The following is a 142707-nucleotide window of genomic DNA, read 5'->3' as shown; positions in this document are numbered from 1 at the left end:
TCCAGTTTTAGTAATGGCTGGTTCATCCTAACACAGTTTCCAATTTATGTGCCTGGTATGTGAAACCCACATAGCCCTGAATTTCTATCTGATTTTATGAGTTTGCTAGGCGGATTTTACTCACCTGTCCCTAGAGGAAAAGGGTCACATGGAAAATGTTGATTTTTTTCTAATAAAAATGATTAAATATTGGCTGAGTTAAAAAAACAAACAAGGAGACAACTTCCTGCTAAGAAAGAACCATTCCTTCCACCCTGTTAAGATCTGGCATTTTAAAGGAGCCATGGACAGTTAGTCAGCAACACAAGGAAAGTTAAATAAACTGTACATTGTGAGATTGCTGAGGCCGGGACGGTCGGTGTAACATTTCTGTTTTAGGCCGGGGAATTCTGCAGCGTCTAGGTCTCTGTTTCCCCAAGAAAAATATTGGATGGAAAAAATAATTTGAGGTGGATGAATTGCAATCTTTTATGGGCACAGTCATTGGATAAAGCACTGGATGAAAAAGAGAGGCCAGTGAAATGATCATAAACCAGAAGGGGTGGTGCTTGCAAGCCTGAATAGGGCAGACAATAACAGAATGGAGGTGCATTCTTCAAATACAGACAAGGTGCCACGTCCCGCTTGAGCAGCATTTCCTTCTCCGTTTGCAATCCGTGTGTTTCGGAGGGGAGTTGGTTGGATGGCGCAACATTATTTTCTGAGCTCATTTCTTTCCCCACGAAAGGGCAACCGAGGGCAAATTACCTCACTGTCCAGATACAGCCCCCAGGAATGTCTAATGGAACAAGGCAGGGGGCTGGCCTGCAAGAGCACGGTTCTGTGATTCAGAGCAGCTGTGACTTAAGGCCGTTTGCCTCTGTTCCCCTCCCACCATTGGCCTGACTTGTCTGCTTAGGTTGGGGCAAGCACCTGGCGTAATGGGGCCCTGCTCTCCGCAGGTGCTTTTAAAGACTTCCGGAACACAAGTGAATGCTAGTGCAAAGCAGACATAGCTAGTGGGCATTAGATGTGGGCGTAATGTGGCCAGGAGTGGCCCGTGAGTATAGGCCAACTCGGCCGTCACCTAGGGCGCCATCTTCAACGGGGTGCCCGGGGCGCCCCATGATGATGTCATGTCATTGACAGCCGTGCAGGCGGGGGCGCCGATCGCGCATTCCGCCTGGAGCGCCAGCTGCTGCAGCCCGCCTCGAACCGCCCCTGAACGTGGCGCTCGTCCCTCATGCTTTTGGGACCCTAATCACAGACCACTAGAACTGGGAGGGACCTCACGAGGTCATCGAGTCCAGTCCCCTGCCCTCACAACAGGACCAGCCACCATCTAGACCATCCCTGACAGGTGTCTGTCTAACCTGCTCTTAAATATCTCCAGAGATGAAGATTCCACAACCCCCCTAGGCAACTTATTCCAGTGTGTAACTACCCTGACGCTTGGGAAGTTTTTCCTAATGTCCAACCTAGACCTTCCTTGCTGCAATTTAAGCCCTTTGCTTCTTGTTCTAGCCTCAGAGGTTAAGGAGAATAATTTCTCTCACTTCTCCGGTGACACCCTTTTATGTATTTGAAAGCTGTTCTCATGTCCCCTCTCAGTCTTCTCTTTTCCAAACTAAACAAGCCCAGTTCTTTCTATTTTCCCTCATAGCTCATGGTTTTGAGTTTTTTCATCATTTTTGTTGCTCTTCTCTGGACCTTCGCCAACTTCTCCACATCCTTCTTGAAATGTGGTGCCCAGCACTGGACATAATCCTCTAACTGAGGCCAAATCGGCAGAGTAGAGCGGAAGAATGACGTCTCGTGTCTTACCACACTAATGCTAACGAGAAAGGGATATTTGCCAGACCCAACATTCAGGCTGGAGTTCTTTTAACCGCCCAGACTAACAACAGATCATTTGGAGGAATTAAAAACCCCAGTCACACGTTGTTTGTTTACATTATTATTTAACGATGCCTCTGCCTTGCTGGAACCCACAACGACTTACTTATCTAACCCCTCTATTTTTTTTTTCCAATACAGACCTATCGCCAAAGGAAAGCATCTACCAGCATCATGCTCCATGGCCCTGTGACGTCACACCTGGCCAGGGGAAGGAGTTTGAACAAAGGAAGGGAGGTGACTACCGGGGGGGATGAGTGATCTGTTGCTCAGAGAAGGGGCAGTCTTGGCTGAGGGAAGCATGAAGGAAACAGACTAAGTCCAGGACGGGGGGTTCAGGGGCCTGTGATCCCCTTCCCCCCAAGAGGACTAGGCTATCTGCCCTGGCTCCTACGTCAGTGTGGAGCCTGTGCTGCCCTGTATCTCGGAGAAGCAAATAAACCTTCTATTCTACGGCCTGACTGAGCGTCACATCTGGCTGCGGACGGGGGTGCAGGGTCGGGGGCTCCCCGACGCGCCGTCACAGGCCCATTGGAGGCAGTGGGGGCTTTTCTATGGATTCAATGGGCTTTGGATGCAGACTAATGAGAACCCGAAAAAGAAAGAGACTGGAATCAGGCACTTGAAATCAACGACGCAAAATGAAAGCGATGAGGCTGCTGTAAAGTCAACGGGATTTTTAAATTTGTTTTCATAATCCCCAGCACTGACAGTAATGTCGGTAAGGATTCTCTCCCCTCCCCCATGCCAACGTCTCCTTTTAAACAAGGTTTATTGGCGGCGCGCTCATCGGAGACCTTGTTTCTATTAATCGAGGCAGTTACAGGGAATTCCCAGCGTGAGAATTGATGGTCAGGTGCAAGCGACTGCTCCTGGAGCCAGAGACTGTCAGGAAAAGGCTGCAGCCTGGATTAGCCCAATTTGTCTTTTGCATATCGTCTCAAATCACAGCCAAGGCGAGGGGAAATTTGCCAGGAAAAAAACCCCAAGCAGGATACATGGGGGGAAAGCCAGGCTAACGGCGAGCACGTTCCAACGACAACACGACAAATATACGGGCAGGCCCTGATTCAGCAAAGCTCTTCCACGTCAGGGTGTGTTGTTCCCTTCAATGCGATGTAAGTGTCCGTTGGAAGTTAAGAGCCTGGCTGAATCAGGACGTCATTCCTTTCTCCTAGGGATGGAACAGTGCAGCCACCTCTTTATCAGAGGCAGCTGCATGGGGCGACAGGCGTCCGGTCCGCAAGGGGAGGTGGGTTTTAAACTGGCTCCCCTCACGGACCAGTTCCTGCTTAGCACCCGATACAGAGGCAGCAGCGTGGAGTGGCAGGGGACTCCTCGGGAGCGGGGCAAGATGGCACTGGCTGCCGGTCCCGCCCCCGGAGACTATAGAATAGTAGAGTAACCGATAAGAATTCACGAGGCTACACGGTTATTCAGTTAACCGATATTTAACATCCCTACTTTCTCCCAGCGTCAGTGCTGGAAGTTTCTCCTGAGTAATAATAATAATCCCTAGCTCTTATCATCTATAGACCTCAAAGCGCTTCACCAAGGAGGATTGTCTCTCCAGCCACATTTTACAGGGGGGGAAACTGAGGCACAGAAAGGGGAAAGTGATTTTTATTGTGGTCACTAGCAGCAGGGTAGAAACCAGGTCTCCCAAGCCAGGCCAATGTTCAAGCTACCGGGCCACAATGCGAAACTCGCACGGAGCCTGTAACGGATTAATCACAAATTACGAGGGACTCCGCTGGAAGCAGTTCAAGGAGCGCTCGTCAGATTCCTGCTTCTGGAGTTCAGCCGATCTCTAGCAATTGGAGAACAGGCTGAAACCTTCACGGGTCGGGGGGCAGTTGGATTCTGTCCCATCTGGTTCCTATCTCTGACACATCGCTGTGCCAGACCGGCCACTGGGCTAGACGGACGTGGGGCCTGATCTAATCCGGCAGGGCTGGCGGGTAGGCCCACGCGAGACGGCGACTAGAGGACAGCTCCAGGAGCTGCGGTGTCCTTTTCAGCGCCCTGGCTGGAGGGGAGTGGAGCTAGCTCAGGTCTGCCCCCTGGAAGGCTGAGCGCTAACCCCTCCGCTTCCGTCCACACACAAATCCACCTGACTTGGGCCAGCAAGGACCAGTCCATTGACAGGAGTGTGTGTGGGGGGGGGGGGAGCAGTTGTCCTGGGGCCCAGCGATTCAGAGGGACCTGGGACCCTGAGCCCTTTAAATCAACCCCGGAGCACTGGAGGGGGGGGGGGGCGCAGCCCTGAGAGCCAGGAGGCTTTGGCCCCGCCCCGCCTAGGAGTATAGAGCCACCCCCCCACAGCTTGCTCAAGGGGCCAGCCTGGCGTCGGCTCCCGTGGCAAAGGGCTCAGAATCCACGTGGTTAAACGCTGCTGGGGGGCGGGGTGCAGCACCCCCAAGTCCTGCTGAGATTTAGGTTCAAGCCCTGCTATTGTGCAGTGTGGACGCCCAAGTCAGAGCTCTGGGTCATGAAATACGGACACGGTGGCATGGCTGGGAGACCCAGGTCCAGCCGCTCACCCATGAAGTGGGGAACTCCACGCTGGGGTCCCACCGACAGGGGAGCTGACCACCTGCCCGGGGCCCCTGGGCAAGGTGGGGCGGGCACGCTCTGTGCTCATGGAAGGGGCGGAGCCTTGGGTGGGAAGGGCAGGGCTAGGAACAGCCAGCCCTCAGCCCCCCCCCCCCCCAGCCCTTAGAGCCACCTGGTGAGTGCGTCTCAGCGCTCCAGCGGCAATTTAAAGGGCCCAGGGCTCTGGTAGCTGCTGCTACTGCACAGTCCTGGGCCCCTGTGCACACAGTATAGACACACCCGCCCTGCCAGACCTGCAGACCTGCTCTCCGAGAGTCTCGCTGAATTCTGTCGGATTCCTAGGGGGAGCTGGATTGGGCCTCGCAGCTCAATTAGCTCCATGCGGGCTGTGGGCTTGATTAAAGGAGCACGTGCGCATGGCCTCTTCGATAGCTTCTGAAACCCTTTTGCACTCTTGGAAATTCAACTCAGGGTCTGAGTAATAGGAGCCCCGCGCAGCAGGAGCGGCTGGCGTCTGCTGGCCACACATACACTTGCAGTTACCGAATGATCAGCAGGGATCTTTGTAAAAGCTTCTGCCATTTCCGCCGCGTATTTCTGTTATTGGAAGGGTGAGCTAGGCTGTATCCCCCATCAAGAGTTTCCACTCCCTTGATACGGCCACCTGAACAGACCACAGACACTTTGCTCTTACCACAATGGTTTCCAAATAATCTAATGGCAGGGCGTGGAAATGGCTAATGTGCCCTGTTCAGAGTGTCTGGCACCTCTCTGAAGCTACTATCTTGTTCTCCAGAATCTTGCCTCTTTGTTTGAGCAAACAGAGCCCGTTCCTAGGTGCTACGGCTACAAAGATCTGATGTCTCCAGCCCCAGGAGAGCCGTTCCTCCTGGCTGCTCCAGGCAGGTGTGTATCTAGTGGATGGTTGTTTTGTGCCTATGTTGGCTGGGCAGTTGCACAAAACACAGGCCAGCTGCTAGATGTGCTTCCCAAACTGGGCAGTCAGGCAAAGGCATTTCTGAAATACACAGAGTGCTTTAAACTGGGGTGGTGTGTTCCTGGTCTCCGTGATCCCTGGGCAGCAGAGTTCATAATTGTGACCAGAGAAGACACCGCTGCAGGGAACAGGGCATTGTGGGGCAGCTGCTGGAGAACTTTGAGGTTTCGTCTTCACTGCGAGTTCTTCCAGCAGAAAATATGCTAATGAGGGGGTCATTAGCATGAGTCGCGATCTCATTAGCATATTTTCTGCATTTTTCTTTTTGCACAAAAAGAAGCCGTGTGGATGGGGATTTTTTTGTGCAAAAACCCTGTTTTGCCTAAGATCCTTATGCCTGTGTGGGACAGGTCTTGCGCAAAACAAGGTTTTTACACCAAAAAACCCACATCCATACTGCTTCTTTGTGCACAAAAACCCCTTGCGCAAAAAGAAGTGGCAGAAAATATGCTAATGAGATCGTGACTCATGCTAATGAGCCCTCATTAGCATATTTTCTGCTGGAAGAACTCGCAGTGAAGACGTAGCTTTAGGGTAGACCAATCATGCAGTGTCGACACTCACACGGCACCAATCTCAGCAGGCGGAGGTGGTGTTACTGTGTTGCCATAGACTAATTTGAGTGTAGACACACGCACAGGTCAGGGCAAGGCAGCGGTAGGGTCAACTGGGCCTCAGTCTGTTGAGCGCCTGGGCCAATAGCACCAAGAGGTGGGACACGCCTCATTCATCGCACTGATGCCAATGACGAGTATTTAAATATCAAAGTTGTTAAGTATTTCGCTCCTGGCATTAGAGGCCCACACACGTGACAGCTGTACAGTTTACTGTGCGTGATGTTTCTTGTGGGTCGCCGCCAAACCCCCCAGCTCTTTCCACCCAGTGATCTCAAAGGAGGCCAGCATCACTATCCCCCGTAACAAATTAGGAAACTGAGGCACAAATCAGGGATGTTTTGTCTGGAAGTGGGTGACAGGGGAGGGATCACGTGCGGATTCCCTGTTGTGGTCACTCCCTCTGGGGCACCTGGCGCTGGCCACTGTGGGCAGACAGGACACTGGGTAGGATGGACCTTTGGTCTGACCCAGTGTGGCCGTTCTTATGCTATGACATGACTTGTCTAAAGTCACCCAGCAGGCAGGTTTCCTGACCCACTGAGCCATGCCGGTGAGTAGTGTGGGACCTACACTACTGCTTCGGCTTTCAGGTAAGAAGGTTCCTGGTTCAACCAGAGCTCTACTTCCCTACAGTGCTCCTACAGCATATTTTAAACCTCTGCACAGTCCACCGGGAGCAGCCGATCATGTGGGCAGAACTGGGACAAATTCGTCCAGCTGACCCCTGCTTGGATCCCGGATGCCTGTGAAAATAAAAGACCTTGAAACCCTTTTGCACTCTCAGAAATTAAACTCAGGGTCTGAGTAGCAGGAGCAGCCAATGCCTAAGCTGGGCTTGTAAACTTAGACACCAAGCCCGAGAGAATCTATCGAAGCTTTACACTTCGCCCAGGGGGAGTTTAGGGGCTGATTCTGTCCGTGTTGAAGTCATAGTGAAACTTTCCCTTTGAACCTCTCTAGTCTGGCACTCTTGGAACCTGACCGGTGCTGACCCAGAGAATTTGCCGGACCATAGGAGGTCAATATTGTCTAGCAGCATTACCAGCACTTCCACTAGTTGCTGGGCTCTTAGAGGACATTTCGGGGTACTAACAGCACAGAACACTGAGCCAGGACTGGTGACTGCCAACAAATTTTATTGGACTGTAGGAAACTTGACCAGACCCATGATAAGTTTGCAGATGATACCAAACTGGGTGGGGTTGCGACTTCTTTGGAGGATAGGGACATAATTCAAAATGACCTTAGCAAGTTAGAGAAATGGTCAGAGGTAAACAGGATGAGGTTTAATAAAGAGAAATGCAAAGTGCTCCACTTAGGAAGGAACAATCAGTTCCATACATACAAGATGGGAAGCGACTGTCTAGGAAGGAGCATGGCGGAAAGGGATCTAGGGGTCATAGTGGACCACAAGTTGAATATGAGTCAACAGTGTGATGCTGTTGCAAAAAAAGCAAATATGATTCTAGGTTGTATCAACAGGTGTGTTGTAAGCAAAACTCGTGAAGTCATTCTGCCGCTCTACTCTGCACTAGTTAGGCCTCAGCTGGAGTACTGTGTCCAGTTCTGGGCACCACATTTCAAGAAAGATGTGGAGAAATTGGAAAGGGTACAGAGAAGAGCGACAAGAATGATTAAAGGTTTAGAGAACATGACCTATGAAGCCAGGCTTCATGAACTGGGCTTGTTTAGTTTGGAAAAAAGAAGATTAAGGGGGGACATGAGAGCGGTTTTCAAATATCTAAAAGGGTGTCACAAGGAGGAAGGCGAAAATTTGTTCCTCTTGGTTTCTGAGGACAGGACAAGGAGTAATGGGCTTAAAGTGCAGCAGGGGAGGTTTAGATTGGACATTAGGAAAAAATTCCTAACTGTCAGGGTGGTCAAATATTGGAATAAATTGCCAAGGGAGGTGGTGGAATCTCCCTCTCTGGAGATATTTAAGAACAGGTTAGATAGACATGTCAGGGATGGTGTAGACGGAGCTTGATCCTGCCTTGAGGGCGGGGGGCTGGACTCGATGACCTCTCGAGGTCCCTTCCGTCCTATTATTCTATGATTCTATGATTCTATGATTCTAAGTTGACATTAATCACGCTGGACCACGGATGTTGCCGGACCAAAGAATCTTGGATGAGAGAGGTTCAACCTATAGTGAGCGATTCTCTTCCAGGGGAAATTCACCCGAATAAACTTAATTCCGATCCTCCGCTTGGGGCAGAATCTCACCCACCAATGCAGTTCATCTATCCCTCACTATGAAGCCACAGAGTCTGGCCAGGAGCTGATCCATACCAGGAGTCGATCCGGTTTGGGATGGGACGTGAAGGACCCAACTCCTTCCCCGGTTGAAACTGCCCAGGCAATGTAGCAAGAAGTAATGTAAGTCCCAAGAAGCATTTAGCTAGAACATGTGTCGGGTTCTGTAATGACCATTCCATGCCTGGAATCTAGTGTCTCCAGACATATAGCAACTCCCCTCAGCAAGCCATACTGAGCCCTTGTCTTCACCTAAGCTGTAGCTTGCTCTAGTACAGTGTTTCTTAAACTTTTTAAGACCGAGGAACACCAAACAATAATATTTTTTATGAGCAACACCAAGGATTTTTTGTTGAACAAAAAAAAAAAAAAAAAAGGAAAAAAAAAGTCGGGGGGAAAAATGGTCGGGGGAAAGTTATTGAGAAAAAAAAAGTCGCTTGCCCTTTTAAGGGCGACCATTTTGAACTCTGTTGTTCTCCACGGTACACCTCTGACTGCCTCGTGCCGCAGAACACAGTTTAAGAAACACTGCTCTAGTACATTGCTCAGGGCTGTGAAAAAGTCACCTGGTTCCATCAATCTGGCTACCCCCTCTCAAGAGAGTAGTTGTATTAAAGTGACAAAAACCCCTTTATGGCTCTGTAGTACAGGTCTCTGGTACAGCTGTAGTGCCTTTAGCTTGGAGTTACCCCAAGACACTAGATTAGTACTAACTTAGCAGACATCATTCCTGTTCCTAGAAGGTCTCCTATCCCAGCAGTGTCCAAGGCTGACTCTGCATAGCTTCAGAGTTAGCAGAGTCACAGCACAAGACTGGAAAGCGTAACTCCACCTGAGTGCAACTGGCATTAAGTTAGAGAAAGGCCACATATGTACACACCAATGCCAGCTCTTACAGATTTGAGTGCCATGCTAAAAGTCCCAGCTCGTGGAGTTATGTGATTAGGTGAAACTATCAGCTGACACACACACGTCTAATCCTGTGGCTGCAGAGAAAAGCTTCAAAACAGGACCAGACAAACGTTCAGGCTCCAAAGCCACAATGCAAATAGAAAGATCGCAACTTAGAAGAACCTCAGATAAAGCCTGGTGATATTTTAACCAGTCTCCTGAGGTTTTGGGGCCTGTCTCCTGATTTTTTTAACATTTGGGGTTGCTGATATTGTACATACTTATGTACGGCAGCATCCTCGTTCATCCTGAGTTTCAGGATCACTCAGCATCCCCCCTGAAATGCTCTGGTTCCTGGGGTTTACATCGTGACTGGAAATCAATTGCATTTGGGCAGCAGTTTCCACGGAAGGGATGTAGCACAGGCGGGAATTGTGCATGAATGTGGAACAACACTTAGCCCTTACACAACCCTTTTCCTCCACAGAGCTCAAGGCACCGGTAAGACTCATCAGTCCCCTTGTTATGCCTGACAAGGACCTGCTTAGCATCATGCAATAAACTGGTGGTAAGTTTGGGAACTAGGAGTCCCAGATCAGTCCTTGGTCTTACTGGGGAAACACACCGGCTTGTGCCGCACGCACCCTCCCCCCTCTTTCGCTGGGGGACGCACGCTGGATCCTAGTGACTCAGGGACGTTCTGGCACACGCCCGGAACCGTGACGCAGGATGGGGTGCAAAGCAGCAAGGGTTCCGGAGTCACCTGGGCACAGCTCCGGTCTCTCCCTCCGAGAGCGGACATGGCCGGTCTCCATATGGAGGATAAAGGGAGAGAGCTCCAGGCTGGCTGGTTGCTTTCTTAGCACCCCCGGGAGCCCAGGCTGAGTTGGAAACCTGGCCAGGGTTGGGGCTATGTCCCTCCCATTGCCCCCACCGTCCCTTTGGCTCTCACGACAGGCGAATCTGACTCCCCATGCCCGTTAGTACCACCTCGCGGAGCCCTTCCCCCGCCCCCGCTGTCGTGACCTTTGCCCTCCCAGCTGCCTGCCCAACACACTAGCCCCCATCTTCGATGCTGCGGTCTCCTAGCAACCGTATCTGACCCAGCGTCTCCAAGAAGTGGCCTATTGATTGCGGAGATAATAAATGGACAGCGGCGATGCGCCATCCCCAATCCATTTCTACTCTTCCTCCTGGCTCCGTGATGGATTCTTGCTCTGCACCCCGGGCGGAGGGATGAGCGGGTTAACTCTTTAGGAACCGGGGCTGCCGGAGCGCTCAGGTCACCGCCTGCCTCCGAAGGGGTCTTCTCACCTGGCGCATCATGCTGCCGGGCCCAGAGTCTCCGCGGGGTAAATCCGCGGCCCCCGCTCTGGCACTGGGCCCAGGCGATAGGGTGCAACTGGCGTGTGTCTGTCCAGAGGGAGGGGCAGCTCTTTGGGTGCTCAGCCCCCTCTCCCCCATCGTACGCCCCCCCCCCCCCGTAAATTGGTGGACTCGAAGGCCCTGGGATCCTCTGGCCCGGCGGGTTTTCAAACTATTTTGCACATGGCCCCGTTGAAGAAAATCGTTGGGGCCGCAACCCGACAGAATTTCACTGGAGCATGGGGCTGAGGATGAGAGCTTTGGACTGCGGGGGGACTTTGGGGGGTCTGGGCTGCGGCAGGAGGAGCTTCCCTTGAGTGGCTCCCGGTCAGTGGGGTAGCGGGAGGGACTAAGGCAGCTTCCTGCCTCCTGTTGCTCACCTGATCCTCCTACAGCCACCAGACCCAGCGCCTGACATCCCACCACTCTGGGGCGTGACCCCTCGTTGGAAAACCCCTGTTCTAGTCACATAGCACACGCCGGAGAACATTCCCCCAAATAATTCCTGCTTTGACTAGGCCAAATCTTAAAAAAAACAAAAACAAAACTTTGATTTAAAGATTCCCACCACGAGCCTGGGGAAGTTGAACCCAAGACTCATTTCCCCGGTCATTAAGAATCTCTGCCGTGTTTCCACTCCGAGTTTGCCTAGCGTGGTAAAGGACACAGCTACTGGCTCCTCTCCGACGCACCCCGCGTGATGCATGGAGCAGATCGGGGTCCCCGTGACACCGGCAGGCCAACGGGTGGCTCTGGATTGATACAAGAGTTGTTCAGAGCAGAACCCAGCGGTCTGAGGGGAGACATAAGCAGAACTGGGGGGGGGGTGTGTCAAATGGATCAATGGCAAGGTGCAGATTTTCAAAAAGGAGGCAACATTGGGGGCAGGTTTTCAGAAGAGCCCAACCCCCTCTTAGCCACCAGAGGCTCAGGAAAGCCCCCGGCAGGGTGGGCTAAACTCTTGTGAAAATCTGGCCCAAATGGAGTCTGCTGGAGGAGGGGGGAGAGCGGGTCCTAACCGTGCAGTTCACAGACTTTAAAGCCACGTCGTCTGACCTCCTGCACGGTACGGGCTGGAGCGTGTCACCCCATCACTTCTGCATCCAACCCACAACTTGGGGCTGAACCATCATCGGTCTGGAAGAGGAGCAGCTGTTCTTGAGTTCAGGTCTGCAAGCGATGGAGCAATTTACCTCCAACGGTCAGTCGCCCGCCCTGTCAAAATCAGTGCCTCAGTTTGCACAACGGTACGTCTCACGGCCACTTCCAACCCGCAGCCGGTTGCGCCTTTGCCTGCGAGATTAAAGCGCCATCTGCGGCCAGGAAGCCTCCCCCCCGGCTCTGTCACTTGAAAAGGTTGGTCTCGCAGACCAGGTGCAAAATAAAAGCCAGGGTGTTTACAGCACACGGCCCTCCTGGGAGCAGTCTGGCTCCACTTGCCAGGGGATCTTGAACAAAACCTCAGAGCAGCACAAGCACCGTCCGCGTCTCACTGCAGGGTCACTTCAGAATGCACGGATTTGGTCAGAGAGGAGACTGGCGGGTAAAATTACTTAGGCGCTCAGGGACCAGTGTTCAAAAGCACCTAAGGCAGGGGTCACCAACCAGTCGATCGGGATCTACTGGGAGATCTTGGAACCTTTGACAGGTGATCCTGAGAGGTTTGGCCGGGAGGTTATCAAGTGCCGGCACTTCAGCTGCCTTCTCAGCACTGCCGTGCTGCTCCTGCCCTCTGCCTTGGAGCTGCCTGTCACCCGTGGGAGCCTCCTGCTTGCTGGGCAGGGCACAGGAAGAAGAGGAGGGGGGTACTGATCTCAGGGTGCCCCTCCCTCCGTCCACCTGTACCCCATCTCCACAGAGCAGAGGGGGCAGGGATGGAGAGAGTTTGCTGGCTGCTTTTGGGAGTGGTGCAGGGTCAGTGCAGGGGGGGAGCCTGCCTTAGCCCCCTGCACCACCACCCAGAAGCCACCTGTGGTAAGTGGTGCCCAGCTGGAGCCTGCATTCCGAACCCTGGCCCCAGTCCTGAATCCCTTCTGCACCCCAAATTCCTGCTCCCGGCCTGATAAAAGAGAGTGAGGATGGGGGAGGGAGGATGGAGTGAGCAGGGGCAGGGCCTTAGAGAAGGGGTGGGGAGGAGGCGGGGCAGAGGTATTTGGGTTTGAGGTAGATCCTGGATTGCACTTACATTCAAAAAGTGATCTCATGTTTAAAAAGGTTGGAGACCCCTGGCCTAAGTGATTTAGAACAATTTCATTTTCAAAAACAAAAAAAGGCAGAATTGCACCGTATTTGGGGTCTTAAAGTGCAGAGTGGTGCCTTAATAAGGGCTTTAGCAGTCTGAAGCAAGTTAGAGTCCTAGCTTGCTGTGATGCGTTCCCCATCACACGACCCCCACCGCAGCCTGGTCCTTGGCCCACAGCTGCTCCCTTCTTGCCTGGCCACAAAGCTAGGCCTAACCCTTACTCAGCACTGCCTTGTGACACACACTGCTCATGGCTTTCAGAGCCACCTCCCATCACAGCTGGGTTCCGGGTGGTCAAGGGAACATTCCTTTCCCCGGGGAGTCGGCAATCTGGACCTCGTCACTTGCGTCAGCTCTTCCTGTGACGGGAGAGAACGGAAACGGGGCGGCCCGGGGGTATCTGTCCACTAGAGCCCTGATTGTGCTGTCTATGTACCACCTCACACTGCCTGCCTCCGTGAGGTTGGGTTCCACCCAGCCTACGCTGAGGCCGATTCTAGTTCTCTGGGCAGCATGGACTTGAGGATCTGGGGTTTAAAATGGGGACATGGAGCATTTTAAAACCAGCAGCAGTGCCCAAAGCCAGTCATTGGGTTCCTGCAGAGAGCTGGTGTTATGATCATGAGGGTTAGCCAGCAGCCTGGGGACTAAAGGGTTAACTGTATCTAACTCAGGTGGAGTTGGCCAATAGGAATGTAGGTAGGAATTTCAAACTAGGACAAAGGAATTTGGGTTTTTCCCTCCTTTGTTCTGGAAGTTCCCTCCAGCTTCTGAGGGAGACAGATATGTCTGTGTCTCCAAGAAACAATTTTTCACTCTCTGTGAGTAGGGTAACACTTAGATAAATCAGTTAGGTTTTATTGTTTTAGGGTTTGGGTGTGGGATCTGCTGTCTGTGCACTTTTTAAAAAATGGTTTGGCTTTCCTTTGTAACTAAGTTCTAGGCCCATGGAGTTTCTCCATGCGTATATTATTTTGTTACTTTCCCAGCTAATCATGGGCTACGTCTACACTGGCATGATTTTCTGGAAATGCTTTTAACGGAAAACTTTTCCGTTAAAAGTATTTTCGGAAAAAGCGCGTCTAGATTGGCAGGATGCTTTTCCGGAAAAGCACTTTTTCCGGAAAAGCATCCGTGCCAATCTAGACGTGCTTTTCCGCAAAAAAGCCCCGATCGTCATTTTCGTGATCGGGGCTTTTTTGCGGAAAAGAAATCTCTGCTGTCTACACTGGCCCTTTTCCGGAACAGTTTTCCGGAAAAAGACTTTTGCCCGAACGGGAGCAGCACAGTTTTTCTGGAAAAGCACTGACGATTTTACATTAGATCGTCAGTGCTTTTCCGGAAATTCAAGTGGCCAGTGTAGACAGCTGGCAAGTTATTCCGGAAAAGCAGCTGATTTTCCGGAATAACTGGCCAGTGTAGACACAGCCTGTTTGCAATAGGAATAGCGTGGGGATAATAAAAGTTTTCTCTTTTCTTTTTATTAACCTGGTATTGGTTAATGGTTGTGTCCTGGTTTGTACTTTAGGGGTGAGATTTCCCAAGTGGTCTCTCCCCTGATTTTCTTTATTAATATTTGGGTGGTGGCAGCGCAGATTTTATTCCCAATATCGAGGTTAAGATTTTGGGGGGAAGTTTTATACCAAAGCCTGGTAGATAAGGCTTTGGGGTACTTTTGCTGGCCCCCACTTCTGCATTTATCGTGCCAGAGTGGGGAAGGAGCTATGACAGCTGGTCAGAACAGGCCCCGGCCTGAGGGCAAACATACCGCTGCCTTTCCGATGGGCATTATTTCGTATATTGCAGTAATGCCTTACAGGCCTGCGGTGTCAGGCGAGAGACAGTCGCTGCCCCAAAGATCTCGCAGCCTGAGATGACTGGAGGGGAAACTGAGGCACAGAGCAGGGAAGTGACTTGCCTGGGGTCACGCAGCAGCTCAGTGGCACAGCCAAGATGAGCGCGCAGGTGTCTGGACTCCCAGGGCCTCACCCGCTGAACCCCAGTGCCTGTCAAAGTCCTCACCCACTTGTGACCACTATGTGGTTCCTGGACATTGGAAATAACCCTAGACACCAGTGAGCTGGGGTATTGCACGTTTGCTCCACCACCTTTGCCTTAAACACCAACGTGAGCAACAAACCCAAAGGCACTTAAATACCGCCCGGATTGCACCCCCTAAGCCTGCAGAACGGCTCACGGGCTTCATGTTAGGCACGTGCTGAGGAGCCTTGCTGAATCGGGACCGACGCGGAAGGCTGAACACGTCTCTAGCTATGGATTTGGTATCTCTGCTTCTTTAATACACACACTCTGTAGAGCAAGGGTAGGGAACCTCAGGCCCCGGGGGCCAGATGCGGCCCCCGGTTTGTCTGGATCCGTCCCCCAAAGCTCAGTATCCTCCCTACATTGGGGGGCCTGTGCTGGAACTCCAGCCCCCTGGCTGCTCCACCATGGGGCTGGGGCACACAAAATCTACCAGCCTGGGCCCCCTCAGCTCTGGTGTACAAGGGGAATGTGGGGAGGGTCTTTCTCTTTCTCCATCGGGCACCACGTCAGTGAGTTTGCATGTGCGGCCCTGGACTGATTTTTCTGTGGGTCAGTGCCCCCCAACAGCATTCCCCACCCCTGCTGTAGGGTATGAATGGGCAGGCAAAAAAGGGTTAAGAGCCAGGCCCCTTAAAAAAAAAAAACTCAACACATTTAGGGAGTCCAGAAGGAGCTGTATCTTGGGAAACCCTTAGTCAAACGGTCCCACATTTTCACAGGCGACTCTACCCCACCCCTTGCTGTGGCAAACACAGTTTCAAGGCGGTTTCATAGTCCACGTGTCTTTGACGGGATGTTGAAAAAAACCCATCAGCTGTTCAAAAGAAACTGGCAACTTTAACTGCGTACTAGCCCCAGAGTTAAGCGGATACGCCCATTCTGCACACATGGTTGTGGCCAGACCCTCCCTGCGTCTAGACAGAGGTACACACATTCTTCGTCTTACACACATGCTCCCACACACACGTATGAGCGCGCACACACACACACACACACACACACACACGGCGTATATAAACCTGCCAAACCAATTGTCTCCTGATGACATCACTACAACACACACACACACACACACACACACACACACACACACACACACGGTACAAGCCAGAGCGGTCAGCCAGGTCTCCGCAGCATGGGCTGCCCGACGAAGAGGCGGCTGCGTTGTTAGCAAGGCCCATCCCAGGCCGGCTGCTAAACACTTCTGCTCTGGCCTGAGTCAGGGATGGAGCTCACCGGGCCGGCCATTTGGGCCCAGCCGTGGTCGCCGGCGGCGGGCAAGGCACCTCATGAGGAGCGAGCCGGCAGAGTTAGGCTCAGTCACGCTGCTGTCGAGATGAAAGAGGAGGCCGCGGCGAGCGGGGCTAATGGCCACTCCGGCTCCAGCGCTGCTCAGAGCAGGATTTGGAGGGTTCCTGATAAAAGGCGCAGAGATGACACCGAGCCGCCTCGGAAGGCACTTCAGAAACACTCCAGCCGGCGCCTGGGGGAGATGGGCGGGCGGGGAAGAAACCGGAGCATCGCAAGGAGCTTTTCACTCAGGAATCGACGCCTCCTCTGTCGAAGCGCCTTTCGGGCAGGCCTGCCTGCCCCTCCCTCTGTCTCAAGGCCACCCCTCTCCGCTCCCAGTTTAGGGTCTCATACTTCTGGGGCCTTCGCCAACTCCCACCCAGCCCCCCCGCCTTGCAGGATGCGTCGGGTCCGAGGCCAGACGGGACCCCGCCGATCACCTCATCTCCCTGCCTGGCACAAGTCGGAGAACTGCCCCCAGGCGATTCCCACAACCCCCCCCCCCCCGAAAAACCGTCCCATCTCGATTTTAAGATTGAAACGGGTGGAGAATCCACCCTGGCCCTGGCCAAGTGGCTCCAGCGGTTAGTTACCCTTAAAGAGTCTCATCTCACTTCCGGGCTGAGTTCGCCCGCTTTCACTTCCAGCCAGTGGCTCAGGTCAGTCTTCTCCGCCGGACCCACGAGCCTCTTCTTCGATATTTATGCCCCCCTGAGGTACGTGCGGATTGTGACCGAGCCACCCCTTGGCCTTCCCTTCCTGAAGCTGAACAGACGGCGCTCCTGGCGCCGCTCACGCCACAGCCGGGTTCCTCGTCCTTTCATCCTTCTCGTGGCTCTTCTCCAAGGCAGCCACGTCCTTCAGGACCCAGGGTTCCAGCTGTGGGCACACCGGGGCCAAACCGAGGGAGGCCCACTGATGGGGGGTGGGCGGGGGCAATGGCTCTGTGTCCTGTAGCAGTGGACGGAGACCTAGGATCTCTAGATGGCCACTGGCACATCATGTTCCAGGCAGCCCTGAGGCCTGCCTCGCCCCAGCCTGGTCCCTTCTACCCGAGGCCAGGCCCCCTTCTGGGGCACGGAGCCCCCCCCCCCCCCCGCCATTTGCCCAGGGGCCCAATGAGGCTGCCAGCCTCGCTGAATCGATGTAAAAGTCACCTCTCTGCTCCTACTCAGGATTCCCTGGACGTGCATCCCAGGGGCACGTCAGCCCTTCGGCCACAGAGCCGCCCAGGCCGCTTGCTGCCGCTCACCCATCACACCACCCTCCCCTCGTTCTGGAGTCCCCGCTTCCTGGGATAGAGTCGCCCCTTCGTGTAACCGTGGCTGCAGTCTTCACTCCTAGCTGGGCGACCACCCACCCTGTTTTTACCGGCCCCTGTATAAAACTATGGTACGCCCACATCTGGAATACTGCACACAGATGTGGTCGCCTCACCTCAAAAAAGTTATTTTGGCATTAGAAAAGGTTCAGAAAAGGGCAACTCAAATGATGAGGGGTTTGGAACGGGTCCCATATGAGGAGAGGCTAAAGAGAGAGCAACATTTCAGTTTAGAAAAGAGGAGACTGAGGGGGGATATGATACAGGTCTATAAAATCATGAGTGGTGTGGAGAGAGGGTGAATAAAGAAAAGTTATTTACTTGTTCCCATAGTATAAGAACTAGAGGACACCAAATGAAATTAATGGGTAGCAGATTTAAAACTAATAAAAGAAAGTTCTTCTTCACAGAGCACAATCAACCTGTGGAACTCCTTGCCAGAGGAGGCTGTGAAGGCTAGGACTATTACAGAGTTTAAAGAAGAGCTAGATAAATTCATGGAGGTTAGGTCCGTAAAAGGCTATTAGCCAGGGGATAAAATGGTGCCCCTGGCCTCTGTTTGTCAGAGGCTGGAGAGGGATGGCAGGATACAAATTGCTTGATCATGGTCTTCGGTCCACCCTCTCTGGGGCACCTGGTGCTGGCCACTGTCGGCAGACAGGCTACTGGGCTAGATGGACCTTTGGTCTGACCTATGGCTATTCTTATGTAAGCCCTCTGCCCGGCATCCTGAATTTAAAAAAACCGGCCCGTTATCCCGTGTGCCCTCTGCAGCGCCAGCAGTTCCCCACCCTTACTGTGGGGCCGAAGCCCCAAGCACCAGCAGGCCCCCCCGCCTTGGTGTCCAGCATTCAGCACAGGGAAATATGGTCGGCCTACTCCTAGAGGCACATTTAGCTACATGAAAAGGTGTGTTTGCTTGCACACCGCTCCGCAAGGCAGCCACATCGCTCTGTACCAGCGAGCTGTTCTCGCTCTTATTTCTCTCCACTCCCCCAACTTTCCATCTGCAGACTTCATCAGCAACGCTCTCGTTTTCTTCTAGGTCACGAATAAAAACGTCAAACAGCGTAAGGCCAAGAACCCATCCTGGTGGGACACTAGGAGCCATGTACCTGGCCAATAACGATTCCCTGTGTACAGTTCCGTTTTGAGACCCATCAGTTCGCCAGCTTTTAATCTATTTAATGTGCAATGTTAATTTTATAGCATTCTAATTTTTTAATCAAAATGTGGTGCAGTAAAAGCCAAAGGCCTTACCCACGTCTAACTCCATGTCCTGGCCGCTATTGCCTTCGTCACTCAGACGTGTCATCTCTCCAAAGAGACACGAAGTTGTTTGACAGGATCGATTTTCCATAAATCCATGTTGATTGGCATTAATTATATTAGCTTCCTTTGAGTCATTACCAATCAAGTTCCATACCAGCTGCTCCATTATCTTGTCCTGGGACAACATCACCCTGACAGGCCTATCACTGGAGATATCTAAGAGCAGGTAAGACACCTGTCAGGCATGGGCTAGATGGGGCTTGGTCCTGCCATGCGGACAGGGGACTGGACTTGATGACCTCTCGAGATTCCTTCCAGTTCTATAATTCTACGAATTAACCAGATTTTTAAATATTGGCACCCCATCATCGTTCTTCTAGTCTTCTGGAAATTTCCCAGTGTTTTAAGACTTACTGCAAATCAGCATTAACAGTCCAGCAAGTTCCTCGTCCAGCTCTTTTAAAACTCTTGGATTCAAATTATCCAAACCACCTGATTTCAAAATGTCGCACTTTAGTAGCTGCTGTTTAATGATTATTAATGGTTCACAGTCATTCTGCTCTTAAATATCTCTGGTGATGGAGATTCCACAACCTCCCTACACAACTTATTCCAATGTTTAACCACCCTGACAGGTAGGAAGTTTTCCCTAATGTCCAGCCTCAACCTCCCTTGCTACAATTTAAGCCCATTGCTTCTTTTTCTGTCATCAGAGGCCAAGGAGAACAATTTTTCTCCCTCCTCCTTGTAACACCTTTTAGGTACTTGAAAGCTGCTATCATGTCCCCTCTCAGCCTTCTCGTTCCCAAACTAAACAAACCCAGTTCTTTCAGTCTTCCCTCATAGGTCATGTTTTCAGACCTGTAATCATATGCTACAGGCCACTGGATTTTTCCCACCATTCAGGGTTGGATTATGACATGCTGAGGTTCTAGGCTGTCAAATGTAAGAGGCCCCATAGCATGACCAAAAATGTATATTATTCTAACATAGGGGTAGGGAACCTCCAACTCAGGGGTTGTATGCAGCCCCCTGCTTGCATGTATCCAGCCCCCAAAGTTCAGGGCTCCTCCCAGCATTGGGGAGCCCACGCTGGTGCTCGCTTACAGGGAACACGGCTCACGGCCTGAGCAGCAGAGACGCCCACCGGGACCAGCGCTGCCGAGCAGCGAGTTTAAAAGCCACCCGGGGCTCCAAGCGGAACCGTCGGACCAGAGGGACTTGATAAGAACAACTAAACACAAACAGCCCCGCAGGAGACAGGTCAGCTGGCAGCTCTCCAATCGCCCCGGAGGGCAGCCCCCGCTTCCTCCCACAGAGCCAACGCGGCTGGCTCAGAGGACCCAGGCTGTGAACGGTCAGAGGGATGCACCTGTGCGTGCATCTACCTCGTAGTCCCTCTCACGGAGGCCTCTCCGGCGAGCGCAGCTCCGCTGTCACCAGGCAGAACTAAGGTGGAGAATACGCCGCACCACAACGCAGAGTGGGGATGTGGCACTGATGCGGCTCATGAGGGACGGGGCCCCTTTAAGAGGCCCCCCCAAAGTGGTAGCCCTTGTATCGATTGGCAGCTGAGGCCTGCAACCTCTGTCCAGCCACAGGGGTTAAGGGTCAGCAATCCCTTCTGCTCCCCTCCAGGCCAACCGGAGGCTGAGCTTGTGTGGATGAGGCAGGGGAAAAGGCACAGAGGAGAATGGGGAGGGAGCGTTTGTGGGGGGTGGGGGAGTGAAATGGGATTATAGGGAATACGTGGAGCACACGCACACACACACGCGCACACGCACACGCGCACGCGCGCACACACACGCGCGCACACACGCTTGCATTTCAGTTGCATGTCCTGTTGGTGGCGGGGGGAAGGGAGGTCAGTGCGGACAGGGTAGTTGCCCCCAGTTTTACCAGCTGGGGGAACAAGCTGAGACGCCCCCTGCATGCGCTGTCGACTGAGACAGAGGGGCGGGTTTTCAAGCACTCGGCACCCACAAATTGGGACATTCCGGAGCCTTGAATGTCCCTGAGCGTCTGGCCCCGGCTGTGGGCGTTGCAAATCAGGCCCAGGGGGGTGTTGGGCCCTCGGAGGCCCATCAAACTTACGCTCTTGACTGAGTGACCTAACAGCCACCAAGTCTATTCAAAGAACAACCCAACGGCCTCAGTCAATATACGCTCCCCCTGTATTCAGGGTATTACAGCCCAGCAGCCTCAGTCAATATGTCCGTGTCTGATATTCAGGGTATTATGGCCCAGCGGCCTCAGTCACTATATCCATTCCTTATATTCAGAGTATTACGGCCCAGCAGCCTCAGTCAATATGCACACCCCCTCTATTTGGAGTATTACGGCCCAGCAGCCTCAGTGAATATGCATACCCCCTATATTCAGAGTATTACGGCCCAGCAACCTCAGTCAATATGCACACCCCCTCTATTCAGAGTATTACGGCCCAGCAACCACAGTCAATATGCACACCCCCTCTATTCAGAGTATTACGGCCCAGCAACCACAGTCAATATACACACCCCCTCTATTCAGAGTATTACGGCCCAGCAGCCTCAGTCAATATGCACACCCCCTCTATTCAGAGTATTACGGCCCAGCAACCACAGTCAATATGCACACCCCCTCTATTCAGAGTATTACGGCCCAGCAGCCTCAGTCAATATGCACACCCCTATAGCCAGGGTATTATGGCCCAGTGGCCTGGGTCAAGATGTCATAGGAAAAGCTCCATCCACGCAGGGGTAACTAAAGAGGGGGTGGGGGACCTGGGCCCTCCCTCTCCACCCGATCCCATCCCCGGGCCCTGTTGACAGTGGTACGCTCCACTACTTGCCCAGTGGGGAATCCTGCCCCGACATGCTGAGCGCTTGGGGAACAATTCCCTGCCCTGGGCTCCTTCCTACCGGATCTTGTCAGATGTCCTCACACTCAGGTCCCGCAGTGTCTGTGGCGGCCCATCTCGTCCGGCTGTGCTTCCTCCCCTGGTGCGCCTGCCGCACCTCCTTCCCCTTCCGCAGCCAGCCCTGACTGAACTGCTCCAGAGGCTTTTATAGCCAGCCTCCAGCTGGAGCATGCCCAGTAGGGCTGTGGGGGCGGGGCCCTGTCAGCCAGCTGGGCCAATGGAACTCCATCCACTCCAGCGCAGGGTTAATTCACCCCAGCACCCACCCTCCCCTTTAAGTGAGTATCTTAAAGGTTCTGGCGTAGGTCCACCCCGCCTGCACGGGAGAAAGAGTCCGAGTTAGCGTGTGCCCCACCTGGCCGACGAGCCATGCTAACGTTGTACCACCGCATGCTCCTCAGGTTGGTCTTTCATGTTATGCAGCCATCTTGATGGGGCGTGGCTGGTGACCAGCGGGAACAGGCTGCCCAGCAGGTAATGCCTCAATACGTCCATTGCCCATTTTACGGGTAAGGCCTCCTTCTCCACCGGGGAGCACTTCTGGTCTCATGGGAACAACTTCCTGCGCCGATAAAGGGCAGCGTGTTCTTCTCCTCCCACCTCCCGGGACAGCACGGCCCCTAGCCCCACCTTGGATGCATCTGTCTGTAAAATAAAGGGTCTCGAAAAATCTGGATGAAACAGGATTAGTTTACCAGTTAACCGGTCTTGGAGGGCACGGAAGGCGCTCTCACACTTGGCCGACCATTGACCCTTTCTGGGTTGTGAGTTCTCCGTCAGGTCGGACCAGGGAGCAGTGAGCATTGCGAAATCCAGCACCAAGCGGCGATAGTACCCCGCCAACCCCCAAAACTGGCGTAGCTGTCCCTTCGTGGTGGGGGCTGTGTAATCTTTGAAGGCCTGTTCCTTGTCTGTCAGCGGGCGTAGAGTCCCTTGTCCAAGGGAGTAGCCGAGGTAGGTCATTTTGTCTCGTCCCAGATGGCATTTGCCAAGGTTTGCTGTGAGTCCGGCTTCACCCAAAGTCCTTAGCGCGGCCTCTAGATGCTGGAGATGTTCCAACCATGTTTGACTATAGATCACTGCACCGTCTATACAGGCTGCCGTGTACCGACGGTGGGGCTGAAATAGTCCAGCGGTGGCCAACCTGAGGCTCTTGAGCCACATGCAGCTCTCTGCTCACAGAAATGTAGCTCTCAGGGTTACGGGGTCTTTGCCCACGAAAGCGTATGCTCCTACACTTCAGTTAGTCTATAAGGTGCCACAGGACTCCTTGTCGCTTTTGCAGATTCAGACTAACACGGCTACCCCTCTGATACTTGACTTCCTATTTTGGCATCCGAATAAGGACCTGCGCTTTCCCCAGGATCTGAGTGCATTGAGGATCTTCTGAGAACCTGGCCCTCATTCTGATTATTGATTTGTATTATTGCAACCCAACCCCCCCCCCCCCCCCCACACACACACGGTTCTCACTCACAGACCAGGAGCTAGGCACAGCACAAGCATGGAACGAAAGATGGCTTCTGCCCCTAAGAGCTTAGGGTATGTCTACACTACCCCCCTAGTTCGAACTAGGGGGGTAGTGTGGACATATCCTTACAGACTAACATCTACGGGGCACCGATCGCGGCTGAAAATCGGACCACGGTGCGGAGAAACCCAGCCCTGGGCGTGGGTGCCGAGCATTTGAAATTCTGGCCGGACGCGCTAGGGAAAAGCTGGTCTGTACTGTGCAGAAGCCACCGCAAAGGGGAAAAGCAACCAAAGTCACGAGGGCGATTCCGGTTTTCCTTGCGTATGTGCGTGCGACACAGGCTCCCAGCCCGACAGAGCACCTGCTCCGGGCAGCCCGGCAGGGATACGGGACTGGGTGATCTAAAGGTGTTTTCCAGTGCTGGCACCTCTGATATAGAGGCCTCCTTGTTGGGGACCACGTGCAGTGACATCCAGCGCATGGCTCTGCACTCATATACTGTACATCTTTGATCCCCGTGGCCCCTGCATCCCTTGCTTTTAACATTGCAAATCTCGCAGCAGCTCCCAAAGCAGCAATTTAAAAAATCACCTGCCAGAGAAAACTAGTTCCCCCTTTCCACAAAAATGTGGAAATTCTCCACCACCAGGGTAAGTTTGAGGAGGAGTTAGAACAGATTCTAACGTGTGTGAGGCATTGCACTAAAATAGGGGTTATAGTGTAGGGAAAGGTCCAATTTCCCAGTGGAAGTGCCAGCAGGTCCAGAGATATTTGACTCATGGTGCGCAAGAAACTTAGTATTTACAGGTAGAAAGACGAGGGGAAAATAGTGCTGAATGATCTTTATCCCCGTTTCTGCAAAATCTACAGCAAATCCTTGGTGGCATATTGAAATTTATCAGTGTGGACATTGGATTGTAATTATCTGTTCACATGCAGCATATTATTCAGTCACTAGATGGCTCCATGTGCTGTGTAGAGGGTAATCCCTGGTAAACAAAGGAAACAGAGCTGGAATGCAAGCTGGGTTGAAACCTGAATTTGTGTGTGTGCGCCTGTACTTTGAAATTCTTTTCTTTAAAAAGCACCGCCTGTTAAGGAGCTCTGGGGTTCCCAGCCCAGGGTGACATGAATAAAACACCTGTGGCCTGGCCACTCGTGAGCAAAGCAGAGATTACAGGCTGCAGGAGAGAAAACCTATCCCATTCCATCATGTATCTTCCGCCTTCCCCGGTCTTTCTTGGTCACCTGATTGAGCTTCATTAGAAATACACAGCCCTGATAACCGACAAACGTTTCTTAAAGATTGGCCGATTTCCCCCCTTTCCTCTCCCGCCCACGTTTCCATGGTTACTTCTGATGTATTGGGCTATTGATCAGACAAGCCGACATATTCTGCCCACTCAGGGTTCTGCTGTGCTGGCACATTCTTCTCTCTAACCATAGGCCTAAATCAATATCAGACACGGTTTATTCTGGATGACTCTTCTCCTGCACTGGCTACACCAAAGGTAAAGTTCAAGTGACTGTTTGGATCCCAGCTGTCTTGTCTGATTGCTCGTTTGGGAAATCTGCATTGTCGAGATGCCATTATGCAACGGGAAAGGTGACACGTATTGAAATAATTGCGCTGAACCCGGGTACTAAAAAGATGGAGGAGTGATTCCGCAGCAGAGGCGCGGAAGAAAGAGGAACAAAGCTTCACCAGGTTAGAACCACACATGCATATGTGGACATCCCTTGGCCCACTGCAGGGATGCAGCCACCTCTGGTGTGGAACTTCCCAAGGCAGAGCCATGTACAACAGGGAGTACTGGCCCAGCACTGAAATGCAGCCGCCTCTGGGATGAAATGAAGCAGCTGCTTTGCATCACCAGATGGGGATGTTCATGCAGCACTGAAATGCAGCTACTTCTGGGCCGGAGCGCCACAGGGCTTCACGCCACCCAGCAAGAACCACCTATGCAGAATAGGGCAGGCCGTCGATACAGCTGGGGGAATTAGAGCAGCGCCGAATGTAAGGACCCTGCCTTCGCCCTAGGGGGGCTCCAATTCCCTTCTACAAGAGACGAGACCTGGTTCATCATCAGCCCAAGCGGTTCGCCAGTCTCCTCTGCCCAAGGAGGCTGGCAGCTGCCCAGCCCCTCAGTAAGTCCAGATGTCGTCTCAGAAGGAAGAGCGCCCTCTACTGAAATCAGCCAGCATCATCCCTGCAGCACCGGAGCCCAGCAGCTGGCCTGGCCCCAACGAGGCTCTGTTGAATGGCAAATCTCCCTCGTGGCCAGTGCCCCTTGCTGCCCGGTCAGATTGCTCCCCCATCTCCTATGCTCCCCCCCGATTGCCCATCAAAATAACTCACTCACCGTCTTGCTAGGAGTCCAGGTTCTTGCTGCTTGCTGGCCTGGCTGAGGCTGGCGCAGTGACACGCGAGGCCCGAGCCAGGGAACAACACTGCTTGGCGGGCTACAGACAGGAGAGCCCCAAGCAGAAGCAGCCTTTTCCTCTCGGCTGGTGGAAGCTCCCCCCCCTCTTCACAGCCCCCCCAAATTAAAATAGATCCCGCGCAGCGTGCATGAGAGTGAATCCTCAAGACCCAGAAACAAGTATCATTGATTTCCCCCCCCTCAACCCGCCCCTCTTCTCTCCTCTGGATCAATGCAGCCCCAATCAATACTCGGAGTGGGAGATTCACCCATCTGGCGTGCACGCGCGCACACCAACTAGCCCCTGCCACGCTGCCGCGCCGGGGTAGGAGCGCGTGAGCGGGTTTTCAGGAATGCTACGCACCACAGTCTTTCTGTTAACAGCTGTTAGGCTCGGGCGTTGCTACGTCTGCTGCTTTTCCGTCATTAGATCGCAAAGCGCGGAACGGGCCGGGGCGGCATCGCGGGCCTCAGATCACAGGTGGGGAAACCGAGGCACGGGGCAGGGCCAAGACTCACCCAAGATCGCTCAGCAGACTGCTGACAAGCAGTCGGGTCTCCGGAGTCCAAGCCAATGCAGTAGCCTCTAGGCCATGCTGCCTCCCAGCTCTGGCAAGCTGAGCAGCAGAAACCCCCCTGGCGTCGCAACTGTTTTGAAACCAGGTACCACAAGGCCCACGAGTTGGTGACTTTCTCACACGGTCATGACATAAAAGTGGGATGTGGCGCTAGTTGTGCTGCAGCCAGGTGCTTCGCCTCTCCTCCTCCCTGGGGTCCAGCCTTGATCTCCCTCCCCTGGGGGGGGGGCCTAACCCTGCCCCATCCGAAGTCCAGAAGGGACAGACCAGCTCCTCCCCTTGGTAACGAACTGCAGCTGCTCCACCCTTTTCAGGATCAGGACGTATCCATCTTTGGGACCTCTCCACCCCCCCCCCCCCCCCCACGACTGCTCTGTTGCACTCCCTTCTGGAGTAAATGGCACTACACCCATTCCCTGCCTCAGTTTCCTCCCCCCAGTTTGGCATCGATGGGGCTTAGCTCTGCAGGCAAGCCACTAAATAAATGTAGCCATTCCCAGGGTAACGAGCATCCAGACAAACAACAGGATCTCCCATCCCTCTGGGATCCCCTTCAGCCCTGCCCTCCTGGCTACCTAAGTCTTAATTTGCTGCTGCTGCGGAGCACTGACCCTCCCCACCCCGCTGCTCTCCCTGCAGCTGTCTGACTTCTGGCTCCATTAGTCCCACCCCCCTTCCCCCAGCAGGGCAGGGCAAATTGAACAGGGTCAGGCTACCCCATTTCTATGGTATCTCAGTGCTAGATACTTTGGCTCCTAATTCCCACTGACTTTGATGGGAGCTAAGCTCCTAAACCCCTTAGGATCCGAGTCTGGCCAGATCACAGCCGGTAAGATCTTTGGCCCGGCTCCTCGAAGGTTCCTCTTTAGAACTGAGCCCAGATCCTGCCTTGGCCCAGGCAAGAAAAGCCCCGGCTCATTTTAAATGGAATCAGGTTTGTTGTATTTAAAAAAGGCATTTCGAACAGGCTCCAACCCTCCCCCCCAAAAAACCCCTCTCTCCCCCACGACATCACGGTCAGCCCACGATGGAGTCCTCCCTTCCCGGCCCTGCGCCCCATTTCCAAACGCTGACATTCTGTGCGTGGATACGATTGACTAGGTGCATTACGGCATTGCCCTGGCGCGCCAGCCGGTCCCTGGGGCACCCAGAACAGAGACAGTCCCTGCCCAAATACAGCCTTCTTTGGCCGTCAGTTCTAAGGGACTGGGAGACATTGGGGGGGGGGGCTCTGTTTTGAGCGACCGACCCCCCGAAGTCTTAAAAAGGGGCTTGATTTGCGGAGGGCAGCTGGAATTCAGGGCTCCCCCCTCTAAAAAGCAAGTTCACCCCCAAATCACTCGGGAAACATTCATTGAAATACACCCCCCCACCCCCACACACATCCCCAAGGCCTTCAACCAAGCCCATCGCGACGGGTTATTTTTCTGTTTCCCAGCTCTCTCCCCTGCTCCCCCCCCCCCCCTCCCGAAATCCAGCCAGCCTGTGGGAGCAGCTGAGAAGTTAGGAGTCATCTAGCAACCGCTTCTAATTCCTGTCTTCCCAGTTGCCATGGCTGCAGTGCAATTCCTGTTGTATTGACAGGCCTCATTGATCCGTGCTTTGGCGCAGCGCCTGAGACACGAGGCAGAGCCATTGTTCTTCAGCACTTGACAGACACCAATCAATACCAGGCCGGCTTTGCTACCTTCCCCCTGCATGGGTAATGCGAGATGCTTTGCTTTGGGGCTTCTTACACGCGCTGCTCCTTGCAGAGTTTCTCCTATTTTTCTCTGCCTCGGCCTGTTTTCTTTCCTTTTCTCTCCAGCTGCCTACATAGGGGACCAGTGCAGGGGGGGGGGGGGGAGGGAGGCGAAGGATGGGTAGGAGGAAATGCACAAATCCTACCCACACTACGCCCCCCTTCCTCCTAGGAGATCCGACAGTAAGAGTTCCCTAAAGAGAAGGCTGGGGAGGTTTAACCCTTCGGCCTAACCCCGGAGGTGCCGGCCACAGCCCAGCTGAGGGACACAGAGTAGTGAAGCATTTTCCAAAGAATCTGCTTTTATTTTACAAGTGAAAAGATCTTGGTTACTGTGTGTCTGGGCAGTGTGTGTTACTTGTGTGTGTGTGTGTGTGTACCCACTGCAGTGCCATGGCGACAATTGTAACAGTCCCACTGCCAGTCAAAGCACCCAGTCAAGCAGGGGAAAGGTCTTGTTTAGCAGCACTCCACAGCCTACTGGCCGTGGGGATACGGGACAAGTGAGCACACGGTTCGGGGGTGGAGTTAGTACCCCCGTTCGCCCTCCCTCTGGCTTGGTTGAGATACTCGCTTTGCTTGCCCCTGTTGCAGCGCAGCAGAGACTGCCGCACGGAGAGAGGTGGAGTGAATCCCTCTGGGGGACACAGCAGCGCTGAAAAGGGATCCCAGGAGTCCTGACTCCCAGACCACTGCTCTAACCACTAGACCATGTTCCTTTCCTAGAGCTGGGGATAGCACCTGAGTCCTGACTGCCAGCTCCCTTGCTCCAACCACTCATCCCCCCACTGCCCTCAACACACACAGCTGGGAAAAGAACCCAGGAGTCCTGTCGCTCAGCGGCGCCCCCATCTAACCACTAGACCACTCTACCCTCCTACAGCAAGGACACGAAACTCTAGCATCCAGACTCTCCAGCCCCTCTGTCCTAATGATCCCTCCAGACTTTATTTCAACCCCAAGCGTGCTGACTCCCAGGCCTGGTCAGTAACTATTAGATCTCACTCCTGCCACATACTGACCGTCTGGGGAAGGGCCCAATCCTCTGTATTTCAGCTGGGTGCCACCTGTCACTGGAGGAGGCAACAGCTGGTTTGTGTGCTGCTGGGCACGTAGGCAGGGCGACTCCTCATCGCGCTCTACCTCTCTGAGCTCCCAGAGCGCGGGCCTCCAAAGCCCAGGAGGGCGGCTCACGCCCGCCCAGGGCTCAGCTACCAAAGCAAAGGATGCTGTCGTTTGTCTGGAGGGCTGAGCTTGGAAGACGGACTCAGCGTCCCCCCACTGATGCAGGGGCCGTCACTGCCCGGCGCTCGCGCATCCTGCTAATCAAAGCAGAAGGGCCCCGGCCAGAGCAGCATGAGCTGAAATAATCACTCACTAGCCTTTCAACGCGGGACGAAGTTGCAATTAGAACTTCCTCCTGCAATCAGGGGTGAGTGGTGCAGGCGGCTGGAAAGGGGACGGGGAGAGTTTGTACGTGGCTTGTATTCGTCCGCTTTGTCACGGGCTCTGCCACTGATTGTCTGGCCTTGGGCAAGTCCCTTTGCCCAGCTGTGCCTTGGCTTGCCTCTCTGTGAAATGGGGATGATACCTATGCCTCTTGGGAGGGGGCTTATTCTGTGACTTATGGTGGCAATTTGAGGGACCCCACCCCATTGTGGCTACCTTAATATGACTAATAATGCTCATGTCATGGTGAGCTCAGCTGCGATCTTCAGGGATCACCTTAATAGTACTCACTCTGCACATGGGCTCCACTTTGCTATATGGGAGAAGGTGCTTATGGAAGACAGGCCGTGTGGTCCAGTGGGTCCGGCACTGGATTGTGATCCAGGAGACCCATCCTCTATTTCCTTCTCCGCTGCTGTCCTGCTAGTGCCACAGCCCTGCATGGTGCCTCAGTTTCCCCTACAGTCCTTTGTTTATTCAGACTGTGAGCCCTTTGGGGCAGGGACTGTCTCTCTTCCTGTGTCTGCACTAGGCTCTGATCTCAATTGGGGCTTCCTCGGTGCTGCCCTCAGATGCATCACACTCAGCTGATGGATAATTCTGACTCCTGGAGAAATGTGAGACTCTTGGACTGAACTGGCCAAAGCGTCACTGGGCCAGACGCCTCAGCTGGCGTAAAACGTCGTGGCCCCATTTTCATCCGGTTACTGCTTCTCTCACCATAACTGAGCTCAGCCTCCGCCCTGCCTGCTGGGGCCGGGGGCAAAGGGACAGTTTTAAAAATCCCATGTTTGCATTCACTGCTGTGCTCCCAAACAAATGGTATTGCATTCAAGCCATGCGTTTAAAAAGCTGCAATCCCAGACGAATAGCAGGATTCACAGAGGTCCCCCCTTTACCCCTCATTGGGTGTCTAATGTTGCAGCTTTGTAATGGCTTCCCTGGGCAGATGTAAGCGTTAGCGGGGACATTACATGAATTCACATGGCTCCGGGCACTTGCAGTCCTTGAAGGGCAGAGGTTGCCTGTGTACTAGGGCAGCTTTCAACTCCGTTCCATCCCCACTAGCTTGTCCCCAGCAGATATTTGATAGGGGGAGGACGAGGATTTAAGGATCTGGGCTGAGACTCAACAAATTCATTGCACAATAAGCCACGGAACATGGCGGCAGGTGCAACGATCTGAGGCACAGTGCGACTTGTGCTAGATCACATAGGGAGCCTGTGCCAGAGCAAGGAGCTGAAGCGTGGGTTTCCCCCACCCCAGCTGAGCACCATAACCCCTTCTTTTTCCCCGTCCTTGTCACAAACCAGATGTTTCTACAGAACCGCTCGTAAGTGATGTCCCTTTCTGTCGATGCTGCCCGTGGCTCCTTGGTGTCAGCCTGCCAAGGAAGGGGGCAAAGGCGCATGTGGTCCGCCCTTCCCCGCACACGCCTGCGTTCGTGTCACGTGACCCTAGGCGCTTCCTGTTGTGTCACCAGGAACACGCTGGTTACTCACAAGTGCATTGAGACCCATGGGCACAGGCGGGGGAATTATGGGTGTGGGGGGTGCTGCCTGCAACATCCCTAGCTTTTATGTGGGGCCCAGTTGCTGGCTCTGTGCCCAGGGCTCTGCTCTCCAACCCCACACACGCGGCTCTGGATCCCGACTGATGGTCCCACTTCCTAGCTGTTGGCTTGAGGCTTTGCACTTGGGGTGCCAGCTCTGCTTCCAGCCCCTTGCTCTACTGGGCCTCTGCTCCTAGCCCTGTGCCTGCCTTCAGCCTTGGCCCCCTTATCTCTGCCTGGGACAGGTCCCCCCTCCTGGGGATGTGGCCCTGTTCCCCTGGGGAGGGTGGCAGGGGTAAGGCGTTGAGCACTCCCACTCTTAGCTGGGATCCAGCACTGGTGTCCATAGGCGAACAAGCCCTAGGCCAGTATTAAAATGTGGGTGGCCGGAGCCAGACGTCCACGTGAACATCCTTTGGTGCGGGGGGGGGGGGGGGAGGGGCTGCTGACCACTCCCAGTGACAGAATGAAGACCGTTGATCCCTGCCAGGTGCTTCATTTCATGCACCCACACCTCCAGGGATTAGGCCCAAACGCATTCAGCTTTGCCTCTGCCCAGTTCTCTTCTCCCCCCCCCCCAATAGCCCCCTGGATCAATGGGTCTTAAAGTCGCCCTTGGCCAGGTTTTGAAAGGCTGCTAACGCCCCCCAGTGGCAGGCTGGAAGGTAGCAGCACGCCAGCTGGGCAGCTGCAGGCAAGGTTCCGTCTGCTCAGGCATCTCCCACATGGGATTAAACCAGAATTTAAAAAAGACAGGTGCAAAGTCTCGGCTGCCGCCAAGCGCCACCCTTGTCCACTGAGCTGAGCCCGTTCACAGCAGCTGAGAAGCTGATCTGGGTTTGGGCTTTTTGTGGTAACCAGGAGGAGCTGTTACTCTGGATTTAATGGCAAACACTAGGAAAACTCGGGCCTTGACAGAGACAAGATCTGTCCTCACCTCTGCCCCAACTGGCTGGATGACTTTGGGCAAGTCACACCCGCCTCCATGTCTCAGTTGCCCCACCTGTAAAATGGAGATAATGCTACTGACTCCCTTTGTGCTCTACGGATAAGATGCACTAGATAAGGGCGAGGGATTATTAGTAAATGCCGAGATGATACCTGGCTTGATTTTGGTCTCATCAGCACTGGTGTAAATCAGCAGCAATGCCACCGCAAATCCATACAGTTCAGCCAGCCTGAGAGGAGATCCAGGCTCTCTGTACATGTGAGGCATTTGCGATACCGAAGTATTAATCCCCATTGTGTCCTTGTTCTTTACACGGCTGTAAAAATATGGGGAATCTCCCTGGCAGAGCAGGACTGCAAATCACCATGTTTATGAACTATAGCAGAGCCACAGCCTGGTTCACCAGGGCGCTCCGGGAAAGTGAACCTGGACTAATGAAAGGGGGGGTTGAAGAGGACGAGTTAAATGCTGTGTGTGACCATGCTCTGTGAGAACGAAATTGGCCTTAAGGCGGTCCAGCATCATTCACTTGCAAAGGGAATTAAACTAACCTGAATTCTGTCTGCTTTAATTCTGAGCAACAGCATCCACACAGGGGATTTCATGTGATTTAAACCCATCCAAATTCACACCTGCTATCCATGCGGATTAATTTTCCTGCATGGCCGTGTGTGGACAAGCCCCTCGCCACCTAGGTACAGGGCTGCTCTGGCAGGGTTCTGGTAGCTCTAGCAGTGAAAGATGCCACGCTCCCTTAGCGAGCTCCCCAACGAATTTAAGGGGTATTACCCAATTCCTCAACACCACTTTACGGGGCAGGGGAGGAGGAATGCAACATGGGGCCAAGTATCTGCCGTTCCCACTAGTCAGTGGGTGGTCAAGGGGTGTCCATAAGGTGACTAGCCCATTTCGGCAGCATCAGGACGCAGATTCCAAACTCCAGGTGACCATAAGAACATCAGAACGGCCAGACTGGTTCAGACCAAAGGTCCATCTAGCCCAGTATTCTGACTTCCAACAGTGGCCAATGCCAGATGCCCCAGAGGGAGTGAACACAACAGGGAATCTTCAGGCAATCCCACTCCTGCCACCCATTCCCAGCCTCTGACAGAGGCTAGGGACACCATCCCTACCCAGCCTGGCTCATAGCCATTGATGGACCTAACCTCCGTGAATCTATCTAGCTCTTTTTTGAACCCTGTTAAAGTCCGAGTCTTCACAACATCCTCTGGCAGGGAGTTCCACAGATTGGCTGTGCACTGTGTGAAGAAAAACTTCCTTTTGTTTGTTTTAAATCTGCCGCCTATTCATTTAATCTGGTGACCCCTAGTTCCTATGTCTTATGGGCACAAGTAAATTACTTTTCTTATTCCTTTTTTCCACACCAGTCATGATTTTATAGACCTCTAATCTACCCCCCCCCCCTTTAGTCTCCTCTTTTCTAAGCTGAAAAGTCCCAGTCTTTTTAATCTATTTTCCTATGGGACCCGTTCCAAACCCCTCATCATTTTTGTTGCCCTTTTCTGATTCTTTTCCAATGCCAAGAGATCTTTTTTGAGATGCGGCAACCATCTGGTTGGACCGCCAGTGAAACAGGCAGGAATCACTGGGTAGAATCGCCGGTGATACAGGCAGGAATCACTGGGTAGAACCGCCGGTGAAACAGGCAGGAATCACTGGGTAGAACCGCCGGTGAAACAGGCAGGAATCACTGGGTAGAATCGCCAGTGAAACAGGCAGGAATCACTGGGTAGAATCGCCGGTGAAACAGGCAGGAATCACTGGGTAGAATCGCCGGTGATACAGGCAGGAATCACTGGGTAGAACCGCCGGTGAAACAGGCAGGAATCACTGGGTAGAACCGCCGGTGAAACAGGCAGGAATCACTGGGTAGAATCGCCGGTGAAACAGGCAGGAATCACTGGGTAGAATCGCCGGTGAAACAGGCAGGAATCACTGGGTAGAATCGCCGGTGAAACAGGCAGGAATCACTGGGTAGAATCGCCGGTGAAACAGGCAGGAATCACTGGGTAGAATCGCCGGTGATACAGGCAGGAATCACTGGGTAGAACCGCCGGTGAAACAGGCAGGAATCACTGGGTAGAATCGCCGGTGAAACAGGCAGGAATCACTGGGTAGAATCGCCGGTGAAACAGGCAGGAATCACTGGGTAGAATCGCCGGTGATACAGGCAGGAATCACTGGGTAGAACCGCCGGTGAAACAGGCAGGAATCACTGGGTAGAATCGCCGGTGAAACAGGCAGGAATCACTGGGTAGAATCGCCGGTGAAACAGGCAGGAATCACTGGGTAGAACCGCCGGTGAAACAGGCAGGAATCACTGGGTAGAATCGCCGGTGAAACAGGCAGGAATCACTGGGTAGAATCGCCGGTGAAACAGGCAGGAATCACTGGGTAGAACCGCCGGTGAAACAGGCAGGAATCACTGGGTAGAACCGCCGGTGAAACAGGCAGGAATCACTGGGTAGAACCGCCAGTGAAACAGGCAGGAATCACTGGGTAGAACCGCCTGGCATCAGGGGCTGGGACATTATTTGGATCTATGTCTGTCGAACACCTAGTGCGCTGGTGAGTGGCTGGTGCTCCGAGGCACTACAACAGTACAAACATCATAAATACTGGTAGGTTCATTGCTGGTCTTCCTCCTGCCAGTGAGACGAAGCCCGGGCAGTTCTTCTGGCCTTTATCCCTGGCATCAAACACAGATATAGCCCGGGCAGCACCATCTTCTCCACCTTCCCTTTGTAGCAAGCCTAACCAGACGAGGAGACCAGCTTTAGGGCATAGACCACAGTTCAGTCTCCACGGCCCATTTCTGTTAAGACTAATTTGAAACCTAGCTGGGCATACCAGCAGGAGTGTCAGGAACGGGGATGAGATCCAGCAAATCCATGGCAGAGCGTGCCCCTAAACAAAACCATTCCTTTGCCACCAGGACGAAGGGGCGCCTGCCCCGTTCCACTGAAAGAGTGAAGGCCAACAACGGGCACGGCACCAACATCAGAAAGGTTTTTATTCTCCCAGAGCAGTTTAATCAACAGCAGCTAACATCTACATCCGAGTGAGCCCACGGCCACCCAGTGCAGCAGAAAGAAACTCATCCACAGACACTAAATAAAAAGAGGAACAGAGAAGGGGTTGGGGAAGAGGAGAAAGGAATGTTGGCTTTTCCTATAGAGATTCAAATTCTATCCCCCCTTCAGAGTAAATCTACCACGCACAGAATGATACAATATCGCGGCTAAGAGAGGACGCAGGCCAGCCAGAATAGCCCTTCTCTGGATGGGGGGCCCAGAAGCACCCCAGAAAGCAAAGAGGGGATGCAAAACTGAAATCAAATCTCCTTTATGCTAAAGCGGAATCGGGGACCTTCCGTGGCAAGGACCCGGCAGTTACCGTGTTTCCGAGGTGAAGAAGGAAGGGTATTTAGGCATCGGCTAGACCTTAAAACACAAACCGAACAGACAGTCTTTGCCTAATTGATCGTCACGGGTTCCGAGGACAGGATTTTTAAATGGCAGCATAAGAGTTTGGTGACCCTGCCAATTTCACCTTCCAGCCCAGAGCAATTCATGCTGTTTGTACAGCCCCTACCAAGGCACTACCACAGTACAATGAACACTCCCTTTTCACCCTCGATCCCAAAGCACTTTACATAGGTCAGTCTCATTCTCCCCATTTTACACGTGCGCAGGGGGAAAGGAAGCCGGGGCCCCAGTGCACAGCTCCAGCAAGAGCTGGCTGAGCTGTGACAAAAGCCCGCCGGGAGCTATTTAGAGAGCTGGCAGGGACCTGGGTTGCAATAGGACAGCACCTGTAAGAAATGTAAGTTCCTTTCACCCCTGCTCATGAGAAATAGGACTTGCTCAAGGCCACCCAGCAGGCTGGAAGCAGAACCGACTTCCAGCCTGGTGCTGGACCCCCAAGACCACGCTACCTCCGCGACTTCAAGAGACACAAAGGTCCATCCATATGGCTCTGATGGCAGCTTGGCTGCTTTTTTTGCGACGGTACTGCCCGGAATGGCGAACCGTCACCTATTTTCCCAGCCCGCAGAAAAGGAATGGGATTTCCCCCGCGCGTACCAGCACCTGTTTTCCTGGGGCAGCTCGGCTCCTGATGGAAGCCTGCTCGGGACAAGCGGCATTTTTTTTTCTGGCTCCCAGCGCGCTGTGGCTCTTAAAGGGGCTGCGACTGTGGTTTCTTTGGCTCAACAAATCTGTCCCAGAGTCCTGCACCTTTTTTCTTACAAATAAAGCACTGGCTACTACCCACCCGAATGAAGGCAGACTGGGCTCTCCAGTATCTCCCTGCACTCACCATCCCCTCCCCAGCTGAAGAGACACCCCACAGCTTAGTTGTTTCAGAGCTTTCCCGCTCTGGAGAGCCCTGCAAACCGTGGCTGTTTTACACTCCCGTGGCTGTTCTGCAACAGTTCTCTCGCTGCTGCACAACAGACCCACGTGGGGGAAACGACAGCCCCGATCCGGCAATTGGACCCACGTGGATGGATCTGTGCCAAACCCCCGAGCAGATTCACCGCTGGATCAGTGCTGATTGTATGTTTTCCTAAGAGATCTGCTCTGGGAATTTGTTTGGGGACGTTCCCTGGCCCGTGCTCTGTAGAAGGTCAGACCTATGAATCCCCTCCTCGCCTCACAGAGAAATAGAGCAAGCTGCGTAGGAAAAATGTGGATTTTGACAAAATTGGCGTTTTCCAACCCAAAAAGCATGGTCGAAAAATTCCTGACCAGCTATAGTGCTCATGCCGTGCAGGGAGAATAAGCGCGTGGCCGACAACCCTGCTCCAACGTCTCGGGCAGAACTGGGTGTTACATAGCGGTCAGCCAAAGCCAAACGGCTCGAAAGAGATGGACTAAAATAAAATCCTTCCCTGTACAATGGTGCAGCCTCTCCCTAGGCCATACTCACAGTCACTCGCTATCAGAGCCTCATCACCAGTCAGGGCTGCCAATGGGGAGGGAGGGAGGGAGGGGGCAGGTGCTCTGGGGCCCGGCATTCAAAGGAGCCTGAGGCTCCTGGCCGCTGCTATTGTGGCAGCAGCTGGAGCCCACAGCCCTTTAAATCAAATTTGGAGGGCTATGCGGCGTGCTCCATGAAGCTCTGAGGGTTGGGGGTGCCATGCTCCGGTGGAGCAGAGGGCTGGTTGCCCCCCGCCCCTTCTGGGAGCGCAGAGCCCCACCCCCCGCACACCTTGCCCAGGGGCCTGTGCAGGTTTTAGGCTCCCCTGATCACATCAAAAGCTTTTCAAGTAAGAATCACTTGAATACAACGTATGCAGGCTCCTCACCCATCCCCAGACAGCCACAAGGGATCCCATCCCAAATCCTCGCAGTGGCACATTCCCCTATTGGCTAGCAGTGACCCGAAGGGGTCAGATTCCTTGGGGTGCCTTAAAATCCAAACAGAAGTCACCCAGGTTCTCAGATGTGTTGCTACACTGGAAAAACCGGGGAGTAAAACTCACAGCAGAGTTCAGGTGGCTGTGTCAGAGGACAAACAAAACCATGTACCCGTGGCTCATGCGTGAACTCCGCAGGACCGAGTCTGTGGGGTGGGAACACAGACCTGGGTCTAGCCTCTCTATAAAGTGAGCTGTGGTCAATCAGGGTACGTCTACACAGCAACACTATTTCAGAATAACTAGTGTTATTTCAAAATAAGTTAGTCCACATCTACCCAGCCGGCCGTTATTTCGAAATAATGTTGACATACTGTCAAGCTGGAGGACTTCTTACTCCGCCTCCTGTAACCCTCACTGTACGAGGAGTAAGGGATGTCGGGGGAAGAGCACTCTATTTCGAAATAAGTGCAGCGTAGATGCTCCCAATTTCGAAACAAGCTATTTCAAAATCAGCAATGCAATTGACGCCGCTCAATTTGCGTAGCTTGTTTCGAGTTAAGCCCTGCTGCGTAGACACACTCTCAGGGACACGATGAGCCCCTTCTAGGACCATAACATTCAGCTGTTCTACGCGTAGTGTTTTTCTCCCCCTCCAACCATAGATGGTCAATAAGCCTGCTACAATGCTGGGGTCCTTATGCCTCAAGCTATTTCAGCGCCGAATTCTGGCACAGCGGTCCCAGCTTCCAGTCTGGCTGCTGCCAATCCACGCAGGGGCGAGGTATCACAATAGCAAAGCACGTTGCCGATACTGGATACAGCCTCGTGGCTCCCCTACCCGGTTGGGGCAGAGAGATTGACGCTCCCCTATAGCCATAGATTCTAACGCCAACCACCGGGTTCATGTCGTTTGACCTCCTGTGCAACGTGGGCTGGAGAGTGGCCCCAAAGCCATTCCTAGAGCAGATCCCTTGGGAAAACATCCAGCTTTGACCCAAAATGGGTGGCGGACCCACTGCGAGCTGGGGGAAACTGACCCGGGGACCCATCACTCAAACAAATCGCGCCTCTGCCAGTCGTAACGGCGTGGCTTCAGCTTCCAGCCACTGGACTGTGTCCAAGCCCCCTGCTAGAGTGGGGAGCCCATGGTTAGAGACCCATTCCCCACGGACATGCTTAGGAAGTATAATCAAGTCGCTCCTTCCCCTCCACTTTGCTAAGCCAAGCCGACTGAGCTCTGGAGCAGGGCCGTCCTGAAGACTTTTGGTGCTCTACACAGCCCAAGCACCTGCAGCCTCCATCCTCTGCAGGGGTGGGGGGCAGCCACTCCATGGGAGGGGCTGTGCTGGGGGGAGGGTAGAGAGCTGGTCGGGGAGCAGCCGGCTGCAGCTGTGGGCTGGCAGGGGAAGCACGGAGTGGGGGGGCAGGGGTGTGTGAAGGACTGGGCTGGGGAGACCAGGGGATTGGGTCTAATTGGAGCAGGGGGTGGAGGCCTGGGGGTATTGGGTCCAACAGGGCTGGGAGGCTGAGCAGGGTACTGGTGCTGCCAGTCGGTGCTGCTCGCGGCCAGCGGTGGCCCTAGGCACACACAGCGCAGGGCGCGCACTGGTGCCCTGCGCGGCTGCGTGTGCCCAAGGGCGGCCCTGCTCTGGAGTCTGTCACATGAGGCAGGTTTTCTAGCCCTTTAATCGTTCTCAAGACTCTTCTCTGAGCCCTTTCGAATTCAACTTCCGCCTTGAACCGTGTGCCTCCGGCCCCACGTGCCAGCAGCCGTCGCACCCATGCCAAACACAGAAGCACCGTGGCCTCTCTCCTACTCCAGAAGGCCCAGGCACGACGCAGGACAGAGGAGGTCAGTCTCTGTGCACAGACATTTCTGTCATTTCGAACACGGCTTGAAAGGCCACGTCGGGTTGGTAACCGGCTGCCCAACTCCTGAGGGGTGACTGTACCGAGTTTCACCCCGAGTCTTGTGGCCATGAATCGGGCCCGAACTGCCCCAGCAGCAAGTGAACGAGAAAGGTCGTGAAGCTAGCACGCTAGGTAAAGGGACAGCCACGTCCGCCTGGCACGAGAGGCCACAACACGGATCTCTGACTCCTGCGCGCACCGGCAGTCAGCGGGACTGCACCGTGGTGTGACTGCCAGACCAGGTCTGACTTGGCTCTTGATGACGCTGTCCACCTGATGCACAGTGGGTCCAAGCCTTGTCGCCCTGCTCCGGCAGCACAAGTAGGCCTGGCAATGGGGAACATCCCCTCCTCCCCGACTAGAGCGGAGATGGCATCAGGACTCTGCAATAGCCCTGTCCCCTAGGCTGGAGACCAGGAGCATGTCCAGAGTACCCTGCACGGCAGCGGTTCTCTGCTGCTTGGAGCCTGCTGGTGGCCACGGGAAGCAGAGCATAAAGTAGAGCAGCCTCTGGGCTGCTCTCACTTACACAAGAGCCAGACAAGCCTCGGAGTGCTGGCAGTGCACAGGTGGCTTAAACCCTCCCCCTCCATCTGAGCCCCAAGTGCCGGAACGGAGCAGGCCCCATCAACCCAAGCTACCCTCCTTCGAAATCGATGGAGAGTAAAGAGGGCCCGATGGCAATTCTACATCTCCGTTCTCTGAAGGAGAGAGCCAGCTGAGCCTGGAGCCAATCCACTCCCAAGACAAAGACCTTCATTTGGCCACACGCCTGTGAGAAGAAGACACGTGCGTACAGTCGTTCATCCTTCCAGCACAACCACCCCCAGCCAAGACGGGTAGGTTGGAGGGGATGTGTGGAAATCAGTCCAACCCACATGCCGTGTAGAACAGAGTTCGCGCTGGCCTGGCCCAGGGAAGCTCCCCATCCAAAGGTCCCATCCTACACCAAAAGGGCAAAGCGGCCTGGAGTTAGGACTTGTTAAAGGCTGCCAGGACAGCCCAGATCATCTCCGTGGCGCTGGCTTTGGTGGCCTCCACATCGGGGTCCAAGTCCAAGAGGTCCTTCGACCGGTTCATGGCCATGTCGTACTTGTCGTCCGCCAGCGTGGTGAAAACGTTCTCCAGCACGTCCGAGGAGTGGGCCAGCACCAGCAGGGCTAAGGTCCTCCTGTCCATGCGGTGGGGGTCGTTCACCCACCTGTCCAGGACGCTCTCCTGCAGCTTCTTGAGCAGGCGCTGCTTCTCGGTGAGGTTGGTGACCGGGTGGGTGGTCATGTCAAAGAGCAGGAAGTTCTGCTTCTCCGTGGTCAGGATGCCCTTCTCCACCAGGTTCTTGGCCAGGCGCTCCCGCACGTTGCGCAGCTGGTACTGCAGCTTGAAGGGGTTCCAGGTCTCGCCTGCGGGGGAGGAAGACGAGGGTTGCTCCTTAGGGGCAAAAAATATCAAGGCAACAGCCAGGCAACCTCCCTCCACCCTGCCGCATCCCAAGCAAAGCTCCACTACTGCACCCCATCTCCCTCTCCCCATGCTAGTCCACACCCACGTACCCCCATTCTGGGCTGCAGCACCACTCACTCTCCTGCCCAGTACCCCCAGGGTATTGGATCCAGAAGTGAGCCCCTTTGCTATTCCAGTCCCGGGCTCCCCAAAGCTGAGCTGGTGCACCTCAATATTGACCCACAGGACCCCCTGCTCTGACAGCTCCAGACACCTCACTCATGGCCAATGTTCCCTCTAACCTTTTCCACCCACGTGTGGCTTTTTTACATCCGTGCGCAGAATAATTTTGTATGTGCACCAAGGCACGTGCATGTGCGCCACCAGGAAAAACACAAACCTAGCTGTGGGTGCTCTGCTAATCCTCTGGGCAGCACGGGAATCTCTCCTGAGCAGCCCCACAAGCGCCCAGCCAGGGAACGCTGCTCAATGTGATCTGCTCTGCCCCTTTTATTCTGGCCCTGGGTTTGGATCAGCCAATGCCCCTCAATCCTGACCCCAGAAGCTGCCCGGTTGCCCCAGGGAAAGAATCACGCACCGGCACAGGGGGATTCAATTGGTCTGGACTAGAAGCAGAGTGGTGTGGGGCAGTGAGCCCAGCCTAGATGTCTCATATAAGCTACAGAACTGAAAATTCTCATGGTTCCCTCATGCATTATCCAGACTCCCCTTGGAAATCTGGAATCCGTGGTCCTGGGGCCCGTTAGGCAATGACACGAGTACCTGGCATCTGGCAGAGGGCCACCCTGCCCCACCCAGCCTATGGGTCTGGAGACCACGTCTGCCCACGCCAGGCCACTCACACCTGGATTTTTAACACGCCGGAGTCCTGCTAGTGCAAGTCGGTCTGTCTGGGCTGGACAGCTCACTCCCAGCTGTGTCCACACTGGGGGTGGAAAATCCTGTTCAACCAGTTACATGTTCTGTTTAACCGGTGGTAGGCGGGGTCCTGGCTGGGGTGGAGCACCCTTTGCCCCTCAGTCAGGGCAAGCTAACAAAAGCGCCTTCGGTGACCAAGCAGGAAGGCGCCCGGGGGCCACACAATATGGCTTATGGCAGAGCAGGCCCCCAAGGCGCGGAGGAGGCCCGGTGCGAGGCCAGACTGCCCTACCTGTGAGCAGCTCAATCCACGACTGGACAGTCTCCGCAGGGTCCGTGGCTTTGATGTGCTTGAGGGTCTCATCTAGCAGGACATCGCCGGTCGGAGTGTCTGACTTCAAGAGCACCTGTGAGGACAAAGAAAGACGCAGCTTGAGGCTGGATTCTGGACTGGCCCCCGCCCCTGGCCCACCCCGACGTGGCTTGATCCTGCTTGGGCGGGGAGCTTGGCAGCTGGTTTTAACAGGCAAGACCCAGGAAGCAGTTGTGACCAAGCTCTGGGAGAGGACAGGGCACGCAGAACACTCTGCAGCACGTGAAAGGGGAGCCTGCACCCTGTTTAATGGGACAGTCCCTTCCTTTATTTCAACAACAGACAAACTGTCCCCTATTTTCCACTCCCCTTGCTGGCCGGGTCAGTCTGCAGTCAGCACAGCCGCAGCCCTGCCGTGGGGCTTAAGGCCCGATCCCTAGCACTCCCTCATCCCCACAGAGCTGAAGGCCCGATCCCTAGCACTCCCCCACCCCATCCCCGCCCACGGAGCTGAAGGCCCAATTCCCATCCCCCCTCCATGGAGCTGAAGGCCCGATCCCGGCACTCCTCCCTCGCATGGCTGAATTCCCAGCAACACTCTCCCAGCCTGGAGCCCCGATTCGCGGTGCCCGCCGAATCCCTAGCACACTTCCCCCCCCCCTTCGGCTCTGTGCTCCCTCTCACCCCCCACAAGCCCTGAGTGCTGGGGCTCAAGCGGGGAGTGGCAGGGCCAATGCTCCCTGCAGGGGAGAATGCTCCAGACACCGTGGGCAGGTCCAAGCCGGATGCACTGTCTACGGGCCCGGAGCCAAACATTTCTGAGTCCTCGGGGGCAATGGAGCATGGTGCAGGGAGGTCGGACCCCAGAGCAAGCTGCCAGCTAGGGGCATGGCAGGGTCAGCCAGCAAGCCCATAACTCTCGAGGGCAGGGCCAAGCCATGCCCCACAGCTCCCTGACTCAACATCCCCCCATCTCCCTATGGCCAGAGCTCCCCACAGCTCTGCCAGAGCCACAGCACACTGCCCAGTGTGCCCCCCAACTGCCCACAACCCTCCACTCTCTAGTCCCCCAACACACACATCTTTCCTGCCACCCCCTTGGACTCCCCTAGACACCCTGTCGCCTGGCTGCACACACTGGGAGGCGCCTGTCTGCCCAGCTGAGCTGGGAGAGCAGCCAGGACTGGCCCTGGAGTAGGGGATCGCTCCAGCCCCTTACCCACTTAACTGGAAGTTTGCATTTTCCATTGTTTCCCTGATCCCTGGCGCCGCCGGACCCGGATGCCAGGGCACATCCCCGTCCCCCCTCGCCAAGTTGCAAGCCCCTGCTGCAGAGCATGGAGGCACTAGAGCGTCCCAGCCAAACAGCTCCAAGAATCGTCTGTAAAATGGGCAGCCGCCCCGCAACTCTTTACACTTGTTCTTAGCAATGGCCGAGCCAGTATCCTGAGCCAGCATCACTGCAGAATACTGCCTTTAGAGGGGGCTCAGGCAACTTCCCGCAATTTTCAGTGTTACTGCGCAGGTCTGACTGGCTGCCGCTGCAGTTGCTTAAATCCGAGCCCTCCGACCAGCTGTCCCATCACCGGCACAGGGAAATATTGTCACCCTAAGCACGTGCTGCCTGCCCCATGCTGGGCCCGAGCCACAGAGGCTACAATGCCACCACCCACGTGGCACCACAAGTCCCTCAGTCCCACTGAAGGGACGAGGCGCTGTCCAGGGGCCGGAGCACAGGGCTGGGTGTCAGGACACTTGGCTTCTATTCCCGGCTCTGGAATGTTCTTGGATGGATTCAGTTAAACCGAGTCCGAATGCAGGCAAGGGCTCAAAGCCAGGAGCCGTCCGAGTTATGCCAGACTTCTGGAGGTACAACCGTGGGAGTGAAGGATCAGGCCCACGCTCTGGGAGGAAGGACAGCCTGGTGGTTAGAGAACCCAGCTCTCTGAAGCTAGTACAATTCCCTGCTCAGCCACAAATTCCTAGGGCTGGTCGTTTGACCTCGGCGTGCCTCAGTTTCCCCATCTCCGCAATGGGGATGACTGCCCTGCCCTGCCTCCCAGGGGTGAGTGAGGATAAATGCATTAATAACAGAGTGCTCAGGTGTTACGGCAGTGAAGGCTGCAGGCTTCCCGCAAGACTGACGCATCCGTCCGGACATAAGCTGCTATTGTCCATGCAAAGCGTCGGTCCGGATGGAGGGGAAGGAGAGGTGCCTCTCTATCCTTCTTTCACACCAACAGCTACCACGCCCCACGTCTGACCTCCACTGCCTGCCTAGTAGCCTCCCCGTCTCGGCCTCTCTTTCACGTTCTTTCTCCACGCCCTCAGACCAGCCGCGGGGCCTGACCCCCATGGCTCGCCCGCTGCTGTAAATCTGGAGTCGCTCCATTGGTTTCCATGGAGCGACACAGATTTACCCCTTGGGAGCTGATCAGAGCCGGTGCGAATGGGTGTGACTCTCCATCACCCTGTGCCATCATTTACATGGGCTCAGCGCACTCGTGTCGGGATGGCGGTGTGCCGCAGCCACGTCACATGGGGCTACAGGCCAGAGGGGAACCAGGCCCCTGGGATCCAAAAAGGAGCGGGTGGGCTCTCCCCTAGGCAAACACGTTCTCCTGGCCGGCTCGACAGCCCCAGCATCCAAGCCCGGGGCCACGTACCTTTCTGTCCAGCAGCCTCTTCTTCCTCATGGTGAGCGGCTCCAGTTGGATGCGCCCTCGCAGCGCCAGCTCGATGAGGATGCCGCCGCGCAGGCCCGAGGAGATGCAGTCGTTCCAGAAGGACGTGTAGCCCTGAGGAGCGGGGAGACACCACCGGCATGAGAGACACAGGGACCCTCCCGGCGCCGGCGTCGGGCACCGGAGCCCTCACGCTTTGTAGCTCACCTCCCGCTCTGAGGAACCGAAGGCAGCTCAGGGCCCTTCACTTCCAATACCACCAGCAGCCAGGCTTTCTCTGGCACCTTCCCTCAGGCCATCTTCAGAGCCCCTTCTCGCGGGGGGCAGGACCACCGCCCCCATGTCACCGACGGGGAAACTGAGGCACATAGAGGGGGGGAAATGACTTGCCCACAAGCTGCCCAGCTGCAGAGCCACTCCAGAGCCTTGCTACCTATTCTCCAGAGGCAAAGGCCTGCCCTTTGGCACAAGAGGGCCCGAGTCCTAGCCCCACTGCCCCCGCAGCATCGTAACTGCTGCTATGTTCCCGGGGAGCAGAGGTGACTGGTGGTAGCACCCAGGGGTGCACTGTACTCACGCCAAACTGTTGATGGCTAAGTTGGGAGCTCTCTCAGGCCCCTCCCTGTTCCTCTGGGTGGCCCTCGTGACACGCCCATCCCTTGCAGGCCCCGTTGCGCATGCCCGGGAGCCCAGCCATGCAGCTGGGATGGAGTTTGCTTCAGGAGCCCTCAGGAGGGGGCAGGGTGGAGAGGAAAGACAGAACAGCCACAGGAGAGCCAGCGTTTCTCAAATACAAAGGCCCCTCTCCCAGCCAACACCCGGGTCAGTACTTAGATGGGCAGGGAACTCCAAGGCACCTCTACAGAAAGCCATACTGGCTATGTGGCTCCCACCTCAGGGCTGCCAAGCAGTGCCTGGCCTGGCTCCTACAGCAAGGCTCCCCACCACTTCCAGCAGCCCCTGCCCCTCTCAGGGATGGGGAGTGACCTCGCCCCTGGGCAGGCAGGGCAGAGCATGGCTCAGACTCGGTGGGCCAGGGGCAGGGACCAATGCAGCTGCACTGCGGTCGCGCTGGTCATGCGGACACTCTCTAAGGCGATGGGAGGGAGCTTTTCCCTTGACTTAATCAGGCCAGCCCCTGGCGCTCTCCTGCCGACACAGCGCTGTCCACACTGGCGTGGCGGTGAGCGTAACTTCCCTCGCGTGTGGCTTAGGTGTGCCCCAGACGTAACTTATGCCAGCGTGTGCTGTGGTGTATCTAGCCTGGCAAAGGCCAGATCTGTCCAGGGAAAAGGTGTTATAGGGTTGGGCCAGCAGCAACCTGGAGTTTCCCTCCTGGAGAGGATCCTGTCTCAACACTGAACAGAGCATCACACGCCCTTGGCCAGCTGGCTCAGGTTCCAGCAGAACCTACTTCCTGCTTAGCAGAGCACACGCCCTCTCCACTGCGGGTTTCTTCTGGCCCGTCCACGGAGGATTTGTTTGTTTTGCAGAGCGGGCAGGAGGCCTGCCTAGCGCAGGCCTCTGAACCTAGCCTAGCAGTTGAGTAAGAGTTTTGGAAACTAATCTGACTGCAGCCTAGCTGGCCTGCCAAACCGGTTCAGAGCAAGGCCTGCAGCACAATCCAGAGCCCTGGACCGTGACTCAGGACTCCCCAGTTCTATTCCCACTCTGCCACTGAGCTGTTGAAGTCACTTTGCCTCTGTTCCCATTTCTACCTAGTCTCTACGTATCTGGGATGGTCTCATACCTATGTAAACAGGGCCTTGTATGCAGGGGAGCTCCCGTAACATAACTTAGAAGTTTCCAATGTCTGCAATTCTGGGACCTTTCGAGAGAGAGGTTAGTGGGCAAACACCTCGCCATGGGAAAGATCTGATAGGAAGATGTTCAGCTTTGTACTGGCTCTGGATGTGACCCTGGAGAGAATTTTATTCCCACACCAGGGAGCTTTAGTACAAGGAACTAGAACTGGGTAAGTGGCTGGCATGAGAGCTACCCAAGGAGCAGTAGCAGTTTTCCATCAAACTAGCTTTCTCAGAGCTTACGAGATTTCTACATGGCCTGAATAACGAGGCCGCTTAGGAAAACGTTAAAGCCCTGACAACCTCAGACACTCATTCCCCACAATTAGCTGTAATCAGAAATTGCTTGTAAGCCCTGTCTTAAGAGTGCTGCCGGCTGTCTGCTGCTTTATCTTTAAGCCCAAGGTGTACATCTTTGAATAGGCTTCCATTAAGGGTTAGATAACAGCGCTGTCCCCAGTGTGCTGTCCCGACTGCACTGCGGCTAATTACACTCTGCCTACTTAAATCCACCAAGTCAATTTCCAACTCGCGATGGTATTACTGGCTCGCAGGGGATGGGAACATCCTAAACTGTTGTGTGCCATAGCTGCCTGCTGCTCCGCCCTCCCTCCCTAGAAGTGGCTGCATTTCAGCAGCAAGTGAGAAGAACGCACATGTCAGATCCTTGACTCAAATAAAGCACACCAGCCCTATGGAAGTCAGCAGAGCCACGCTGGTTTGCACCAGCTGGGTTCTGTGTATTAGCTGAGAGTTGCATGCTCAGTTTTCTAATGCGCTCCATTACCAATCTCCCATACATCAGAGCTATGACACAGCCATGCCCATTGAGCGAAATTCACCCCTGCTCAGCACAAGGTTCCAGTGCCTTCAGTGGGCTGCCAGACTGCGGTAACCTGCAGTCTCCTGGGTTTTGCTCACTGCACTTGCATGCCTAGAAGTTGTGATATGCGCCGTTTGAACCAGAGCAGTGCCAAGTGCCCGGCTCCTAGGGCCAGTGTTGTGCGCAATCAGCCTGCACCTCCCTTCACAAGTCCTTGCTTTACGTGCATGTCACTTCAGTGATACTGGTAGGAAAAAATCACGCAGATGGAAACAAGCCGAATCTGGCAACCCTGCGCATGGATAACAGTACACAAAATGTCTCGCAGGCCACACAGAGATCCCAACGGGCCGCGCAGGGCCTGCAGGTTGCTCACCACTGCTCTGGCCCAGTGGTTTTCAAAGGTTTTTTCTTATGACCCAACAGAATGTGATTGGAGAGTGGGAGCTTTGGGGCGTAGGAGGGGGCTCCGGCTTTGGGGGGGGTCAGGGTTGGGGCACAAGGGGATTATCTGGAGTGACTCCTGGGAACCGGGGGCTCTAAGCCAGCTTCCTGCTTCTCCTGGCACCACAGACCATGCTGCTCCCAGAAGTAGGTGCACGCCAATGGGAGTGTGGAGCTAGTGCTCAGGGCAAGGGCAGTGCGTGGAGCTCTGTGTGCTCTCCCTCAACCTAGGAGCTGGGCTGTCTGTCGGCTGCTTCTGGGGTGCAGCACAGTCTGTGGTGCCAGGACAGGCAGGGATCTGCCTTAGCCCCCCCGCTGCTCACCTGATCCCCCTGCAGCCACGAGCCCCAGCGCCCGACATCCCACCCCCCAGTGCTGGGGCGCGACCCATCGTTTGAAAACCTCCAGAGCACTACCCAAAGAGCAGAAGCAGTGCAAAGGCCTCTCCACCCACATTTCAGCCATCAAGCCTAGCTCAGGAGTTTGATAATGCCCCTCCCCCATCTAACAGCGAAAGGCCTGATCCTGAGAAGTCCTACGCACCCGCCACCGATCCTGCCTTCAGCACTGTCATTTGTGTGGGACCGAGAGGCACCAGCCAGATCACGACCCTATTGCAGTATGCAAGGCATAGACACATAGGGTGTGTCTAGACTACAGGGTTTTGTCGACAAAAGTGGACTTTTGTCAACAAAACTAAACCTGCGTCTACACTACCGCTGAGTTCTGTCGACATAACATCGACAGAACTCAGCAGTTTTGTCGACGCTGGTAAACCTCATTTTACGAGGAATAACGCCTTTTGTCGACAGAGTTCTGTTGACAGAAGGCGTTATTGCATCTAAACTGTCCTTTGCGTCTACACTGCCATATCGACAAAGCACCTTACTTTGTCAACAGAACTGAGTATAGTCTAGACGCTCTTTGTTGACAGAAGATTTTGTCGACAGTATCTGTCGACAAAACTTCTGTCGACAAAAGCCTGTAGTCTAGATGTACCCATAGTGAGAGTTCTTGCCTGGAGCAGCTGAAAGGGAGTGGGAAGAGAAACAGGCCCAGAGAGGGACCTTGTCCCCCTGCACCCAGTCCAGTGTTGGGCCCCCCAAGGTGACACCATTACACCAAATCACACCAGACCCAGAGTGAAGTGTTTGTTTAATGTCAGCTGGGGCAGCAGCATATGGGAATTGCAATAAACCACACTTACACTATAGCACAAGCACGAACAAGGTCTGTGAACAGGGCACTCGTCTCCGAGTGGCGAGCGACTCAGGATTTGCACTTGCAAAAAAGTCACCAAGAGAGAAGTGTCAGAAAAATCAAGAATTTTCCTTAACGATCTCTAGCTGGGCAAACCGATCTGCCCTCATTCTGCTCAACTATCAAATCCTGCCATCCCACCCCCACAAAGCATCTTGCTTGAAGAATCACTGACCTAGAAAGGCCCTGATCCTGCAGACAGACTCAAGGGTCTCATGCCAGAAGGCAACCGCTGTGATCTCTCCTTTGACTCCCTGCACGGCACAAGCCAGAGACCTGCCCCGAGCGCTTTTCCAGCGCAGAGCTTTTAGAAAGAACCACCCGGCCTCCATGCAAAAAGGGGCAGATATTTGCATGTGTCCTTCCCTTATGCCAAGGAGCCTGCTCCTGAACCGCTGATGTCAGCAGGAGCTTTGCCAGAGACTTTAACTGAGATTGCACCAGTCCATCAAGCTGAACAAGGCCATAAACCTGTTTGCAGAACCAGGAGGGCAGGAGGGGTAAAGCCTGCAACAGCTTTCAGGCCTGTCCGCTCCAAATGGCTCATTAGGAAGGAGGAGCGAGCTCAGCTGAAGCTGAGTGTGGAGGATTACAAGTTTAAGAGGTCTACAGACTGTTTTTTAAGTGTAATATTCTTGCAGCCTACAAAGGGCCAGCTCAGAACCCCAAACATATTTAAACAGTAAGCCCCGACACAGGCATGGGATGTGTTTGACAGAGAGGCCCCATAAAACGATAAAAAGTGAACCTATATTTACTTTCTTCATTTCCTTGTGGCGAGGGAACAAACAATGCAGGAATCAAGGGTTCAAAGGGTCTGCTGGGCAGGATTCCCTGTGAGCTGAGCACTTGGGTGGCCACCCAGGAGGGATTCAGGTGCCGCCCAGATGATTGGCAGAGCACCCACAGCCATTCACAGCCGGCAGCATGTGTGTCTGTTGGTGGTGCACATCCACACATGCCTTAGTGCAGAGAACAAATTTATTCCACATGTGGATGGAAAAATATAGAGGGAACATTGTTGTTGGGTGCTTTCTACAAAAGAAACTTTCCCTTTAAATCACAGGGTTTTGCTCTCCAGAACAGGGTTTCAAGCTCATCCATTATTTCCAAAGCAAGATATTTGCAACCTCTGGAAATATCTCCAGCTTTGGTTTCAGATTATAAAATGCCAGACTGACTGCCTACCCCCAGATGGACTGGACATACGACAAAGAGAGGTAGCAAAGCTGGAAGAAAATGAAATGGAGTCAGGGGTACCAGACAGAAAATAGGCAACATTTTATTTCTCTCACCCACCCCCTTCCACCATTTTTGGTCAAAACTTTCCCCTAAACTTTAGCCTCCATCTTTATCATTCCTTCACGACTCCATACGAAGCCTGAGCAGTTCACAGGCAGAAGTATGGTTGTTCTTACGGCTGGCTCATCAGAGTCACCAGGGATCTGAAGGTCAAGCTGGATTCTTTCAACTTGGAGTAAGCGGACTGTCTACATACTAGCCTACCATGAGACACACCAGAGCTATGGTTCAGAAGTATCCTGTGTGCTGAATACATCTCCAAACAAGGTCTTACTAGAAAGCAAGAATTCCATTGCAGGAAATAGTTTGAGGTTTTGATATTTGTTTCCATTCCGATAAGGAATAAAACCAAGACCTTGACAATTTTATTTTTGGGGCGGGAGGAAAAAAAACATACCCACTGACACACACAGAAGAGCCAACTATCTAGTGATTACAGCACTCATTTAGGGCCTGAGGAACCCAGATTCAAATCCCTGGTCCAAATTAAGCATAGAAGAAATTTAAACTTGAGTCTCTCACATCTCCAGTGCTTCCCCCAACCTCCAGACAAGTGGTCATTCTAGAGTTTCTCTCCCTCAGTCTTTGGTCCGTGTGCACAACTCCCCTCCCCCCAAATTTCATCCTGAATTCAAGAAACCTTCTTAACAAAAGTTTCATCTAATCTATTTTTTCTTACACTGCGACCAGCATACCCAAGGAAACTCCAAGGCTACGTCTACACTGGCACTCTTTTCCAGAAATGCTTAAAACGGAACAGTTTTCCGTTATAAATATTTCCGGAAAAAGCGCGTCTACATTGGCAGGATGCTTTTCCGGAAAAGCGTCCATGCCAATGTAGACGCGCTTTTCCGCAAAAAAGCCCAGATAGTCATTTTCATGATCAGGGCTTTTTTGCAGAACAGTTTTCCGGAAAAGGACTTTTGCCCGAACGGGAGCAGCATAGTTTTTCCGGAAAAGCACTGATGATTTTACAGTAGATCGTCAGTGCTTTTCCGGAAATTCAAGGGGCCAGTGTAGACAGCTGGCAAGTTATTCCGGAAAAGCGGCTGATTTTCCGGAATAAGTGGCCAGTGTAGACACAGCCTAAGAGGTTTGTGGGCCCCAAAGATCAACTCTTCCCCTTCCCCTCCTCCCCTTGCTGGGACTAGGACAGGTTCCCTACCTGGCTGTTCCACATGGATCCTGGAAGTAGCTGCCAGATCCCTGTGGCCCCATGGCACACGAGTGGCCAGAGAAGCACCACACGCTGCCTCTGCAACTCCCATTGGCTGGAACCACAACCAATAGGAGCTGCAGGAGTGGTGCCAGTGGTCATGAGGGCAGCACATGGAGCCACTTACTGACAGAAGGGATAAGCACTGCAGGGACCCCATACCTTGAGCCCCCTCCCACACCCGAAATCCCTCCCAGAACCTGCAACACCCCGTCCTCCTGCCCCAGGCTGGTGAGAGTGCGGCAGAGTGAGCAACAGAGGGGGAGGGGATGGAGCGAGTTGAGCCTTCGAGAAGGGACAGGGCAGGAGTAGGAGGTCCCCCCAAAAATTAACCCAAAATAGGGCTCCCTATGGGTGCTAAAGTTTGAGAACCACCGATCTAACCCAATATGCCTCTGCAAAACGTTTCAGTTGCCACAAATGGGCATTTGTGACAAACAGCGTTTTGTTGAAAAGTTCCCAACTGTCTCACCTTGGGAGCGTTTTAACAAAAAGCGGGAGATTTTTACTCTCCACATAGTACAACTAGGGAAACTGAGGCACGCCCCGGGGAAAACGACTTGCCCAATGATACATAACGAGTGAGTGGCAGAGCGGGGCATAAAAAATGGGTGTTAGGATTCTTGGATTGGTGCTGGCGCATACGATCTCTGCCCTTCTTTTTGGAAAGAGAAGATGATCAGGGAGCAACGTACAAAACAGAACGTTAGGTTTTTGGTCTGATCCAACACCAGCAGTCCCCTTTTCGTCACATTATAGAAAACTACTTGAAAGAGCTTATCAGCATGAGACCTACGGTCTAGCTCATCCCACGGGTAAGTGGGCTCCAGGAATATTTGTAGAGTGGGGTGGATGTGAGAAAGGTGATTGAGAGCCACCAGCCCCAGCTAATTTAAAGAGGGAAAGGAGGGAGAATTTCACAATGAGACTGGCAGTTTCTAAAGTCCTCACCCCCCCACACTCCCACGGCATTGTTAGCTCCCTGGTCTTGGTCCCTTTCCAATTCATTAACGCAACAGAAGAGCAGTGTTGCAAGAACCAGTTTGAATGAGCCATTATTTAGGAAAGACAGCTACATTTTTCAGGCCTGACAGCACAGGAGAGCATAACAGAGTTTCTACGGGCTGGGTCTACAGTAGAAAATTAGCTTAACCTAGCAATGTTGCTCAGGGCTGTGAAAAAACCATACCCTTGAATGATGGAGTTAAGCCAGCTAAAGTCACTATGTAGACAGTGCTAGGTCAATGGAAGACTTCTCCTGTCAACCCAGCTACTGCCTCTCGGGGAGGTGATGGGAAAACCCTTCCTGCCATTGGAGCACCTACTGCTGCTGAAGTATTCATAGCCTCGGGCCTGGTCTACACTTAGGACAACAAAAGCATCAGTTGGGAGTGTGAAAATATCCTGGGCTCCATAGCCATGCCAAGCTAACCCCCAGAATAGACACAGGTGCAGATGGAAGCATGCTTCTGTGGATGTAGCTACCATCGTTCGTGTGTGTTCCTAAACCTTCCTTCCGCCGATGCAGGGTGCATTGTACCCCACGGGGTTGATGCCGGCATAGCCATGCCAATGTAGCTAGGCTGGGAAAACAGTCTCTGTCGCATAGACAAACCCACAGCTGGAACACGTGGCTGAAACTCTGCAAACAGATCCGCACTCCCCTTCCTGGGCAGTAAGCACTGTACACCCTCTCTCGGGGTCACCCCGAGCAGCCCCAGAGACAAGAGACCAGCTCCTTCTTTAGAGGGAAATCATCATTTTGCAGGGGTAAGCAAAAGGGCCTCCGAGGGCAGGATCCAGCCCGCCAAGTGGGTTGAGTCAGCCCACAAGGGTGCTGCTGCTCCCTCAACCCCAGGCCAATCAGGATCTAGGGACCAGGGAGGACGTGGCATTTAGCATCAACCCTGGCGGTTGACTCTAAGCGCCGCATGCCTGAGAGCAGGGAGCGAGAGACTTCGCGAGTTTCCCCCACCCCTGGGCTCTTTTCAGGACAGGGGCAGGGCAGGAAAAGACTTTGCGTGCTTCCCCCCCACTCCCAAGACCTGATTGGCCTAGGGGTGGGGGGCAGTGTGTGAAGCCTCCTCCCATTGCCAGGGGCACGGGCATTTAAAGCTGTGGGTGGGGAAGCACAGAAATGTCCTGGCCCCGCCCTTCCGCCGTGGCCCAGAGCCACTTCAAACATTTCTGAAGTGGCCCTCAGTCAAAAATGATTGCCCACCCCTGCGTTAGAGCAAGGAACAGTCTGTCAGGACTCCATTCACAAGCTCTGAGAACTTGAACTGGTGGCTTACCTCTCTGTGCCTCATTTTCCCCAGATAATACCCTACTCTGTCTCTCACCAGGGCAACTATGAAGCTTAATTACATGAGGTCCCAGGGGAAGCTTCAGCTTTAGCGTAAGGGAGAGAAACAAAGGAGGAACGCTCTGCACTGGTTGATAGTTTGCTTCCAGTTGCAATTCAAGAAATTGGCTGATCTCTACAGAACCCTAACTGGTCTGGGAGTGGATTCTCTAAGAGTCCCCATCCTATTGCCAGATACTCTCCATCAGCTGCCATGCATTATTATTATTATTTATTTGCATTATCATAGTATTTAGGAGTTAGTCATGAACCAAGACCCCATGGTTATAGGTGCTCTACATTAGAGGTATTACGGTAGCACCTAGGCACCCCAGTCATCGACCAAGACACCATGGTGCTAGGCGCTGTACAAACCCAGAACAGAAAGAAAATCCCTGCTCCAAGAAGCCTACAGTTTATGTCTAAGCTAAGAGATAATGTAGGGGCTTTTTGTCCCAGCAGTCTCTAGTGAAGGCTGGCACAGAGCATTTTCACCAAGGCATGCTCAACAGGGGAAGTCCACTTCTACAGTTGGCTCACTAGAGCCTGGGAATCACCACTTCCAGAGCACAGTGTGTGTGTCATAACCCCTTCACTGTGAACAGAGATTCTCCCCAAGCTCAAGGACCGGCAATTTGACATCAGCAGGCCCCAAGTTCTCTTTTTGTCATTCACACACAGTTCTGAATGGACCTATGTCTGCAGCTCACGAGCCACCTAATTTTTGCAATGAATCTCGGGCTTCCCAATACCTCCCTTACATTAGCCTCTGACTTTTTGTTCCTAGGCACTGTCAGGACAGAGCCCTCTGTCCACTCTTTGTCCCTATCGGAGTCCTACAAATGGTCTGACGGTCCAAAGGACAAGTGGTTTAAAGCAGAGATTCTCCAATACCAGGGAGTATCAAACTTTTGGGGTGGACATAGTGACGTGGCGCATGGGATCTGATCTGGCCCGGTTGCCCCTCCAGCTCACTAGATGGAGCAGTGCTCAGGGCAGGAGCAGTGCACGGAGCCCTGTGCGCACCCGCCCCCCAGCCAGATGCTTCTGAAGCGCAGCGCAGGTGCAGGACGGGCAAGGAGCTGCCTTAGCCCCATCACTGCTCACCTGATCCCCCTGCAGCCACCAGACCCAGCGCCCGACATTCTACCACCCAGAACTGGGCGCGACCTGTAGTTAGAAACCCACTCGTCTAGATAACACTGGGAAGTCCCATTTTGTAAGGGGGGAGGGGAGAGCGGTACAGGTTAAAAAGGGGACAGGGTTAGGGGATTCACGATTCAAGAAAGGTTTAAAACAACCGACATCGGACTAAAACTAAAGGGTTTGGCACAAAAAGAGCTAAAGGGAATGAAAGGCCACAGCACTGCTCCAATTACATTTGCACCTGGGCGGCTCTCAAATATTTGCTTTCCCAGCATCCGGGCCTATCCCCCGGCTCGATTATAACTTCCTATGTAGATTAGCAACCCAAGATCTTACCGGTGCGATTGAACCAGAGGTCCCGCCAGGGTGTGACTGAGCAGTGCTCCGGCATGCAACAGAGGAGGGACACCTACGTCAGTGAGCCACTGTAACCAGGATATTGCAAAACCAGTCCCTGGAGCTTGACTTTCAGAGGGACTGAAGTTACTAGGAACTGCAGATGCCCCTGAAAATCAGCCCCCTTGTTTTACAGGGGCTCAATCTGGAGGACCATGGAGGCAGGGCAACCTAGTGGAGTAGCACTCAAGAGACACAGGTTTTGTTACTGGCTGTTCCACTGGCCTGGCCCCGTGCCTCAGTTTCTCTTTCCATACAATGGGGAGAATGATGCTGACCCTCCTGAGATCTAGGGATGAGAAGCAGCATGGAAGAGCTAGGGGCTATTATTATTTCAGTGCTGTGGGCAATGCATTACACCCAGTTAAAAGCAAAAACAGACAATAAACTCTCTTTAGACTCAGAGGAAGGATGGCCTAACGGTTAAAGCACTAGTCTGGAACTCAAGAGACCTGGTCCTGCTCTGCCACTGTCTCCCTGGGTGACTCTGGTCAAGTCCCTTAGCCACTCTAGTGCCTCAGTTTCTTCAGCTGGATAACAACCCTGCCCTGCGCACGGGGGAGTGTGATGGGAAATGCATTAAAAATTGTGAGGCGCTCAGCTATTACGGTGATGGGGCCAAAGAAGTACCTGAGACATCAAGAAGCAGACAACTCAGAGTATCAGGGATTGAACCATTCGCGTCTAGGTCAGGCGCCTACTCTGGGGAGTGGCAAGTGGCAAAGCTAGTTAGCAGCTGTTTAGCATGAAGTGAGCCGGCTGGGTCTCAGTCCAGGCCCGGTTGTGCACCTTACATAAAGCCCTCCTCACAACTAGCCCTCTCTGCAGAGGGACCATGAACTGAATCCCAGACTCCCTTCCACATCAGGAGCAAGACACACAGGCAGGGCAGCTAGTTGTCCATGTCGCATTTATCTTGTTGACCGCAGAGCTGCTAAAATCAGCAGCAGTCACCTCTTGGGGGGCCAATGGAAGTTCTCAGCGATGGCAGCCTGAAGACCAACACACAGGCCGGCAGAACAACCCGCCTGAAATGCAGCCGCCAATAGCTGCCCTCCAGTCATGCGAGAAGAAAGACCCGTGGTCAGCAGAGGAACCCATGGCTGCTCTGCTCAGTGAGTGCAGGGTGAGGGAAGAGCTATGCAGGGACAATGTTGGCACAAGGACAAACGGGAATCCAACGGGCAAGAATAAATGTAGCAGGTTTGTAGCCAGGAGGAGGTTCAGTAGGAGTGGGGCGGGTGAGGACACACGAAAACCTAGCTAGTTTGCAGATGCAGCTTGATAGGAACGAGAAGACACGATAGGGTTGCTTGGGACACAAAGGATCAGAGGCGCGGATTCTGTGAGCCAGCAGGTTTCAAACTCTGTTTCTCACGACCCAGTTGAAGAAAACTGTTGATGCCTGTGACTCGACATCATATAGCTTCTGGCTCGAGCGTGGGCTGCGGGGTGGGGCTGGGAAAGAGGGGTTTGTGGTACAGGAGGGGGCTCCAGGCTAGAACAGGGGATTGGGGTGCCAGGTTGGGCACAGGCTTCCTTCCAGCGACTCAGTCAGCACAGCAAGAGGGATTCTCAGGCTGGCTTCCCACACCAGTCCTGGCCCCGCAGACCACGCTGTGCCCCAGAAGAGGCCAGTCCTAGGGTCGGAGTCCTAGGCAGAGGTGCGCAAGTGGCTCTGTGTGCGGCTGTCATACACAGGCACTGTCCTCCCAAGGGCGCTGTTTTGGGAGGGTAGGATGGCAGCAGCTGTGCATACCGGGATGGCATTTGCTTTTCCTCCCGTTCCCCTGACAATAAGGGAGCGAGGGGAAAGTACTTGGATTCCGTGCAGGCCTCTCACTCCTGGCGGGTGAAGGGTGGGGGCAGAGGAGTAATTCATGGAATCTGAGTATTTCTTCTCACTCCCTTATTGTCGGGGGAATGGGAAAGAAAGCAAGCCACATCCCGGTGCACACAGCTGCTGCCTCTCCTGCTCTCCCGAAATGGCGCTCGTGTCCTTCCCAATTCCCATTGGCCAGGAATCAGCCAATGGGACTGTGGAGATGGTGCTTAGGGGAGGACAGTGCATGGAGCCCTGTGGCCCCCCACCTAGGAGCTGGACCCGCTGCTGAGCACTTCTGGAGTGCAGTGTGGTCCGTGGTTCCAGGACAGGCAGGGAGCTGCCTTAGCACCCGCACTAGTCACCTGATCCCCCTATAGCAAAACGACTCACTGCCTGACATTCTACTACCCAGTCCTGGGGCATGACCCGTACTTGGAAAGCCACTGCTGTGCGTGCGCCAAGGCTGGAGAATGCTTTGGGAAAAAAGGGTGGGAGATTAGGACCCTCAGGCAGCCCCTTCCCCCCATCAGTGCCTCCCATGTGCCATAATCAGCAAATTTAAGCACAAGCACAGGCGAGGGATGTTAAAATGTGTGTAATTGATTAACCGTGGAACCGCTGAAAATTTCAGCAGGCAGCAGCCAGCTCCTGGCGCACACCAACTCCCTCCTGCCGCCCGTCTCCTGGGGAGTTGGCTGCTGCCCTGCACTGCTGTCTCTGATACATAGATACAACAGAGGCGGAAGCACGCTTAACAGACATGTACTAGCTCCCACTTGCCACCCAGTGCTGTTGCCTCTGATACAACAGAGGTGGCTCCCTGGCAGGCAGCTCCCTGGGAGGTGACTGGGAGCCATGTGTAGCTATGTAGCAGTTTGGGTAATCTGTTTACATGGCTACACTTTTACATCCCTAGCATGGCAGATAAGGCCTAGTTTCTAGAGCATGGACTGTCTTTGTATAGCACCAACCAGAGCAGGGGCCTGATTTTGATTGGCAGAGCTTGAAACAGAACCCAGGAGACCTGAGGCCCAGTTTCTTGCCATAACCCCTTTGCAAACTTTGTAAATTAAGGGCAACCACAGTTCAACCCCTGCCACTGTGTATACAGTCTCAGCTATCTGGTTACCACGTTAGCAGCCACAAACACAGACAGCCTTGCTGCGGGAATTTCCAAAGCATTCTTTGCAGAGACAGGGTACCGTTCCATTCCACAGCCAGCAGCCTCCTGGCTGTGCAGAACAAAAAGGGTCCAGTCGAATTATTGTAAGTGACAGCAGGACACTTTCAGACAGGAGAGATTTGTTGCTTCGGTGAGAAGAATAGAAACTGAAGTACTGAATACATCATGTGATAATCACTACAGATCCAGGTTAAGGAGTCACCCTAACCAATAGCTTTTACAGGGGAGAAGATGACTAGCTGCTGGCTTTCCTCATCATGATTTAGTTAAGGCCCTACTCGAATCATGGGATGATTGTCAAATAATTGCAGCTGAGTTGGGAGAAGACGTGGAAGATCAGGGAAAAGTACCTATATTAATTGAGGCAATTTGAAAAAGCCAGAGAAGACCTATTTGTTTAAGAAAAGTATGCTGGAACCCTCAAGTATTATGTAATGCCTGCTATATTTTTTTTTTTTTGATAACTAGACATTTTGCATATTAAAGTCATTAATAAGCCCCATCTACCATAAGCTTGGATACATGGAGTTCTACTGTACTAATGGGGGAAAAACATGTGCACTGCAAACCTCAAAATGTATGCAAAATTGTGGCATTTGATTTTAATGCACTTAGTTTGCACATTAAACTAAGCACATTAAAATCAAAACCGCTATGGCAGCCTAATATTACAGGATCCATAATATTGCAAATTAAGTAGGGACTTGCTCATATTACAACAGCACCAAGAGGCCTTATTGTGTTGGTACTGTACAGCTTCCCAGTGACAGACTGTCCCTGCTCCAGAAAAGCTTATAAGCAACAATATTTCACTATTTGTATTGTGATAGTAGTTTGAGGTCAGAGCCCCGGTGAACTAAAAGACAAGATAGGAAAAGTGTGGAAAAAAATGCTATTATCCTTATTTTACAGACAGGAAACTGTGGCACAGAGAGATTAAGTGATTTGCTCAAGGTCATACAGAATCTGTGGCAGAGAGAGAGCTTATGTAGCTCCAGAGTCCCACCCCAAGACTGAATTTCCTTTGGGACTATATGGGTGCACCTACACAGAAAAGTTATTTTGGAATGACAACCGTTATGCCAAAATAACGATGCCAGTGTCCACATAGCAATTCAATTATTTCGAAATAACAGATGGCTTATTCCTACTTCTGTAAGAATCCTCATTCTACGAAGAATACCACCTATTCTGAAATAGTGATTTCAAAATAAGGCATGTATAAGACGCTCCACTGCTGCTATTTTGAAATAGCCCCTCACCAGGGCCATGCTAAGTTATTCCTCCTGGGGTTCTAAATCGAGATAGAACATCTGCATTAGGGAAGCCTGCCTTGGACTAATTTGGAGGCTTCTTTGCAGTGTAGACGCGCTATTTCGAAGTAAGCTCTTTCAGAATAACCATTCCGGAATAGCTTATTCCAAAATAACTGTGCAATGTAGACTTAGCCTCTGATATTGCAAAGATTACAGACAAAATGTCAGAAGGAAAAGACAGAGCTACCCAATTCCAAAAAAAAGAAACAGCACCTCTCCATTGCAGTGTCAAAGTAGATGTATTTTTTTCTTCCCTTGTATGCTGAACACAAACCCACTCTGAGTATGTGCTGCTAAACAACTGCCGAGTTCCACCCCAGAAGGGCTTCTCAATTAGATAATGAAAACATTTATTTTCTGCAGGTTATATGGATATTTGAATCCTGTTATAGGGCCAGAACTTGCAGCCCCTTTCTTCCATCAGAGCCAAACTTTGTTAGTGTCACATATAGAAGGGGCCTTGCCTGTCAAAAAAGCAATTCCCCCCAGCCTAAAACAATCCTGCACTGTACATATGTCCAGATTTTCATTTACAGTAAAGTTTCAGTTTTCTGTCACAGCGGATGAGCGTGTCTGTTCTTTATAAGCACTATGGAATGTTCAGTGATCTGGCCTGGCATGAGGCGCTTTCCTGACATTATAGTGCAGGTGGAAAGAAGAATTCTTGTGCACTGGGTCAAAGAAGTCACTTTCCAGAGACCATTGGGGAAGCTGGGCGTTCATAGGTCTAAGGGCCTCCTTGTATAAAGGAGGTTGGCCCAGAGGGTCTGCAAAGCCAGTATCAACAACCCACAGAGAACAGCTGTCCAGCTAGATGTGCCTCTGCAACAGCCCAGGGTAGGTTGTCTTGCTGGGCATAGACACACCCGACAAAGGAGGAGACCTGGCTACGGACTGGTAAGCTGGAAAATCTCTGTGCCACTCAGGGCAGCCCCAGCCTTCACTGGAGGCTGCACCAGCCACTGAATAGGGAAGGTGCAAATTGTCTCTCCTCGGCCCCAGGATGAATCTGCCCCCAGTCTTGGGAGCACCGCCCAGCTCCCTTCAAGAGGCTCACAGGTGTCTTGCAGGTTTTCTTGGATCCGGTCACAAGTGCCTTGGCCAAAACATGCTGAGAGGCTCTTAGCAGCCTTCAGCCACACCACGTGAGTCTACGCACAGGGACTGGCAAGAAGCAGGCAAAGACCCAATCGAGATGCCGAAGTGCCACAAGTTCCTCCCCCTGCCAGGCCCTACAGCCTTGCCCCTTGGAGGACAATCTAGCCCGGGTCCGGGGCAGGAGGGCACGATCCACCAGCCTGGTCCTCATGCTGCCAGGCGCCAGGCTTGAAGCCACTGCAAGGGTGCTGATGTGCCCCTCTGCACAGAGGGACTGCACTGGCTCTGCCAAAAGAGGGGCCTCTGGATCCCCAGAGAAGGGGGCAGGAATTGCTCCTGGCAGCGCCTCCCTGCAAGCAAAGGCAGAGCCATGGCTGCCAGCCACGCCTCACCATGTAATGCCACCGCCGAACCCCCCCTTACCTCCTTATCCTTCAGTCCCAAGAGCAGCACCTCCTCCATAAGGGTGAGGCGGATGTCTTTGGAGTCCCCGGAGTCCTCCTCCTCCTCCGGGTTCCTGTCTTTCGAGTCCTCCTCGCCCTCTGGCCTCTTGTCGCCGTTCTTGCCCACGTCGGCGCGCCGCCCTCTGTGAATCAGGGTCGTCATCCTCTCCCACCAGCAGGCGCTAGCAAGGGTAACCACACAAAATGGGGAGGCTCTCAGGCACTACACTACAGGGAATCAAAGGCTGGAATGCCAGTAGAGGCAGGGTAGCCCTCTCTCTTTGCAAAGCAACTATTCTTAGTCCAGCGCTGCTGGACAGCATGCACAGCACAGGAGTGGCTGCACTGCGCTGGTACGGTGTGTTCTAAAGGCCGGACCATCCCAGATGAAGCAGGAACAAAATCTCCATGCAGGGAACAGGAAATGTGGCAAGCAGACAAGATCTGTCCCACCTAGACTGGGGGCTTGCCTTCCTACACTCCACGGATGTCCTGGTGGCTGCACAGCATTTAGAACAGGCAGATGCTCAGAGCAACTCATATGGAGACAAAATGCATTTTGCTTCAGCTACCCCAGACTAACATGGCTACATTTCTATCACTATTCTCATATGGAGACAGGTTTTCACTATTCCCGGCTTCACAGATCTAGGCTGTTATGGCTGTTGCCAGAGCCCCCCATCCTTTTTGGGAGGGGATAAATTTAGAGAATAATCCCCTGCAGAAGGGGAAATGGAGGCAGTCTGGGGCTGCTCACCCTGGTCTAATCTTGCCAGCACCCCAAAATCCCAGTTCTCATCTCTACTGTTTCTAGGGCCAAAAGGGAATGCATCCCCCCAGCAACACATACACTCTCTCTTTCACACAGAAGGGTCTTTTGCTTCCCACCACTGAGACCATGTGGCCTGACTTGCTGGGCAAGGTAACTTAAGGAGCTATAGAAAATGAACTGGGCTCAGGCACTTGAACTTAAGAGAGACAACGGCAGAAATGTTTCCAGCAGCCCCTCTCCACGTTGGGGATCCAGGGAAGAGACACAGGGCTTTCTACCCTCATTTCCCACAACCTCTGCCAGGAGGAAAACTTAAATTCTGGTAGGAAAAAATAAAAATTGGATTATTAAAAATGTATACATTAAACAAGAACACCGTGAAATTTACAAGTCATTGCCCCTCTCTGTAATGTTAGTGCCCAAGAATTTAACTCTCGCTGGACATTTTCCCAGCCTTACCTGTGATTCTGATCCCCTCTTCTCGGATGCCTCGTCAACACCTTCCCCTCTACTTTGCCTGGGACTAAACTTCTGAGCCTCAGAAAATAGAAACTTTACTTCCTGGTTGAGCTGGAGCAAGGGGGAGGAAACACATCAGCTTCCTGGTATCCCTGGGTAACCTATCCTGGTGTTGTTCAGGCACATATCAGAGGCTGTTCATCCAATAGGGATTGTAGAGGGGAGGGTCCTTGCAGATACAGACAAACATAAAGAATAAGGGCTGGACTTTTTTTTTCTTTTTTGACAGCTGAAGAAGCCAATAAAGAGATGGGGAGTTTGTTCAGCCATCCCCTATTACACGCAACCAACCAATGGCAGGTGCAGAAATCACCACCAGGAAGACTGGAGTCATAAAGGTGTATTATTGAGCTCGGTATAGCACTGTGCGAGGTTACCTTGTATTGTGAAATAGTGCAATATTGTCTTGTGTTCTGTACTGTGCAAGAGAGGAATATTGCATGGTATTTGATGTGAAGCTGCTGTGCCTGGCATGGTACCACATATTGTCCACCTAAGCAGCGTTATGAGGCACCAAATTGTTAGGACACAGTTTACCCGGCCATGCAGCATAGCAAGGTGCTGGATGATACAGAGAGCAAAGAGGCTGTCATGTATGCTGTGTAGGTGTGCCATGGCATTGCTTCATATGTCACAGCCATGCAATACTACAGAGTATCGAACGCCACCCTCTGCTAGGCAGCTGTGGAACGCTGTGTCATGTCATGAGGCACATTGTGTTGCTGTGCAGTATTTTAGCAGAAATAGAGCAGCATTTCAAAAAGGGGGGGTCTGCGCTGTAAAAAATGTTTGGGAGATCACACTTCTTAAAGCCATCCACCAAATCTGCAAAGTCTGAGGCTGTGCCAACGGTAGCTATTTGTCAGTTAAATCCCAATCTTCTAGCTCATTTCACAGAACTACGAATGAATGTGCTGTCACAGATCCCTCTGCAATATATCGATTCCTGTCTGCAAGAATACAGAAAAGTCTGGGTGGGGAGTCTTGTTAGTCTATCTGCAAAAACAATGAGGAGTCCTTTGGCATCTTAGGGTATGTCTACACTACAAAGTTAATTTGAACTAACAGCCGTTAGTTCGAATTAACTTTCATAGGCACTACACATATAAACTGCTAGTTCGAACTTAATTCGAACTAGCGGAGCGCTTAATTCGAATTAGGTAAACCTCATTCTACGAGGACTAAGGCCTAGTTCGAATTAAGAAGTTCGAATTAAGGGCTGTATAGCCACTTAATTTGAACTAGTTGGAGGCTAGCCCTTCCCAGTGTGCCCTGGTGGCCACTCTGGGCCAAACCAGGGAAACTTTTCTGCCCTCCTCCCGGCCCCCGATCCTTTAAAGGGGCATGGTCTGGCTACGGTGCTTGTGCCAGTTGCAAGCCTGCCAGCACCCAGCCAGCAGACCCTGCACCTGGCACGGCACAAGCCAGCCACCCGCTGCCACCCAGCTCTCCGCCTCTTCCCAGGACCAGGCTGGCGGCTCCCAGGAGCCTGCCCGGGGCCGCAAGAGGCTGGCGCCCACCTGGTCTAGTGCAGAGATCGTGGACCTCATTGAGGTTTGAGGGGAGGCCTCCAACATCCACGACCGCCGCACTAGGCACAGGAATGCGGCTGTCTATGGCAGGATAGCTGCCAGCCTAGCCACCAAAGACCACATGCGAACCCAGGAGCAGGTTTGCATGAAAATCAAGTTGGTCCAGTGAGACCGCCGACACTGAGCTTAGAACATAAGAATGGCCGTACTGGGTCAGACCAAAGGTCCATCTAGCCCAGAAGCCTGTCTGCTGACAGCAGCCAACACCAGGTACCCCGGAGGGGATGGACAGAAGACAATGACCAAGCGATGTCTCGTGCCATCCATCTCCAGCCTTCCACAGAGGTCAGGGACACCGTTCCTACCTCCTGGCTAATAGCACTCCATGGACCCAACCTCCATGACTTTATCTCACTTCTCTTTAAACTCTGTTATAGTTCTAGCCTTCACAGCCTCCTGTGGCAAGGAGTTCCACAGGTTGACTATGTGCTGTGTGAAGAACTTTCTTTTATTAGTTTTAAACCTGCTGTCCATTCATTTCATTTGGTGTCCTCTAGTCCTTCTATTATGGGAACTAATGAAGAACTTTTCTTATTCACCCTCTCCACACCACTCATGCTTTCATAGACCTCTATCATATCCCCCCTCAGTCTCCTCTTTTCTAAGCTGAAAAGTCCCAGTCTCTTTAGCCTCTCTTCATATAGGACCTGTTCCAAACCCCTAATCATTGTAGTTGCCCTTTGTTGAACCCTTTCCGAGGCCAAAATATCTTTTTTGAGGTGACGAGACCATATCTGTACACAGTACTGAAGATATGGCGTACCATAGTTTGATACTTCCCCTCCTCCTTCTTCCCTTGGCTTCCCCCTTCCAGCTCCTTCTTCCCAGGTTTCCACTTCCCCTCTCCCCCCCTCCCACTTCCTTTTCCCAGTCTCCCCAGAGATTAATCCCCCCCCCCAGTTTTGTTAAATAAAGAGAGTTTCTATTTTTGAACACACGTGTCCTTTATTTTTTACATCAGGAAGGGGGGCTAGGGAGGGGTAAGTGGAAGGAGGTGAGGGAGGAATGGGGCACGGGCCCCCAATGGGGAGGACTGGGGTGGCTCTGCAGGCTCCTCCGGGTGGAAGCTCTCCTGCAGGGCCTCCTGGATCCGGACAGCCCCCCGACTGATACCGCCAGATGGCAGCCTGCAGCAAGTGCAGCCGGGCTGATGGCCCAGTGCTGTGATGTGCCAAGTGAGGGCACTCAGGGCACTCCAAGACAGGACTACTTTGCTGTCCCTCATCGAGTTAGACAAGCAAGCGGGGAACCCTGAGAACTGTCTGTCCAGGGGGGTCAGATTCCTTTAAGCATAGCCCTTGGCTAGCCTGAGGCAGCAGCTCCACACTCTAAGTCCTAACCTGATGCCCTGCCGGCACTGGTTCTGGCCAGCCTTAACTTCGGTTCAGGGTCCACTCAGTGTGGACATTCTATTTCGAATTAGCAAAATTCTAATTCGAATTAGTTTTTAGGTCTAGATGCACTAATTCAAATTAGCTTATTTCGAATGAACTAATTCAAATTAAGTTAGTTCATATTTGCTTGGGGGAAGGAGGGGCAGTGCACAAAGCTTCCCTCTCCCCTTGGTGCCCTGAGCGGACAGCCAGCCACTTAAAGTGAGGTGCGGTTGCTCTGAAGCAGCTGGCTGCACTGTGCCTGAGGATCCCATGGGCTGAATCCAGCCTGTGAGTCATATCTTGATGGCTCCTGGTCTATAATGTGTCACAGGACTCCACAATTTTTTTTTCTTTTAGAAAATTGAAGCAAAGTTCTGCTGTATGGTAAATTATAAATGGTTGGCTATTTAAGATGTGCCAGTTTTCAGTAGTTTCCACCATCAAAACAAGAATGTGTTTTAAAATATTTCCCCTCCTCTGTCCCATAGCTTATGAACAAGCATAATAAGATGGCAAGAAGAAAAACTCCTGTCTTGGAAAAATTATTTGAGTGAAACACAAGAGACTGTATGAAATCTAGTAGGAACTTCACAATTTCTATCAATTGTGTTTTTTTAACCAGGGGCTTAGAAAACTGCCTTTATTCTATTAGTTGGTGGAAAAAGGAAACAATATAGAAGAGTTTAGTTGGCTGCAGATCAGCAAGAAGTTCACAGAGTTTGGGAGTTTGGCCACCAGGTGGTAACCAAGCAATGCTTAAAGAACTTGCATTTGTATAGCCTGGAGCCAAGTCCAGCAGGTTAACATAAAGCTTCTGAATGTTCAGTTGCCTTGAGTGTGAGCAAGCTGCCTTTCCCTAGCTTCCGAGGCAGGTGCTTGAAGAGCATAGAAAAAACCACTTCCTGGGTGCAGAAATTAGAACTGATACCACACTAATGGGAGCGACACGTACAAAGAAAAGGGGCAGTGTGTTTGTGTTTGTGTTTGTGTGTGTGTGTGTGTGTGGGTGGGAGGAAATCGGCTGCTTTCCACTGGACTTTATTTTCAAATAAACTTTCTTAAAAAACTCAGAACACGTTAAGCAGAGATTACATGTAACAGTACTAAGAAATCTAATTATACAAAATGTACACTGAGGTTCAGGCACATAGATTCATTTTCGGTACTATACATTTAAGTGGCACTAATTACATGGAAACGAAAAGTAACTAACATGAAACTACAGAACAGACACAGCTTGATGGGACTCTTATTTCAGGGCAGTCAGGGTTTCCAAACTATTGGTTTACGCCCTAAAGCCATGAACAATCCGATCTCCTTAAAATGTGAAAGCACTGAAATCATTCTGGACTCCACATACAGCCTTGTACCCCAATTGAATGGGATGTATGAAAGGCACTCAGAAAGCGGGTGGAAGGCAGCACAAAAACCCTGGAGGCAATTTTTTTTTTTAACTAGAAATGTTTTCTAGGAGGGGGCACTGGTGTGTGATTATATGTAGGAACTTGGAGAATTCCACTTTCCGAGCCTGTTAGAGATCTGAGGACAGTATGGGGAGGAAGAATTAAGGACTGAATGTTTCACTCTCTGGGAGCGCTCTCTCACACTTTTTATGCTTGAAGAAAGGACAGCTTTGGGTAAACTGTGTGATGGCATACCTCAGAGTGGTAGAGGATAGCTGAGACCCAGCTAGGGCTATTCCCAGACAACAAACCATACAGGAGAGTCCTGTTTCAGAGACACAAAGTCCTACCCTCTCCCCAAAAGGAAACTGTGTGGGGCCATCCAGAAGGGAAGGTTACTCAACCGGTGCAGTAACCGGAGTTCTTCCAGAAGGTTGTTCCTGTAGGTGCTCCATCTTGAGGTGTGCCAGCACCGCTGCTTCTCTAATCAAAGATTTTTGACAGCAGTGCCTCCCCCGCCAGGTTGGCTGTGCACACAGAATGCTGGTGAGCGACCTTTGAAATGGCTATCCCTCATGCACAGCCAACCGCCTCCTCAGTTCTTTCTCTGACCTGGAGGTAGTTGGATCTAAAGCAGAGGGGAGGAGAGTGGGTAGTGGAGCACCGACGGGGACATCCATCTCAAAGAACTCCAGTTACTACACCAGGTGTGTAACCTTCCCTTCTTCTTCGAGGAGTGCCCCCATGGGTGCTCCACCTTGAGATGATTACAAAGCAGTGGTCATGCTTGGTGGTGGGCGCTTCAGTGAATTTGACTCAGTAACTGCCAGTATTGCCTGGCTGAAATGCGTATCAGCATCCACAAACGACTGGATGGCATAGTGCTGTGTGAAAGTGTGTGCTGAACCCTATATGACAGACTTACAGATTTCTTCTGTTTGTATGCTGCTGAGGAAGGCTGTTGATGCTGCCATTGCTCTCGTGGAGTGAGCCCGTACACTTGCCAGGGGCTCCTTTTAGAAAATGTTGTAAACTAGATGTGTGCAGCCCAAGATCCATTTAGACAGTCTTTGTTTGGACACAGGTAACCCTCTGGTCTCTCTGTTGATAACATAGAGTTGCAAAGATTTGTGAAAGGGTTCTCTACATTCTAAGTAGAAGGCAACTGCCCAACAAACATCAAGGGTGTGTAACACCCTTTCTCTGTGGTCCTTGTGAGGTTTAGGGAAGGAGACAGGTAAGTATATGGGTTCATTACAGTGGAATGAGGTAAGTACTTTTGGGAGAAATTTGGGGTAAATATGAAGGATGACTTTGTCCTCATGAAATATTGTGTACGGTGGGTCATTACTGCTCCTAGCTCATCCACCCTTCTTGCAGAGGTAATTGCAACTAAAAAGACTACCTTCGTTGATAGATGTAGAAGGGAACATAGGGCTCATCTATGAGTGCCCCGAGAATGAGGTTGAGGCTCCAGGCTGGAATTGGGTATCTTCATGGTGGAAACATATTGTGTAGGCCCTGGAGGAATCTCTTGATGGATGGGTAAGTGAAGACAGAATAGCCCTGTATTGGCGGATATAGTGCTCCGGAGCTGGGCTGTGCGGCATGCCCTCCTCCCTCCACCAGTGCCCCGGAGCTGGGTGAGCATGTGCCCGCCCACTCCCCTCCTTGTAGTTTGGGTGGGGCGTGCATGCAGCCCCACCTCCATGTGGGGATGGGGAAGGTGTGGAGTCTCAGAAGGGGTGGGGCTGGAGGCTTGCCTCCTCCAGCCCTATCTTCACCAATGGCCCATGCCCACAGGGATGCTCATCTTGAAGAATTACTGCACAAGCGAGTAACCTCTTCTCGTTCAAGATGCCCCTGTGGGTGCTCTACTCAGGTGACTGTAAGTAGTGTCCCTTAGGATGGTAGGGGCTTTGGATCGGGCAGGAAGGCTATGTATAAAACAGCTCTGCCCATTCTGGTGGTAGCTGCAGTGTCTTGTGGCTGACTTACATATGTTGAGAAGGGGAACATTGCATAAGAAAACTGGACGTGGAGACAGAGTGTGTAGAATGCGCTCTGATGGAGTCAGGAGGCTGGACTTGTTTCAGTGAAACATGGGATGGTCACTATAAGCACTGAGGAGGATAGATTGCTTTCAGTACTCTTGACTGATGCCTCAAATTTGTTTATTGGAGGTTACAGGTTTGGTTGTTCCATATGATGGTGGGCAGCCTCTTTGGGCTCTGGGTCTGTTGGTATTATATTGTCAATGCTGTGCTTGATGTGATTAATAGGGGTATTGTTGTCTTTGGTATAGTTGATAGTTTTGCATACTGTGGTAAAGGAGGTGCTTTAGTGGCTATGGGAGAGGTGTCCCCTGCAACCTGTGTTTGTATGTCCGATTTAGGGTCAGTATTAAAATCCGCCTCTGCTTGAGGAGTTGGCAGGGGAGATTTGTGAACTTGCCGGTTATCATATCCTGCTCTATAATAAGTCCCATGTGCCCCAGTATGGCCAGTAAGCCAGGGAATGCCATGGGTGGTGCCATCCAGGCAGGGCATATGATGGGTGTTGTTTGGCAGATTTATTTTACCTGTGTGGGTCTCAATATTCTGGTGAGTAATAATGTGGAGAAAAATCAGTTCTCCTAGTCCTCTTCCTCCTCGCTAGAAAGGTAGGGAGGTATCATAAGGGGACTGACAATATTGTGGTTGTTGCTCTGGTAAGAAATCTCCCTTTAGGAGAGGAGATCCTGCAGAGTGGGAGGTCAGCAGGGCTGAGGAACTGTTGCTGACTAGAATCAAAGTGCATTGTGTGTTCTGGTGCAGAGTGGGACAGTGGTGCCTTGCTGTGGTGGCACTGGCAGCATAGAAGCTAAGGAGAGGGTCCGTGCCCTGTGAGCGGTGTGTTGCTGCAGCACTGAGCGGGTGCGCAGTGTTGGCGTCATCAAAGGCTAAAATGGGGCCACAGGATCAAAGGCAAGCGCCACTCCCACTGTTCGGATAGGCCGCACTGAGCCTGTGGTTGGCACCGGGCCTTTTAAAGTGACTGTGGGTGCATTGCAAGAGGCAAGCAGCTGAAAGCCCTCGGGAGCAGCACCTTTTGAAAGGGGCACTGACAGAGGGTGTGTCTACACTACCCTCCTAGTTCGAACTAGGAGGGTAATGTAGGCATACCGCACTTGCAAATGAAGCCCGGGATTAGAATTTCCTGGGCTTCATTTGCATAAGCGGGGAGCCGCCATTTTTAAATCCCCGCTGGTTCGAACCCCGTGTAGCGCGGCTACATGGGGTTCGGACTAGGATTCCTATTCCGAACTACCGGTACACCTCGTGGTACAGCTCACGAGGCAGGCAGAGTGTGTGTATGCTCCAGGAGGGGAGGAGGGAAAGCTACTGCTGTAGGAATCTCCGAAGGTGCTGGGGTGCACTCACAGGGACATCTCTCAAAGGAGAATGTGTGTTCATCTGTGCATACAAATTGCTCAGATTGAAACAAATAAGGCTTAGTGGGTAATATTTATGCTAGAATATTAAAGCAAAAATCCAAGCTGAAGATGCCTAAGTAGAGGTTCTCCTTTGAAACTGCAGTCTAGGTCTGATCAGCACAGCAGAATTCCTGAGATGTGACAGGTAAAGTCTGAACCAGGGAGTAGAACACAGGAGAAATGGGATAATAGGGAAGGAAGCAGGATGTGTGTCTGTTTTTTTTCTCTGTTTCTTTCAGAATCCAAATAATTACTGAAATCATATTGCATCATTCTATAGCATTTTGCAAAATCTATAAAACAATATTTTTACAATTACTGTCCATTAAATTGTTTTCAAAGACATTCAGATCCTGTATTTTTTTTCTCTCAAAATAAAAAGTAAACAGCACTATACAGGAAGGAATTTGTTTGTCAATAGTTAATATTTTATTTGAACCGTGAAAGTGGGAGACACTAAAACACTGAAGACACATCAAGTGCAGTTCCTCAGCCTTTATGAACTTTTCATTAAAAAAGTCTATCATCAAATCAAATTTATGGACCATTATATTTTTAAATACATTGTAGTAAATTATTATATAACACTGTTTTCATTAGGAAGTAGGACAATAAGGTATTCTTAGTTTAAAAGTTAAAATTCAAGAAAGAAATGTTTAACTATTCACCTTCATACAGCAGTAGTCATTACCTATATTTATAAAGAGCACTATTCTAGTTCATTTAAATTTATGAAGGCAAAAATATTTTTTGAACAACATGCAATGGTACTGTTTCTGATAGTTGCAATTAATCATTGCATATAAAAGTTGAACTGTCTATTTTTCAGATATTTAGTTATATCCTGTTACATAGCTGCCTTGCAGACACAATATTATAACAAATGTTAGCTGTTTGTGTATCTGGCATCAGAGCTGCATATGGATTTCTACATTTCAATGTAAATTTAGGAACTAAAGAGGTAAATGCTGTTCTTTTCTTTTTCAAAGTTGGGTAAGGTGCCAATGGGATAAATGAACACAAACAGGCAACCTGAAATTTGCTTCTTAGAGGTAATAAAATTAGAAGCAATAGTACTATTATAAAATAACTATAGAATTTTCTTAACCCATTTCCTGACATGTAATTCTACCAAAACTGAGCATAGTCCAGAAAAAGACACAAGTGGAAACTTTACAGTTTCAGTTTCAATGGTGTACATTACATTGTACCACCATTAGGATTTCAGCAAAATCTCAAAAGGAAAACTGTTATTGAAGGCATTCACTAAAAATCTTCTTTCTTAAAAAGTTTTTGTCAGACCAGATGAATGGATATGCACTGTATATCCTAAACTGGAATATAATCCCCTTTAAAAAATAACTTTCAATTTGCAAAAATTGGGGTCTGTCTTGACAGAATTTTTCTTGTGTATAATTTTTGTGTTTTGACTGCGTATGAAAACAAAAAAAAATCTTTAATATTAACAATATTCATATTAAACACGAAATGAAAGCTATATTACGAAGAAATCCATAAATAAACAGCAGCGAGATTATATCTAAAACTGCTCCTTTGGTTCACTAAATTTTCTCCTTTTTGGCAGTGAATCTTGACTAGAAGAGAGTGTATATTGATGAACCTACCAAGAGAAAATACAGACTGCATTACAGGTCCCTGTATTTCACAAACAATAGCTCTTTCAGTTGTGTTAGGTATCTTAACATGAAAAATTAACTTTATAACAAGAATCAACTACATGAACTAGAAGGAACTGTTCAATGAATCTGAAAAGGTTACTCATCTTGTGTAGTAACAATGGTTCTTTGATATGTGTGTCCCTGTGGCTGCTCCACTTCAGGTGTTGGTGCGACCTCACACCGGCCAATAGGAGAATTTTCTTAGTAGCAGCTGCCTTGTGGTAACACTGGCTGTTGGCTGCATGTGCAGCATGACCCTCCCCTGTTCCTTCTCTACCATGGAATCAAGGAATTCGACTCCAAAGTAGAGGAGAGGTGGGAGGGTAGTGGAGCACCCACAGGGACACACATCTCAAAGAACCATCATTATTGCAAAAAGCGAGTAACTTCTTCTTTTAGTGCTGTCCCTGTGGGTGCTCCACTTTAGGTATCTGTAGAGCAGTGTCCTGCTTGAGGGAGGCTTTGGACACATGGTTGTAGAAAAAATGAGAGGACAGCCTGTCCTACAGTGATTACAGGAATTGGGCAGTTGTTATAGCATAGTGTTTAGCAAATGTATGGTCGGAGGACCAGGTTGCTGCTCTGCAAATGTCTGGTAGGGGTACATCTTTTAAGAAGGCTGTGGAGGTAGCCATGACCCTAGAAGAGTGGGCCGTTATGCGTTGAGTTTATTTGTTATGCAAGGTGTAGTAAATGTGTATACAGGAAGATATCCATTTGGATAGGCATTGGAAAGTAATTGCCTTACTTTCCCTTGGACCATTCAGCAATGGACAGGAAAAGCCACAGGGACCTGCAGAAGGGACGGGCCCTGTTAGTATAAAAGGTAATGGCTCATCTCACGTCCAGCAAGTTGTCCTCAAGAGGTTTTGGGAAAAAAATGGGAAAATGGATGGGTTGGTCGATATGCAAAATGAATGCAACTTTAGGTAGAAACTTAGGATGGGGACATAACGTAACTTTGTCCCTTGTGAATATGGTGAAGAGTGGGTCTGCCATAAGGGCCACTATTTCACCTATCTGCCTTGCTGATGCTATGGCTACAAGAAAGGCAATGTTAACTGAAATATGAAGGAGGGAGCATGTGGTGAGATGCTTGAAGGGAAGTCTTGTGAGACTTTTGAGTACAAGGTTGAGGTCCCAAAGGGGTGTTGGTTCACAGATGAATCTCTTGAGTATCTTGAGCTCTAATATAGGTCTCCATCCTCTGTTGTTTTTTCTGGGTGAGGAAACAGCTATAATAGAACCCTCTCCCATGATGACAAGTTGGTACACATTCAGCCGCTCCAATCTGGAGATGTTGAATCTTCAGACCTAGTAGGTTACCATGGGAAGGGTCCCTGAAGAGGGAAGGGGAATGGGTTGGAGGAGCAAATATAAAAAGTTTGAGTACCTGGACTGGACCCATTGATCTGATGTGATGTTTTCCCATGCATGTAAGAAGGAACATAGATGGTAAGGTTGCAGAAGAAGAAGTTACTCACTTTGGTGCAGTAATGATGGTTCTTCAAGATGTGTCCCCCCATAGGTGCTCCACTGTAGGTTTGGGCTTGTCCTGGCGCCACAGGCCAGAGATTTTCAAAAGCCATAGTTAGCCGGACCGCGCATGCGTGGCAGTGTCTCGCGCCATTTGTGCCCCTTTATCATCGTGCGGTCCAGCTCCCGCCAGTTCCTCTCACCTGTTTGGAGTCATCTAAAATGAGAAATTGAACACAAGATTCCAAAGTAGGGAGGCGGGAGGGTACTAGAGCGCTCATGGGGACACACATCTCGAAGAACCATCGTTACTGCATCGAGGTGAGTAACTTCTTCTTCGAGTAGTGTCCCCGTGGGTGCTCCACTATAGGTGACTCCGGAGTTGTATCCAGCTTGTCCGGTTGGTGGGCCCCAGAATCATGGTCTGTTCTGGCCTGAAAGAACAGCAGTGGCTACAGAGGAGTCTGTCACAAGGTATTGTACAATTGCATAGTGCTTCACAAATGTAGTGCTGGAAGACTACATGGCCACTCGACAAGTATTTGGTACCCTCTCTATTGCTCCAATATCAAGCAAGTGAGCTACCTCCTGTTTGAGGAGAAGTTTGTGAGATGGGTCCCTGAAGAGGGACGGGAGAGGAGGGGTGGTGGGGGAAGGGACATGAAGGGAATTACGTAGCCCATTGTTATTAGCTGCATGACCCATTCGTCTGTTGTTATTGCAGCCCAGTGATGGTGAAAGGGCCTTAAACGATGGTGGAAAAGTGTAGTACTAGCATTCGAGGCAGGCAGTATTTGAATGGCTTGCAATCCCTCGATCCACGCGTCAAACTTGCTGTTTAGTTTGTTGTTGATTTGTTGGTCTGGCGGCTTGTGGCTGTCGTCTTTGAGGCCAGTGCCTAGGTTGCTGGAGCTCATATTGTCATGGTTGTGCATAAGAGTGAGGTCTTTGCTTCTGATATGGCGTGTACTTTTTTTGCCGATATGGCGGCGTATACTTGCCCAGAGTCCTGAGCATAGTGTGCGAATCTTTGCCAGAGTGAAGCAGCTGGTCTGTCTTATCTGTGAAGAGGCCTTGTCTGTCGAAGGGCAAGTCTTCAACTTTAGATTGCAGCTCCTTTAGAACCGCTGACATGTGGAGCCATGAGGCCCTGCGCATTACGACAGATGTTGCCGTCGTCCTCGCTGCCGCATCCAGAGCAATGTGAAGCACTGACTGAGAGACGGTATAGCCCTCTTGAATAATGGCTGTCAGCAGCTGTTGCTTAGTATCTGGATGTTGGTCGAGTAGGGGAAATAACTTCGCATAATTGTTGAAGTTGTGATTTGCTAACAGTGCTGCGTAATTGGCCATTTGGAGCGTTAGCATGGCCCAGGAGTATACCTTTCTGCCCAAGAGGTCTAGGCGCTTGTTGTCCTTATCTCCAGTGTTGGTTCTGTAATGAGAGGCTTTAGCCTGTTGTTGAGTTGCGTCGATGACCAAGGAGTTAGGCTGGGGATGGTTGAATAAGAATTCCATCCCACTAGCTGGGACGAAATACTTTTTGTTGACCTTTTTATTGGTCGGCAGCACTGTGGCAGGAGTCTGCTATATGCCGTTGGCAATTTCAAGTATGGATAACTCCTGAATAACTCCTGGAATTCCTTCAGGTCATCTGACGGTGAGGTGTCTCGAGTGAGGATGGCATCATATGGTGAAGAAGATGCCTCGTCCGTAGGGGACCTATGATGTGACGCTTCCATGTCAGACATGTGCTCTACTTCTTTGGTAGGCTGTTCTGTTGGTGGTTGATGATCGGATAGAGTAGGTGGTCTGGCTGATTGCAAAGTGGGGGATCGGCTCTTGTCACGAGTTGTGAATGACGGAGCTGGTGAAGGTGAGGTGCGAACTGAGTGGGAATATTGCTCTTGATGGGTATGGTACTAAAGTAACGATCCTCGTAAAAAGGTTGGTATCTGCGCCTGTGGTTGTCTCTGTATCTAGAACTCCTGGAATATGAGGGAGACCTTGGGGATCTGGATCTATACCTAGAGCAGCAAGGAGACGGCGTGTGATAATATCAGTGGTAGTAGTGTCTTGGTCAAGGCAAGACACTAGGTTGGAGCCGTATGGACTCATGCCGAGTTGAAAGTAGAGAAGGGTGTTCGGGGGAGAAAGCCCTTTGTTGGGGGCTCGCGGCTACGCGGCTACTCCTCCGTCAGTGGAAGAAGGGGAGTGTTGCAGGAGAGGCGTTGGTGGTGTTGCACTAGGTGTTGAAATCTGGCGCGAGTATGGAGGTGTTAAAGAGTGCTGCGCTAGTGCTGATGGTTCCGGTACCAAGTGTGTCGGTGCCGACTACGTCGGTGCCTTAGGCATCGGTGCCAGTGGAACTGTAGCTCTGTGTGTCAGTACGGTGCGCCCTGGCGCCAAGGTCATCGGTGCTTGGGAATGAGGAGCAGATTGCACCGATATGGTCTCTGTTGCCAGTGACGGTAGGTCGGAGGAAAGTGGGACAGGGGCCGACTTTGGTCTCGATGCCAAGTGCTCCGCTGGACTCGGTGCTGATGTATTGTGCACCAGTTTGTCTTTGTGCAGCTTTCGGGCTGCCGTTGTCCCAGAGGTGCCCCGGCTTATCTCCTGTGCTCACTCTGAGTGCTGGAAAGGAGCGAGATGGCGATCGGCTCCTTTCTGAGCTTGTCGCCTTAGGAGAAGGCCTTAGGGGAAGGATGACGAGCTGTATCAGGGAGAGATGGTGGTTGAGCTGCAGTTTCTGCCTGCGATTGAAATGCCTTGTTGAACAAGAGCATCTTGAGTCGCATCTCTTGGTCGTGGCATGCCCTGGCCATCAGTTTTGTGCAGTGTGAGCACTTTTGTGGAATGTGTCCCTCCCCAAGGCACTTTATACAGTACAAGAAAAGTGCCCATCTGACGCGGGCACTGACTCCCGGCACGTCAGGCATTTTTTGAATCCTGGTGATCCAGGCATGATGAAGAGAAACAGGAAAATATTGGTTTTCTTTTTGTTGTTTTTTAAATGCGCTAGCTAACTAGAATCTAACTACTAAAAACATTAACTATAAACATAACTATTTAACTATATACAAATTCTCCTCTCTCAGTCCTGACAGGATCAACGCGAGAGGGAGCAGTTTCTCCATCTGTGCCCGAAGACGGTCAGGAAGAACTGGTGGGAGCCGGACTGCGTGACCAGAAACGGCATGAAAAGCCGTAAGATGACCACCGTGCATGCGCGGTCTGGCAGACAACGGTTGAAAGATCTCCGAACTGCAGCACTGGGACGAGCTCGACACCCACAGTGGCGCACCCATGGGGACACTACCTGAAGAAGAGCTACCTCCCTGTCCCCCAGGAAAGCCACAAAGAAGAGAGCTTCTCCAGTTTGCTCTTCTCCCTCCCCAAAAATTAGCGGAGGAGAGAGATCGGGAACATCAGGGGCCACCGCCACAAAATCAGTGGGCAGAGCCCATACTGCGGCACCTACACCGATACGCACCACCTTGGTGCCGAGAGATGCACCAGGGCACTCTACTGTCCCTACCCTTGACTTGACTGGTGCATCTGGCACCAGGGTAAGAGAGTTGGGCTGTAGGTTCCGCTCTGTCTGTCTGAGTTGGCATGGAGGTTGATGCTGGCATCTTTGTTGGTGCCGATGTTTGTGGTGCTGGAGTTGGTGATGCTGGTGCCAAATGATTAGATGATGTCTTCACTGTCGGCACCGATGATGTTCTGAGCTTTTCAAGGGAGGGATAGCACATTCAGTGGTTTGAGCATTGGCCTGCTAAATCCAGGGTTGTGAGTTCAATCCTTGCGGAGGCCATTTGGGGCAAAATTTGTCAGGGATAGTACTTGGTCCTGCTGTGAAGGCAGGGGACTGGACTTGGGGACCTTGAAGGTCCTTTCCAGTTCTAGGAGACAGGCAATCTCCATTAATTTATAGCTGCACTTTCAGGTCCAGGGCAGCCTTAGACTGCAAGACTGTGGTGCCAGATGTTTCAGGTTTGTCCCCAGTGCTAACTCAACTTGTCGAAGTCGGTGGAAGAAAGCACACCGGCAAAGCCCATTTCTTAGTGGGGTGCATCGGGGAAGTGGCTCTTCACTTTTCACTCCTGACAGGGTCTGATCAGGCAGTGGATAGTGCAGTGTCTGACAGTTGAAGAGCTTTTTCAAATAGGAGCATATGCAATCACATCTCCCTATCTTGGCACACTCTTGCCATCAGCTTGGAGCAGTGAGAACATTTCTGAGGCACTTTATTCAGGTGGAGTATCTGTTGGACGTCAGCATGGGCTCGCAACAAGTGTCACACTTTTTGAAGCCCAGAGAGCCTGGCATCTCTTCTTTTTCTCTTATTTTATCTCTTTTCTTCCTTTTCTTTTTTTTTTAAATAAATGGAACAACAAACTACTTAATTCTGTGACTACTATAACAAATTAACTGGAAAAACCATAACACTAGGAAATTACTAACTAACAACCCAATTTTTATTTCTGACTAGAATTCCTGAGGAGAAGAGCTCTCTCTGTCTGCAAGTGAGGGTGACAAAGAAGGAACTCATGGAAGCCAGACCACGTGTGTGAGCAGAAGGGCACGAACTGCACGAGGCGCCCACCACGCATGTGCGGTCCAGCTGACTACTGCTAGTGAAAAAAAGAAGCTACTCACCCTGTGAAATAACGGTTGCTCTTCGAAATGTGCCCCGTAGGTGCTCCACTCTAGGGCTATGTCTAGACTGCAGGCCTCTTTCGAAAGATCGCGTCTAGACTGCAGGCGGATCTTTCGAAAGAGAAATCCGCTTTTTCGAAAGAGAGCACCCAGCGAGTCTGGATGCTCTCTTTTGAAGACGGCCTCTTTACATTGAAGAACGCCTTCCTTCGAAAGAGGAACTTTCGAAGGAAGGCGTTCTTCCTCGTGAAACGAGGTTTACCGCCATCGAAAGAAAAGCCGCGTTCTTTCGAAATAATTTCGAAAGAACGCGGCTTGAGTCTGGATGCAGGGGAAGTTTTTTCGGGAAAAGGCGCTTTTGCGGAAAAACTTGCCAGTCTAGACGCAGCTACAGGGTTTGATTCTTATTACACTTATATTGGTTTTCAATATTTAAACGAAGTTACTCCTGCACTTCCATTGCTTACTGGACTCTTTGAAGACATTTAGCCTCGGTCTACACTAAGGAGTTATTTAAAAATAAACCCCCCTTATTTCGAAATAATAAGCAGAGTGTCCACACTACCAAGCCCGTCATTTCAAAATAATGGGCTAGTTATTTCAAAATCTGTACTCCTGCTTTCTTTGGAAAATAACACTTATTTCAAAACAGTTATTTTCAGTATTTCAATTATGTTATTTTGGGAGTTATTATTTTGAATTCAGTTATTCTGAAATAATTTCCTAGTGTAGACATGCCCTTAGGGGTAAATTAGAACTAAATAACAGCACAGAATACAGAGAGCCGGGACTGGTGGCTGTAAACAAACTTTGAGACCATAGGAAACTTGGCCACACCCATGATAAGTGAACATGTGGCTAACTAAAATCATGCCAGACCACGGATGTTGCCAGAAGACAGTGTGCCAGAATAGAGAAGTTCAACCTTTAGCAACTATGTAAACAATCTAATCTCCCTTTATTTTGTATACCAAATAATAAAAAATACTAAGTAACATTTTGGGATTGGGATTAGAGAATGCTAATTTAAAACTGACATAGCAGTGGTCTCCAATCTTTTTAAGCACAAGATCACTTTTTGAATTTAAGTCAGAGCAGGATCTACCTCAAACCCAAACACCCCTGCTCCACCCCTTTGAGGTCCCACCCTCCTCACTCTTTGAATATGGGGTACAGGGGAGGGGGACAGAGAGACATCAGTGCCCCCTTGCCTCTGTCTCCCCCACCCTGCACAACAAGCAGGAAGCTCCCAAGGGCAGTTCTGAGGCTCTGGGCAGGAGCAGCTAGGCAGTGGTAGGAAGGGCAGCTGAAGTGCTGCGCTTGATAGCCTCCCAGCCAAACCAGTCAGGATCCCCTCTCAGAGGCACCAAGATCTACCGGTAGATCCCGATCTACTGGTTGGTGACTACTGTGATATAGTGATAAACAGTACCTTGAAAAATCACCAGACCTATTCTATATTGTGTATTTTATTTTCCATTTAGAAATATTTAATTCTTATCACCAAATGTACAAAATACAATTACAGATCCTTTTGCTTTCTAATCTGCATGCAACTTTAAAACTTACATGTTTTTCAGACTCAGACCAATTTCTCTTCTGGGCTTCTTTGGAACACTTAGCTACTAAAACATTTTTGCAATGTTCCTGAGCCTGATTTTCACCAACCTTTATAGAAAAAAATTAATAATTAGTTTTAGAAGAAGACTACAAACAGCTATACATTTATGTATTTATTTAAAATATTTTTACCCCACTTCTCTGTTTGAAATATTCGAGGCGGCTTACAAAATTTTTAAGAACACAATGAATAAGTATATATAAAGTAAAGTATAGGACCCCAAAGTGTGAGGGAACATACAACCTGCTAAAACATCTCTCTCACACACACACAACTAAACACCAATAAAAGCATGGGTAAAAAGGGTAGCCTTGGCCTGGCGTCAAAACCGTGTCAACGTTGGCGCCAGGTGAATGTTCTGGGGGAGAGAATTCCATAGCCTAAGGGCAAAGGCTGAGAAGGCCCTGCTCTGTGTAGATGTGAACCTTATCTTCATATGTGGAGGAACACTGAGCAGAGCCTCCCCAGCTGACCTCAATCTCCAATCCCCAGGCAGGTTCGTATAGGAGGAGATGGTCCTTCAAATATCCTAGCCAGAACCCATTTAGGGCTTTATAAGTCATAACCAAGACCTTGAATTGTGCCCAGAAACATACTGGAAGCCAGTGCAGCTGCTGGAGCACTGGCATAAAGTACTCTGTGTAAAGAGTGTTAGTTAAAACTTGAGCAGACGCATACTGGACCAGTTGAAGCTTCCGAAGACTCTTCAAAGGCAGCCCCATGTAGAGTGCATTACAATAATCCAATCGGGATGTGACAAGAGCATGAATCGCTGTAGCCAAGTCATTCTTTTTTAGGAAGGGTCACAGCTGGTGGATCAGCTGAAGCTGCCCAAAAGCACTCCTGGCCACCAACAAAATCTGATTTTCAAATGTTAAAAAAAGGTCCAGGAGGACACTCAAGCTGCGTACCCGTTCTTTCAGGGGGAGCGTGACCCCATTCAGAACAGATAACACACTACATTCCCGGACAGATGGTTTCCTGATCCATAGGACCTCAGTCTTATCTGGATTCAGCTTCAGCTTATTTGACCTCATCCAGTTCATCACTGCCTCCAGACACTGGTTCAGATTGATTGCTGCCATACTGGATCCAATGTCACAGAAACCGAGTTGAGTGTCATCTGCATATTGATGGCACTGTCCTTTAAATCTCTTTACGATCTCTCCCAGTGGTTTCATGTATATATTAACAGCATAGGGGACAAAATGGAACTTTGCAAGACCCCGTAGCACAATTGCCATGGGGTCGAACAGCAGCCCCCAAGCTCCACCTTCTGAAAGCATCCTGACAAGTAGGACCAGAACCACTGCAAGACAGCACCTCCGATACCTAGCCCCACCAGGTGCTCCAGAAGGATATCATGATTGATGGTATCAAAAACCACTGAGAGGTCCAAGAGAATCAACAGGAATGTACTCCCCCTGTCTATCTCCCGGTATAGGTCATCTACCAGGGCAACCAAAGTGGTTTCTGTTCCAAAATCAGGCCTCAAGCCAGATGGAAATGGTTCTAGATAATCTGTTTCTTCCAAGAAAGCTTAGAGTTGCAATGCCATCGCCCACTTGAGTACCTTGCCCAAGTAAGGAATATTAGCAACTGGGCAATAGTTATTCATATTGCTTGGGTCCAGGGAAGGCTTCTTAAGGAATGGCTTTATCACCGCCTCTTTCAAGGAGGTGGGAATCATCCTAAATCTAAATGGTGCATTAATAATCCCCTGGAACCAACCAGTCATCCCTTCTTGACTCAATTTAATAAGCCAGGAAGGGCAGGGGTCAAGCGAGTAGGTGGTCGGTTGCACTCCTCCAAGCACCTTGCCACATCCTCAGACTGCAAAAGTTGAAACTGATCCAAAGAAAAACGATTGGGTGGCACATTGTGAATGCTATTGCTGTTCCCTAACCTATGTTAAAAATTAATGAAGAGCTTTTCAGAGTTGGGACAGGGAAGGCATGATTTTTCTGTCATGACATGTAATTTCCTTTCTTCACTCTAAGCGATGAAGGCTATTTCTTTATCTAATGAGACTGGCAGCATTTCTCCCAAAGCCCTTATGAAGAAAAGTAATCCATATACAAGAGCTATTTAGAGGACCAAGGGTAAAGTGGCTATTAAGGCATAATTATGTACTCCCTGTTCACCATGGAAAGCATTTCTATCCCAGTCCCATGTACTCCAGAGCAGAAAGCTTCAAGGGATTCAAGCCAGTAAAAGGGCCAAAGAATCCATGATTATGTGGATCAAGTGGTGCCCTAAACCTTACAAACTGGTGCAGGGGGCTATGATTACTTTTTCAGCCCCTAGATTCAAAGCCACTGAGAGAGGAGAGGCACAGCAGTCACAGAGCAGCTTTGTAGTATGTCCCTGGGCGGCCCTTCCTTGGTAATAAATGGTGATGTCTGCCTTGAACACAGTGCGGATCTCTAAAAAGCAAAATCCAGGCCTGTCTCAAGTCTGGTGCATGTAAGCACACAGGCAAGGTTTGGAAGGCAGGAATGTTTTGAATAACAATGCAGTTTAAGCATAGTACACGAGACCATGTCAAAAACACACGACAATCAACCTTGTACTGGTGGTACTTTTCTGGTAAGCAAAAATTAGATGCAGCCCTACAACTGTCAACTACGCACATAGCAGCAACATCCTGAGTGGCAGGATGTGCCCCAAATAGGGTATTGGGCATTTTATGTATCCTATGCAATACGTAACTATTTGGTAAATATTATTAGAATGACCAAGTCTTGCTTTGCTATAAAATGGACTTCGTAAGAGCAAGCGATGGGAGGGAATAAGCAGGATTGACCCACGGGTCCTGCTCAATGTAACTAGACGTAAATAGGCCCTTCACACCAGCGACACCAGAGCATGGCGTTCCGACATGTGGGAATCAAAGGAACCCCAACCTCCTGCATAGTACTATAGGTAGCATAGGGATGAAGTGTAAGTGAACTAGGCTTTATCATGGTATTATAGTAGATCTTCTATTAATTGCTTTTGAATTGCTTTGCGCTGTATTAGTTGCTTTAGGATTTACAGTATTTAAGGTTTAAATTGTATAGTAATAGTTTTAAGGCTTATGAAACTTAAAGAACTATGTTAATCACTTAAAGATTGCAATAAATAAGAAAGTGGTTAAGTCTCCCTGGAGTGTGCTGATTTCCCTTGGATCTAAAATAAATCAAACCACACGACACTGGGTTAAGGCTGGCTTGGGGTTTTCAATCCCCCCGCCCCACCACCACAACTCCTGTGCCATTTGCATAGAGCCCAAATTCTCAGGCACCATGTAGGTGGAGTGGATTTAAAATATTTAGCTACCACACATAAATATGAATAAGCAATAATGGATTTTTCAAGATATGTACAAAACACACCTGTGATTAGAATTCTGGCTCAATATTTCATGAAATATGAAACAATACACTGGATTAAGTTCTCTCCTAACATAGGTCCACTGCAGTATATGGAATAAGACTGGCAGAGAACACGGCCAAGTAAAGAATACAAACAAATCCCCATGAATCCCTCTAAAACTATACAATTAAAAACCAAACACTTAAGTAATTTTTAGAAATAGGCGTTTCCTTTTTGACTTTCCGAATACAAAGTATTGTTCATATTCCTCAAATAAAAGATCTAAACAAAATCTGAAGTGAATCCTCGTCTCAGAGAAATTAATGGGAGTTGCTTTTGACTTCAAAAGGGATCAGAATTTCAACCCAGGACTGTAAATTGTATTTAAGCACATTATTACAGTCTGTATTGTTGTTAAAAAAAAGGATACTGACTGTGTTGATATGAAATGTTTTTCCACTTCTTGTCCTACCCTCCGACACATCAAGTTCAGATGTCTTAGTTGCTAACTGATCAATCTAAAATGGAAAATAAGCATTATTCCAAAATAAGAATTCTCTTAGACTATTGATAGGCCATCTATTTTTATATGGAACGTTATCATCATAGAGAGGTGTACTTTAATGGAGCTCAGAGAGAGGCATGATTGTTTCAAGTATAGTAGGTACTCGAGAATCATAAGGAGAGGTGCCACAGTTGGGGGGAGGGTTCATTTGTCAGCACACCAATGGGAAAACCTCTCCCATTTTTGCATTTATGTTTTGCAAGTGGTTGGAGCTCTGCTATGTAGTAGTAATAGCTGGTCAGGTTCTGAACATTTTAGCTCCTGAACAGATAACCATTGAGGTACCATGCCTTGAGGTGGAGCATGTATAGACTGGGCTGCTACATCTGTATTCCAAGTTGATGTAAAAGGTCAGAGGAATGGGAGGGGAGAAGAACTGGTGGTTAGATTGACATTCTGGTCAGGAAGAGTACTAGGGTAGTCTGGGCCATGACAGGACTATTGGTATGACAATGGCTTTGTCCCTCCATATTTTCTGTACTATGTACATATCTTCTCTACTAGGAGAAGAATGTGTAAGAATGCATATAGTAGGCGGGAGTCCCATTTGATTAGAAGGACATCTCCAAAAGATCCCTTGCCAATCCCTGCTTTGGAGTCCACCCAGGAGGTAAAAGGCAGTTAATAGTTATTTTGTGTTTGAGGCACCAGTTCCACAGGCTCATAGATGCTGTACAGAGTGTGTGTGAACAGGCCCCACTTTGCCTGTTTATGTAAAACATTGAGGCAACACTGTATGGGTAGATTCTGACATGTTTGTTGGTGATGAGGGACAGGAATCAGCTGCAGGTGTATTGGATCCCTTGGAGCTCCAGAATGTTTATATGTACTACTCTTTCTGTGTTGGACCACCATTTCTGAGTGATACGTTGTGCCAGACATGCTCCCCATCCTGTAAGAGTGGCATCTATGGTCATGGTCACAGAGGATTTTTGAGTAATGAAAGGGAACCCCAAGCAAAGATTCTTGGCGATTGTCTACAAGTACAAGAGTGTTTTATTGACAGAGGATGGAGAGGGGCTTGGAAAGAAAGTGTATGTTTGGTCTATAGACTGTGCTGAGTAAGCCCTGAAAGCAACTCATGTAAAGTTATGAATCTGGTACGATGGACTTGCATGTGGCCATATATCCCAATAGTTGGAGACAGTCGTGGACCATTACCTGAGGACTGCATAATAGCTTGTTGACCAGGTCCTTATTTGTTACAATTTGTCAAGAGGGAGAGAAGCAGTAATGGTTGTTGAGTCTAGATGAGCTCCTATGAACTGTAAGGTTTGTGTTGGAATAAGAGTTGATTTTGTCTTATTTGTAGGCCGAGGGATCTGAAGCAGCTGACCGTGATGGAAGTACTGTGTTGGGCGTCAAGTCTGGAGTGTGCCTTCAGGAGACAATCATCCAGATAAGGAAAAGTAATAACACCTTGCTTCCTGAGATAGTGTAGCTATTGATAATATTTTGGAAAAAAACTCCCAGAATAGTAGACAGACCAAAGAGTAGTACCCTCTATTGGTAATGACTGGAACCTAAGACAAACTGGAGAAAGTGTCTGTGAGCTGGATGAACAGAAACATGAAAATATGCATCTTGTAAGTCAAGGGATAAGGACCAGTCTCCCTGTTCCAGTGCTGCAATAATAGAGGTGACTGTCACTGTCTTAAACCTCTGGTTTTTAATGCATTTGTTAAGGGTTCTCAAGTCAAGGACTGGGTGCCATTCCCCACTTTTTTCTCTATGATAAAATGAGAATAGAAGCCTTTTACTATGTATTGGGAAGGGACTGGTTCTATCACGCCTGCTTAGAAGAGATGTTGGACCTACTGTTGGAACAATAGCTAGTGAGAGTGGGCCCTGAAGAGGGACAGGGTAGAGGGTATGGAAGTAAAAGGCATAGTTTCTACTAAGCATACTGTCTGCAGTACCCATCTGTGACGGGCCAGCGCCGGCCCGCACTAGGACCGGGGAGGCTGCCGCGCCGACCCCGGGGGGGAGGCCGGGCCGAGCTCTCCGGACCGGCCCTGGCCAGGACACAGCCTCCACTGCCAAGCTCGACGGAGGCAGGGAAGCCGTGGCGAACGGGGCCGCCGGGTGCACCGCAGCGGCAATAGGCACCCAAAGCCAGGGGCGTCAGGACGGGACTCTGCCCCCAATGCCCTGGTAGTGGGTTGGCAGCCACACTGAAGACGGCGTGCCCTCCGGCGGGGGGTTTAAAAATCAGCTCCCCAGCAGAGCAGGGGGAGGGACGCCGGGGAGGCGATTCCCCCCCCTCCCCCCCCCGCTGGAGACAGGCGGCGGAGGCTCCTCGTTGGACTCCGGGAGCAATCCACAGGAGCGACCCCGACCAGGAGGTGAGATCCAGAGCCGGAGGACCGGGGAGCACAGGGTGGTTAGGAAGCAGCCCGGGGCAGGGCCTTTTTGGCACCCGTAGGCTGACATGTTATGGGGTGGGAATCCATCGGCTGGGTAAGGGTCGTGACCCCAAACCCCTAGAGCCCCAGGCTGGGACCTGGTGGAGAGGACGGGCCCGGGTCCCCCTAACGCCCCCCGTACAGGGATACTCCACCCGCTCCGACAAGGGCAAAGGACCAGGGCGACAAGAACCAAACCACTAGGCGCAGACTGGGCGGGCTGGAGAGCTCCCCAGGGAGGCACCAGGATGGTAAGGGCTCGCAGGGCCCCAGGGCCCCTTGGCAGGGGCTCTGAGAGCTCACGCCCCAGTGAGGACACATGGGAAGACTTTAAGGCGGTGGGCTCGCAGGGCTGCTCCCCGGAACTTGGGGACGCACACTCGCGCCCGGGACAAACCCGCCACACCATCTATCTGATGAGCTGGGCTGCCAACTAAGATAAAATTTGAGGAGACAATATTTGAACATCTTAGGGGAGGATGGTGATGCTGGTGAGAGTGAGTGGTTTTCCAAACCCTCGACAAAACTCACATTTTCTTATTAGGTTGAGGGGGCTGATGCATGTTTTTGGAGGTGTGCAATGGCACTGAAACCTGTTATGCAGAGGTTGATGTTGGTCTTGCTTGTGATTTTATTGGATGCACCGAGGATATTGTGGTCTGGGATATGATTTATATCTATACTGTCTTCTCCTAGGTGCCGGTGTATGGATACCCAGGGTTCATAGAGTGGCTCTGGAGTCCTTCATGGTATATAGGATTTTGTTGGTGGTAGCTGAGAATAACTTCTCTCCAATGAATGGGAGGTCCTCAGCAGTTGATTGAATCTCTCGTGGAAAGGCACTGAGTTGAATCAAGATGTCTGCCTCATAACAACTGCCTTAGCCATGGATCTTGTGGCTGTAGCTACGGCATTGAGAGCTGGCTTGCAAGGCCATTTAGGAGACTGTGGCCCACAACTACAATAGCACTGAACTATTGTTTTTTTTGCATCAGGGGTGTTGTTAATAAGGTAGTTGAGTTTGAAGTAATTCTTGTGGTCATATTTACTCAATAGGGCCATGTAATTGGCCACCCAAATTTGGGGAGTGGCCAAAAAGGTCAAGGCTTTTGCTGTCACAGTTGGAAGGTATGGAAGGAAAATGCTGCTTATTTTTCTGGTGGGCAGCTTCCACAACCAGAGAGTTGGGAGCAAGGTAAGTAAAGAGGAACTCAGGGCCTCTAGGAAGGATATAATATTTCCTGCCCGCTCACTTACAGGTAAGTGTTACAGTGGCAGGCATCTGCTGGATGGTTTTGGCTGGGTCCATTACTGCTGGATTAACTGGTGAGGCAATCTTAGATGATGTCACTGATTGTAAGATGTCAGTGAGGTTGTGCTGGTTTTCCGCAACCTCTTCCAACGTAATGCTGAGCTTTGCCCCTACCCATTTAAAAAGGTCTTGGAAGTGTGTGAAGTCATCAGCAGTTGTGGGAGGGGGTGGCACGATGGCTTTATCAGGGTAGTAGGAGGAGTTGATATCTGGGGATGTGGCAGGGGCCAAAGTCTGTGGCTGGCCATTGTCTGCCTCTTCCTGATACTGTTTTGGTGGTGGAAATGGAGGTAGTGGGGATGTCTCCTGTGGTGTAATACTGTGCTTGGTAAAGGGTGGCCATGGATTGCAGTATTTCCAGTATCCTGGATAGGGCATGGGAGGTGGCATCCATGGCTGCCAATAGCAGGGAGACGAGTACACACTGAAAGAATGGATGGACCAGTGGGAGTAGAATTCTGAGGTGAGACTACTTGCACACCGTTGTCTTCCTTGCTGGAAAATTCAGCAGGGGAGAGAGGATGGTGCAGTGCCAGAGTGCCTGGTGAGAGGTTGGTGCTGAGAAAAAGAGAATTAAAAGTTGAAGAGACTAAGAGATCTCTATGGTGAGTGCACTGTGGTGCCAGAATGGACAGTGCCGTGAGAGGCTGCACCAAAGTTATCTGCAGTGCTATGGATTAAATTGGTGCCGACCACAACGGGGAGGTTGTCAGTGCCTCTATGGTGCCAGTGGCAGATGCAGAAGAAGCAGTAGGTGTCAGGAGTGGTGCCTGTAATGTTGGTACAGTAGTATTGGTCCTGGAAGATGTCGTAGTATGTGAGGCAGGAAATTTGAAGCCTATAGCCTTGGCATGGGGTTATTGTGTAGTGGTTTTAATAACAGTGTATGGGATGCTGGAGACGCCCGGAGCATCATGCATGCTGAAAGGCAGCATAGCAGATGGAGTCAGCACTGAAGTGGTCAGAGAGTGCCACTTTGCTGGAGGAGCTTTCAGCGACACCGAACAGTGCACTTTTTTGAAGATTTATTTTCCATCATTGGCTGAGTTTTCAGATTCAGGCCCTAGGTCGGAAGCTGGGCGAAGGGATTATTCAACAATATCAGTTTGAGGCATAGGTCCCCACCCCTGTGAGCTCGCTCTCTGAGCGTGGCTCAATGGGAACACTCATGGGGGGATACGGGATTCTCCTAGACAATGAACACATTGAGAATGCCCATCAGAGATAGGAATAGTGTTGTTCCATGAAGTACAATGTTTAAAACCTGGTGAGCCAGGCATCCTATCTAGCTATAAAGATAAGGGGGAAACAAACTTTTTTAAAAATGTTTTGGAGGGTTTTTTTAAGGAAAAAAGGGGAAAACTACAAACTATCTAAGAACTATAAGGGAAAATAGAACTACTTATCTAACTAGAATTGTAACAAAGAGAAAGAGTGGAAGAGAATATAGCGTTTATACCTGAGAATTAGAAACAGGTTTATTCTGGCTTTCTTCAGACCTCGTAAGTTCATCTTCTTCACAAGTTAAATTTAATTCTGTGAAAGGTTTGTTAAAATAAATTCTAATAGTAATATAACAGCATTTTTTACATTTTTTAGACATCAGGGTGATATGCATCTAATAAATTTAAGTCAGGCTATCCAGACACTTTGAAAAAAAGAGGATTACTCACCTTGTGCAATAATGGAAGTTCTTCGAGATGTGTATCCCTGTGGGTGCTCCACTCTGGGTGCTGGTATGTCCTCGTGCCAGCGACTGGAGATTTTTCTAGCAGATCCCTGCTGCACTGTGCACGCACGCTGGCACTTCCTTATGCCATTGGTGTCAGTTAGGCATGTGTGCGACACAGTCTCCTCCGTTCCTTCTCTACCCTTGCCACTGGACCAAGAAGGCTCCAAAGCAGGAAGGGTAGTGGAGAATCCATGGGGGGACACATCTCGAAGAACCCCCATTACTGCACAAGGTAACACTTTTCTTCTTCGACTGATGTTCCCTTGGGTGACTCTGGATGACTAAAAAAGCAGTAGTCGAATTGTGGAGGCGGGTTTAGAGCTCTGTCCCGGTCACTGAGGTTAACACTGCTTGTCCAACAGCCATAGATGACGTGATGACCGAGATAAGCAGGTAGTGTTTTACAAACGTGCGGTTTGATGACCAGGTGGCTGATTTGCAAATGTCCACTAGAGGTACATTTTGGAGGAAAGCAGTTATGGAGGCCACGGCCCAGGTTGAGTGGGTGGTGATATTGTCAGGTGTTTTTTTGTTGTGGATGGTATTGCATGTGTGGATACATGATAAGATCCAGTTGGAAATCCTCTGGGATGAGACTGCTTGGCCCTTGGAATGTTCAGTGAAGGACAGGAAGAATCTGGGCGATTTTCTCCATGATTTTGTTCGATCTATGTGGAATGTGAGTGCTCTGCAGATGTCAAGGGTATGCCATGCAGCTTGAGATGGATCAGCATGTGGCTTGGGGAAGAATGCAGGTAAGTGTATGAGTTCATTAATATGAAAGAGAGAAGGGACCTTCGGGAGGAATTTGGAATGAGGCTGAAGGGTTACTCTGTCCTTATTGAATATTGTGTAAGGGGGTTCTGCCATTAATGCTGCAAGCTCCCCCACTCTCCTGCTGAAGGTTTATGGCCACCAGAAAAGCAACTTTCATGGATAGGTGTAACAATTAGCAAGTTGCTAGAGGCTTGAAGGGTGGTTTAGTCAAATTCTTGAGCATGTGATTATGGTGCCAAATGGGGACTGGAGGCTGAACCGATGGGAAAGTATTTTGGAGACCAGTAAGGAATCGTCTGGTGATTGGGTCTGAAAATAAAGAGTTGTAATCAGTGGTCCGGTAAAAGGGCACTATTGCTGCTATATGCACCTTTACCATATTAAAAAAGAGGCCCGACTCCCTTAGTTCCAATAGGTAGTCCAATATGATGGGGATAGGGATGGTATCAGGACGGATGGGATGACTGCATTTGAGCCAGTCAGAGAATCTGGTCCACTTGTAAAGGTAAGGTTTTCTGGTGGACTCTCTCCTGCTATTGATTAATATCTGTTTCACTCGTTCAGAACAGGTTTTTTGGGATTGTGAAGCCATGAAGGAGCCACACATGGAGGTGGAGTTAGTGTGATTCTGACATGATGTTGACTGTGAAGACTGTGTTGCGGGGGAAAGATGAACGGATTTGCTATCACCAATCTGTGCAGGTAAGGGAACCATGTTTGTTTTGACCAAGCTGGTTCGACAAGCTCATTTTATTCCGGTTCGACAAGCTCATCGACCACATGGGCTCATTTTATTCTGATTTTAGTGATAATTCTGTGGAATAAGGGGAGTGGTGGGAATGCATAAAGCAAAGGGAAAAAGTATCTCCCAGAGAATCCTTCCCCAGGGCTGCTCTGGAGCAATAAAGGTGACACTTGCGATTGGCTCTGGTTGCAAAGATGTCTATGTCTGGTTGTCCCCATCAAAGGAAAACATGTTTGAGGACTTAGGCATCTATCTCCCATTTGTGATGTTCATAAAAATACGGCCGAGAGTGTCCACCGTAACACTGAGTACCCCTGGAGGATACATGGCTATGGGGGTAATTTGGTGTGCAAAGCATCAGTTCCATAATTTGAGGGCTTCCGTACAGAGGGAGGGTAACCAGGCCCAACCCTGTCGGTTAATATAATACATGCAAGTTGTATTGTCTGTCATGATACTGATTGTCTTTTGCCCTATATGGTGTAGAAAGTGGGAGTTCTAGCAGATTGATGAGCATTTGCTCATGGAGGGACCATTTGCCTTGTACCGTGTGAGGTCAGAGATGAGCTCCTCATTCCATAAAGGATGTGTCCATTGTAATGGTGACTGTTGGGGTCAGCTGATGAAATGGTCCACTCGTCAACTGTCCACCATTCCAATGAACTGAGGGCACGTGGTAGGATAGTGACTGTCTTGGAAATGGGATCCCTGGAGGGGGTGTAAAGAATGGCTAACCAGGCCTGGAAACACCTCATGTATAGTCTGACCAGTTGGACCACATCATGGTGGCAACCATGTGAACCAGAATCTTGAGGCATTTGCAGACTATTGTAGTGGAGGTTGCACATGCCACTGTTATGAGGTTGAGGAGGGCCTCGAATCTGTGAGTGGGCAGAGTTGTCCTGGCTGTGATGGTGTTGATGTATGTTCCTATAAACTCCAGAGTCTGTGTGGCTTGGAGCGTGGACTTTTAGTAGTTTATGTGAAAACCAAGTTGGAGTAAAAGATCGGTGGTAGCACTGACCAAGTCTTGCATTTCCTGGAAGGCTGTGCCTTTTATAAAGCAGTCATCCAGGTATTGGAATATTATGATTCCCTGATGATATAGGTACACCATAACAACACTAGAGTCTTGGAAAAAGCTCTGGGAGCTATTGAGAGGCCAAAAGAAAGAACTCAATATTGGTAATGGTGGTTTCTCACTGTAAACTGTAGAAAGCGCCTGTAGGAAGGATGTATCATTATGTGGAAATACACATCCTGAAGGTCAAGAGCCTAGGCCAATCCCATTGGTTTTGTGCTGGAACAATCATTGCTAGTGTTACCATCTTGAACCGTTGGTATGTGACATACTTGTTGAGTCTTCTTAAATCTAAAATGGGTCACTCACCATTCTTCTTCTGGTTTAGTAAGTACGTTGAAAAAAACCCTCTCCCTTGGAAAGCCATTAGTACTGGCTCTATGGTACCCAGAAGGTGAAGAACCTCCTGCTGAGGAGGGTCTCGTGAGGTGGTCCTTGAAGAAGGATGGGGAGGGAGATGGGGAAGGGGAATAGAGATGAAGGGGATGAAGTAACCCACTTTGATGAGCTCTGGCACCCATCTGTCTGATATTATTTGTGCCCATTGATGTAAAAAGGGCAGGAGGCGGTGGGTGAACTGTAGCTGTCTGGCTGGTGGTGTAACAGTTGTGGCGACATCTTTCCAGCTCCCAACCAACCTTTCAAATCTGTTGCTTTGATGAGGGAGGTTGGATATTGAAAGTTGTTGTTGGTGCTGAGGTCTGCAGCACTGGGATCTGTGTTTCTGTTGGAAGTTGTATCTTGTCCATAGTCAATACAGTTCTCTGGGTCATTGGTAAGTGTTTTGTTGGGGGGGCATGCATACATGCCCAGAGTGCATAGGGTTGTGCATGAGTGGATTTCAAACGTTTTGGCCACAAATAGAGTGGTTTTGTTGAAGGGAAGGTCTTCGACTTTCTGCTGGAGATCTCTGGGTGCTCCAGAAGCCTGAAGCCATGAAGCCCTTCACATAACGATGGCTGATACTGACCCGGGCAGCTGTATTGGCCCACATCCATGGCAGATTGTAATGCCATATGGGAGATGATGTGGCCCTCCTGCATCACATTTAGCAGTATTAGCCTCTTATGCTCCAGAAGGAATTATATAAGCTTCTGGAGTTTTGAATAATCAGAATGGTCATAATCAGCCCGCATAGCCATGTAGTTTGCTGCTCTGATAATCAAGGTGGCAGAGGAATAGACCTTATGCCCCATAATGTCCAACCTTTTATGGTCTCTGTCCTGAGGAGCAGAACTCATACTGGGTTATTTTGTCCTGTGCCTGACTGAGTCCACCACTAAGGAATTTGAGGTGGGTGTGTGAAAAGAAAGTCTATACTCTTGGGCTTTATAAAGTATTTGTGGTCGGCCCTTTTATTGGTGGGAGTAATGGACGCTGGGGTTTGCCAGATGTTATCAGCAGGTTCTATCCATTGGAGAAGAACAATGCAGGAGGATGTAGGCGGTTGCAGTGTGCATAAGAGTCAGTACTGTTTTTCCTGTACCTCTTACGGGTCTCAATTTTGTGCCAGGGCTACTCTTTTAAAAAGGAAGTTTTTCTTCTCTCAGAGCACAACCTGTGAAACTCCTTGCCAGAGGATGTGGTAAAGGCTAGGACTTTTAACAAGGTTCAAAACGAGCTAGATAAATTCATGGAGTTTAGGTCCATCAATGGCTATTAGCCGGGATGGGTAGGAATGGTATCCCTAGCCTCTGTTTCTCTGGAGGTGGGTGACGGGGAGGGATCACATGAGGATTACCTGTTGTGTTCCCCTCCCTCGGGGCATGTGGTATTGGCCACTGTCAACAGACAGGATAGTGGGCTGGATGGACCATTGGTCTGACCCAGTATGGCCGTTCTTGTTGTTATGGCTGGACTGCACCGAGGAGCACAGGAATGGCAGTACCGATAAGCTGCAGGCTGAAGAGGACGTGCAGTGACGTGCCCATTCCAGTGGCGGTGCTGAGACTCAATGTGCAGTACTCAATGCCGCTGGTACTGTCAGGGATGGTGCTTTGGGCAGAGGCATTTCGGTGTGGGGTTTCTTTGGTGCTGCATGTGGTGCCACCTCCAGTGCTGTCTTCGGCACTGATTTGTCTGGTGTCTGCTGTGGGTTCTGTCTAGACTCGGAATGAGCCCTATTCTGCAGTCCCGATTACTTAGGCCAGAGCTGCCTGGCTTATCGCCTATGCTCACTCTCAATAAGCTCAGTGCCGTGGGTAGCAATCTTGCTGGGGAGACCCGGGTTTTCACTTCAAGCTTGCCAGAAGAGATAGAAGAGATAGATGGACGATTTTTGTCCATACCTTTTGGCTTGTCTGGTGTTTTGGCCCTGAGAAGTAAGACAGCCTGAGCAAGCTGAAGACATTTCTCGTAGATGTTTTCAGCCTATTGGCTCAGTTGCATTGTGCTCTAGAAGTGAGGTTTGAGCAATGTGCACACTTCTGTGTCAAATGACCCTCTACCAGACACTTTATACAAGAGGTATGCCCGTCGGAGATGGGGATAGCCTCATGGCAGGATTCACACCGTTTGAAGCCTGGGGATCCAGGCATGAAGAAAAACTAGGTCAGGTCAGCAATGAACAGTGAAGAAAAAATTTTGTTTTTTTTAAAATAAAAAGTTTGTTTGTTTTTCTTTAAGGTAGCGGGTTGGGAGGGATTCAAAACTTGGAAAGGAGAGTAAAATTGAGAAGAGGAAGTTACTCACTCTGTGCAGTAACAACGTTTCTTCGAGGTATATGTCCCTGTGGGTACTCAACTTGAGGTGTCAGGCTCATCCTGGCGCCGCAGTTCGGAGAGTTGTCAGCCATGGTCCAGCCAGACCGCGCATGCGTTGGGAGCGTGCTGCTCGTGCTGATTGCTAGCTTGCGCTGAGTCTGGCTTCCCGCCAGTTCCTCCGAACTGGATCACTCCTGAAAAACATAAGGAAGAAACTCTGAAGGAGGGAGGAGGGTGGGTTGTGGAACACCCATAGGGGCATACACCTCGAAGAAACATCATTACTGCACAGGCTGAGTAACTTCCTCTTCTTCTTCGGTGGTGTCCCCATGGGTGCTCCACTTGAGGTGAGTACAGAGCAGTAGCCTCATCTGCAGAGGCGGGATCAGAGTCAAGATCTGTCTGCTGTGGACAGCACTGCAGAGGCCAGTGCTGATTCTCACGAAATTGTGTTGATAGCACAGTGCTTAGCAAAAGTTATGTCCGAAGACCATGTCGCCATACGGCGAATGTCTTGGATTGAGACTCTTTTGAGAAAAGCTAGGGAAGTGGACGTTGCTCTAGTGGAATGAGCCATAATAGGAGTAGGTATGGACTTATTTCGTAAAGTATAGCATGTGGTAATACATTTCATGATTATTTTAGATATTTGCTGCGAAGATAACAGTTGGCCCTTGGATCTTCCGTCAGAGCACAGGAAAAGCCGCTGGGATTGTCAAAATGGGCGAGTCTGTTCCAGATAAACAGCGAGCGCCCTGCAGACATCTAAGGGTATGTCTGCACTACCCTCCTATTTCGAAATAGGAGGGTAATGTAGGCATACCGCAATTGCAAATGAAGCCCGGGATTTGAATTTCCCGGGCTTCATTTGCATAAGCGGGGCGCCGCCATTTTTAAATCCTCGCTTGTTCGAACCCCATGCCGCGCGGCTACACGCGGCACGAACTAGGTAGTTCGAACTAGGCTTCCTAGTTCGAACTACCGTTACTCCTCATGGAATGAGACATAACTGAAAAGCATTCGATTGTCTGAATGCAGAATTCGCCAAGAGGTGGACCTTAATAGATGAAAGATCCAGTTTAGAATGGTGTAGATGGAGGATGTAGTCCAGGATGCGGTGAATTAGACTGGACATTGCATCAAAACCATTGGCTATACACCACGAATGGAACCGATGCCACTTATAGAGGTAAATCTTTCATGTGTATTCACGTCTGTTGTGAAGTAAAATTTGTTTTACCTCTTGCGAACAAAGTGCTTCTGTGCTATTGGACCAGCTAGGAGCCATGCCGTGAGGTGCATTCGGCCGATTTGTGGTTGTGGCATGATCATCCCTGGCTGCATGAGCAAATCCGGTCATTTGGGTAACGGATATGGTGGTCGGCGAGACATTTGCAGCAGAAGAGGGAGCCAGGTCTGTCTGGGCCAAAACGGAGCTATTAGTATCATTGCGGCCCTGTCGTCGATTATCTTCTCCAGAACTCTTGGGAGAAGTGGGACAGGAGGAAAAGCATAGAGAAGATGATGAGTCCAACTTATCAGGAACACATCTCCCAGGGTATGTCTACGCTACCCTCCTAGTTCGAACTAGGAACGAGGTGTACCGGTAGTTCGGAATAGGAAGCCTAGTCCGAACTACCTAGTTCGAGCCCCGGGGTTTTAAAAATGGCGGCTCCCCGCTTATGCAAATGAAGCCCGGGAAATTCAAATCCCGGGCTTCATTTGCAAGTGCGGTATGCCTACATTACCCCGCTAGTTCGAACTAGCGGGGTAGTGGAGACATACCCCCAGAGACTTGGAGCCCAGACTGGCTCTGGAACAGTATCTGGGACATTTTGCATTGAGATATGTGGCAAACAAGTCTATAGTGGGGTGTCCCCAGCGTTGGAATATCAAAAGAACTACTTCCTGATTGAGTTCCCACTTGTGTTGAGGAAACAGGTGTCTGCTCAAGGCATCTGCAATGGAGTTGTCCTTGCCAGGTAGGTATGTTGCCATAATTGTGATTTTGTAACTGATACACCAATTCCATAGCTTCATGGCTTCTGCACACAGGGATCTTGATCAGACTCCCCGCCAGTTGATGTAATACAGCGTGGTGGTGTTGTCGGAGAAGACCTGGACCATCTGACTACAGATCCTGGGAAAGAATGCCTTGCATGCGTTGAATACCGCCCTGACTTCCAGAAAATTGATGTGTTACAGGGCTTCCTGAGCATTCCATTGGCTTTGAGCGAATTCGCCCTCACAGTGGGATCCCCATCCTAGGAGAGAGGCATCCAAAGTAACTTGGACAGTAGGATATGGATGGTGGAAAGGAACCCCGGAAAGCATGTTGACTGGAGAAGTCCACCACGCGAGGGATCATTTCACTGTCGATGGCAATGTTACTAGCCTGTGTAGATAGCAATTTCCCGGATGATATACGGACACTAGCCAATGTTGCAGGCACCTGAGACGTAGTCTGGCGTGCTGTACTACGTACATCGTTGCTGCCATGTGCCCCAAGAGTTGGAGACAGGTAAGTATTGACACTCTTGGGCTGAGGGACAGCGTCTGTGTGAGGTTCTGTATTCTGTGAAACCTTTCTATAGGAAGATAGGCCTTGGCTGTGGCAGAATCTAATTGTGCCCCAATGAACACGAGGGATCTTTGTGGTACAAACGAGGACTTCGGAATGTTCAATACAAGGCCCAGATCTGTGAATAAGTCTCTCATGACTTGAGTGGCCGACAGTGCACTTCCAAATGAATGAGTCTTGATCAGGCAATCGTCTAGATATGGAAAGATCATAATGCCTTGATGATGAAGATACGCTGCCACCACCGCGAGGGTCTTCGAGAAAACTCTGGGTGTGGAGGAGAGGCCAAACGGAAGGACTTTGTATTGAAAGTGCTGTGTGCCTATGACAAACCTCAGAAAACATCTGTGTGCTTGGTGTATCGTCACGTGGAAATCCGCATCTTGCAGATCAAGGGACATTAACCAATCGCCTTTGTTCAAAGCTGGGAATATAGAAATTAGAGTTACCATCCTGAATCTCTGCTTCCTGAGGTACCAATTGAGATTGCAAAGGTCCAGAATGGGTCTCCATCCTCCCAACTTCTCGGTGAGAAAATAGCAGGAGTAAAATCCCATGCCCCAAAACTGATCGGGTACTGCCTCCACCGCACCAATATCTATGAGACGGAGAACTCTTGCATTTGGAGATTCTCATGAGATGGGTCCCTGAAAAGGGACGGGAATGGAGGGAAGGTAAGGGAACGGGAAAGAAGAGGGATGGAGTATCCTGATGTTATTAACTCCCGTACCCAGCAGTCTGTGGTGATGGCAAACCATCTGTGCTGGTACGGTCTCAGTCGGTGATGGAATAACTTCTGTGTTCCTGGATCATACGTTAGTGGAATGCTTCTCAGTCCCTCGGAACGGGAAAGAAGAGGGATGGAGTATCCTGATGTTATTAACTCCCGTACCCAGCAGTCTGTGGTGATGGCAAACCATCTGTGCTGGTACGGTCTCAGTCGGTGATGGAATAACTTCTATGTTCCTGGATCGTACGTTAGTGGAATGCTTCTCAGTCCCTCGATCGGACCATCAAACTTGCTGTCTGTTGTTTTGGGAATTAGGGTTTTGTCCGGTTTGGGATCTTCGCTTTTGTTGACGGTCAGGGGCGTTGTTGCTGTTATGGATGGTCCTGTTGTCTGAACCTGGGCCCCCCATACGAAAAGGGCCTCTGTCGGAAGTAGGGTGTATACCGTTTGTGATTATATGGAGGTGTATACATCCCTAGCGTTTTCAGGGTAGTTCTAGAATCCTTCCCAGAGTGCAAAACTTGGTCAGTTTTCTCTGCAAATAAGACTCGGTCTGTCAAAGGACAGGTCTTCTACCTTAGATTGTAAATCCTTAGGTATAGATACCATCTGTAGCCACGAAGACCACCTCATAACTACTGACATTGCCATGGCCCGTGCTGTTGCATCAGCAATATTCAGGGAAATTTCCAAGGTCGTTGTTGAGGCCATATAGCCTTCCTGGATAACTGATTTTAAAAGCTGCCGTTTCTCGTCGGGCAAGTTCTCTAAAACTGCTACCATCTTTGAATAATTATCAAAGCTATGGTTAGACAGATGAGCAATAAACTTCGCCATTCTCAATATAAGTGTGGCGGAAGAATAAACTTTCCATCCAATAAAGGTCTAAATATTTAGATTCTTAATCTGCAGTAGCATTCCTGTGTTGTGGCGACCTGGATTTTTGCTGAGCTGCATCCACAACTAATGAGTTCTGTTGAGGGTGCATGAACAGAAATTCCATCCCCTTAGGGGGAACAAAATAATTCTTGTCTGCCCTCTTAATAGTGGGCTGAGAGGATGCTGGTGTTTGCCATATATCATTGGCAATTTCTAAGATTGTGTCATCAAAGGGTAATTACATTTTGGATTTTTGGGAGTTTTGAAGGTTCTTCAACAGCTTATGTTGCTTTTGTTGAACCTCTGCTATATGCAGGTGCTGTGATTCTGCCGATCTTTTAAAAAGCTCCTGAAATTGACGAGCGACATCTACTGGAGAAAAATCGCCAGGGAACACTGCATCATACAGAGAGGAAGAAGCAACAGAGTGGTCCATTGGGGATTGCTCCTGTGGTTGTGACTGTTCCGGTGTCACTAGCTGCACTGGTTCTGATTGTGCTTGAGGGAGCGGCACATTTGCAGACGGTGTAGAAGGTCGCGAAGAAGCGGCTGGTGGAGTGGGAACACTGGAGCTGTCACGAGAGCGATACCGGTAGCGTCGTGGGGATCAGGAAAAAGAGTGTCCAGAAGAGTATGGTCGCTCATTATGATAGTCACTATGGTGATGATGATCACGACAGTAACAAGAAAATGAATATGCAGGTGAGTACCGTCGTCTGTAATCGTGACGATAACGAGATGAAGATGAGCGCATAGGCGATCTAGGTGAGCGAGATCTGCTTCTGGTGTACGAAGGTGATCAAGAATGTCTGCGATAACAACAAGGTGATGGTGAATATCGTTGAAAGTGTCTTCTCAAGATAGTGGTAACATGAGCCGGCATTATGAACTGAGGAAAAAAAATTTTTTTAAGATAACTATTGAACAAACACTACCTAACTAGTATATATCCTGATGTGTCTTCCGGTGATGTGAGAAATGTTGACGCGTGAGCTGAATGGCCCTGAGCCAAGGAGGTTTACCTGGGTGGTCGACAAATACCTTTGATGTCGACACCCGCGCGTCCAGACTACCGCGATGAGCCGACAAACAGCTGATCAGATGTTTGTCGGCTCAGCGCGGCAGCCATGTAAATTTAAATGAAGCGGCGATTATTTAAATCGCCGCTTCGTTTTACTATGTCGGGTAGCCTAATTTACATGCCTCTGGCGACAGAGGCATGTAGTCTAGACGTACCCTGAATGTCAAGGGAATATAGCATGGTCCGGGAGTCTTTCATGGAATGGAGGACTTTGTTGGTTTTAGATTAAGAGCTTTTGGCCCTCAAATGGAAGATCTTCCACGAATTATTGGATTTCTCGAGGGAAGGCAGAGGAACTGAACCATGAAGCCCATCTCATGACAACTGCTGTGGCTGTCGCCCTTGTGGCTGTGTCCGCTACATCTAGGGCAGTGTGAAGGGCTGTTCTTGATATTGCATGGCCCTCTGCAATGACTGCTCAAAACTGCAACATTTTCGCCTCTGGTATATCACTAATAAAAGTATTAAACTTTGGGTAATTGTTAAAATCATATTTGCTGAGGAGTGCAGCATAATTGGTCACTCTAAGTTGTAATGTGGCTGAGATGTAAAACTTTTTACCGAGCATGTCAAATCTTTTATTATCTGTCTGGTGGCATGGAGATAATGCTGCTGTTTATTTCTTTGCTGAGCCACATAGACTACCAAGGAGTCTGGTGGTGGATGAGTAAATAAAAATTCTGACCCCTTTGGGGGAACATAATACTTGCGGTCTGCCTTTTTGCAGGTGGGAAGAATTGAGGCAGGGGTTTTCCAAACAATTTTGGCAGGTTCCATGATGGCTGAGTTGATAGGCAAGGCAATTTTAGAGACAGGCATAGCCTGCAGGATGTTGGTAAGCTTGCGTTGTGTGTCCTGCACTTCCTCCATCGCAATGTTTAGGTCTGCTGCGACTCTCTTAAAAAGTTCCTGGAAAGGGGGGAAATCTTCAGTAACTGCTGAGGGCAGTGGCATGATAACCCCTTCCATCACAGACAGTGAGTTTGCATGGCCCCCCAATGCACTGCTAGGGAGAATCCACTCTGCAGTGCTGGGACGCACCGACACTTGCTGTGGAGCATCCCCAGGAACATTTCTCGAAGAATAATAATGGGGAGGACGTTATGGTCATTCCGGGTACCATGGCAGGTGGTATGGTCTTTCACAGCAGTGATTATATTGGTGAGGTGCAGTAGGAGAGGAGTGCAGCAAGAAAAAAAAAACACTCCTCTGATCGTACACAGCAAGTCCAGTCCGGTGCATTCAAGTAACAACAGAGATCTAATGTAGCCTGGAGATGTGAAAGCTGAAAACGGCACCAAAGAAGGTTCCATTGAGATAGGGAGGGAAACAACATGCCTGTCATTATTGTCAGGTGCCAGTGAGGCATGAGCAACTCTGGCTGGCTCGGTGTGGTCAGCATGCTGTGGTGCCTGTGCCATAGCCTCTGTGGGCAGAGGCATCTGTGCTGATGTCGGCACACTGGAAAGCATTGCCAAGCACTTGCGGGGCCGCTTCACTGCAGGTTCCGAGCTCTTGCCCTGTTCCAGGTCTTGAGACATCGCTTGCAGTGGTGCCGCATGACTTCTCTGGCAATGATGACTATGGCCTCAGGTTAATGCAGGGTGCTGCAGCAATGGTACCTGCCAAGAGTCTTTGCACTGAGATGCTGGAGGTGCCAGGCTCATCTCCCCTGCTCACTCTGGGGGACAGTTTAGGGGATAGTGACCTCGCCAGGTAGATCCTTTTCTTCTGGTGTTTGTGAGGCGAGGGGGAAGCAGCCTTTTTCTTAAGCGGGTCTCTTGGGGACGGAACTGGCTGTGGCAACTCTGTTGGCTTCACTGCCTTTTCAAACAACATCATTTGGAGCTAAAGCTCCCGGTCCTTCCTAGCCCTCACAATGAGGCTGCAGCAGTGGTCATATTTTTGGGGTGCATGTGACTGCCCCAGACACGGCTGTAGAACAGCGTCTATGCATGAATTGTGACCATCAGAAACAGGCATGGGGTCACTGCATAGCTGGCACATTTAAACCCCGGAGAGCCTGGCATAATAGTATGCAGTGGCCACTTGCTGAGCGTGAGGGTAGCTGATTAAGTTTCAGTAGTGAGGGATGGCAGAACAAGGAGCAATGGTCTCAAGTTACTGTGGGGGAGGTCTAGGTTGAATATTAGGAAAAACTATTTCACTAGGAGGGTGGTGAAATACTGGAATGGGTTGCCTGGGGTGGGGTGTGGAATCTCCACTCGTAGAGGTTTTTAAGTCTTGGCTTGACAAAGCCCTGGCTGGGATGATTTAGTTGGGATTGGTCCTGTTTTGGGTAGGGGGCTAGACTCGATGACCTGAGGTCTCTTCCAGCCCTAGGATTCTATGATTCTACTAGAGATTTCTTTTCATTGGTCTTTTGTTCTATTCGTTCTTTCTTTCTTTTTTGTTTGTTGTTGTTATTAAAAAAGGGGAAAATGAGGAGAGTGATGGCGAAAATAACTGTGGCGGGGGTGAGGAGAACCGAGCTGCCACTGGTGAGCCAGTTCCTCAGGAACGAGGGTAAAAACCAAAAAAATTCTTTTTTTTTCTTAAGAACAAGCAACAATGGGTAACTAACTGAGAAACACCAAAATTGATAGAACTGGCAGGAAAAAAACTGTAAAGCTGCATAAGGAGAATAAATGCCTGAGGTGAGATATGAGCTCCATCCGTGACCAAGAGCAGTAAATGAGGAACTGAAGGGTGGAAAGGGCTGCGTGTACGGGGTGCCAAACTGCCAACGGTGTAAGGCCCCTTCAGCGCATGTACAGCCCAACTAACAACTGCTAAGGAAAGCTCCAAAATGCAGCTCTGGGGATGACCCGTCACCAATGATGGAGCTCTCACGGGGACATTACCCAAAGAAGAACTTTATGTATAATATTTGTAAATAAACAAGACTGTATCAGGAAAATCCCTGGCTCTAACATCAATTTCTCCTCCTCATGGAAACAACATATAGGGCCCTGTGGATCAAAAGGGATAACAGTATTAAATTGTACTATTATATGTAACATAGTCTACTTCTCATTTCAATAATTTAGGAACTTAAGAACCAAGGGGCAAAAGTTGAGCTGTCTTGAATTCTATATTTATTACCTCCAACTTTTACTGATGTATTTGCATTTTTCTGAACTTCCATTTTATTATCTGCAACAAAATCTTCCTACGTAAAAAAAGAAAAAGAAGATACTTTGTAAATTCTATATCGGATTCTCAATGAAATAAAAATAATCATCCAAAAACATTAAACTGAACTAATCAGATTTGGCCCTAAGCTTCTAGGAGAGCCCTTGTCTTACCATGACAATGTGTAATTATTAACACAAAACCTTAACTTAGTGATCAAGGACACTCATCATCCACTCAAAATCTTAAAATACCATGTAAATAGAAAGTTAAGGGAAAGTTTCTTGTATTCTTTGCCTCTTTTATATTGTCCACAAAACTGCCAATAACACACTCCAACACTACATGAGATATTCGCTTCCACCTCTGATACAAAAAAACAGTCTGTACCCATCTTAAAACTTTAATGTCAATCCCTTCCCAACACCTGCCCCCCTTGCCCTCTTCCTCCCTGATGCCCACCTCCTCCCGACCCTCTGCCCCAGTTCTCCTCACGCCCCTCTGTACCCTCACACATGACTTGCTCCATCCTCGGCCTTCCTCATGCCCACCCCTCTTCTCCCAGCACCCACTCCTCCCCTCTCCTCTTTCTTCTCTTGCCCCCATTGCTCTTCCTCCTCCTCTTCCAGGATCACCCTGTTCCCTCCCTTCTCCCCCACACTCCTCCTCTGTCCTTTCCTATCATTGTCTCCTCTTGGCCCCCTGGCATTTGTCTCTCCTACACCCTTGCCCCTTGGTGCCTTCCCCTTTCTTCTCCTGCCCTGGCCCCCTCCTTTCCCCTCAGCCAAGCCTCTTCCTCGCCTCACCTCCACCCTCCCCTTAGTTCTCCCCCTGTCCCTTCCCTCACCTTCTGTTTTCCTGACACCTGCACCCCTCAACGCCCCTCTAGCTTCCTGGTTCTGGAGCTGGGCTGCGTGGAGCCAGGGCCATGGCGCTATTTTTAGTACCCTTGCCCCGGTCCAGGAGCAGTAGCACTGTGGTCCAGTTTCAGTCTGGGCACACAGGGCAGCTGCTCGCCATCTGTCCCCACTCCAGGAGCAGCTGGGGCTGCGTGGCGGCTGAGGTCAGGAACATGGGGAACTAGAGGTGGCTGAATAGTGCAGGTGTGCCAGGACTCAAACTGGGGCCACGGTGCTATTTTTAGTAGTGCCACCCAGGTTTCAGCTCTGGCAGATGCCATGAGGGCCACATGGTGCCTGCCCAGCTGCTCCTAGGGTGGGGAAGCCACCCATCACATGGCCCCACCCTGGGAGCACCTGGGGCCACAGCTGTGAGGCTCTGCTGAGGGGTTGGGGGCAGGAATGAAAAACTTGGTTCATGTTCGTGCAGGCACGCACCTTACAAAGAACCCTGTTAGTGACCCTTTTCAAGAGAGTTCAAATGATAAAAAGATTTGGATATAAGTATGTAGCAACCTCCAAACCCTTACATTTATTTGCTGGTCCTGTTCTTCTGGATGATCTTTGTCCAATCTGATTAATTGCGTAGGCATCTTAGAGTCTCCTTGCTTTAGCAAGTTTTTATCAATATTTTCCATTCTTTCTTTCTCAGTTGTCACTTTAACTTTCAGCATATGAAAAGGGGTTGGTACCTCACCCACATTTAGGTACATTGGCTCTCCCTCAAATATCATTGTGTCACAATCACCTTCTTTAAAACCAGGAGGCTGGTAATCAGGTGGTGTAACTACAGAAAAATGTAATTAAATATGCTATTATGTGATAAAGTGTATTCTTACTTTTGGAAAAAATAAAAAGACTGTGTTGGAGTAACACTGTTAATTTTCCAGTTTGTATTAAATAAAGCCTATTTTTTACAAAACAGAAACAATCTTATTAAAATATTAAAAAACTGAGACATCGGGGGGACTGTATTCGGACTGTATTCACTCTGTTTGCCTTGTAGTGTTGGATGTGATTCTGCTGTCCTGTGCTGTTCTGTAATAACTCTGTGTGTGCACGCACGCTTCAGTTTCCCTGAGCACTGCACACTATCTGGACAAGGAGGGGGAAGCTGGCCATGACTCAGTGGAGATATGTGCAGTCTCTCACATCCTGAGGGCCAGGTGACAGCAGAAACACCTCTGGCCCTGGAAAAGGAACAAAGGGAGAGGCGGAGCTGACACCAGGCTGGGGACTATAGGAAGGGGGGGAACGACAGGTCAGTCTTGGTTGGTTTAGGACAGTGGTCCCCAACACTGTGCCCACGGGCACCATAGCACCCGCTGGGGCATTTATGTGCGCCAGCCGAATAATTTTGGGGCCCGGCAGCCCCAAAAGGTTGGGGAGCACTGGTTTAGGATGAGAAAGGGGGCTTAGAGCAGCAAGGGGGGAACAGGGCCCAGAGATCCTGCTCCCCAAGAGAAATGGCACTGAATGCTCCTAGTTCCTATGTTAACAATTATCCTGTGCTACGCTGTGTCCCTGGGTACGTCTAGACTACATGCCTCTGCCAACAGAGGCATGTAAAATGGGCTACCCGACATAGTCCCTGGCTTCATTAAAATAAAAACGGCCGCCGCGCTGTGCTGGCTCAGCTGATCGTCGGCACAGCGCACAAGTCAAGACGCAGCTCGGTTGACAAGGGAAGCCTTTGTCGACCGCTCCTATAAACCCCATATCACGAGGCATAAGGGAGCAGTCGACAAAGGCTTCCTTGTTAACCGATCCGTGACAGATCTAGATGTACGACCTGTGAATCAAGAAACCTTCTGTTCTACCTGCTGGCTGAAAATCACATCTGGCTGCAGATGGGGATGCCGGGCCAAGTGACTCTCCCAAGCCCCTTGACATACACATAAAAATATAACCTCAAAAAAATTACTGATATAAAACTGTGATATATTCTAAAAAGTTTAATTCCAATAGCCTTTTAAGTGGGATATAAAACCAGGTCTAACTTTCCCATCCAAACTTCAGAGTTTGGTCCTTCTTTAAACCATTGAAATACACTTCTACATTTTCCTAATTAAAAATGCATCATATTAAAAAGATTTATTAAAATTTCATGAATCAAATTTCCAAATTAAGACAATGAGATGCAGTTTTTATATTATCTAAGGTGAAATCTTGACTCTGCTGAAGTCAATGGCAAATCTCCCAAAGTTTCCAATAAAGCCAGAAATGGATTTTAGCCAAAGAACTTTGAAAAATCAGTACTATGCAGAGGTAAACACATATGAGATAACTAACATCTGTTTGGCTTTAACATTCATAATTACATAAAATGCTGTTTAAATCATTTTAAAATATTTATTTATACACTAAATAAATCAAGATAATTTGGAAATAGTACCTTCATCATAATAAAAAAGCTTCATAGTCAAGCACACATCATTAGGTAAAGGGCCCAGATTCTGCATCAGAACATAAATCTTCCGAATCAGGAGGATACTTGCTTTCTTAGTGTCTGTACATGTGATGTTGGAATCATTTCTTTTATTTTTACTAGGAAAAAACAAAATATTCAGATCTTTTATGGGAACGAAATTGTTTCTAATATCATAAATATACCATGAATTACTTACAAGTGATTATAAATATTCCAAGCAAGTGAATATCACGCTATTAGGGTATGTCTACACTTGCACCCTATTTCGAGAGAGGGATGCAAATCTACACATTCAAAATTGCAAATGAAGCCGGGATTTAAATATCCTGCACTTCATTTGCATATTTGCGTTATGGCTCTATTTCGAAATAGCGCTATTTCGAAAAAAGAATCGCTGTCTAGACGCAGTTATTTCGGGAGAAAACCCTTCTTCTGAAATAACCCTTATTCCTCCTATGATGAGGTTTACCAGTTATTTCGGAAGAAGGGTTTTCTTTCGAAATAACCGCGTCTAGATAGCGTTTTTTTTTAAATAGCGCCATAACGCGAATATGCTAATGATTGCTGTGCTTTGTGGGGATATATAATGACGCCAGCCAGTGTTGCAGGCAACACAAGTGAAGCCTTGCATGCTGGACCACTAAAGTGATGGCGGCCATATGTCCCATAAGTTGTAGACAAGTGAGCACTGACACAGTAGGAGCAAGCATGATGATGGTGGTTAGATCTTGAATTGCTTTGAAATGTTCCAGAGATAAGAATGCTTGAGCCGTGATGGAGTCTAGTTGTGCCCCTATACATTTTATGATCCGAGTGGGCTCTATCATAGATTTTTGTTCGTTAATAATAAAACCAAGGGATTCGAGGGTCCGTCTGGCTAGTGTGATCATATGGGATGTCTCTTCTCGTGATCGGCCCTTTATGAGACAATCGTCGAGATAAGGGAAAATGATTACGTCCTTGCAACATAAATGAGCTGCTACGACCAACAGAGTCTGCAAGAAAACTCTGGGAGCAGCTGCGAAGCTAAACAGCAGCACACGGTACTGGAAGTAACTGTCGCCAATGACAAAACGATGAAAACACCTGTGGGCAGGATGGATGGTGATGTGGAAATAGGCGTCTTGCAGGTGGAGGGCTGCAAACCAATCGTCCTTGTCTAATGAGGGTACTATGGTGGAGAGGGTCACCATCTTGAATCTTTGCTTTCGGAGATGCCGATTCAATTTACCTGAGGTCAAGGATGAGTCTCCAGCCCCGGACTTCTTCTCCGTGAGAAAAAAACGAGAATAGAACCCTCTTCCTCAGAATTGCATTGGAATGCTTTGTAGCCCCAATGGACAGGAGACAACTGACCTCCTGTTTCAAAAGGTCCTTGTGAGATGGGTCCCTGGAGAGGGACGGGGTAGGTGGGGTTGTGGGTGAAATGGACATGAACGGAACGGTGAACCCCAATGACACTAGTTGCAACACCCATCGGTCTGATGTTATAGCTGTCCATTGAGCTTGGAACAGTCATAGGCAATGGTGGAAGAGGTAGGTGACATGATGTTTCTCCTCTGTAGGAAGGACTGGTTGCATACCCTCGACAAAGAAGTCAAACCTGCAGCTTTGTGGCCGCCTGTGTTGTGGGCGTTGCCTTGAACGGAACTGATCCGACACTCGATGTTGCTATTTCTGAAAAGTGTAATCGTACCTTCTTTGATACGGGTAGTACCTCTTGCGTCTAAAGGGGGGCGTGTACATCCCAAGGAGACAAAGTGTTGTCTGAGAATCTTTCCCCGAATGAAGGACCTCATCCGTTTAGTGTGCCAAGAGCCTTTTCTTTTCAAACGGGAGGTCCTCCACCTTGTTCTGAAGCTCTTTAGGGATTGCAGCCGAAGCAAGCCAGGACGATCTTCTCATCATGATCGCTGTTGCAGCTGTTCGTGTGGCCATGTCCACCACGTCTAGGGAAATCTGCAAACCTGCTCTTGATGAAGCATAACCCTCCTGCACCACAGATTTTAAAAGTGGCTTCTTTGAATTAGGGAGATATCACAAGAGATCTGCCACCTTGGAATAGTTATCAAAGTTGTGAGTTGATAATAGGGCGGAATAATTTCCAATGCACAGGATTAGTGTAGCTGATGAATACACCTTCCTGACAAAGATGTCCAATTTTTTAAATCCAGTGTCGTGGTCTTGTACTGTGGTGCCTTGGCTTGCTGTTGTGCCGCATCAATCACTAATGAGTTTGGTTGCGGATGATTGTGTAAGAACTCGAGGACTTTGGAGAGCACAAAATATTTTTTGTCCGCTTGCCTACTAGTTGGTGGGATGGAGGCTGGGCTCTGCCAGATGTCTTCGGCAGCCTCCATAATGGCCTCATCAATGGGGAGAGCAATCTTGGAACTTTGCTGAGGATGCAAGTTTTTCAGCAATCGATCTTGTCTGGCCTGCACTAGGGCCAATTGGACCTCTTGGGACTGAGCCACCCACTTGAAAAGCTCCTGAAATTGTTTCAAGTCATCTGGTGGGGACATATCCGCCGGGAAAACCACCTCATCAGGGAAGAGGAGGAATGGTCCGCTATAGGTGGCTCTGGTTGCTGATCAACTGCCTCCAATAACTGACCCTCTTCCGGCTCCGAGAGCTGAGTCACCATGAGTGGGCTCTGCGGAGGGGGGAGTTGGTTGGTGTCTTTGATGCTGCTGCAGTTCTGCTAGAGCAGACTGATGGGTTGGGGAGCGGCAAGAGCATGGAGATCGCTGATGTGACCATGAGTGATAGCAGCAGCGCTGAGAGTAAGCTGACCTATGATGGTGGTCGTAATATCGGTCCTATCGAGATGGTGACCTGACGCTACCATGCCGTCTGCTGTAACCGATGTGAGACAATCATAATGGAGGGTAAGAATAACGTGATGATCGCCCACAGGAAGGCGATGGGGAATATGACTGGTGTCTGTAATAATGACTGTCACGAGGCTGCAAGCAGTCTCAGTATGGGGATCGAGGGCTCCTCCGAGAATAGTAATGAGCTCTAGGGCTGTGGTGACGATACATGTGCTGCAAGGGTGAGCGGTGCAATGGAGGCGAGGGAGACAGCTCTGGCAAAAAAGTAGGAGAAGGAGAAGTACTTCGAAGTAGGAATAAGAAATCCTCCGGAAAAGGGCTTTATTCCGGAGGATCGTGCCAGTCTACACGCTTTTTTTCCGGCTTTTCCCCAAGCCGGAAAAAAAGCGGCGGACATGTTTATTTAAATCCGCGGGGGATATTTAAATCCCCTGCGGATTTCCCTATTCCCAAGTTCAAAATTAGCATGCCCCTTCTGAAAAAGGGGCCAGTGTAGATGTAGCCCTACAGTGGAGCACCCACAGGGACCACTCAAAGAAGAACCTTTTCTGATTTCTTCACAATAGGTGGTATTGGAGAGTTACCGGTGGCCTTAACATAGCCATCCTGGTTGAGAACTATGATGGTGCCTCCTTTGTCTGATAGTTCAATCACTATCTGTTGGTTACATTTCAGGGACTGTATAGTTATTCTCTGAGGGACATCTACACTACATGCTTATTTCGAAATAAGCTATTCCGGAATAGTTATTCCAAAATTGCTCATTTCGAAATAGCATGTCTACATTGCAGGGAAGCCTCAAAATTAGTCCAAGGCAGGCTTCCCTAATACAGACGTGCTATCTCTAATTAGAGCCCCAGGAGGCACTGGGGAGGAATAACTTAAAATGGCCCTGGAGAGGGGCTATTTCAAAAGAGCAGCACTGAAGCATCTATACATGCCTTATTTCAAAATAGCTATTTCGGAATAGACATTATTCCTTGTAGAATGAAGTTTACAGATTTTGGAATAAGCTGTCCAGTATTTTGAAATAACGGAATGGTCATCTAGTTATCTTGAAATAAAAGAGCAAAGTAGACGCACCCTTCACTATGGATGTGATGTTTGTAAAAGATTTCATAGACAATTTTTTTTCTAAAGCAATCAGTGTAATGATCAAGAGTATGGTTTCATCTGCTCTATGGTGTCTAGTCATCTGATTATTTTTTTCTAATGACTGTCAGTGGGGACACGATAATTGTGAATATAGTGTCATAACTGTTGTGAAAAAATCATTTGAGGAAAAGGTGGAAGAAATGTTTTACTTTTTCACAGGTTAGTATTGTATCACATGCTGTAGTGAGGCAGAAGTTCAGTCCTTTGGAGAACACAGCTAATTCAGCTCCACGCAAGGGTGGTCTTGATAAATCGATAATGTCCGAGTGCTGTATAGAGTCTAGGTTTCTTTGGCTCTCTCTGTGGCTCGAAAACATGTCTCTTTCATCAACAGAAATTGGTCCAATAAAAGATATTACTTCACCCACCTTATTGCTCTCAATAACCTGGAACTGACATGGCTACAATTACACTGCATACTGGCACTTTATATTAGATATAGTTTGAAAAACTCTTATCCTCCAATATTTAAGAGAAAGAAACTAGTACATTTCAAGCCTAAGTATGTGTACACATACTTAAAACCTTATGAATTGTGAGTAGTTCTATTGACTCCAATGGGACTACTCACAGATCATAAAGTTGAGCATACATGTTAGTGTTTGAAGGATGAGGGATCAAGTATGTAAAATGAATGAATAGTCTGTGTCCTGGGGAAGAGAACCAGATTTGTATTAAATAAGTGCTTCCTACATTTTTAATATCTGTCTTAACATTTTTTCAAAAGTACTAACCCCAAACCATCTCTGTGTGTGCACACTGTGTGTGTATCAGAAACCAAAAGGGCAAACAGAGGGCACTGTGAAATCATTCACTAGCATACTAAGCAATATATCTAGCTAATATGATACTGTACCTTTGATATATCTACAATTTAAAAGTAAGTTTCCTTACTGAACTTAATTTTAAGATTCATCTTCCAAAATCAAACAACAGGTAACAAATTTCACCAATATGCTAGCTCAACCTATTATGGAAAGATGTTAATTGCATAGCAGAGAGAAACCAAAAGGACAATACCTGGTGAAATCCATTACCGGCCCATTGTGGGTATACTTGAATTTGAACTGATAACATTCTGTAATGGTCTAAACACAAAACACAGTAATTATAGGTCTTACACATACACTACCAATTGTTAAGAAGTAAATTATGAGACGCTCACTCACCTGCACAGTAATTGATGTTCTTCAAGATCAGTGTACCTGTAGGTATTCCCCACATTAGGTGTGGCTGCGCCCCTGCACCATGGATCAGAATCTTCAAAGCAGTGTCCCTGGGGCCATGCATGTGCGGAGCCTGAACTGTGCACTCTTAAGTGTGCTGGCATTGCACATGTGCAAGCTTCCCCCCTCCCCCGCCACCAGTTCCTTCTCTACCTTGCAGAAAGACCCCCTTTGAAGAGACACCAAACTCCAAACCAGAGGGGAGGAAGGAAGGGTAGTGGAGCACCCACAAGAACACTCATCTTGAAGAACATCAATTATTGCACGGGTGAGTAACATCCTCTTCAAGAGATATCCCTGTGGGTACTCCACATTAGGTGATTGCAAAGCTGTATGTTTTAAGGAGACAGGGACTTCAGATCTGATAGAAAGGCAGTGGAGAGAACCACCTGGGAGAACTTGAGGTCAGACAATAGGCCTAGAGTTAAAGCATAATTCTTGGAGAAGGTCTGGTCCGATCCCCAGGTAGCAGTTTGGCAAATATCCGCAATGGGAACCTTGTTTAAGGGATATTGAGGTAGATTTGGCCCTAGTGGAGTGTGCTCGAATATTAGTAGAAGAATTAGTAGAGGAAGAATTGTAACAGTCTAATACAGTCTGAGATCCAACAGGAGAGTCTCTGCAACAAGACAGCTTGACCTTTATTATAGTTTGCTATAGAGACGAAAAGCTTGGGAGAGAATCTGCAGTTTTGTACGATGTAGATAGAAAGTGTTCTGCCTCTGTCCAGTATATGCATTGTTGATTCAAATAAGTTGGCATGGAGTTTTGAAAAGAATGCGTGTTGAGATGGAAGAAAGAGTGTATTTTGGGTAAGAATTTTGGGTGGGTGAGAAAGGACGTTTATCATTTAGGACGTTTATGTGAAGTTCTAGGATGTTTATGTGAAGAGTCCTTTCTGCATTGGACCATAGCGTGTGGTGCACTAGGTGTGCTCCCCATCCTGTGACAGAGGCATCTGTTGTTATGGTTACAGTAGGATTCTGGGTGAAAAAGGAGACCCCCTGAGCAAAGGTTTTTGGTTACTGTGCAACAGTGGAGGGATTACCTCACCATTGTGGGGATGGATAGGAGTTTGGAAACTGGGTGTATATTTGGTTTGTACACGCTTCTGAGCCAGTTTCATAGGCACCACATGTAAAGACGTGTGCATGTTACTACAAAGTTGCATGCGGTGATGTGCCCCAGTAATTGAAGGCAGCTGTGGGCCGTTACTCTGGGACTGGATTGTAGCTTGTGGACCAGTTCCCTTATTTGGTGAAACTAGCCTGTGGGAAGAGAGGCAGTGGCTGTTGTAGAGTCCAAGTGAGTCCCTAGGAATTGTATAATCTGTGATGGAAGTAAAGTAGACTTTGTTTTATTTGCAGACCAAGACATATGAAGACAAGCATCATGATGGAGGTATTGCGTTGGGAGTCAAGTTTGGAGCGTGCTTTGAGGAGACAATCATCTAGGTAAGGAAATATAATATTTTGCTTTCTTAGGTAGACCGTGACACCTGATAGTACTTTCAAGAATATCCTCAAAGCAGTGGATAGGCCAAATGATAGTACCTTGTATAGGTAATGGTTGGGACCTAAGACAAACAGAAGAAAACGTCTATGAGTTGGGTGAATAGAAATATGAAAGTATGTCTCTTGCAAATCGAGGGATGAGAACCAGTAACCCTGTTCCAGTGCTGGGATAATGGTAGCAAATGTCACCATCTTCCGCACATATTTATTTAACTCTCAAATCAAGGATTGGACATCATCCCTCTGATTTCTTCTCTGTGAGAAAAGAGTGGGAATAAAAGCCCTTATATACTGGAAGGGGACTGTTTCTATAGCTTCCAAGTGGAGAAGGTGTTGTATCTCCTGTTGGAGAACAGTCTCATGAGTGTGGTTCCTGAAGAGGAATGGGGTAGGCAGTCAGGAAGGAGGTGTAGTCATAAAGGGAATGGTGTAGCCGTGCTCAATTGAAGCACCCATTTATCTGATGCTATGGATAACTAATTATGGTAAAAAGGTAAGAGGCAGTGCTGAAAGAGTTTATGCGAGGATGGTGACAATGGAGAAGGCGAGTGGTTTTTGGAACCCTCGACACGTCTCAAATCTGCTTATTGGGCTGCTGAGATTGTTGCGTAGTATTGGAAGGTCGGTGATGTCACTGGGACCTATTCCTGTTACACTGTTATTGTTGTTGGTCCTGCTTAGGGCAGTGCTGGGTATACTGGGAGTATCTTAGTCAATACCTAAAGTGTCTCCTCCTAGGTGCGGGATTATGGATGCCAAGGGATCAAAGTGTTGCCCTAGAGTCTTTAATTGTATGCAGAACCTCATTGGTTTGGCTGTAAACAATTTTTCACAGTCAAAGGGGATATCCTCAATGGTGGATTGGATCTCTCTGGGGAAAGAAGCTGAGTTAAACCAGGAGGCTCACCTCATGATGACTGCAGTAGCCGTGGACCTCACAGCTGTGTCTGCCGCATCAAGAGCTGCCTGCAAAACTGTTCAGGAGATTGTGTGTCCCTCAGCAATTACGGCTTTAAATTGTTGTTTCTTTGCCTCCGGTATGTCGGCAATAAAGTCGCTAAATTTGGAATAGTTTCTGTGATCATCTTTGCTCAGCAAGGCTGCATAATTGGCCACTAGAAACTGCAGCATGGATGACATATAGACCTTACATCCAAATAGGTCGAGCCATTTACTATCACAATCGGAAAGTGTAGACCTGAAATGTTGCTATTTACTTTTCTGGTGGGCAGCCTCCACAACCAGTGAGTTAGGTGCAGGGTGAGTAAACAGGAACCCAGAGCCCTAGGGTTGGACATAATATTTTCTGTTCACCCTTTTACATGTAAGTGTGGTGGCGGCAGGTGTTTGCCAGATGGTTTTAGCTGGCTCCATGATTGCTGGGTTAATAGGTAGGACTATTTTTGAAGATGTTACCAACTGGAGTATGTATATAAGCTCATGTTGGTTCTCCACAACCTTTTGCAGCAGGATGTTGAGTTCCGAAGAAACATGCTTAAAGAGGTCCTGGAAATGTGAGAAGTCATCAGCAGTCGTAGGAGGAGGGGGCATGATGGCTTTGTCGGGCAAGGAAGAGGAGTTAGTATCTAAAGATCTGTCCAGAGTCAGGTCTATGTTCTCTTGCTGACACTGTGGAGCTGGTGATTGAGGTGGAGGGGAACTATCTCTGCGATGTGGCATGATTTCTGGTAGACAGATGTCTGTGGTGTGAGCCCCATGAATGCCAGTACTGCCACTGCAGCGGATAGGGTATTGGAGGTGGCATCCATGGGTTTCCATACCAAGGGAGCAGGTCTCTTTGTCTGGTATATCTTGTGTGAACTCTGGTGGAATAGATGGAGTACAGTAGTCAGTAGGAGGAAAGTTCTGAGAGAAGAAAAATACCTTCACATTATCATCGTCCTCCTCGCTCAAAAATTGCTCCAGCGAGAGCAGATGAGTACCAATTGTGCTGGTGATGTTGGAGGTGACTGCATGGTACCAGCGAGCATCGTAGAAGCGGTAGATACTGGCAGAGGTGCCTGCGGTGCCGTTGTGACATTCTCGGTGCCTGCAGTGCCATGTGCTGTGAGGCAGGCAACTTGAAGCCTGTGGCCTTGGCACAGGATTTCATTGCAGTGCTGGCATTGCCAGAGATGCCCAGTGTGTCATAAGTGCTGAGGCATGGTGCTGCAGATGTTCTTGGCACTGAGACTGATGGTTATACAGTGCCAGAGGGTTCTGAAGAAGCTCACTTTTTCACGGGCTTTTTATCTCTACAAGATTGAGAGGCCTCAGAATCTTGCCCTGAGTCAGAGGCAGGGCGTAATGATTTTTCAAGTAGTATTAATTTAAGATGGAGATCTCAGTCCCAGCGAGCTTTTGATTTTAGTTTTGAGCAGTGGGGACATTTTTGAGAGATATGGACTTCCCAGAGGCAATGGATACATTGGGAGTGCCCATCGGAAACTGGAATAGGATCATTGCAAGAGGAGCAACATTTAAATCCTGGAAAGCCAGGCAGTTTAACTAACTAAACTGAAATGGGAGAGAAAGGGCTTTTTTTTTTAAACAGGGGAAGGAAGGGGAAGTTACTCACCAGGTGTAGTAACGATCGTTCTTCGAGATGTGTCCCCGTGGATGCTCCACTGAAGGTGTCAGGCTCGTCCCGGCGCCGCTGATCGGAGGCTTTTCATAGCCGTAACCGGCCGGACCGCGCATGCGCGGCAGGTTTCGCGCGGTTTCTTCAGTCACGCGGTCCGGCCCCTCCGCCAGTTCCTGTCACCGTCCGGAATCTGTAATGAGACAAAAGAACAGACCCGGAGCGGGGAGGAGGGCGGGACGTGGAGCACCCACGGGGACACATCTCGAAGAACGATTGTTACTACACCTGGTGAGTAACTTCCCCTTCTTCTTCGAGTGGTCCCCGTGGGTGCTCCACTCAAGGTGAGTACAAAGCAGTAGCCCAAATGCGCACCGGGTCAATGTTCCTCCATAGAGGCTAGAACCGCGGACGCTACAGCTGCATCCGAGGCCCAACGTCGTACTATAGCGTAGTGATGAACAAAAGAAGTGCTAGAGGACCAGGTGGCTGCTCGGCAGATGTCGCTGAGAGGTACGCCTCTGGCAAAGGCAGTGGAGGTGGCCATCACTCTAGTGGAATGAGCAATTGGTTGAGAAGGGAGAGGCCTTCCCTTGAGCGAGTGACAGATCGAAATGCAATCGGTAATCAATCTAGCTATGCGTTGACTGGAAAGAGGATTGCCTTTAGAGCGCTGTGCTATGGACACGAGTAGTCTGTCCGTACGTCTCCATGAGCGCGTTCTTTCTATATAAAAAGCGAGTGCTAGTCGCACATCGAGCATATGAAGCAAGGTCTCTGATGAAGAAGCATGCGGTCTGGGGTAGAAGGCAGTCAAAACTATAGGTTCATTAATATGAAAGGAAGTATTGATCTTGGGGATGAATGTTGGATGTAGGCGTAAAGTCACTGTGGTCTTTGAAAAGGATGTGTAGGGCGGACTCGCCATCAACGCCCCTAACTCGCTCACTCTACGTGCGGAAGTGATAGCCAGTAGGAATACAACTTTCATCGTTAACATTCGGAGCGGTATTGATGCCAACGGTTCAAAGGGGGGATGCATAATTGTACGTAGGACCAAATCGAGGCTCCAGGCTGGTGGAGGGGGTCTGTGAGGTGGATGCAAGTTCGTTAGACTTTTAGAAATCTTTTTGTAATTTGGTGGGAAAAAATCGGGGAACCTTGCAGAGGTTCATGAAAGGCACTGATTGCTGCTAAATGAACTCTCAGTGTAGCCATAGCGAGACCAGAGTCGTGAAGGTGAAGGACATAGTCCAGGATGTGTTGGAGAGGAGAAGTAACAGGTTGTACGTTTCGAGCTCGGCACCATTGCAGAAACCTGCGCCATTTTGCCAGGTAAGATTTCCGAGTAGAAGTTTTTCTACTGCTCATAAGAATTGTCTTAACTCGCTGTGAACAAAGGTGCTCGTCCCGTTTGAGCCAGTTATCAACCACGCTGTGAGGTGAAGTGACTCGAGTCTGGGATGTAGGAGGGCTCCCTTCTGCTGAGATAACAGGTCCGGGTGAAGAGGGAGTGTCCACGGTGGGCATATCGACAGCCTGTGCAATAGTAGATACCACGGCTGTCTTGGCCATGCCGGAGCTATCAAGATGACTGTCGCTCGTTCGAGTATTATTTTCTCGAGAGTTCTCGGTATTAGAACCGTCGGGGGAAATGCATAGAGGAGCAATCCGGTCCAAGCAGTGAGAAGAGCGTCGCCCAGAGATCCTTTTCCGATCCCCGCTCTGGAACAGAATTGGGGACACTTGGCATTCTGCATTGTGGCAAAAAGGTCTACTTTCGGCATACCCCATCTGCGAAAGATGCGCTGAAGAACGTCTGCCCTTATCTCCCACTCGTGATCTACCGGGAATCGTCTGCTTAACGAGTCCGCAATGACATTGCTGATGCCAGGTAAGTACGATGCCATGATGGTTACGTCATTCCTTATGCACCAGTTCCACAACCGCACTGCCTCCGCACAGAGGGAACGAGATTTGGCACCCCCTTGTCGGTTTATATAGTACATCGCCGCCACATTGTCTGTGAATATCCTGACAGCGGTGTGCCGTATGCGTGGAAGAAAATGCTTGCATGCTAGGAAAATGGCACGCAACTCTAGGAGATTGATGTGATATGTCTTCTCTATGGGGGACCATTTGCCCTGAATGCGGTCGTTGCCCATATGCGCCCCCCAGCCTATGAGAGATGCGTCTGTTGTTATAAGCATAGAAGGCTGAGGACGAAGGAACGGGACTCCGGAAAGGAGGTTTTCTGTGCATTTCCACCACCGCAGGGAGTCGTGAATGTGAGGCGGTAGAGTGACTGTCTTGTGGATGCTGTCTTTCTGTGGTAAGTATACCTTTTGTAACCAGTGCTGAAGATCTCTGAAGTGGAGTCTTGCATGGTGGATGCCATGTGGCCCAGGAGACGCAGACACATATGTACGGACACAGTCGGAGCGATATCGAGGACCTTTACCAGCTCCTGTATTGTCTGGAACCTGTCTAGAGGTAAGTATGCCCTTTCCGTGACGGAGTCTAGGACTGCACCTATGAACTTTATATTCTGTGTCGGGACAGTGGTCGACTTCTGTTCGTTTATTATCAGGCCGAGAGAATCGAACGTGTTTCTGGCCAACGATATCATGTGCATGGTCTCTTGGTGCGTTGGGGCCTTTATGAGGCAATCGTCCAAATAGGGGAATATGAGGACGTGCTGTCGTCGTAGATATGCCGCGACTACCGCCAGAGTCTTTGAGAAAACTCTGGGAGCTGCCGCCAGACCGAAGGGGAGAACCCTGTATTGGAAATGGTCGTTGTCTATTACAAAGCGCAGAAAACGTCTGTGTGCCGGGTGGACTATAATGTGAAAATATGCGTCCTGCAAGTCGAGGGCCGCAAACCAATCGCTGAGATTCAGAGATGGAATTATTGTCGCTAACGTCACCATCTTGAAACGCATTTTTCTCAGATAACGATTGAGATGACGCAAATCGAGAATCAGTCTCCATCCCCCTGACTTCTTTTCCGTCAGAAAGTAACGGGAATAAAACCCTTTCCCCCAGAACTCTCTCAGGATTTTTTCTATGGCTCCTATGGCCAGCAAGCATAGAACCTCCTGTCGCAAAAGAGTATCGTGAGAGGGGTCCCTGAAAAGGGACGGGGTTGGTGGGTGGGTAGGGGGCATTGAAGTAAAGGGGATGGTGAAACCTGATTTTACTATGTCCAATACCCATTTGTCGGTGGTTATTGCGGCCCAGCGATGATAATAAGGCCGAAGACGATGATGGAAGATGGGAGTGGTATTGGTAGTGATATCGATTGCGATTGGTACGACTGCGCCCTCGACAGACGAGTCAAACCTGTTGTTTGGTCTGTGGAAGGTTGGTCGCCCTAGAAGGTTGCGGGCGCCTACGTTGTGGCCTCTGTTTGGATCGGGTGTGATCAAACGGGCGAGGTTGTTGTTTTTGGAATTGGAAGTCATATCGCCTCTGATATGGGAAGAACCTCCGGCGGCGGAACGGTGGAACATACATGCCCAGCGTACGAAGGGTCGTACGGGAGTCCTTTCCGGTGTGAAGCACCTCATCCGTTTTGTCAGCAAACAATTTCAATTTGTCGAACGGGAGGTCTTCGACTTTCGCCTGCAAGTCTCTCGGAGCCCCAGCAGCAGCCAGCCATGAAGCCCTATGCATGGATATCGCGGTGGCTATTGATCTCGCAGCCGTGTCCGCAACATCCATGGCTATCTGTAGACTGGCACGGGAGCAAGCGTACCCCTCCAGCACCACTGCGCGAAGGATGGCTTTTTCCTCCTCGGAGGCATTCTGGGCCAGCCCTGACAACTTGGCAATGTTGTCAAATCCATGATTGGACAGTAGTGCCGCATAATTGGCAATGCGAAGAAGGAGGGTAGACGATGAATAGACTTTCCTACCAAATATGTCTAATTTTTTGGCCTCTTTTTCCGCTGCCGCATTCCTTCCCTGCGGATTCTTGGCTCGATTTAGGTCTGCGTCCACTACAAGGGAATTCGGTTGGGGATGTGTAAAAAGAAATTCCAAACCCTTAGAAGGTACGAAATACCTCTTCTCCGCCCGCTTTGATGTAGGCGGGACAGAGGCCGGGGTGTGCCAGATCTCCGAGGCTGGTTCAAGAATCGCCTCATCAATTGGGAGCGCTGCTCTGGACTGTTGCTTGGGATGCAAGTTTTTAAGTAACTTGTATTGCTTCGTCTGAACGTCCGCCATATGAACGTTCTGCGTGTAGGCCACTCGTTTAAAAAGATCTTGGAATTCCCGACCGTCGTCCGGGGGTGAATTATCCCCTTGAAATACCGCTTCGTCCGGAGAGGATGAGGCAACGTCAGCTGGAGATATTGCGTGCGAAGGGGCATCCTCGTCCGAAATTTGACCTTCCTCAGGATCAGACATCTGAGGAGGAGGTGAGGGAGCAGCTACCGGAACCTTTGGGGGTTGAACCGATTGTTGCGGAGAACCCACTGGGGACTGATGTCCATGCTGCGAGGTATGGCAACGACAAGAATGAGGGGACCGAGACCTTGCGTAGGCATAAGGAGAATAGTCCCTCTCTCGATGACGGTAAGAGCAGTCAGGAGATGGTCTTCTAGACGAATAGGCAATGCTGTATCTGCTTCCATAGGACCTCGAAGGTGAGCGGGATGGCGAGCGAGATCTAGGAGCGTGCGTCCCGAAGTGTGGTATGGGATGTCTATAGACATGCGTGTAGTGCGGCCTCAAGTAACGGTACGGAGACCGTGAGGCGCGATAATAACCCATTCCAGAGGTACCTGGCTGGTCACCCTCGCTGATTTTAGATCTAGGGACCGCGGCCAGAGAGCGCGCTGGGGAGACTCTTTTAGCTTTCTTTTGAGTCGACCCACTCTGCGGTGGAGACGTCCTCTTGTAAGTCTGGGAAGAATCTCCTTGGGGCGTTTCAGAAGGCTGTAGAGCCTTATCAAACAGAATAAGCTTCAGCCTCATGTCTCTGTCCCTACGTGCCCTGGCCGTTAATTTAGAACAATGGGCACATTTGCTCGGCACATGGGACTCCCCCAAGCAGCGTATGCATGCGTTGTGGCCATCGGACGCTGGCATGGGGTCTTTGCACAGGGAACATTTCTTAAACCCCGGTGAACCAGGCATTTTGTATTTTCTATCTCTAAAGATAACGAAAACTAGAGAAAAAAACCAGTAGCTTAACTATCTACGTTCAACTTTAAGAAAAAAATTTTTTTTTAAACAACTAACTAACTAACTAACTAACTGTAACTATAAACTGAGGAAAACTCGTGACAATTTTTAAGTTTTCTATCTAAAGGAGCTGTCTCTGAGGAGAGAGTCCGATGTCCGTCAGCAACCTAGGACGGTTGAAAGGAACTGGCGGAGGGGCCGGACCGCGTGACTGAAGAAACCGCGCGAAGCCTGCCGCGCATGTGCGGTCCGGCCGGTTACGGCTACGAAAAGCCTCCGATCAGCGGCGCCGGGACGAGCCCGACACCTTGAGTGGAGCACCCACGGGGACCACTCGAAGAAGAAAGGATGTTTAACTAACTAAACAAACTCCCTAAAAAACAAACAGAACAGATTTACTTATCTAACTATAAAGGATGAGAAATTGAGTTATCAGGAACACTGCAGAGCTCTGTCTCTGGCCAGGGATGGCAGAGAAGGAACATTGACAGTGCATGGCCTCAGGGACACTGCTCTGCAGACTCTGGACACAGTGCAGGGGCCCACTGATACTTAATGTCATCTCTCTCAAAGATATTGTTTTCTGTTTCTGGAAATACACTAGCCTTGCATGCTGATTTCTACATGTCAGGCAAAATTTATAAACCATCAGAATACTGACATTTCCATTGATTATAATTGTCTACTGTCACAATGATTCAGTCTGACTTTTTTTATGCACAGCTTATTTATACAATTGTTGTCACCAACAAATAAAATCAATGTCAATAATCTCTTTCAGGAGCCATATATCATAAGAAAAAACAAGTTTCGGTTGAAGATTTTTAAAGAAAAAATTCAACTTCTAACTCTTATTTCAAATTTCATATATATCATGCAGAGCTAGAGTGACACCCAGTGGCTAGTGAGTAAGATTACGTTTAGCTTGAAAAAAATCATGGAATTTACTGTATAGGTTTAGAAAGAAACTCTCCTTGTGGTCAGTTAATTCCATAATTGTCCACTATGGGATCATTTCTTTGAAGTGTCCTGTGCTTGTTACTGTCAGAGACAGGATACTGGATTAGATATCAGGTATGGCAATTATTATGTTAGGTTAAATCTTTGTTAGATAAATGATAGTGTGAATCTGGACCACATGTGAAATATTGTATATGCCTGTATATGCACATTTTAATGTAAATATTGTTATAATCAGTCAACCGTAAATATTATATTAAGCTTACCTGAGGATCTTCTGAATGGGTGTAGACCTATATTTGAAAAATAAACATGTAAATATGAGAATAAATACAATGTGTATAAATACACTTTTTGAGAGGTGAGTAAACATTTTAAAGATACTTACCGCAAGGACAACCATTCTAAGCTGTTTAAAATATAATTAACAAAAGAAAAACAATAAATTAAATATATCTTATAAAATAACCCTGCATACCAACTACAGTGCAGATTCCAAAAAACAAAATAACAAGGAAATTAGGTCCCTGATTTGGGAAAGTCATCCAATTCTAAATAACAAAGGCTATACACATGTGCTTAACTTTAAGCAGATGCTTAACTACTACTGACTGCGGTGCTTTCTTGAATAGGAATGCTTTCCTAAATCAGGGCATCAGACATTTTTCCAAAGTCATGTTTCAGACATCAGTGCAGAAGTCATTACCACGAATGAAGACTTATGAGCTACATTATGTGAGATGCTGAGCACCTGGAACTGCCATTAATTGTCACATCTGAGTAAAATGCAGTTTTTTGTAAACAGTAGGGATGTTAGATAGCAATTAATTGAATATTTGTGTAACTACACAAAATATTATCAGTTTCATGACTATTCGACAGTCCCTGGGGGCAGGGCTGGCAGCCAGTGCATTCCTGGACCCCTCCCAGGGAGCTGCTATATCAGAGGCAGCAGCACAGGGTGGCAGCAGCTCTATCCGCGGAAGGCCCAAGATCCCCAGGGACAGAGGCTGCTCCATGGCAGCAGCCCCTGTCCACGGGGAAGAGGGTCTAAGCCCCCCACAGACAGAGGATGCACTGGCATCCCACAGAGCAGCCACTGTCCGCGGCAAGTCTGGACCTGCCAGGGATAGAGGCTGCTCTTCAGCACCCTCCCCTGACCCCTTTCCTGTTGCTGCCTCTGAAAGAGACAGCAGTGCAGGAGGAAGCGGCTCATGTAAGCCAATACGTGTGGGGAGCTGGCTTGAAAACTGGCTTCCCCTGTGTCCTGGCTCCCGCCTGCCACCCTTACCCTCAGTGCTGCTGTCCCTCTATCAGAGGTAGCAGCGCTGAGGTGGGAGAGGCAGGCGACTCCGGTACTTGTGGGGAGATTGCTTAAAAGCCTGCTTCCCATGGAAACATCTCCTGCACCTCAACCGCGCTGCCTCTGATACAGAGAAAGCAAAGGGGGTGGGGGAAATGCATGTAGTCAACTACACGTTGACATCCCTAGTAAACAGTAGGCCCAAATCCACAAGGGTACGTCTACACTTGTTCCCTAGTTTGAACTAGGGATGCAAACGTAGCCGACCAAAATTGCTAATGAAGCGAGGATTTAAATATCCCGCGCTTCATTAGCATAATCTCACCCGCTCGCTATTCTGCTCACCAGCTGATTTGAACCAGGAAGTGCACTCCAGGACGCATTAGTTTGAATCAAATCCCTTGGTTCGAACTAACGTTACTCCTCAAAAAATGAGGAGTAATGTTAGTTCAAACCAAGGAGTTTGATTCGAACTAACGCATCCCAGAACGCACTTCCTGGTTCGAATCAGCTGGCGAGAGAAATAACGCGCAGGCGAGATTATGCTAATGAAGCATGGGATATTTAAATCACCGCTTCATTAGCAATTTTGGTCGGCTACATTTGCATCCCTAGTTCGAACTAGGGAGCAAGTGTAGACGTACCCCAAGAGACCACTATGAGAAGTATACAAATGCACATTACAGTATATTATATCAAAATGATACTGGAAGACTTACATATTTTTTCTGCAAAGCATCATAGCAACCTAACATCCTGCAAAAATCAAATAATATTGTCTGTTTACTACTAATTACCATTTCGATTGAATAAAAATCCTACAAAATGAAATTGTTGTGTTTATATTCTTAATTTTAAAATATGGTAGTCATAAACAATGCTTATTCCATTATTTTTGTCTTTTTAATTAACTATAAAGTTTCCAATACCCAAATATATACCAGGCTCTTCACAGAACAAATATAAATGTCACTGAACTGTATGCCTGTCAAGGCTTTCTAACGTGTTCATAAGTCAGTTGATAAATATAACTATTTCACTTAAGTCTAATAATCTTTTAAGCACAAAACCAATACAACCTGGATCTCCCTGGTCCACCCTTCGAGACCTGACTAGTCCCGGATAAGGGATTTTTCCAGACCAGGGAGGGTCATATCTGGCCTCTCTGCTACCACTCCCCCGCCAGCCCTGGACTGGCCACCAGCCTCACTGACCTGCCGGTACCCCCACCCTCTTCCCTGCTATGCTGAGCAGCCCAACTCCAGCCCAGCTCCCTGAACACCAGATTCCTGGCCCTACTGGGGCAGTCCCACTGGATTGTGCCCAAGAGCTCAGATTTGGCACGCTGGGCAGCCCAGTTGCGGGGAGCCCAGTCGCCAGCCCTTCACCAGGACGCTCTGTTCTGGAACATGCATGGAGTCCTGGTTTATAGCAGTTCAACCTGTACGATTTTTAGTCTTGATGCAGTTTTATTTAAAAGTTTTAATTGCATTTTACATAAAAATATACAAAAAGAGATACCACAATACTTAAGTAACCAAGAATTAATCCATAATTTACTATAGCCCAATGGAACATTGGAAAAAAAGAGTAAGAATTAGTCTTACACAGAATATACAATACACAGAATATATAAAATACTAATAAACATCCAGCTACAGAATTTTAGAAGCTGAATACTCCTCTTTTGCAATGCTTGAGATGTTAATCCTCAAAATTAAAAGTTACAAAAACACAATAAATGCAATGTTAATGAAAATATTGTGTCCCAACCTCGAATACCAAAGAATAAGGACTGAATTCTCCATTACACATCACTATAGATGTGAAGTATAAAGCACTATTATTCTGATTTGGCATCATTTTACATCCACTTTGTACTGGTGGAAATGACTACAAAACAAGATGCAGAGCAACAAGGAATCAGGTTCTGAGAGAACTGTCAAAAGAAGCAACTGTGGATATAAAATTCAGATTTTTCAATGTGCAAAGTCTGTATACCAAAACAGTAAATACTACGCGTTAAATACACCACGTGACCATTGTTCACCAACAGTCATTGCTCTGGGGTGGGGCTGGGGATGAGGAGTTCAGTATGCAGGCTACCCAAGGGAGAGAGGATAACCCCAGCCCGCTGTCACCACAGCTGCTTGGGGCCAGGTGAGAAATACCTGTCTAAGGCTGCTGCAGCTGCAGTGGGCATAGCTGGGGAGGGATACATGTCCCCCAAATGGGAGACAGACATCCACACAGACAGACACACAAACAAACTATCTGAAATATATAGCAAATAGCCATCTTTTTCTCCACCCTTGCTTCCTGCTGACCCAGTGAGGTTATAGTTGTCCAGGTCCCCATCTCTGGCCGCCTTGCTGCCCCCCTGTGGTCATTCTGCAGTATAACTGTCCTTCCGCCAGATTTCTTCCTTTCCATTTTATGAAAAACAATCAAATTCCAGGTGTATCCGCTTGTCCTGGCACAACCAAACCTTTACCTTGTTTTAACTTATGATAAGAGGAAGATGCATAATAAATGTGGTGGTCCTAGCTCTTACTATTTAGAAAGAGTTCTTGAACAGACAGATTCACAGACAGACATAATCAGCTGCATGCGGAGGGCCGCAATTTAAGTGTGGTTGCATAAATATGCAAATAGCTTCATTCACATTGATGGGCATGAATAGAAAGATTAAGGCAAGACTACACAAATACAGGCCCCATTTAAATCAGTTCTGCTGATATTAATAAAATGTAATATTTACCCGATTTCCACCCATATGAGCACTTTTAATGAGCAATGACAGTCCAGGAATTTAACTACTAAAACACATAGCAACAGAAGACCATTATATTGACTACTTTTTTGTTTTGGCTCCCACCCACAGGCAGTGTGTTGAGCCCCACATAAATCCAAAGTGCACTGTGGGCCGCAAACAAACAGGTCACAGGCCGCATGTTGAGTAGCTCTGCTCTAGAATCAACATACCATTTCACCAACTGAGTGGATCCAGGGCAGTTTTTGTCTTCTCTCAAAATTTTGACACAGAGGTCTGAAACAAACAAAGTTTAGTTAAAAAAATATAAACACAACACTAACAAAATTAAGTTCATTCAAATAAGCTCTCTCACATTCTTTGTCACTAGAACAAATATCTTATGTCAAAGGAATCTGAGAAACAGCATGTTACCATCTAGATATCTTGTTCCATAGGCACATTCTGGAAAAATTCCTCTTAGATAAGTAATGCAAGATACTGATACTGCTAGGAGTCTCTTCACCAATACTAAAGACTGCTGTTCAGTACATATTTTATTTGGAAATATTACTGCACTCTAAAATGTAAAGAGAAAGAGAGAGGGCGAGAATTAATTTCCAGGATACAGGAATCTTTATTTTCATTCACTTGCCTTTCAAATACTGAAGACAAATAAAATGTCTTATCTCATTAGCCAAATGTATCAATTTTATTTTATTGTTAAAGGAACTAACATGAAGCATATATTGAACAGCTTATCACACTGATAGCCTCCAACCACATAAAGAGTTATATAGTGTGTATTTAACATTTTGCACTGTAAATAGTTCAATTGATTTCAAAGTGAATATTCACTGCACATAAAGCATGCTTAACTTTTTGCAGTGTCAGGACCTTTGTGTTTAACTGAACCCTGTGAAATTTTACTACTGTGCATAGTTCAATAAGAATATTTATGGCAAAAAGAACTGCACCTGAATAACATCATCTGTTTATACAGAGATGAGTTATATGACTCTGAACTACTTTTTTCAAGCATAATCAGCTGCATGGGTAATTTTGGGCAATACAACAGTACTAAAAATAATTACTTTGTATTCCTGACTACTCTAATCAACTGTGTCAAAAATACATCAAAATAAACGGAACCATACCATAGAATTTCTCTGCATCTGGGCAGTTGCCATATTATCAGTCTTTTCCTATCTATTAATAAAAATGGGTTATTAGTATTGTTAAGTTGCACTTTGATAACACTTACATATGTAGATCCTATCTATTCCATTTTCAGAACACAGGCCTGGATCCATAAAGGTATTTAGGTTCCTAACTTCCATTGAAATCAATGCAAGTTAGGAGTCTAAATGCAAACATTTACTCAATGGTTAGTAATGAACCATTTTTAGTTATGCACATAATCCCATTGATTTCAACCTGTGTGAATGAGGATCACTCATGGGAATAAAGAGCTATGGTCTTCAGCCTGATTTATACTACAGACTTCTGTGATATAGCTATGTTACTCCAGGGAATAATAAATGCAAGCAGAATTCCCCAGCATAGTGCACCTACACTGGCAAAATTCACATTTACCAACACAGCTTGTTTTACCCAGGTACAAAACATAGCTGTGCCAGTACGAGATGTATCCACAGTAGGGGCTTTTTAAATTAGTAAATTGGATCAACTCAGCTATATCAATTCCGGAGTTTGAAAAATCCACACCTGAGTCACATAGGGCAGGCCATATCTACATTGCCACTTTACTGCACTGCAACTTTCTGACTCAGCAATGTGAAAGAACACCTCATGAGCACTGCAAGTTATAGCACTGTAAAGTGCCAGTGTAAATGGGCTCTCCAGCTGTTACAAGATACCTCTAGCAGGCTGGATCCAACCTGCCAAACCACCAGATCCAGCTCGCGGACCACCCTGCCGGGACCCACAAACACGCAGTAGTTGCTGTTTTAAGTGGAGGGCTGCTTCATGTGCCTCTCTACTCTGGAGAGGTGAGACTTCTGGGTGTTCTCCCTGTCCCCAGGCCAATCCTCAGCTCCTATTGGCCGTGAATAACCAGCCAATAGGAAATGACCCCAGCCAATCTCTCAGCTCCTATTGGCCAGAAACAACCAGCCTCCCGCAAACCTCTCCACCCTCCAGGAATGAGAGCCACATGGAGAGAGCAGCCTGCATTTTAAAGCAGCCTGGGGCTGCAGCAAGTAGAGAGCCCAGCCTGCCTTGGGGGTGCTGCAGGGCTGTTGGCTGGGAGATGCTTAGGTAAGGGCCTCCCAGCCAAAGCCTGCCTCTGGCACCCCTGCCCCTCCCACACTCCAACTTCCTCCCCCAGGTCACCATCCAAACCCTCTGCACCCCCCTACCACAAGTCACAACTCCCTCTCCCAGAACTTGTACCCTCCCCTACACTCATCCCCACCCCCAGGCCAGAATCCTCTCCTGCATCCACAGTCCCTCCCATACACTACACCCCAATCCCCTGACTCAGGTCACAACCTCTTCTTTCATCCAAATCACCTCTCAGACCTCACACCATTTCCCACATCCCAGTCCCTTATCCCATGTGCCCGTCTGTACTCAAATCTTCATCCTAAACCCTGCACCACTAGGACCCAGAGGGTAGAAAATTTGTGTCTGCTGCTGGTACATATGTATTCTCTCTGCTCTAGATGCACAGAGATGGTAGAGTGCCATGAGAGGAGTAGAACAGGAAGAAGGCAGAATTGAGACCTTTCAAAGTTTTGGCCCAAGCGAGGGGGCATGGGGGCGTCATTTGAGCACCCCACCTCAGATGCCAAAATGTTGTGGGCCGGCCCTGTGTAGACATAGCCTCCAGGTCCTATATCAGCAGCGGGGAACCTATGGCTCGGGCCAGATCCAGCCCCTAAGGCTCAGGGCTCCCCTCCCCCCCAAGGGCCATGTTAGTGAGGGTTTCGTTGCCTTTCACTCATATGTGGCCCCCAACTTGTATTTATGTGGGTCAGCAGCCACCAATCCTAAAAAAGTTCCCCACCCCTGCCCTAAGCACTCTAAACAGATCCGTGGTTCTCAAACTGTGAGTTACAATCCCAAAGTGGGTTGTGATCCTCTATAGGGTTCCCAAGACTGATGCTGGCCCCAGCAAGTCAAAAGCCCAAGTGTCACTGTCCAGGGCTACGGTCACATGTCCCCTGGACTTCAGGTTGGGTCCCTCTCCCTGGGGGGGGGGGTGGAGCTCGCTTTTTGGTCCCTTCTCCTGGGCTCATATGGTAAATTTTGTTGTCAGAAGGGGGCCACAGCAGTGAAGTTTGAGAACCAGAGAGTTGAACCAACGCGACCACCAGAGCATAGCCCAGGGCAGAATCCTTCCACTGGCCTCATAACCACCCCTCAGGGGAGTGGATTAGCCAGCCGGAGGCACAGGAGACCCCATGCCCAGCCACACTACGGTGCTATCCGCAGCCACGCTGCAGCACTGCGGACCTGCCCTAACGCTCCGGCTTTCACCCAAAGCAGCACAGCTTCCCCACCGGCCTCTGTGGCGCCCCCTCCCCAGGCTAGACCAGGAGTGGGGGAGCCCGGGGCCGGAAACTGAGTCCCTAGAGTGCGGGGCAAATGGCTCGTTGGAAGGGGCAATCCGAGCCGTCCCATGCCCAGAGCGCCCCCCCCGTCGCGACGCCTTGCCTGGGCCCGGCCCAGGCTGACCCCACCAGCCGGCGCCCGGCCCGCGCTGCGGAATAACCGTCCTGCCGCGCGCCTCTCGCCGCCCGCTTTCCCGCCTTTTCTCCTGACGCGGTGGGCGCGCGCCTGCCCTCGATCGGGGGCCGTGCGCAACGTAACCGTTTTTCGCTCCTCCCTTCTGCCCCCGCCTTCCCTTGTGCCCCTGCGACCCTGGTGCCGTGTGCAAATGCTTTCCCGCCTTTTCGCCCTACACCGCCAAGGGAAGTAGCGCGCCTCTCTCCAGCAAGGGTCGTGTGCAACAGCCCCTCCAAGGGTCCCCTCCTCGCCCCGCCCTGGGGCTGGGGTGCAAAGCCTGCAGCCTTTCCCTGTGGCACCCTGTCCCCTCATCTCCGCCTTGACGGCCCGTGCGAAGACTCTTCACACCTTTCCCTTGCACCAGTACCTCCTTTGGGGCAACGTGCAAAAGCTCTTCACACCTTTCCCTTGCACCATTACCTCCTTTGGGTCAACGTGCAAAAGGTCTTCACACCTTTCCCTTGCACCATTACCTCCTTTGGGGCAACGTGCAAAAGCTCTTCACACCTTTCCCTTGCACCATTACCTCCTTTGGGGCAACGTGCAAAAGCTCTTCACACCTTTCCCTTGCACCATTACCTCCTTTGGGGCAACGTGCAAAAGCTCTTCACACCTTTCCCTTGCACCATTACCTCCTTTGGGGCAACGTGCAAAAGCTCTTCACACCTTTCCCTTGCACCATTACCTCCTTTGGAGCCATGTGCAAAGGGTTTTCACACCTTCCCCTCACACCTTTGCCTCCTTTGAAGCAATATGCAAAGGCTCTTTGCACCTTCTCGCACCTTTGCCTCCCCCAAGTCTAAGGTCAGGTGCAAAGACCTGGTCTACACTGACAATATTAGGTTGCCCTAGCTGCATGGCTCCAGGCCATGAAAAATGTTGTTTCCTATGCTCTGTTGTAAGGTCATCCTGACCCTCTGGGGCAGGTGCAAGAGAACCCCATCCATCCACACTGAAATTGGCTACAGCATGACAGTCCAGGGCCACTTTTGTGGTGTAGGCAGAGCCAAAGGCTCTTCATTCTTTTCCTTCTCATGCTGTCAGTGGCTCTTCCCCTTTCTCCATTGCTCCCTGCCCTCTACCACCTGCAAACACTTCCCATTTCTGTACTTGTGCCATTGTCTCTTGCCCACACACACCCGCCCAGCAATGTCCCAAGACTCCACACCTTTTCCTTTCCCTCTGTTAGCCGAGACTTCACAGGGGGACACCTGGGGAAGGAAAGTGGGGTTGCAGGTGAAAATGTGGACTACTTATGGAGACAAGTGTAAATCACAGAGCCATTGAAACACACACACTTGTGTAACAGTTGTAAAGCTCATATTGTGTATTACAAACATTAGATCATAGCGGATAGTCCATCCATGGAGGGAATACAGCATACACACAACACATACACATATTGACTATAGTATGGCAATATTTGAAGGAAAGTATTAGGAGAGGAATGTATTTCCTGCTACATTTTCATTGTTCTACATTTCTTTGCCAAAATGGATTTTTTTAATTAAAAAATTTTTTTTTATGAACTGTATTTTTAAAAATATATATTCTGCACTATATAAAAAATGAAATCTAAGTTAAAAATTAAACTAGCCAACTATCAAGCCTAATCTTTCAGGTTTTGCTTTAATTTAATAATAAAGGGAATAAATACCACAATTTTAGCTAATTGCTCTAAATAAATGTCTTTTACTGTCCTGGTTCCATCTACACAATACTGTACAGACACTGATCACCACTACAATCTAAAGCTTTCTGTGGAAAGTAATGCTTGCAAAATCTTACAATCAGCCTGTTAGGAAAGTTTTGAGAAAACATCTTTGATTGTCATTTAATAATGCATAATTTAAAAGTAATACAAACGTCATACTGAAAGATTATACCAACTGTTATCCCAATGTAATTCTTGTGGAATCAACAGACTAAGACATTAATTACCAAGAAACCCAGGAAGCAAGACAAGCACTAGAACATCTAACATCGATTCTGACTTATCATACATGCAGCTTTCATAATACATCACCTTCTAAGATTATAACATGGGTATTGCCAATCCCAAATTTTCAAAAGTGAGAAGTCATGCTTCCCCCAGTCATGAGATTAGATTTTAAAATCATGAGATGTAAAATATATTAGGTGTGCCTGCTGGTCTTTGAGCCTGTAGGGTTCAATTGGGTCATATTTTCAACCTTTTATCCACAAAAAAATAAAAATAAAAAAGAAGGCTGAGATTCTCACATAATCACAAAAATCCAGGATCTTTGGAAAAAAACAAAATATTGTAGTACCTGAGATACAATTTTGAAATGATTTAATGTCAGTAAATCTCCCATTTAGCATGTCCAATTCTTTTCAAGAGGTTTAAAAAAAAATGTTTAAGAACATTTTTTGCAAATTAAAAAGCAACAGTTTCACTTGTAAAGCCTCAAGGTTCTCATTTTTTCTGAGCAATCTGTCTTGGTAAATATATGGCTTTGGTGGTTATATGGCCATCATTACAAAAATTAGAATCTACAGTATTCGTAGAGTGGACCATACTTTAATAAAGAGATGGTTCCAATGACATATCTCCTTCATTTGTGAACACAGGCACCACCTCCATTCCTACTTGTGACACTAATAGCATTTGCCTACATAGAAAAATAACATTAGGCAAGCATCTGTTTTTCACTTTTTTAATGAAACAAGAATCAGTATCATGTGACTAGTTGGCAGAAGTAGTTGATGTAGATTCTTGAATGCTGCTTCAGGCTGGTTAAACGTGAAAGCAATATGCCAAGAAGGCTATAATTAGTACTCATGAAATTTCATAGCAAGCAGTGATTCTTCCTACATAACTTTTCTGTTCTTGACTTTAATAGATCTTTGGGGTCCATCGAATTTGTATAATGCAAAACAGGACTTATTGAAGACTACAGTTCTTTGGGGAACTGAGAGAATAAAATGAATTTAAAAACGTATTTGACTCTTCATTCCTGCTCACCAGGACTAAGTATTTTTCACATCAGTGGATAACTGGCAAGTGAAGCTATTCCACAAAGGTTGCCTCTGTTTCTTGCCATCCGAATATAGCCTTTAGCACCCCATCTGGTTCCCCAGCTGCAGAAGAAAAACAATCAGTATTTGTTTTTATATCATAGATAGATAGATAGATAGATAGATAGATAGATAGATAGATAGATAGATAGATAGATAGATAGATAGATAGATAGGTTCCCTGTTTTAATTTGCTTGGTTGGTGGTCCATGAGAATCAAAATGCAAAACTGGCTATGAAAGGAAATGAAATTAACAGAACTAGTTGGGATTGGTCCTGCTTTAAGCAGGGGGCGGGACATGATGACCTCCTGAGGTCTCTTCCAGTTCTATGATTCTATGAACAAGTTTGTGTCAAGCTGTCTGTCATGTGTGAGACCAAAACAGAATAGTGAAAAGTAAAATAGAATTTTAAAATATTCTTTCATTTTTAATAATCAGAGAAATACCTAACAAAACAGTTAAACTTAAAAAAGCAACAAATGGTCTGGTAGCACTTTATAGACAAACAAAACATGTAGATGGTAACATGAGCTTTCGTGAGCAGACCCCACTTCTTCTGAACAAAACAGTTAAAGACTTTTAAAAGATATTTTATTTAATTTGATGCTGTTTTTGTACTCTATTAAACCAGTTCTTTAAGACAAAATTATATTTTAAAGACTTGAAAGTTATTTTAATTAAAGAAAACTCATACTTACCTGTTTTTGATAAGCCAGTATGGTACACCTTTGTCTACACCATATCCCACAACAAGAACGGCATGGTTTATATTTGAAGGATTGCAGTTTGGGTCATAGTATACACCTGAAAATATTTTGATTGATTGATTGATTTAGAAAACAGCAGTGCTCAGAATCCCCAATCAGGAGCACTGTGCTTCTGTACTAGGGACTATGTAAATGCATAGAAAGTCAGGTTACAATATAAAGCTCAAATTCCGCAATGAGTTCCATATAAGTACAAAGATACACCTATGTGAAGCTCATTGCAGACTATGGACTAATTTAAGACAAGAGCTAATGAGTATAGAGTCTAAGACCAGAAAGATCTACTGTGGTCATCTAGCCTGACTTCTTGTATAACACAGGGTATAGAACTTCTCCAGAATAATTTCTAAGGCACATTTAAAAAAAAATTCAACCTTTTAAAAAATGGTCCACGATGGACAATCTGCCATAATTATATTCACTTAAAAATGTATGTCTTCTTTCCAGTATGAATTTGTCTAGTTTTAGCTTCTAGCCATTGGATCATATTCAATTTTTGCTAATTTGAATATTTATTAAACGTTTGTTCCTCATGTAGGCATTTACAGAATAGTTAACTCACCCTTTAAATTTCCCAGGGCTGCTCCTTGAACTTGAGTCAGTAATCCGCTTTACTAACATGTACTTCACTTTAGGCATGTGAGTAGTGTGGCAGGCTGACTATATCCTGTAGTATCTGGTATAAACTTTACTATATTAAGTTAAATCTTCTTGAATTATGTTTAAATATTAAACATATTATGAGAACACTTGTTCTGAGTTGAAGCTGTGAAGAACTTGTAACTACAAGAAATCCACTTGGGCCAGAATCTGAAGGATTGCTTCTGCCAGAATCCATGTTAGGGTTGTTGGGATGAATTCTGGTGAGCTTACTATTAATCATGTAGGTTCTTTTATTGTTTTCATATATTTTCTCTGCAATGCTTTTTACCCTAAGAATAAAACAGGGTTGCATAGGAAGAACTGTATAGTACTTATAACTTTTGACAATCACACTATTATCGGTCTTGGAAGAGAAACAAGCAGAGGTGGATGGGAGGTCTATTTCTTCTGGGAATAATATAGTGAAGGCAGGGAACGGTGCATCCTGAAAATACCCCCCAGTAGAAACAGAAAGAGACATGTATCTGCTGAAAGCCCGAGAATGATGCCCATGCAGGACCACTGAAGAGAAATACAGATGCTGTTACCCTGAACTGTGACAAACAGGTATGTTGATTTCAGTGGAGCGGCTCACATGCATGTTTAAAGTTAGATTTGTGTTTTGTTGATTCGGGGTCTTTCTCTCTAATTTTGTTAAGAACTATGTAGGTCTTGGAAAATACCTGGAAAGAAAACAATTCTTACCCTTGTGGTAGTGGTGGAAGGAGCTCAAGCTTGCATCTATAGCAACAGATACTGGTCCCACTGAAGCCACTGTCTTTTCAAGGTAAGTTTCATTTCCCATGGGGACTGTTTTATAGCTGACACAGGTGGCAGCTCGTCCAGAAGTTTTATAACGGCAATTTTTGTTCTGTAGAAGATAGCAGAGATAAAATGGTACAATAACTATGGCAAGTAGGGATGTAAGTGACTAGTTGAGTGGTCAACTACTCGATGAGCCTAGACTTAAAAGCTGGTTCCACCAGCACCATCTCCATGGTGCTGCCTTCGCCCGCCCCCGCTACTGCAGCATGGTAGGTGGACAGGTGAGGCTGCCATGAAGCAGCTTCTGCCTGCAGCGGGCCAGGCTCACCACAAGCAGAGGCTGCTGCCATACCACCAGGGACAGAAGCTACTTCGCGATGGCAGCCCTTGTCTGTGGTGAGCCTGGGCCCGACACAGGCTGAGATTACTTTGTGACTGTCTCACCTACCCCCTCCCCACTCACCCCCCACACGCTGTTGCCTCTGGTAGAGGCAGCAGCGCAAGGTGGGAGCAGCCGGCACTGTGGAGTCAGTGCCGGGGGGAACTGGTTTTTAAGTCACATCCCCCCAGCACCAGCATCTATCCAGCTAGCTACACATACACAGTGCTAGAAGATTTACCTGGCGCTGGTTGGGTCCTTAAGTCGATAAATTTCTGTTTTTCAGAAAATAAAATGAAAATGTAATGCTTTGTTTAAATCATTGCTGTGGGATAGGGTTGGGGATGAGGGATTCAGTATGCACGCTGCCCTAGAGAGAGAGGAGTACCCCAGTCTGGGTCTTTAACTCCATTTTTGTTTTACTCTTTCAAATATATAGTAGATATTTTGCATGCTTTTGTCAATAGATGGCTCCCTACCTCACAAAGTAAGATCCCAGTTGCTCCAGTCCTTTACTCAATTAATTTTTGTTTTTCTTATGTAAATCATTGCTCTGGGATGAGGTGGGGGATGAGGGCATCAGTTTGCACGCTGCCTGTGGGAGAGGGGACTACCCCAGACCTCTCTCAACACAGCAGCTTGGGGCCAGGTGAGGAATGCCTCTCGATAGCCACTCCAACTCCAGCAGCCATAGCCGAGGGATGGGTACATATTGCCTAGATGGGGTAGGTCCAAGATCATCTGCCCCCTGCACTCAAGAGTGAGGAATGCAGCAAACTGTGTACTTTCCCCAGGCTCTCTGACAAAGGGGAACAGCCAGCAGTGTCTCTGTACAAATCAAGGCTGGGGGAGTTGTGGACCTGGTGCTCCCTAAAAGGAGCCTAGAGGGTGGGAGGCTTGGGGCTGGGGCAGTTCCAGATGTGGGGGGTGCCCCCCAGCCTGCCCCTTTCACCTGCCTGTTGATTCTGTTTCTTTTCAGCATGGTTTTAGGAGAAGCAATCCCATTCCAAGCACATCCCGTTTTCTTGGCACAACCAAACCTGTAGCTTCCTTTTAGTTATGATAAGAGAAATCTGCATACTGAATTTGGTGATCCTTTTAGGAGGAGTGGTTCTTGAACAAACGGACAGACACACACACAGATGTGACAAACTCTCAAATATATAGTAGATGATCTCACTCTGTAGTATGCTGGTATATGAAATGGCACTATTATTTCCAGGGCCCCATGTATAGCAAGATGGATATAAATTCTGATGCAATGATGGAGTCTCCTGCTTCCTTTGGCACTTTGAGAATATTGCCACACATTCAGGTAAAATTCAAAATATGGGGTTTTATTCAATTTAATTAATTGAACAATACATTTGGGGCCTGCTTGGAAGGTTTTCATAAACATAAAGGTTTTGTTGTTATTGTTGAATTAAAGCTTATATTCTGGAACCCAGATCTGTGGTAAGGAGTGTATTCTGATGCAAATTTTGCAGTCACAGAATTGTGGCATGTATAAGGCTCTAATTATTTCAGATACCATTAAAAAAAGACATTATGGTGTGTTTAAATTGAATTAAATCATTCAGCAATCAAGAAGAAAAAAACCAAATCAATTACAATGTTAATTCAACCATAGATATAAAATAGAAGTTTAAGTCTTACCCCTTATTTATCTTTCAGATAAAACACTTTGTGGTAAAATATAGACTTTTCCAATTTTTTCCTCCCCAAAGAAACACCTTTGACCCAGTGATACTCACCTGACCTTCATATGGGTAGGACTTTTCTGAATCAATGCCATTGTTGTCTATAACATATCTGAAAGCATTAGTCATATAGCCTCCACTGCAACCATCGTTGCCATAGCTCCTGGTACAGTCTACTAGGTTCTGGGGACTAAGTGACAACAGACGCCCTGTTTTCTTCTTCAGTTGTCCTTCCAAGGCCCCCACAGCACTGAACGCCCAACACGAACCACAGGATCCCTGAGGCATATTGCAAGGTTCAACAACAACAAAATACATGTTAAGGTAGATATCATAAATGGCTTAATTATACTTTTGAGACAAAAACACTAGTGGCCTTATTCCTGATTTACAGCATAAGTGTGAGAAGACGGATACAATGCACTTGTGAGACAGATAGCTTTAACAGTATGAGAAGTAAATATAGATAGTCTAGCTGTTTGGGGAATAAGTAAATAACTTTTTCTTATTCACTTTTTCCACACCAGTCATGATTTTATACACTTCTGTCATTTCCCCCCCTTAGTCTTCTTTTTTCTAAGCTGAAAAGTCCAAGTCTTTTAAATGTCTTTTTATATGGGACCCGTTCAAAACCCCTAATCATTTTTCTTATCCTTTTCTGAACCTTTTCCAATGCCAATATATCTTTTTTGAGATGAGGCGACCACATCTGTACGCAGTATTCAAGATGTGGGCGTACCATGGTTTTATACAGAGGCAATAAGATATGCTCTGTCTTATTCTCTATCCTTTTTCTAATGATTCCTAACATTCTATTTGCTTTTTTGACTGTCCCTGTACACGGAGTGGATGTTTTCAGAGAACTATTCATAGATCACTTTCTTAAGTAGTTGTAGCTAAATTAGTCCCCATCATATTGTATGTATAGTTGGGATTATTTTTTCCAATGTGCATTACTTTACAGTTGTCAACATTAAATTTCATTTGCCATTTTGTTGCCCAGTCACTTAGTTTGGTGAGATCTTTTTGAATCTCTTCACAGTCTGCTTTGGCCTTAATAATAAATAAGCTGAATGAACAACTTCAAATAAAAAAGCATGATTTTACATGTTGAAATGGATAATGCAGCAATATAGATATTCTCATAGAATGTCATTTACAAATATTGCATTGCTGGAACTATGCAGTTCTTCCTCAGCAATGTGAGGAAGATGATGGGAGATTCACACTATTCTGCAATTATCCGGGTTGTAGTATTCATTCTCCACCTATTGTAATTTCCACCTACGAGTTCGCACCTGGTTCTTTACACTGGTGACATAACCTTTCTTCCTCCAGTCAATGCCATCTGGGATCTGAACACTTTCTCCAGGCCAATCAACTGTAAGGTTATCCATTTCTGAGTTGGATACTCTGAGCCCTGTCATGGTAGCTGTTATTTCCTCAGACGTCTGTTAAAATAAAATTTTTAAAAAGGAATAGAGAATGTTAAAAATTCATAATCAGTAACTGGTCATACTGCTGTCTGGCAAGTGCCCTAATCAGCCAACTTTGCAGCAGCTAACAAATACATGGCAGAAAATGTCTAAGATTTAAACAATAGCTGTACTCTAAAGAGTGGCTGTGCAAAATAGCACATTGTTATTCAATGGGGGTGGATCCAAAGCCCACTCCTTTAATAACTCTTTGCTCTTGTTTCTTGAGGATCTCAAAGCACTGTGCAAAGTACAGTAAGTATTATCCTCATTTTACAGATTTCTAAGGCTACACAGTTATTCCATGGCAAGATAGGTAACTAAATCTAGTTCTCTTGATGGCCAATTCAGTGTCTTAGCCATTGAATTATGTCTCTACCCTCTGCTCTCATGCTCTCGGGATCATATTGCATTGGATCATTTACTTTTAAAAATAACCAAAATACAGGTAACTAGTTAGTGCAATTAATTGCACTAGCAATTCTGACAAAGGTGAGGGAAAAATCTTTTTACAATTATTATGACTTCTTTTTTTTTAAAAAAGAGCTTGAAACAACAAAATGTCACTACATAATTTGAGAACAAAGTAGATGAGGAAATTTACCATGTCTGCAAGGCCATTCATAGCCATTGTGTATGAATGCATTCCTATTGACTCTTCCAAGTTATGAACTGTAACAATTTTCAGGGTTTTTTCCCAGATCAGGCGCCTGAAAAGCTCTTCTTCCTGAAATAATGAAAGAAATGGGAACATTTTTGGTCACGAAAATGGGGCTAATAAAAAATTAAATTTTTGGTGGAATAAGTTTGCTTGTGTGGTATTTTTTCCAATGGAAAGTGTCCCAATTAAACTACATTTCTGTTTAATTTTAAATTGAAATTTCATTTTGATTTGATTTACTTCTAAATTTTCATAGCCTTTTCTTCTTTTTTCCTCCTATTGCCACAATAAGATGAACAACATGTAGTTTGGAAGAAAGAGAATTGCAACATTTTCCTTTCTTTTTTTCTTTTTCCCTTTTCTATTCTAACTTTTTAAATCTCTTCCATTTTGCACGAGTTACTTAATGGCAAAAGGAAAAATTAAATATACCACTTCAGTTTTTTCAAAGTTGGAAAATTTTTGCAAAGTTACAGAGTAGAGAAAATAAAAAAATAAAAAAGGAAAAGTGGAAAGAAAAATGATGTGTTTCATTATTACTTTCAGTAGAAAAAAAAAGCAGTGAGAGAAAAGGGGAAAAAACTAAAATCTAAAGTTTTAAAAGTTTTGCTAATTTTTCATTTTTGAAAAACACAAAAATTTCAAATTAAATCTGAAACACAGAAAAGGTTTTGTTTTAAATTTTTCAAGTGACCAATGGATAAATTTCAAATTAACAAGGCAAAAATGGATTTTTCAACCAGATCTCATTACATTGTAAAATATGGACAATGCAATTACAATTTCTAAATTCTACAATTTCTAAATTACAATTTCTAAAATTGCTGTTCGTGCCATTCTAAATTTAACAGCAATTCTAAATTTATTTCTGGCCCGCCACGCTGCACTCTGGCGGGCCAGAAATAAACACTAGATTGAGAGTAAGTAAAGGTATTCTTTTTCTTACAGGAATTTGAGGAAATAAGATCATAACATAATTGCTTTGAATGAAAAATATTAAGAATGTTTCTCTCCATGTGTAGTATAGTCCAAGAATATAAATTAGCTTATTAGAAAACAAATTCTTGAGTTGCACTTTGTAAGCGCATTAAGGCAACCTTCAGCTTTAATCACTCCTGGAAGCATAAGTCACTCTTTCCACAGTTCAGATATCACTAATAAATAGTTGTGAAGCTGATTATGATCACATTTAATCCAGATATAACATGATATTGAACATTTCAGTCCCCAAAATTCTATTCAGTTCTTCTGTTTGTCTTGGCCACTAAATTATTTAACAGTAAAAAGAATCAACCAGGTAGTAGAGCATACTGTTCTGGTTTAGTACAATATATCACAAAAATAAATATTTAGAATGGAAATATAAATTACCTCACTATTGTACTGCTTTTGGTAGGTTGTCTTCCAGTGTTCCCAGTCTGAATCAAGGGTAGGATCTTTTCCTATGTTGGCAACAGATGCTGCTACCATAAGCAGTAAAACACAGCCCACTGTCAGCATCTTAAACTGCAAAAGATGTAAATGGGCTGTCATGCAACACAATATATTATTTCCTTCTCATCACTCCAGGGTCTTTGAAGGGCTCAAGGGAATGGCACGAACAGCAAGTCCTGTATCTGTACCTAAGCTCTCTCCCCACACAAGTATGTATCCAGTGGACTTGACTCTCCACTGCCTTGTATCATGTCATTTCTACCTGTTGTTACCCTGAGTTAGATATGTGATTGGGAATGTTGTTTGGGTTTTAGGCTCACCAATTATCTGACCACAAAATCTCTAGGTTTCCCCTCCACCCCAGTTACAGAAACCAAGAGCCAAAGAGTTCTATGACTGGAGGCAGGTCTTTGGAACTGCGGCAATCAAACTTACACTATGGGTGGTACCAAATCAAAGCATTTTTTAATTAAAATAGGTATTAAATTTACACACAATAAAATACCTAAGGCGACGACTGCATAAATTGATTCGATTGCCTCAGGTGGTAGCATAAATGCAGCCTGAGTATACAATTGCAATTTCCTAGGATAATACCATACTCACACACTCTCCTGAAGACTCTGAGGGGTCAGAGAACCAGCCTCGCTCTGCTGGTAGAATGAGGGTCTCAGTGAGAGGTCAGAGAGTATTGTAGCAGAAGAAACTGAGAGACTTAAAAGAATACTAGCACTGTAATGGAAAATAAGGAAACGAGCTTAAGGAAGAAAGTCCTGCTCCACACTACCTGCCGAGGGTTTTATAGGCCTTCGTGCGTCACCTATAGCCAGACCCTTCAAAGCCAAAAATAGATTTTGCACCCTAAGATTTGAGTGTGCACACATTCGATTGGAGAATTAAACTAGGACACCCCTTTAAATCTGCATGCGATATCATTTTATGCCCTCGTGGACAAATTCTTAAAATGGGCACTTGTGACTTAAACACCAAGAAATGTCACCCTCTGCTTTCTTGGTAAAGCAGCGTGTCCAACCTGGCAGGTCATTGTATTTTTGGTACTTTCAGATACCACACGAAATAATGACACATTCTACATCAGCACACTGGCCCTTTTGTGGTTAGACTAATCTAGTTAGGAGAACTGGAGATTTCCAAACACTAATACCTACCTAGCTATAATTGTTTTAAAAAATATTATATATAAACTCTCATAACCAACCTACACTACTGCAAAAGCTAACTTCTCACAGGATTCAATCCCTGTAGGTCCTCGAGTTACTGCTAGAATAGGATAAAACAGTGAACGGTTTAGGAGAGTATATAGGTTTGCAGCCTACAAGGAGAGTATATAGGTTTAGGCTACATGGAGAGTACACAGGCTGTTAGACCACACAGTGCAGAATGTAAAATGTGTACAAAACTCAGAATTCTCTCAGAGCTGTGATATTTTGTAGCACCCGCAATACAGAAGTATAAATGATAGCTACGAGGCAGTGGAGTATTAGTTTCAATAATTAGTTTCAAAAAGTAGAACTTTCATGATACATTTTCATAATTGCAAACATTTTCATCAATATTTGATATTCCTCCAAATAATCACAAATAACATCACCCTGTGAAGTTTGCCCAATATTTGTGAATCTGCTCTCCAATCATTTCCCACTTTTAGTCCTAGGTCTTTAAAACAGAAGAGCATCTATCATATTCACCATTGGACCCCTTTATTGGTCGAGACTAAGAACAGAATAAGATACAGAAACTTAATCCCCCACTAATCCCATGAGATGCTTCCTTTGGGATAGTGCAGAGTTCCATTAGCAGAGTGAAATGAAGGAATCTCATTGGTCTATATTGTTATGGGCAAGAGATGTCACTTCTGTCTTTGGGACTGTTGATGCTGCACTCTTTGCTAGTACTAAATGGTGGAAGTAATGGAGAAAAACAGAGAAAGAAAGATAAGTCAATACACATTTCCAAGTAACATATTTGTAAATTACCTGTTAAATTGTTGTGATCCTGAGGCAGGACTCTTCTTTTGCACAACAGAAGACAGGCCAGGCTTACCAAGTCTGGATGTAGCAAAGGTTCCCAGATGCTTCATATAGTCAGGAATCCAGTGGTCAACTGGAGAAGTTCCCTCTGCAGAGGTTTCAGTTTTCTTTAAATATGCTTTCTGTCATGAGACATGATTATCGCTTGCTTAAGGTTTGTTTTGTAGTGAGTAAGCAGATACAAAAATCAAGCAGACGGGAACAAAAGCAGAACCCTTTGAAACTGAAAGTAAACTTTGTTTCTTTTGCACACAGGTGAAAGAGCTAGTCAGAGAGTATAATTTGCAGCCATAAAAAAGTATTATAACATTTGGCTATCTTGATGCATGCCATTATATGCACGAGAAATATTCTCAGTCTGTGTAATTGAAAGATAACCCTTAAAAACAAAGTTTCCAATAGAACTGAAGGTTTAATGGAAATGGGCTATGAAGCTCTTCAATGCTCAGTGACAGTCCAAATCTAACCCATCGCAAAATCATTAATTTGCAATTTCTATTCAGTATTCTATGTGATTTG

The 142707-nt window shown here is 48.7% G+C and overlaps 3 protein-coding genes across 5 annotated transcripts; all 3 read right to left on the bottom strand.

Annotated features, from left to right (window-relative positions):
• Nucleotides 1-34804: 34804 nt before the first annotated feature.
• On the bottom strand, nt 34805-62397 carry GOLPH3L (golgi phosphoprotein 3 like). The gene is made up of 5 exons (XM_006110440.5): nt 62242-62397; nt 60991-61192; nt 44392-44523; nt 41705-41819; nt 34805-40493 (listed from the first exon to the last, which is right to left on the bottom strand). Exons 2-5 carry the CDS (start codon nt 61171-61173, stop codon nt 40066-40068), a joined length of 858 nt encoding a protein of 285 aa, XP_006110502.3. The 5' UTR covers nt 61174-61192; nt 62242-62397; the 3' UTR covers nt 34805-40065.
• Nucleotides 62398-70553: 8156 nt separating this feature from the next.
• Nucleotides 70554-129343, bottom strand: HORMAD1 (HORMA domain containing 1). 2 transcript variants are annotated; one of them, XM_075907336.1, is made up of 15 exons: nt 129202-129343; nt 126678-126729; nt 125956-126100; nt 125754-125817; nt 123488-123524; nt 121854-121874; nt 121732-121758; nt 111010-111077; nt 105962-106113; nt 104097-104353; nt 102638-102704; nt 88684-88760; nt 83377-83460; nt 79534-79632; nt 70554-71768 (listed from the first exon to the last, which is right to left on the bottom strand). In XM_075907336.1, the coding sequence occupies exons 2-15, from the start codon at nt 126708-126710 to the stop codon at nt 71688-71690; spliced, it is 1212 nt and encodes a 403-aa protein (XP_075763451.1). In that variant the 5' UTR covers nt 126711-126729; nt 129202-129343; the 3' UTR covers nt 70554-71687. The 2 variants fall into 2 exon arrangements, with proteins under 2 accessions (XP_075763451.1, XP_025035636.1); XM_025179851.3 differs by having other exon boundaries at nt 129228-129295.
• Nucleotides 129344-130564: 1221 nt separating this feature from the next.
• Nucleotides 130565-142452, bottom strand: LOC102459334 (cathepsin K-like). 2 transcript variants are annotated; one of them, XM_075906996.2, is made up of 9 exons: nt 142135-142452; nt 140744-140869; nt 140075-140209; nt 138647-138769; nt 137866-138018; nt 136622-136846; nt 134429-134594; nt 133013-133118; nt 130565-132375 (listed from the first exon to the last, which is right to left on the bottom strand). In XM_075906996.2, the coding sequence occupies exons 3-9, from the start codon at nt 140201-140203 to the stop codon at nt 132276-132278; spliced, it is 1002 nt and encodes a 333-aa protein (XP_075763111.2). In that variant the 5' UTR covers nt 140204-140209; nt 140744-140869; nt 142135-142452; the 3' UTR covers nt 130565-132275. The 2 variants fall into 2 exon arrangements, with proteins under 2 accessions (XP_075763111.2, XP_006110501.3); XM_006110439.5 differs by lacking the exon at nt 140744-140869 and having other exon boundaries at nt 130566-132375; nt 142135-142442.
• Between the last annotated feature and the right edge of the window lie 255 nt (nt 142453-142707).

Source organism: Pelodiscus sinensis, chromosome 22 (genome assembly GCF_052426305.1).
Source record: "Pelodiscus sinensis isolate ZL-2025 chromosome 22, ASM5242630v1, whole genome shotgun sequence".
Lineage (NCBI taxonomy): Eukaryota > Metazoa > Chordata > Testudines > Trionychidae > Pelodiscus > Pelodiscus sinensis.
This window is presented reverse-complemented; position numbering and strand designations above follow the sequence as displayed.

Coding starts and splice junctions, on each gene's coding strand:
- GOLPH3L (XM_006110440.5), bottom strand. CDS start 61,173: ATGACGACCCTGATTCACAGAGGGCGGCGCGCCGACGTGGGCAAGAAC. Junction 44,524..60,990: donor TGGGACTGAAGGATAAGGAG/GTAAGGGGGGGT, acceptor CCCGCTCCTCAG/GGCTACACGTCCTTCTGGAA. Junction 41,820..44,391: donor AGAGGCTGCTGGACAGAAAG/GTACGTGGCCCC, acceptor TTGTCCTCACAG/GTGCTCTTGAAGTCAGACAC.
- LOC102459334 (XM_075906996.2), bottom strand. CDS start 140,203: ATGCTGACAGTGGGCTGTGTTTTACTGCTTATGGTAGCAGCATCTGTT. Junction 136,847..137,865: donor TCACCAGTGTAAAGAACCAG/GTGCGAACTCGT, acceptor AATATGCCTCAG/GGATCCTGTGGTTCGTGTTG. Junction 132,376..133,012: donor TACTGGCTTATCAAAAACAG/GTAAGTATGAGT, acceptor TTTCTTCTGCAG/CTGGGGAACCAGATGGGGTG.
- HORMAD1 (XM_075907336.1), bottom strand. CDS start 126,710: ATGGCAACTGCCCAGATGCAGAGAAATTCTATG. Junction 125,818..125,955: donor TGGAACAAGATATCTAGATG/GTAACATGCTGT, acceptor TGTTTGTTTCAG/ACCTCTGTGTCAAAATTTTG. Junction 111,078..121,731: donor CCCATTCAGAAGATCCTCAG/GTAAGCTTAATA, acceptor TTTTGTGTTTAG/ACCATTACAGAATGTTATCA.